At 44.9% G+C, this 144,179-nt stretch overlaps 1 protein-coding gene across 1 annotated transcript; it reads right to left on the bottom strand.

Annotated features, from left to right (window-relative positions):
- Positions 1 to 19,569: 19,569 nt before the first annotated feature.
- cplx4a (complexin 4a) lies at positions 19,570 to 120,248 on the bottom strand. The gene is made up of 3 exons (XM_070862319.1): positions 120,082 to 120,248; positions 56,708 to 56,795; positions 19,570 to 19,797 (listed from the first exon to the last, which is right to left on the bottom strand). Exons 1-3 carry the CDS (start codon positions 120,246 to 120,248, stop codon positions 19,570 to 19,572), a joined length of 483 nt encoding a protein of 160 aa, XP_070718420.1.
- Between the last annotated feature and the right edge of the window lie 23,931 nt (positions 120,249 to 144,179).

A 144,179-nucleotide genomic window follows, 5' to 3' on the forward strand; every position in this document is an offset into this window, starting at 1 on the left:
AAATGCTTAGTACTAGCCTGTGATGCGTCGTCGTACGGGGTTGGTTGCATGTCACAGCAAGCAAATTTGTCAGGCATACTGCAACTGGTTGTATATCCATCCAGAAATTTATCCAAGGCTGAAAGAGCCTACAGTATGTTTGAGAAAGAAGCGTTGGCTTGTGTATACGGGGTTAAGAAAATGCACCAATATCTATTTGGTCTCCGGTTCGAGCTCGAAACCGACCACAAACCGCTTACTTCACTGCTCTCAGAAAGCAAAGGTATCAACCCAAAGCTTCATCCCACATCCAAAGATGGGCACTGACATTGTCTGCATATGACTATGTAATCTGCCACAGACCAGGCAGAGAACTGTGCTGATGCCCTCAGTCGGCTGCCTTGCCCACCACCGGGGTGGAAATGGCGCAACCCGCAGACTTGCTTCTTGTAATGGATGCTTTTGAGAGTGAGGGGTCACCTATCACAGCTCGTCAGATCAGGACCTGGACGAGCCAAGATGCCCTGTTATCACTAGTAAAAAGATGCATCCTCAATGGAAGCTGGTCGGTGGCTCCCGGGGAAATGCAAGATGAAATTAAGTCTTTTCATCGACGCAAGTACGAACTGTCAGTCCAGTCGGATTCCCCCCTATGGGGGAATTGCATGATTTTGCCCAAAAAGTGCAGGGAAACATTTATACATGACCGACACAGTACCAACCCAGACATAGTCATGATGAAGGCTATCGCCAGGTCGCACGTCTGGTGGCCCGGCATTGACTCCGAATTGGAGTCATGCGTACACCAATGCGACACTTGCTCACAGCTGAGCAACGCACCCAGGGAGGCCCCCCTGAGCCTGTGGTCATGGCCCTCCAAACCTTGGTCCAGGGTCCACATAGATTTCGCTGGCCCCTTTCTAGGGAAGGTGTTTCTAGTGGCAGTGGACGCTTACTCAAAATGGATTGAATATATAATAATGTCATCGTGTACGTCCACTGCCAGCTTTTGAAAACCTCAGGGCCATGTTCGCCACCCATGGTTTGCCCGACGTCCTTGTCAGTGACAATGGACCGTACTTCACCAGCTCGGAATTCAACGAGTTCATGACCCGCAATGGCATCAAGCATGTCAGGTCTGCCCCATTTATGCCCGCATCCAAAGGCCAAGCGGAACGGGCAATCCAAACAATCAAGCAAAGCTTGAGATGCATAACGGACGGCTCCTTGCAGACCAAGTTAACCAGGGTCCTGCTCAGCTACCAGACGCGCCCCCACTCACTCACCAGGTTTCCCCCTGCAGAATTGTTAATGAAGAGAGCACTCTAAACCAGGCTCTCCTTAGTCCACCCGGATTTAATGCCCACGTAGAAACTCGACGGCACAGGCATAACGTGTACCATGATCGCGCGGCAGCCTCGCGTGACATTGAAGTCAATGATCCGGTGTTTTTTCTAAATTACGGTCACGGTCCCAAGTGGATTACTGGCACTGTCTTAGCCAAAGAGGGGAATATTGTGTTCCTAACACAGATGAGCCTGCACACAGGGAGGTTAAAGTAACAGTGACCTCAGTCTTTCTTAAGATACTCCAGAGTGAGGAACAGGCCTTGGGGGCCAGTTTATATACAGTACTCCCTAGGGGCGCTGGGATCCCTTGGGACTTCAGAGGATGCACTCCCTGGTGGCGGAACATGGGAGTGCATGCTTTACAGACACACAACATCACTCCCCCACCAAAATCAAAGTGAAAACTATTTACAATGTGAGGCGGTCATGAGCCTTTCTTTACCTGGTGGACCGCTTCGGTACAAATGTCTGTTCTGGTGTGTTGGTTGTGCCCTCGCTGGGCGGGCGTGTTGTTGGTCCTACAGGGCTGCAGGATGAGTCTGGCCTTGCTGGGCTGTTGGGCATGATGAGTTCAATTTCATGGTCCGAGGTGGTGTCTTTGATCCTTTGGATGTGTGTTGTGGGCTCGAAAAAGGTGGTGTCTGCTGTGGGTTGTTCAGGGCAGTCTGTGAACCACAGCCTCGTTTGATCCAAGTGCTTTCTGCAAATTTGTCCATTGTCTAGTTTGACTACAAACACCCTACTCCCTTCTTTAGCTATCACCGTGCCTGGAATCCACTTGGGACCATGTCCATAGTTTAGCACATACACAGGGTCATTCAGATCAATTTCCCGTGACACAGTGGCGCGACCATCGTTTACATTTTGTTGCTGCCGCCTGCTCGCTACCTGATCATGCAGGTTGGGATGAACCAGCGAGAGTCTGGTTTTAAGTGTCCTTTTCATAAGTAGCTCAGCTGGGGGCAGCCCTGTGAGCAAGTGGAGTCTCGTGCGATAGCTGAGCAGTACTCGGGACAGGAGGGATTGGAGTGAGTCTTCTGTGACTCGTTTAAGGCTCTGTTTGATTGTTTATACTGCCCGCTCTGCCTGCCCATTTGAAGCTGGTTTAAACAGGGCAGAGGTGACATGTTTGATCCCATTGCGGGTCATGAATTCTTTAAATTCGGCACTGGTGAAACATGGCCCATTATCACTGATCAGTATGTCAGGCAGGCCGTGGGTGGCAAACATGGCCCTCAGACTTTCAATGGTGGCGGTGGTGCTTCCCGACATTATTTCACATTCAATCCATTTTGAAAAAGCATCCACCACCACCAGGAACATTTTACCGAGAAACGGGCCCGCATAGTCGACATGGATCCTCGACTATGGTCTGGAGGGCCAGGACCACAAACTTAATGGTGCCTCTCTGGGCGCATTGCACAACTGAGCACACACACACGCTGCATTGCCGTACACAGGACTCTAAGTCAGAGTTGATACCAGGCCACCACACGTAGGATCTTGCTTTCGCTTTCATCATTTCTGTACCCGGGTGTGTGCTGTGGAGATCCGAGATGAAGGTCTCCCTGCCCTTTTTGGTTAGTCTGCCTGAATGGACAGCTCGTCCTTTCGCCGCTGGAACGGTTTGATAAGCTCTTGCATTTCAACGGGGATGCTGGCCCAGCTCCTATGCAGTAAACAGTTTTTTTACTCGGGACAGCAGAGGATATTGGTTGGTCTAAATCCTAATCTGGTGGGCCGTGACAGGTGATTTATCATTTTCAAACGCTTCCATGACCATCAACAAGTCTGCGGTCTGCGCCACCATCAACAAGTTTGTACGCTGCGCCATTTCCACCCCGGTGGTGGGCAATGGTAGCCGACTGAGAGCATCCGCACAGTTCTCGGTGCCTGGCCAGTGGCGGATGGTATAGTTATACGCTGATAGAGCGAGTGCTTTGTATGCAGGCTGAGGCATCAGTATTTATCCCCTTGTTTTCAGCGAACAGGGATATGAGGGGCTTGTGATCGGTTTCCAGCTCAAATTTGAGGCCAAACAGGTACTGATGCATTTTCTTTACCTCGAACACACATGCTAATGCCTCTTTCTCAATCATGCTGTAGGCCCTCTCCGCCTTAGACAAGCTCCTGGAGGCATAGGCGACAGGTTGCAACTTCCCCGCAATGTTAGCTTGTTGTAATACACACCTGACTCCGTACGATGATTTTTCAGGATGATATATTGGTCACGGGTCGGGATACCGTTGAGCACTGACAAAACCTGGAGGAGGTCCTCCAGCGACTGGATCGCGTAGGGCTGCGGCTGAAGAGGTTGAAATGCGTCTTCATGGCAACAGAAGTGGAATTTTTGGGGAGAAAGATCGCGGCGGATGGCATTCAGCCCACAGACGCCAAGACAGAAGCTATCAGGAATGTGCCCAGGCCACAAAACATCTCGGAGCTGCGGTCGTTCCTGGGACTCCTCAACTATTTTGGTAACTTCCTACCGGGGTTAAGCACCCTCTTAGAGCTTGTAAAGGTGTGTTATTGTGTAAAGGTGAGAACTGGGTATGGGGAAAAAACCAAGTAATTGCTTTTGAGAAAGCCAGAAACATTTTATGCTCCAACAAGCTGCTTGTATTGTATAACCCGTGTAAAAGACTTGTGCTATATATACAGTGCTCCCAAGGGATGCTGGGATCCCTTGGGACTTCAGGGGATGCACTCCCTGGTGACGGAACATGGGACTGCATGCTTGTTTTGGATCGATAATAATAGATCCAGATTTGGGATCTGGATGAATGTTAAATAAGAGAGAAGATAAATGAAGTAAAGATAAAACACCGTTTACTGAGAGAAAAGAAACATAATACAGTTTACGAAGAAAAGAGAAGTATGATAAGATGCAACAAAGCTCACAGCCTTCGGCCCATCGGGAACTCCGCAACGACAGCTGGTCAGGAGCCTTGGGGGTCCCGGCACCGCTCACAAATCACGGTCCAAGGTGAAGTTCAAAGAGCTACTGGACAGTTCCGTTCCTTTATACGATTGAACAAACATTGTTGCATGTGGCTTCTGGCCAACTCCTAATCTGTAAGGCCCCAGCTGTTCTTCCACAAAGCATGAGACCTCGAGGCGCCGATCGTCCCATAAACAAGATGGTTTGCGCATCAAGGTCTCTCTCTCTCTCTCTCTCTCTCTCTGCATCAACAACATTCTACGAGGCATGAAGCAGAAAACACACTGTGAATGTCGGAATTATCATAATTAACCCTATGTGATTAACCCTTTATAATACAATCTACCCTTGATATTTAGACATTCTAAGTAATATAATCGAGTTGAAGGCGTAATGCATCAGTTACACATGGAGTATGCGCAAGCACCTCCCGCAATCTACACCAAAGAATACATGCAAGCAGTAATATCAGTAATAGCGCGACGAGTAAAACAACGATAGGATCTATTAACAGCTTCAAAGCGGCGGATGTTTTCGGGGACTATCCGTAAAAGATGTCCCACCAATGGTGTACCGTAAGGTCAGTGACCGTTGTCGCAACTCTGACCAAGGCGCCTTCACTGTAACTCATAGCAACTTGCAGAGTATGAAGAGTATGCCCTCGTTTGCTCAATTCATCAGTGACCTTTTGATTATCTTTTAGAAATTGAGCTAAACGAGTTAGGTCTACAGTGGGAGGAAGGTTAGTAATGCCTAGGATGGTGCGATGGCGCAGAACATTTTTCCATCGTCCCAATCGATATGACCTATTAGAATGAAGGTCATATATGGTATACACATCTTTAAAGCAAGCATTTAAAGGAGGATCATTACGGGCGCCGTCAAGATAAATGGGATAGATACTAATAATACAAACATGATTCTGTCCGATTTCATATAAAATTGTATCATTGTACGGTACAAGTGTCCAAATACATGTTCCCTGTATGCTGTAGGGAGCATGGTTCAAACACAGATGTGTGCAAAGGACACACCATACCGAAAGGCCATATTTGACAATCTTGAGCTTGGTGAGTTCTATTGCACGCATCAATCCATCCATCCTTGAATTCGGGCACCCACAGCTTTTGGCCATACAGGTGGGGAAGCACTATAAACTGGCACCAAATGTTGTTTTTTGTGATATTGACTATTCTCATAGTAAAGTTACACCACTGGTCATCACAATGTGTATGTTGCATATCAGGTTTTACCCCTAGATTTCTATTGCCGAAGTAGAATATTTTGCTCCAACTATTTGCATGCCCTAACATGGCAAAACGTTCTAACTCGGCCCTTAATAGTTGCCGGGTTGCTTTTTCAAACATACATTGTGTGTGATGACCTCATTCTTATTGTCGCCCGGTGACACTCCCTATCTCTTGAGTAATTTTATCTATGTGTTCCCATCACATTACGTCCGACAGCCAACTAGAAAACATCTGTCCTGTGAGACCTCTGTCCCATGCATTTCGTAATCGAATTGCATCTCCAGTGAGTCTCCCTACCTTTTGTATTTTGTTTTGTAAGATCTCGATATCCATAGAGTTTAATGCTCCTATTCCTGTTCCTACGCCTCCTAATATTGTGGCTAATATATCACGCCTTTGTCTCACTGACGTTTTCAGATTTGCTTTAATTGTTGTTATATTACAAGTGTCAGACGGCTTGTCCGCATACCGGACTTGTAGTGTGAGATTTAATATGGGTGGGGATGTAAGCACAGGTGTACATGTAGAGTGTAGTCGTTGCAAATGATCCATGGGGCTCTTAGAATGCTTAACTACACGCATTGACCAAAAGTGGCCCATAATCCCCTACCAGTGATTATGGAGGCATTTGTACATCCATACCAAAGAGACGCATTTAACTTAATTTCATCTGACATACTGTCATTGCTTGAAGTAATGTCAGGGCCCAACTCCTTAACCATGTGACGTTGTACAATAACAACACATTGGAGTGCACATAGCATATCATTGTCATCTTTTTGCCACTTGATTGATAACGTGATGTTGGCCCCCATGCTTACTGTTAATAGCACCTGTCCTGGGCCTCCCCAGTATCCGCATGCGTCACAAGTGACGCTCCAGTGTCCTATAGTGCAAGCCTGCCTGGAAGGACAGGTAAAATTGTCTTGCGTACGATCAGTGTTAGCTAACCGCCACCCTATACGGCCATCCCATGCTGTGTTTGAGGATGGAAGTAGCACAGTCACAGATAACGAGACACAGAGACTTGCCAGCACGAGTTGGTAAGTTGCCATTTTGGGCAGAATTCCTGTGGAAGGAAGCATAAGTATATTAATTCAGCCCCGTTTAGTCAATTTACCCTTGTCAACACAGAGAGGAATATCGTGACCAGTCAGGAACACCCAATAACTGTTTCCTTCTTCTTTCGCTAAGATTTCCCCTGCTTGTAAGGGTTTCTGGGGGTACTGCACCCACACTTTTCCTCCTTCACAAACTGTGTCCTGAGTCTGATTTCCTTTTTCAATAGTAGGGACACTAACTTTGCCTAGCATGTGGCTTATGGGAGGTCCTCCCCGCAATGGTCGGTGATTCAGATTGCGCACTGCTTGTGGTAAGACCTTTAACCACCCTTGCAATGTGTTAGTGGGAGTTAATATTTTAATCTGTTGCTTAAGTAGTCCATTCATGCGTTCTATTAACCCTGCAGCTTGCGGATAGTAAGGTATGTGAAACATCCAATAGATCCCGTTGTCTACCGCCCACTGTTGCACTGTTTGACCTGTGAAGTGCGACCCATTATCGGACTGTACTTCTGCTGGCTCACCGTAGTATGTGATTAAATTCTCCAGTCCTTTAATCGTACTTTGTTGATTCGCTTTAGTCACTGGATAAGCTATCAAAAGTCCAGAATAGGTATCAACAGCAGTGAGAAAATATTGGAACCTTTGTTGCAATGGTAAAGATCCTACATAATCAACTTGCCACATTTGTGCTGGTTGAGTCCCTCTCTTAATATGGGCACCGGGTTGTCGTTGTAGGGGAAAATGCTTCACCTTTTGACTAATTTCACAGGTGTTTATGATCTGTTTAACACCGTCCGTAGTCAAATGTAACCCCCTATTTCGTGCCCATTGTATTGTACCTTGAATGCCCAAATGTCAAGATTTGTGGTGGGCCCACTTGCCTATGCCATATTCTTCCTCTTCTGCCTCTTTGACAGCCCGTACCCGGGCTATATTATCAACTGTGTTATTATATTCAGAGGTCTTTGAAGTGTTTTTTATGTCAGCGTCCACATGATACACAGTTATTTTTATCTTCTGGGCTTTGGACCATATTTGTTCCAATAGGTGCTTTCCTCACAAGTCTTTCCCAGTTATTTGCCAGTTATGTTCATGCCAGTTTCGCATCCAGCTCGCCATGCCATTGGCTACTGCCCATGAGTCAGTATATATGTGTACTTGTTGCTGTTTCTCTTCTAACGCAAGGACTACAGCTGGCTAGTTCTGTTAGCTGGCTGGAGCCTCCCACGCCCTCATCATGCAAAAATGTCTGGGTTTTTGGATTGAAGGCAGTGACTCATCATCGCCGAAGGCCGTTTCGCTAGACCGCTGAGCCATCTGTGAACCAGGCATGGCTATGTTCTTCAGGTGTTAACTGTTCAAAAGACACCCCCCAGGAGATCGGTGACTCTTTGGTTAAACTGATAGACGACTGCGTAAGTTCACTCTCAACTGTTTGTGGGTATTCAGCCACATGCTCATGTAGTCGGGTGATTCCTTCTTTTCCCTTACTTGCTCTGCCTGCGATATACCATTTCCAGTGCACTATGGAGCTTTGCTGCGCTCGCCCGACCTTGTGTGTCTCATTTTCTGAGAGAACCCAGGATAATATGGGTAGGTCTGGTCTTAAACTGACTTTGTCATCCCCTGTCTGTCCTTTTTGTTCCTGTTAGGGCCCAATAACATGCTAATAATTGTTTCTCAAATGGAGTGTAACGAGTAGCAGCATCTGTCAATTTTCTAGACCAGAACCCTAACGGTATACGAGTGCCATGTTGAACCTGCCACATACTGCAGTATCATTGGTAACGGATACCTGTAGCTCAAAAAGCTGCCCAGGCACTCGCGGGGCTAGGGGTAAAGCTTGAGCTACTGCTTCTTTGGCTGCATCAAAAGCCACCTGTTGTTCCTTTCCCCACTCGAAGTGGGCCTTTTTTCGTATTACGGCATACAGCGGTTTTAATAACATCGTGAGGTGAGGTATGTGTCTCCTCCAGTAACCTAATAGTCCCACGAACCGTTGTGTCTCAGTTTTATTCGTGTGGGTGGCCATTTCTTGAATTTTATTCTTCACAGGCTCGGGTATGATGCGCTCACTCCGAGACCATTGGATCCCCAGAAACTGGACAGTCTGGCTAGGGCCCTGCACCACCTTCGGATTTATCTCCCAGCCCCTGTCTCGCATGTGTTGGACTAAAGTAGCTAGGGCTTCTGACACCACTGCCTCGATGGGACCCCTTATTAGTACATCATCGATGTAGTGTGCCAGTGAGACATTAGGAGCCAACGTGCACATTTCCATGTCCCGGGCCACCAATCTGTGGCATAGGGTAGGGCTATGTAGGTAACCTTGAGGTAGGCATTTAAACGTGTATTGCCTCTCTTCCCAAGTGAATGCAAACTGGTCCGGGATTCTTCCGCTATTGGAATGGAGAAAAAGGAATTGGCCAGGTCGATTACCGCATACCACTCCGCACCTTCTTCAGACAGCCGCTCTGTTATAGTTACTACATCTGGGACAGTGGTTGCCAGGGGAGGGGCAAATTTGTTCAGTTGTCGGTAGTCCACAGTCATCCTCCAACTTTTGTCGGGTTTCTGCACAGGCCAAGCAGGGCTATTGTAGGGGGACACCGCATGTCTAATGATACCTGCCTCCAAGAGCGTTTTCCCTATTGCTTTGTGTCCCCCAGGTATTCGGTACTGTTTCATAGTCACTATATGCGATGGCCGTGGTATTACCACTGGTTCCCACTTTGCTTCCCCTGCAATCACAGTGATCGCTCGTATCCCGAATGAGAATCGCCCGAACGAGGTGTTGTGTGTGGTTCCTTTTAAAAGGTCCATCCCAATAATATGTTCCTTTATTAAGACTGTTACCCAGTGCGGAGGCCCATTTCCCAATGCCATTCTGATAGTTGTTCGGACAGCAGGCGTTTCTGCCCCTCTGAACCCATTAATCATCACACGGGTCCCTGTGTGTTTCCTAGGATTTCCATGGATAATAGTAACTTCTACCCCTGTGTCTAGTAAAGCCACATCTCTTTGTATGTTCCCCCCCCGCCAATGTATCGTAATCGGAATGTGTGGCCTCAGGTCCCCGGGAGCTTGGGTTGATGTGGTTCTAACTGGGAGTACTCCCAGATCCCGGCCACACCCCTAGTCGAGGGGATTACTAGCCTTCCACTGCTCTTCTACATTGGGGTATAGGCTAGCGGGAGGTGGTTTCTCCGCATTCGCAGACTTATCACTATCCGACTTAATCTCCCTTACCTCCCTCCTTTCAACCTTCCCTGTTCACGGGACGCAGTGTTGCTTCCACATAGAATACATCGCTCCTGTTGGGATACCATCAATTTTTTCCTTGAGGACCCCTGCCTTCAGTAAAGCCGCGAATATGTCCCTCCGCATAATTCTTTTTTTTGTCTTTCCTGACCCTGTGCCTTTCCCAGAGGTCGAACCTTGTCACTGGTCCCGATACCCCTCTACATTAGCCATTCTCGACTCTCGCACACTATCTTCTACATCCTCTAACTGTCCTAACAATAGGCAAGCGTGCCCCACCCACTGCCCTTGGGCTGGTCCCAATAATGCGAGTAGCGCACCGCTCATCATAGGAGGGCCACTCTTCATCAGCCTGCTCTGCATTCCTGCCGTAAAGAGCTGCTGATCTGACCCCCCATATTGTTGATGATATAATCCTCCCTGTGTTGCCATGTTGCGCAACTGTATCGCACCCTCCGCCATAGTATTCCAAGGTTTTACCTCCCCTTCCCAATCAGAGGGATATTTTTGCTGGACCCCTATAGTAACCATGTCCCATAGCGAACCTGTGCCCTGGACATTCTGTAGCATTGCTGTGATATGGTGGTCCGTAATCATAGTCCCCATTTTTGTTAACTCTTCGGGGTTAAGTCCTACGCCTGATGCTCCCTGGTCCCAAATCCGGGTTAGCCATTCTGGGTTTTTGGCGAAATCGAGACCCTATTTCTTGTAACTCACTAGTGGTGAAGCCACGCACCCCTCTAGTGGTTACCCGACTGTTCCCCATCTTGCTGTTTCGTCTTATTTGTCATAAGGGGTCTAGCTTCCGTGCTCGGAGCGTATGGGGGAGGGTCTTTAGTTTCCTCCCGTTCCCCCCCTTCTCCATCTGTCCATTCATATTCTGAGTCAGAGGAGTACCAGATGTCTCCGTCCCAACGAGCCAGATGCCAAGTGGGTCCAGCTACCAATGCACCGTGGTTGATTCCGTTACATACTGCTCAAGGAACCCACCCCTTGTGCACTCTATGAAGTCTTCCTCAACAGTGACTGCACTCCAAAAGTACTTAATTGGCTGTAAAGTGCTTTGAGATGTCTGGTGATCGTGAAAGGCGTTATATAAATGCAAGTCTTCCTTCTCTAACTAATATGAAATGCTGAAAATTGCACTTCTGCCCCAACTAATTAATCCACTTATAATCTATGTGGAGACTATAAGCATTTTCTTCTGTAGAATGATCTTACAAGGTAACAATGTTTGAGGTTTGAGGGTGAACTGTACTTTTCAGTCTTCAAGTCTTCAGTGATTAATATTTTCCTCATTGTATCCTCTGTGCACAGATGGCCCAGCATGATCCCCCACTGCTGTGTCACCCAGGAAGCTTGGCAAACGTCCTGAAGCAACAACATAGGCTACACTTAATCTCATGGCTTCTGATTAGGACGCCAATTGCTTCAACCAGCACAGTGTATTAACTCTTTTCTCACACTCACACTCACACATTCACATGCACACACACACACACACACACTGGAGCTATGGTGCAAACCTGCCTCCACCCAAAAAACTGACTGTTCAATTGAAACCGCTTATACATGTACAATAGTCCTTCAGCAGCCTTGTCGATGTCTGATATTGGTACACAAGTATACATAAATAGGTATGACATGGGTTTTTTGATACAGTTTCGCATCTATCAAGATCTCAGATGATCTGTTTTCTCATTGTCTATTTTCCCACATATGTAAAAGGAAATCTTCAGTGTTATTTTCCAGAAGCAAGTAGATCTTGTGTAACAATTCCTGATAACCGCATTTTTATGAATGTGTGGAAAGTGTGAGCTTTTTAGAAAAACTTTGACATAGAGATTCTACTAGAAACTAACCAGAAGGGTTTTTTAAGTCCCAGCAAGTTTTAAGCTTGCAGGGGCAGGACGAGCACAAAACACACTTACCAGTTCAAATTCTTGACAGATCGCAAGTTCCGGGTTTTCACGCACGCGCTTCGCATTCGAAAAGCCAGAACTTGCGCGACACTTACGAGTGCGCGCGCTTCTCATACGCACCCGTAGGGGCCGCAAATTGCAGCCCAATATTTCCTTATGTGGCTCGGTGTCAAAATTTGTTTGACAATGCTCCTATGAAGCGCCCTGGGACATTTTATTATATTAAAGGCACTATCTAAAGGCAAGGTGTGATTTAAGAAGATAAGAAATAGGAGCAGGAGTAGGCCATTTGGCCGCTCGAGCCTGCTCCACCATTTAATAAGATCATGGCTGATCTGATCATGGACTCAGCTCCACTTGCCTGCCTGCTCCCCATAACCCTTTATTTCCCTATTGCTCAAAAATCTGTCTATCTCTGCCTGACATATATTCAATGCCCTCAGCTCTCTGAGGCAGAGAATTCCACAGGTTTACAACCCTCAGCGAAGAAATTCCTCTGCATCTCAGTTTTAAATGGATGGCCCCTTATTCTGAGACTATGTCCCCTAGTTTTAGTTTCCAGTATGAATGGAAATATCCTCTCTGCATCCACCTTGTCGAGACCCCTCATTATCATATATGTTTCGATAAGATCACCTCTCATTCTTCTGAACTCCAATAAGTATAGGCCCAACCTACTCAACCTATCTTCATAAGTCAACCCCCTCATCTCCGGAATCAACCTAATGAACCTTCTTTGAACAGCCTCAAATGCAAGTATATCATTCCTTAAATACGGAGACCAAAACTGTACGCAGTACTCCAGGTGTGGCCTCAGCAATACCCTGTACAGTTGTAGCAGGACTTCTCTGTTTATATACTCCGTCCTCCTTGCAATAAAGGTCAACATTCCATTTGTCTTCCTGACTATTTGCTGTACCTGCATACTAACTTTTTGCTGTTTCATGCACAAGAGCCCCCAGGTCCCTCTGTATTGCAACACTTTGCAATTTTTCTCTATTTAAACTATAATTTGCTTTTCTATTTTTTCTGCCAAAATGGATAACTTCACACTTTCCCACATTATACTCTATGTGCCAATTTTTTGCCCACTCACTTAACCTGTCTATATCTCTTTGCAGATTTCTCGTGTCCTCCTCACAATTTGCTCTCCGACCCACCTTTGTATCATCAGCAAACTTGGCTACATTGCACTCGGTCCCTTCATCCAAGTCATTAATATAGATTGTAAATAGTTGAGGTTCCAGCACCGATCCCTGCAGCACCCCACTGGTTACTGTTTGCCAACCGGAAAATTACCCATTTATCCCGACTCTCTGTTTTCTCTTTGTTAGCCAATCCTCTATCCATGCTAATATATTACCCCTAACCCTGTGAACTTTTATCTTGTGCAGTAAGCTTTTATTTGGCACCTTAGCAAATGCCTTCTGGAAATCCAAATACACCAGATCCATTGGTCCCCCCTTATCCACCCTGCTCGTTACGTCCTCAAAGAACTCCAGCAAATTTGTCAAACATGATTTCTCTTTCATTAAACTATTTTCACTCTGCTTGATTGAATTATGCTTTTCCAAATGTCCTGCTACTGCTTCCTTAATAATGGACTCCAGCATTTTCCCAACAGCAGATGTTAGCCTATCTGGTTTATAGTTTCCTGTTTTCTGTCTGCCTCCTTTTCTTAAATAGGGGCTTTACATTTGCGGTTTTCCATAAGCAGACAAAATCTCTCCTAATTTGAAACCTGTGCCCTTATATATGCCTTAAATTGGACAAGAGACCCAGGAATTACAATTACCCAATCGCACAATATAGCACACTAGAGATCATGTGGGATGCCCACCATCATCTTCTGTTGTTCTTTTTCTTACAGGGGTAGAATACTACAAAAGACCAATGTGTGCAGGATATAAATTACAGATCCATTTTATTTACAGTTTCAGTATACAGAAACAATCAGACATGAGCCTCTACTCATTGGAATTCAGAAGAATGAGAGGTGATCTTATCGAAACGTGTAAGATTATGAGGGGGCTTGACAAGGTGGATGCAGAGAGGATGTTTCCACTGATGGGGGAGACTAGAACTAGAGGGCATGATCTTAGAATAAGGGGCGGCCCATTTAAGATAGAGATGAGGAGGAATTTCTTCTCTCAGAGGGTTGTAAATCTGTGGAATTCGCTGCCTCAGAGAGCTGTAGAAGCTGGGACATTGAATAAATTTAAGACAGAAATAGACAGTTTCTTAAACGATAAGGGGTTTTGGGGAGCGGGCGGGGAAGTGGAGCTGAATCCAAGATCAGATCAGTCATGATCTTATTAATGGAGGAGCAGGCTCGAGGGGCCGTATGGCCTACTCCTGTTCCTATTTCTTATGTTCTTATGGTGAAATACTGAACCAGCACAATTACTTAAAAGCAATAAAATTGCAATCCATTTAAAAAGGCTTAAGATGCTTTCTAAAAATTTTTTTTATTTCTTAGTGTATGATGAGCAGCAGAACTTCTGTATAAAATAATTTTTCACAGGGTTTCATGGTGTGACATTGTCTATGGCTTGTGCAAGTTAATATTTTGTTCCAAAACTGAGAACTCTGGGATAATCAATCTAAAGGTCTCTGGATTCAGTATTTTATTCATCAATGATTAAAAAGACAATGGTATAAACTATTACACAGAATATCATGTATCTTCTGATATCTGAAGACATGTAATGTTGTGAGAATGTACAATTCAGTTATCACCTGGGACAAAGCCTCTCCCCGCTCCCCCCAACCCCTGTATCCTAACTGATTTCTAGATCAATCAACTTGATCCAGTCCTATAGACAACTCAAGGGGGAAAATAGAATGAGAGGAAGCTTACTGGGAAGATAAAAACTGACTGCAAAAGCTTCTATAGATATGTGAAGAGAAAAAGATTAGTGAAGACAAACGTAGGTCCCTTGTAGTCAGAATCAGAATTTATAATGGGGAACAAAGAAATGGCAGACCAATTGAACAAATACTTTGGTTCTGTCTTCACGAAGGAAGACACAAATAACATTCCAGAAATACTAGGGGACCGAGGGTCTAGCAAGAAGGAGGAACTGAAGGAAATCTTTATTAGTCAGGAAATTGTGTTAGGGAAATTGATGGGATTAAAGGCTGATAAATCCCCAGGGCCTGATAGTCTGCATCTCAGAGTAATTAAAGAAGTGACCCTAGAAATAGTGGATGCTTTGGTGATCATTTTCCAGCAGTCTATCGACTGGAGGGTAGTTAATGTAACACCACTTTTAAAAAAAGGAGGGAGAGAGAAAACGGGGAATTATAGACCGGTGAGCCTGACATCAGTAGTGGGGAAAATGTTGGAATCAATTATTAAAGATGAAATAGCAGCGTATTTGGAAAGCAGTGACAGGATCGGTCCAAGTCAGCATGGATTTATGAAAGGGAAATCATGCTTGACAAATCTTCTAGAATTTTTTGAGGATGTAACTAGTAGAGTGGACAGGAGAACCAGTAGATGTGGTGTATTTGGACATTCAAAAGGCTTTTGACAAGGCCCCACACAAGAGATTGGTGTGCAAAATCAAAGCACATGGTATTGGGGGTAATGTACTGGCGTGGATAGAGAACTGGTTGGCAGACAGGAAGCAGAGAGTCGGGATAAACGGGTCCTTTTCAGAATGACAGGCAGTGACTAGTGGGGTGCCGCAGGGCTCAGTGCTGGGACTCCAGCTATTTACAATATACATTCATGATTTAGATGAAGAAATTGAGAGTAATATCTCCAAGTTTGCAGATGACACTAAACTGGGTGGCAGTGTGGGCTGTGAGGAGGATGCTAAGAGGCTGCAGGGTGACTTGGACAGGTTAGGTGAGTGGGAAAATGCATGGCAGATGCAGTATAATGTGAATAAATGTGAGGTTATCCACTTTGGTGGCAAAAACATGAAGGCAGAATATTATCTGATTGGCAACAGATTAGAAAAAGGGGAGGTGCAACGAGACCTGGGTGTCATGGTACATCAGTCATTGAAGGTTGGCATGCAGGTGCAGCAGGCGGTAAAGAAGGCAAATGGCATATTGGCCTTCATAGCTAGGGGATTTGAGTATAGGAGCAGGGAGGTCTTGCTGCAGCTGTACAGGGCCTCAGCGAGGCCTCATCTGGAATATTGTGTTCAGTTTTGGTCTCCTAATCTGAGGAAGGACATTCTTGCTATTGAGGGAGTGCAGTGAAGGTTCACCAGACTGATTCCCAAGATGGCAGGACTGACATATGAGGAGAGACTGGATCGACTGGGCCTGTATTCACTGGAGTTTACAAAAATGAGAGGGGATCTCATAGAAACATATAAAATTCTGATGGTACTGGACAGGCTAGATGCAGGAATAATGTTCCCGATGTTGGGGGAGTCCAGAACCAGGGGTCACAGTCTAAGGATAAGGGATATGCCATTTAGGACCGAGATGAGGAGAAACTTCTTCACTCAGAGAGTTGTTAACTCTTCCGCAGAGAGTTGTTGATGGCAGTTCGTTAGTTATATTCAAGAGGGAGTTGGATATGGCCCTTATGGCTAAAGGGATCAAGGGGTATGGAGAGAAAGCTGGAAAGGGGTACTGAGGTGAATGATCAGCCATGATCTTATTGAATGGTGGTGCAGGCTCGAAGGTTCAAATGGTCTACTCCTGCACCTATTTTCTATGTTTCTATGTTTCTATTTTTCAACTCCCAGCCTTCAATTTTTAAATTGGGTAAGGGAAGACATCTACCTTTTTAACTGTAGGTATTTCAAAATTTTATGCAAATACATAATGGCCCATAATTTGAAGTCAGCAGCGAAGCAAGGGCAATTGTGCTGGCTCCGAAGAAAGTTGCTCACAGAGATGTCACGATCTGAGTTAAGAGGTTTGCCTTCTTCGACACGTAGGAGATTGCAGCGCTCTAAAGTGGGGAATCCCTAAAGCGATCTGCTGTGAAGTCAACAAGCTGTCTAAGCAGCCAATCACATGGCAGAATGCTCACAGAAAAGGAAGCAGGAAATGAGAACCTGCTTTTATCCTGACTTTTTAAAAATGTTACAGAGATCAAAACAAAGATTGAGATGCTGACATGGGAATAACATAGAACCTAAAATAACCATGAACAAATTTTCAAAAATATAATTCTTTTTAAAGTCTCTTCAAAATTTTAATTTTTATCATATTGGAGAAATTTGATCACAAAATTGAAATGAGTTTTTCAGAACCAAAAAGTTTGATTTGCAGTCAATACACTATTGAAATACTAGTTACACCTAATCCAACAAGGAGTAACATTAATGGGATATTTAACAGCGATATTACCATGGAAAAGCCCAAGGTTTCATCAGTTTCAATGATTTGGGTGGGGGGGAGGGGGGCGGGGTTGCTACATGCAGTCAATGTCCGAGCAGTGCATGACTGACCACAATTTCAGGATTTCTGTGTTTAGATGCGCAAGCAGTTGCAGTCAGTTTCAAAGGGGTAATGGCAGTGAACGCTGTTAGTTTGCCATTATTACCCAACACAAATTCCAGCATAAGAATGGATAAGGGTGAAAAGAAGCATTGGCACGAGAGCCAACTTTGATAAGGAATTAGTGGCTTTGGTATAAAAATTTCATATGAGCTTCATATTACTGAACATATCACATTTAACATACAACAGCTAACACTCCGTACATTGAACAGCTCAACATTTTACAAGGGGTGAAGTGCTCACTAAGCAGAAAGTGAAGACATTTTGGGTTGGAGATTGAAAGGACAGTTAAAGAGATAGAGGCTGAAATTCCAACCAACTGACCAGCATCTATAACATAACAATTGACTTAGTCACGTAATGAATTTTCTGCAGTATCAACTCTAAGGCAGTAGTAGAGAAGCAAAGCTTTATTTTTACAGACAAGGAGAGAACCCAGTTCAATGCTTTCAAGAGTCTCTCGCAATCTGGCCACTAAAATTCTAAATTGGCTACTTAGAATAAAGGTTCCTTAGTATTAAGAACTTGCAAATGAATAATAATGATGGTGTGAGTAAGACGGCTGTGATTGAACTGAGTGCTGATGCTGTCACAAATGAACCTTAAATTTGCTGCTTTGTGTTGTTTGGTTATTTATAGAGAGTTTTCCACATAGGTTTTGGTGAACACATCAATATGAAGAATGCCAGAGTGGGGGCATGGAGTACTTTTCCACTTTTTACATCCAATGTCAGTGTAAAGGCCTACTAGTTAATTCCAATCTGTGCTGAATTATATATCGTTTTGTGCTGTGTGCTTTTGTCCACTAGGAATAGGATTGAGATGACCCAGGGATACATTTAGCCAAAAGAGAGAAGAAACTCTCATCTCATCAGTTTGGGACTAATTTTTATATTGTTATTGAGAAATTAAGTTGAAGGGCCAAGTGCATAGACATCAGCAAGTTAAAAAGCCAAAAAGAATGGGGGAAATCAGGAAAGCAGTGATTAGGTGTTGCCAAGCTTTGATTGTAAAAACTGAGGTAACGAGTTTCATAATTTTCAGGTCTTCTGAAAGAATGAGTTATTTAGAGTCTGAAACTGCATTATATATCTTGATTTCAACACTATAGGGACCTAGGGAGGAGGAATAGCATGTATGTCATGATGTTTCAAAAAGAACAAGAAAGGTAGATTTTAAACATTAACTTCACTGTAGGTGATCAGTATACATAAATTTTAATGCTGATCAGTACCCAGTTGATCTAATCATAGTTGGATCGGCACAGCTATCAATTCTGGCTTAAAAACAACAATGCAGTTACTTTGGATTAAATCACATACACTATCTAACTATGAAAGCTTCTCCAGCTCTTTTACTGGAGTGTAATTGCCTCAAAACTCACTGTTACAAGTTATTCCTTATTTAATCTGTCGAGCACATTGCTTTTGTCGCTTTTCATTTGCGTCCAGGGATCATCCTATCCAGGTCTGGGACAAGTTCAATACTGCACAGTTTGGAATAAATAAATATTTCACATTGGAGCCAGACTGGCTAACTTGCCTCAGTTTTCTTTTCTTAGTTGCATGTTCTATCACATCAACAATGATAAATCGAAAGCATGATTTGTTCTAAACTTGCCAAACACATGAGTGTATTTTCATGTTCAAGCTTTCTGAATACAACTTTCATGATGCGTAATTTTCCTATAGGACCTGTTAAAACCTGTAATGAGTTATTTCCCCCCTTTGGGATGTTGCACTAATCAACGTAAAGGATGGAAGTTTAAAACTTTTTCTATAACACCCTAAGATGTGCCAAAGTTTCAGATTTAGAGTGCCTTTTTTGGCAACAATACAGCATTTCGATCATTCGTATATTTTGGCAAGATTGTTCATTAATGCTAATTCATACTAATGAAGGAAAGCATTGTGTTAAGGATTATTTCCAAAAGGAAGTGGAATGAGAGTACCCATCCTCTTGTCATTTAAAATTTAGCCATCAGAGATGGTCAAATTATATATTTGAACACACGTCCCAACAAAATGCATTAATCCAGTGAATAAGATAATTTCATCCAATTCCTATTATATAAATTCTAAGGCATAGTACATGCATATTTTCAGTGGACAAAAAATACCTTTTATTATATCCCACATATATATCTTATACCAATAATTCATGTAGTGTTCTATGAGAAATTGTGTTTCTGGATATGACACAAATAGCCTTACACTGTTCATTTCAAGAATGCACATTGGACAGATACATCCTGTGTGGGGTACATGATTAAAAGGATTTATTGGAGATATCACCAGAATTGAAAGCTGAGGAAACAACACTAGCTCACATTAAAGAGCATTTCTGTTCAGCAGCCTGCTTTATTTCACTAAGTGTCGCCTGGGCCTTCTCTTTTATTTGGTCAGCATCCATATTCTGGAGGTTTTGAATTTGTCCAATGAAAGACTCTTTGACTTCTTCTTCCTCCTGGTCCTCATTTACCATCTTCCTCAGCTCTTCTGGCAGCTCAACGTCCTCTCCGGCCATCTGTATCTGATTCTCATCCTGTTCACTCTGTACAAGCAGAAGTCTGTCAGTATAATTAACAGCAAATTGTGAAGTAATAATATGCATTTTTGAAGCCATATGTATAGCATTCCTTTTGATTTTCATATTTTTGGTTTATTCATAATGACTCCTTGCATTCTGAGTTTTGCCAAAAAACTTAATTCTAGCAGACACATAGGAATGTATAGTACTAAATGTTGTAAAGTAGATCTTGAGAAATGTGCAGAAATGAACTATTTTCCCTTTGATGACAAAATTATAAAATCAGGGGCCCATGCAGAGGAAAGGGCAGTAGAGTAAAGGGATACTGTAGGTGTGTTATTCTTGGCTTTTTGTTTGAGGCCTGTTTGCATTGGATGCTCATCTATCTGCTGGGAGCTGAAATATAAAAGGGTAGCATTTTTATCATTTAAAAGATCACCAATGCGATTATTGCTCTGTATTCTCTGCAAGGTTAAAGACATATGTAATCATGCAATAGCTGATTAGACAATCTTTTTGATATCTACTTGTAACTTTCTGTTGGGAATTGAAAATTACTATACCTTTGCAACACAGTTAAAGAGTCAAAACTAGGTTCCATAAATAGATTAAAGGGATTCACTCCATGAAAAAATGTTCACGTTTTTTTGTGCGGAAATAATAAACCAAATACACAATAACATCAGGTGGAAACATGCACTCATGTACTTGGACAAAATTTATACTACTTTGTTATGGGTTTGCAAACAACTTTTCTATGGTGATTGTGCCCCTTTAATTGTGATGTTACAACAAGAGAAGAAACTTAATCAACAGAAGTAGCTGTTTTGACAGAAAATCATAGAATCTATGGGCCCAAACTTGGTGGAAGCTAAATTCCGCCCAAAGGACCGGCGAGATACCCGATGGTACTTTGGGCGGGAGTTTCATGAAAAAGTCTTTGAAAGACCGCCTGGCGGCAATAAAGGGACTTACGCCGTGAATCTGGGCGGCAGCAGGCGGGAGCTCCCAATCTCAGCAAATGCAATCCATGCCAAAATGCCGCCGAGGATTGAGTCGGGCCCAAGGAGCGGGTACCACATAAAAATAAAAATTTACACAAAAATAACCCAACTCGAAGACCTTCAGGGGACCCCATCCACATAAATCGCTGAAATAAAAAGTACACTAACCTTTTTTTGCAGGTCTTCATACTTACCGTTGAGGTTAGACCTGCCTCCACGCAGCAGTCCTTCCCCCTACTGCCGCCGACTCCCGCCCAGAGGAATCTGTCAGCTCGGCGGGCGGGAGGCCACTTATGCGCCTTGAGCGCTAGTGGCCATCAGCGAGCGGTCCTCCCCTCCCGCCAGCGGGAGGAATAGTGGAAACTGGCACCGAGGGGAGATCACCGGAAAAACTTGGCGGCAGCGGGCAGTAAGGCCACCAAGTTCGGGCTCATAGAATTGCTCCTCCAGATTTTAAGTCATCACAAATATAGCAACGCACCATATCTAAAGTGTGGTTAGTTCTAACAAAGGGCAAGTGATTTACTTTTAATCCAAATTCTGATTTTCATTTAGTTATTTGGAAATATGAATTTGAAACCTATTTTTTTTTAATTCTTCAAACACAATAGATAGGTTTACCACTGGCTCAGTGCTGATGGGTTCTGGGAGCTACCAACAATAATCAGTTGACAGTTCCCTTTCTCATTTAACCTGTGCAAATGATGTGACTATGTCAACATTTCGCAGCTGGGCTTTCCTTTGTATTAAACCTGGCTCTCACCTATAAAATGGCCAGGAGTGTAAAGAAATAAGGTGAGTAATTAATTGTAAAACTATATTTTTAGGAAAAAATGACATTAAAAATAGGATGTTAGGTTATTTAGAAATAATAGTATCAAGAAAAGAGAGGAGAGAAAAATTTAAGCCACAAAGGGCAGAATGAAAATATTCAAAATGCTTTGTTCTTTAGTTAAAGTTGTGCTTTGAGATTTAATTCTATAAGGGACTATTACAGTATATATGGTACTTTGTGTGTTGGAATAGTTTTACTAGCATTTGCAGAAAACTATAAACCAGTTAGCCTAACGTCTGTGGCAGGGAAAATGTTGGAATCCATTATTAAAGATGCAGTAGCAGGACATTTGGAAAAATATAATTCAGTCAGGCAGAGTCAGTATGGATTTATGAAAGGGAAGTCATGTTTGACAAATTTTCTGGAATTCTTTGAGGATGCAACGAACAGGGTGGATAAAGGGGATGTGGTGTATTTGGAGTTCCAGAAGGCATTTGACAAGGTGCCACATAAAAGATTACTGCACAAGATAAAAGTTCATGGGGTTGGGGATAATATATTAGCATGGATAGAGGATTGGCTAGCGAACAGAAAACAGAGAGTCGGGATAAATGGTTCATTCTCTGGTTGGCAATCAGTAATTAGTGGGGTGCCGCAGGGATCAGTGCTGGGACCCCAACTATTTACAATCTATATCAACGATTTGGAATAAGTGACCGAGTGTAAGGTAGCCAAGTTTGCTGAAGATACAAAGATGGGAGGGAAAGCAATGTGAGGAGGACACAAACAAATCTGCAAAATGACATAAACAGGCGAAGTGAGTGGGCAAAAATGGCAGATGGAATATAATGTTGGAAAGTGTGAGGTTATGCACTTTGGCAGAAAAAAATCAAAGAGCAAGTTATTATTTAAATGGAGAAACATTGCAAAGTGCTGCAGTACAGCGGGACCTGGGGGTACTTGTGCATGAAACACAAAAGGTTAGTATGCAGGTACAGCAAGTGATCAGGAAGGCCAATGGAATCTTGCCTTTATTGCAAAGGGATGGAGTACAAAAGCAAAGAAGTCTTGCTACAGTTATACAGGGTATTGGTGAGGCCACACCTGGAATACTGCGTGCAGTTTTGGTTTCCATATTTCAGAAAGGATATACTTGATTTAGAGGCAGTTCAGAGAAAGTTCACTACGTTGATTCCAGAGATGAGGGGGTTGACTTATGAGGAAAGGTTGAGTAGGTTTGGCCTCTACTCATTGGAATTCAGAAGAATGAGAGGTGATCTTATCAAAACGTATAAGATTATGAGGGGGTTTGAAAAGGTGGATGCAGAGAGGATGGTTCCACTGATAGGAGAGACAAGAACTAGGGGGCATAATCTAAGACTAAGGGACCGCCCATTTAAAACTGAGATGAGGAGGAATTTCTTCTCTCAGAGGGTTGTAAATCTGTGGAATTCGTGGTCTCAGAGAGCTGTGGAAGCTGTGTCATTGAATAAATTTAAGACAGAGATAGACAGTTTCTTAACCGATAAGAGAATAAGGGGTTATTAGAACATAAGAACATAAGAACATAAGAATTAGGAACAGGAGTAGGCCATCTAGCCCCTCGAGCCTGCTCCGCCATTCAACAAGGTCATGGCTGATCTGGCCGTGGACTCAGCTCCACTTACCCGCCCGCTCCCCATAACCCTTAATTCCCTTATTAGTTAAAAATCTATCTATCTGTGACTTGAATACATTCAATGAGCTAGCCTCAACTGCTTCCTTGGGCAGAGAATTCCACAGATTCACAACCCTCTGGGAGAAGAAATTCCTTCTCAACTCGGTTTTAAATTGGCTCCCCCGTATTTTGAGGCTGTGCCCCCTAGTTCTAGTCTCCCTGACCAGTGGAAACAACCTCTTTGCCTCTATCTTGTCTCTCCCTTTCATTATTTTAAATAAATTTCTATAAGATCACCCCTCATCCTTCTGAACTCCAACGAGTAAAGACCCAGTCTACTCAATCTATCATCATAAGGTAACCCCCTCATCTCCGGAATCAGCCTAGTGAATCGTCTCTGTATCCCTTCCAAAGTCAGTATATCCTTCCTTAAGTAAGGCGACCAAAACTGCACGCAGTACTCCAGGTGCGGCCTCACCAATACCCTATACAGTTGCAGAAGGACCTCCCTGCTTTTGTACTCCATCCCTCTCGCAATGAAGGCCAACATTCCATTCGCCTTCCTGATTACCTGCTGCACCTGCAAACTAACTTTTTGGGATTCATGCACAAGGAACCCCAGGTCCCTCTGCACCGCAGCATGTTGTAATTTCTCCCCATTCAAATAATATTCCGTTTTTTTGTTTTTTTCCCAAGGTGGATGACCTCACACTTTCCGACATTGTATTCCATCTGCCAAACCTGAGTCCATTCGCTTTACGTATCTAAATCTCTTTGCAGCCTCTCTGTGTCCTCTACACAACCCGCTTTCCCACTAATCTTTGTGGCATCTGCAAATTTTGTTACACTACACTCTGTCCCCTCTTCCAGGTCATCTATGTATATTGTAAACAGTTGTGGTCCCAGCACCGATCCCTGTGGCACACCACTAACCACCGATTTCCAACCCGAAAAGGACCCATTTATCCCGACTCTCTGCTTTCTGTTAGCCAGCCAATTCTCTATCCATGCTAATACATTTCCACTGACCCCGTGTACCTTTATCTTCTGCAGTAACCTTTTGTGTGGCACCTTATCGAATGCCTTTTGAAAATCTAAATACACCACATCCATCAGTACACCTCTATCCACCATGCTCGTTATATCCTCAAAGAATTCCAGTAAATTAGTTAAACATGACTTCCCCTTCATGAATCCATGTTGCGTCTGCTTGATTGCACTATTCCTATCTAGATGTCCCGCTATTTCTTCCTTAATGATAATTTCAAGCATTTTCCCCACTACAGATGTTAAACTAACCAGCCTATAGTTACCTGCCTTTTGTCTGCCCCCTTTTTTAAACAGAGGCGTTACATTAGCTGCTTTCCAATCCGCTGCTACCTCCCCAGAGTCCAGAGAATTTTGGTAGATTATAACGAATGCATCTGCTATAACTTCCGCCATCTCTTTTAATACCCTGGGATGCATTTCATCAGGACCAGGGGACTTGTCTACCTTGAGTCCCATTAGCCTGTCCATCACTACCCCCCTAGTGATAGTGATTGTCTCAAGGTCCTCCCTTCCCACATTCCTGTGACCAGCAATTTCTGGCATGGTTTCTGTGTCTTCCACTGTGACGACCGAAGCAAAATAATTGTTTAATGTCTCAGCCATTTCCACATTTCCCATTATTAAACCCCCTTCTCATCTTCTAAGGGACCAACATTTACTTTAGTCACTCTTTTCCGTTTTATATATCTGTAAAAGCTTTTACTATCCGTTTTAATGTTTTGTGCAAGTTTACCTTCGTAATCTATCTTTCCTTTCTTTATTGCTTTCTTAGTCATCCTTTGCCTGTCGTTTAAAATTTTCCCAATCTTCTATTTTCCCACTAACCTTGGCCACCTCATACGCATTGGTTTTTAATTTGATACTCTCCTTAATTTCCCTGGTTATCCACGGCTGGTTATCCCTTCTCTTACCGCCCTTCTTTTTCATTGGAATATATTTTTGTTGAGCATTATGAAAGAGCTCCTTAAAAGTCCTCCACTGTTCCTCAATTGTGCCACCGTTTAGTCTGTGTTTCCAGTCTACTTCAGCCAACTCTGCCCTCATCCCACTGTAGTCCCCTTTGTTTAAGCATAGTATGCTCGTTTGAGACACTACTTCCTCAGCCTCAATCTGTATTACAAATTCAACCATACTGTGATCACTCATTCCGAGAGGATCTTTTACTAGGAGATCGTTTATCATTCCTGTCTCATTACACAGAACCAGATCTAAGATAGCTTGCTTCCTTGTAGGTTCTGTGACATACTGTTCTAAGAAGCAATCCTGTATGCATTCTATGAATTCCTCCTCCAGGCTACCCCGTGTGATTTGAGTTGACCAATCGATATGTAGGTTAAAATCCCCCATGATTACTGCCGTTCCTTTTTCACATGCCTCCATTATTTCCTTGATTATTGCTCGCCCCACCGTGAAGTTATTATTTGGGGGCCTATAAACTACGCCTACCAGTGACTTTTTCCCCTTACTATCTCTAATCTCCACCCACAATGATTCAACATTTTGTTCATTAGAGCCAATATCGTCTCTCACAACTGTCCTGATATCATCCTTTATTAACAGAGCTACCTTACCTCCTTTCCCTTCTTGTCTATCTTTCCGAATCGTCAGATACTCCTATATGTTTAATTCCCAGTCTTGACCACCCTGCAACCACGTTTCTGTAATGGCCACCAAATCATACCCATTTGTAATGATTTGTGCCGTCAACTCATTTACTTTATTTCGAATGCTGCGTGCGTTTCGGTAGAGTGTTTTAATACTAGTTTTTAAACCATGATTTTTAATTTGACCCCTCCTGCAACCCCTCTACATTCAGTGGCCCTTTTTGTTTTTTGCCTTGGGTTTCTTTGCCCTCCACTTTTACTCATCTCCTTTCTGTCTTTTGCTTTTGTCTACCTTTTTGTTTCCCTCTGTCTCCCTGCATTGGTTCCCATCCCCCTGCCACATTAGTTTAACTCCTCCCTAACAGCACTAGCAAACACTCCCCCTCGGACATTGGTTCTGGTACTGCCTTGGTGCAGACCGTCCAGTTTGTACTGGTCCCACCTCCCCCAGAACCGGTTCCAATGCCCCAGGAATTTGAATCGCTCCCTGCTGCACCACTGCTCAAGCCATGTATTCATCTGAGCTATCCTGCGATTCCTACTCTGACTAGCATGTGGCACTGGTAGCAATCCTGAGATTACTACTTTTGAGTTCCTACTTTTTAATTTAGCTCCTAGCTCCTTAAATACATCTCGTAGTACCTCATCCTTTTTTTTACCTATATCGTTGGTACCAATGTGCACCACGACAACTGGCTGTTCACCTTCCCTACTCAGAATGTCCTGCACCCACACCGAGACATCCTTGACCCTTGCACCAGGGAGGCAACATACCATCCTGCAGTCTCGGTTGCGGCTGCAGAAACGCCTATCTATTCCCCTTACAATCGAATCCCCTATCACTATCGCTCTCCCACTCTTTTTCCTGCCCTCCTGTGCAGCAGATCCAGCCACGGTGCCATGAACTTGGCTGCTGCTGCCCTCCCCTGATGAGTCATCCCCCTCAACAGTACTCAAAACGGTGTATCTGTTTTGCAGGGGGATGACCGCAGGGGACCCCTGCACTATTTTCCTTGCACTGCTCTTCCTGCTGGTCTTCCATTCCCTAGCTGGCTGTGGACCCTTCACCTGCGGTATGACCAACTCACTAAACGTGCTATTCACGTCATTCTCAGCATCGTGGATGCTCCAGAGTGAATCCACCCTCAGCTCCAACTCCGCAACGCGGTCTGTCAGGAGCTGGAGGCGGATACACTTCCCGCACATGTAGTCGTCAGGGACAATGGAGGCGTCCCTGAGTTCCCACATGGTACAGGAGGAGCATAACACATGACCGAGCTCTCCTGCCATGACTTAACCCTGAGATAGGCAACAACAATGCTAAAGTTTACTCACTGTTATAGAAGAGAAAAAAGAAAAACTACTCACCAATCACCAGCCAATCACTTACCCCCTTGGCTGTGACGTCACCTTTCTGTTTCTTTCTACTTCTTTTTTGCCTTCTCACTGTAGCTGCACCGGCTCGCCTCAGCAACGCACCTCCTCGACGCTGCTCCCGACTCAGCGACGCACCTTCACACGCTGCTCCCGACTGCCGCCACGTTGGGCCTTTTGTAGTTATGGGGAGTGGGCAGGGAAGTGGACCTAAGTCCATTATCAGATTAGCCATGATCGTATTAAATGGCGAAGCAGGCTCAAGGGGCCATATGGCCTACTCCTGCTCCTATTTCTTATGTTCTTATTATTATTGATGTGCAGAAATGAAATTATCTTTCCTTATTGTGTGAGCTGCAAACAAAACTGGATAGCCCAAGTAAGCAGGAGTTTCCCATAACAGCTGAAAGATTAATGGTTTCTTATAGTGTCTGATGTTCTGGGAACTACCAACAACTCCTTTCCTCATATAGTGTTTGTTGTATCTTCACCTTAGATTGAGAGAAACATCTAAACTTCAATATAGTGAAATTGGACCATTTCAGATTTGGATACAACTCAACGTTCACTCCATTGGGACTAATGGGACTTTATAACTTTTTTTTACTCTAGCAATAAACCACAGTATTTAAAATATTTTTTGTAGCCTTTAGGCTTTTTCTCTGGGGGTTCTACTAGAGAGCCTCTACACAATTTTCAGCTGTGTGTGCTTTTACCTCCTGAAGAGTTCAGAATATGACTTAGAACGGAAGTATTTTTACATTTACGAGTTCTGTCATCTCCCAGTAAGCAATTCCTCTTGTCTTCCCCCGATTGGTCTTTCTATTGTTTGAGAAGCTTTGCTGCCAGAAGATGGGAGCAATTATTTTATCTCCCATTGTGGTATGCATGCAACTGGTCCATGCCTTGAGTACATCTGACTTCAGTAACTACTTTGGTCTCTTCTGTCTCTTTGCTACATATGAATGGTAACACTTCAGTCAATGATGTTAACCATTAAGTTAATGTATTTTTATGATAGATATTTCATTCTGTTGTGATTCCATCTTCAAGTCACACTCTTGTTACTGATTCCATTACTATCCATATGATTCTGTATTTTTAAAAGGAAAAAACCTGAAACAAAATAATTCTTTTAAAAAACTGCAGGTGCTGGATATCTGAAACAAAAGCAGAAAACACTACAAACACACAGTAGGTCAATCCGAATCTGTGGAGCTGACAGACAAGTTTATGTTTTGGGTATGGACCCTTTCTCAAAACTATAAGATATTATAGATGAACAGCATTTAAAAAGGAACAGAACAAGGGGGAGGGGAATTTTTTGTATTTCTTCCTTCCTCTTTTCCTTTCTGCTGTTCGTCTGCAATATCTTCCAGTTCTAAGGAAAGGTCCACACCCAAAACATCTTGTTGGTTCGGTTCTCTCCACATATTCTGCCTGACCCGCTGCGTGTTCCAGCATTTTCTGTTTTCGTTTCAAATTTCCAGCATCTGCAGTTTTGTTTGTTGTTCAAATTAAAGCCATCTGGTAACATCCACTTGTATAGAAAGAAAAAAATAGTAACAGGCTTTAAAATAGTAAAGGCAGGAGCTGAATTATCTATATCTGAAGATCTACACAAATAGTTGTCTGTCTCGGGGCGTGATTTTCACAGCTTCCAAATCTTCTACAAACAATAATCCTCTTATTTAGATTGGCAGATAACTAAGTCTAATGCATAATGAAATTAAAATTGCAAGTGATTTGTACTGTGATTATGGCCGAGAAATCCTGGCTCTATCGGGTCCGTACGAAGTGCGCACGGACCCGGCGAGGCCTCGCAAAAGCCAGTTTTCTGCGTGCAATGCGCTTGTAGCTTCGCTTCAGTGTAATTGACTTTAGCCTAACAATTATTACTGATGTGCCAGTGAATGAATTGGGCTGGATTTTGAGGTCAGCGGCGAATGGATGGTGCCAGTCGTTTGTTACACTTGCCCATAGACTTTCTATGGGTTTTGGCACTGGAAGTTCCTGTCAGCCAAACCATCCAAAAAGTGCAATCCTCTACAAGGGATCTGGGACCTTTGTGACCAGAGTAAGCAACTGTGTATCTTCGTAACCAATCAGATTGAAGAATCAGAGGAGCAGTGCAGAGTCTGAAACCACAAAGTGTCAGTTATTTAATTCAATGTCAAATCAGGTACAAGAAGCAAAATAAAGAGTGGGAAAGAAAGTGCCAGAGAGGTTGTTTGGCAGTAATTAAGACATATAATGCCATTACTCAAATTGGAATGGACCAGTCCTAACTTTTTCAGGTGAGTATACATAGATGACCTGGAAGAGGGGACAGAGTGCAGTGTAACAAAATTTGCAGATGACACAAAGATTAGTGGGAAAGCGGGTTGTGTAGAGGACACAGAGAGGCCGCAAAGAGATTTAGATAGGTTAAGCGAATGGGCTAAGGTTTGGCAGATGGAATACAATGTTGGAAAATGTGAGGTCATCCACCTGGGGAAAAAAAAACAGTAAAAGGGAATATTATTTGAATGGGGAGAAATTACAACATGCTGCGGTGCAGATGGACCTGGGGGTCCTTGTGCATGAATCCCCAAAAGTTAGTTTGCAGGTGCAGCAGGTAATCAGGAAGGCGAACGGAATGCTGGCCTTCATTGCGAGAGGGATGGAGTACAAAAGCAGGGAGGTCCTGTTGCAACTGTACAGGGTATTGGTGAGGCTGCACCTGGAGTACTGCGTGCAGTTTTGGTCACCTTACTTAAGGAAGGATCTGCTAGCCTTGGAGGGGGTACAAAGATGATTCACTAGGCTGATTCCGGAGATGAGGGGGTTACCTTATGATAATAGATTGAGTAGTCTGGGTCTTTACTCGTTGGAGTTCAGAAGGATGAGGGGTGATCTTATAGAAACATTTAAAATAATGAAAGGGATAGACAAGACAGAGGCAGAGAGGTTGTTTCCACTGGTCGGGGAGACTAGAACTAGGGGGCACAGCCTCAAAATACAGGAGTGCCAATTTAAAACCGAGTTGAGAAGGAACTTCTTCTCCCAGAGGGTTGTGAATCTGTGGAATTCTCTGCCCAAGGAAGCAGTTGAGGCTAGCTCATTGAATGTATTCAAATTACAGATAGATAGATTTTTAACCAATAAGGAAATTAAGGGTTATGGGGAGCGGGCGGGTAAGTGGAGCTGAGTCCACGGCCAGATCAGCCATGATCTTTTTGAATGGTGGAGCAGGCTCGAGGGGCTAGATGGCCTACTCCTGCTCCTAATTCTTATGTTCTTATGTTAGTGCATTTATACCAGGTTAAAAAAGCAACCTCATGCTGTTCAATATATTTGAATGGTGAGTCTCTTGACAAGATACCATTATAGTGCACCTTTTGGAGGAGCTGGGCATCGCTGACAAAAACTTCCTGATTTCCACGTTTAACCGCGCATGTGTGGTTGCTAGAAGTTTCTGTTCAATTTCCACGTAAATAGCCATGAGTACTGTTTGCCTCACTCTTATTTCTACAACAAAATCCACTCCAATATTGTTAATGCATTCGTATGATATTTCTCTTTCCGTTATTTTGTCAGCTGTGGCTCAGTTGGTAGGACAATCGTCTCTACAGCAGAAGGTTGTGGGTTCAAATCTCACTCCAGAGACTTGAGCACAACAATCGAGGCTGACACACTGGCCGTGACTTCCCCTTCCTCGGCGGTGTGGTGTATGAAATGATACAATGAACTTCGTACTGTGAGCTAGTGACCAGTCTTTAATGGCTTCCAGAAGAGAAGATACAAAGGTGAAGTTCCGGTTATATACCAGACCCAGCATGAGTGTACCTATGACCCTAGGACCTCTGTCAGTAGTGCCCCCTGTTGGTGGGCAGACCTTGTGTACATACATTATATCATTCTCCCCCCCCCCCCCAGTTATTGGCATAAATCCATATTACAAGTTCAGACGGTCCAGAGCCCTTCACTCCCTGGTTGACCGTCTCAGTACAATCCCAGTGCTTTCCGGGTCTCTCATGACTTGGGGCTGGGCGTTGACCACAGTGGGTTCTTCTGATGGCTGGACGTGAGTTGGTTGGTTATCTAAGCTCGTGGTGTCATCTTCCAGCTGTCCCGGTTCGTCAGTGTGTCTTAGCTTGATTTGATCAATGTGTTTCCTGCACATCTGCCCATTCTTGAGCTTAACCATATACACCCGGTTACCATCCTTATCTGTAACATTGCCCGGGAACCACTTAGGCCCTTGACCATGGTTAAGTACATACACTGGGTCATTTACAGATATGTTGCATGACACTGCGGCGCAGTCGTGATACCACTGCTGGCGTTGACGTCGGGTTTCGACATGATCGTTAAGGTCAGGCTGGACTCGAGAGAGCCTGGTTTTGAAGCCTCTCTTCATCAATAGTTCCGTCGGTGGGACCCCAATTGTTAAGTCCTGACTCTAATGTACTGATTTACACGAGACACATGATGAAGTCAAGATCAATCAGGACCTGCACCTTTAATTCCAGCTCTCCAGTGCTGCACTTGCCTGAGACCTCCCTTTATATACCACAGTGGGACAGGTATGGAGTGTCTCCTGCAAGTGCACCCCTGGTGGTAAGGTATGCTTATTGTTACAGGTCATATCCAGTTACAGTCATGTATAGCATGGTAAGATACAGTTATATACAGTAATGTGAGATACATGACATCACCCTCCCCAAGGTCTTATTGCCTTTATAGATTCAGTCTCTCAGGTGGTTCAGTTGTTTGCCTTGGTGCCTGTTTTTCTTTCGGTGTGATTGCTGGTATCTCGCCTGGGCTATCTGTTTCGTTCGGTGTGATTGCTGGTATCTCGCCTGGGCTGTCTGTTGAGACTGCCCTTTCCTCAGGTTGTTCCACCTGTCTGTCCACCAGGTGTGGTGTGAGTTCCACATTGTAGTCTGCCTCTGGTTCTTCAGTGTTATCAGTGAATCTACTTTTTACTTGGTCTACATGCTTCCGGCAGGTTTGACCATTGACCATTTGTACAACCAGTAGCCTGTTTCCCTCTTTGTCTGTTACTGTCCCTGCAAGCCATTTGTGACCCCGGCCATAGTTCAGCACAAACACTTTGTCCCCAATCTCATTGCACCTCCCCCTCGAATTTCGGTCATGGTACTCAGTTAGCTTTTGATGCTTAGCCTCAACAATTTCATGCATGTCTGGGAGGATTAACGAGAGCCTGGTCTTTAAGGTTCATTTCATCAATAGTTGCACGGGGGGATCCCCAGTCATTGAATGCAGACGAGATCTGTATGCCAGCAGCAGTCACGACAGGCGGCTCTGCAGCGTGGGACCTTGGATTCTGAGCATGTCTTGTTTAATGATCTGCACTGCTCGCTCTGCCTGGCCATTGCAGGCCGGCTTGAAAGGTGCTGTCTTAATGTGATTTATACTGTGGTCAACTATAAAATCGTGAAATTCTGCGCTCGTGAAGCAAGGACCATTATCACTGACCAATATGTCAGGAATGCCGTGCATTGCAAACGTGGTTCTAAGGCTCTCCACAGTGGTGGAGGTGGTGCTCGAGTTTAAAATGGTGCACTCGATCCATTTTGAAAATGCATCAATGACTACGAGGAACATTTTGCCCATGAATGGGCCCGCATAGTCTACATGCACCCACGACCACGGTTTGGTAGGCCAGGGGCTTGGTGGGGTGGGGGGGGCCTCCCTGGGAGCATTACTGAGTTGGGCACAAATGGTGCACTGACGGACGCAGAGCTCCAAGTCCGCGTCAATGCCAGGCCACCAGACATGAGATCTGGCTATGGCCTTCATAAGGACGATCCCCGGGTGCTTGCGATGGAGCTCTCGTACAAACGCCTCCCTGCCTCGTAGGGGCATAACTACTCAGCTGCCCCACATCAGGCAGTCTGCCTGTAGTGAGAGTTCATGCATGCACCTATGGAAGGGTTTGACCTCTTCGGGGCAGGCATCGCGAGCCTCTGCCCAGTCACCGGTTAAAACGCATCTTTTAACTAGAGATAACGTGGGGTCGCTGGTCGTCCAGGCTCTGATTTGGCGAGCCGTCATGGGCGAACCTGTGGATTCAAAGGCATTGATTGCCATGACCATCTCAGTCCTGTTCGTCGGACCCTTTTGTACACAAAAAGGCCTCGATGTGTGTTGATGGTGGTGAGTAGCTTCGACTCTTCGGTCAGTTCTTGCGTCATATACGCAGATGTGAGGTCAAGTTTCAAGAAAAGTTTTCCTCCAGCCAACGTGGCAAATAGGTCCTCCGCTCTGGGCAGCGGGTATTGGTTCTGTAGGGAGACTCTGTTTATGGTAGACTTGTAATCCCCACAGATTCACACGGGGACGATGGGCTTGCCCAGTCGCTGAATTCCACGGGAGAAATTATGCCTTCCCACAGAAGCCGGTCCAGTTCGTTTTCAATCTTTTCCCTCATCACATAAGGCACAGTCTAGCCACAGCTCTAGCCACAGGTCTGGCATTCTGTGTGATGTAGATTCTAACTTTAGTCCCTTTGAAGGTGCCCACACCTGGCTGAAAGAAATATTCAAAACGGCTTAGAACTATTGAACAGGAGGTCCGTTCCTCTGACAACATGGCGTGAACATCATCCCATTTCCAATTAAGTTCTGCTAGCCATCTTCTCCCCAACAGGGCTGGGAGATCCCCGGGGACAATCCACAGGGAAGGTCAGCGCACCATCCCTTTGTGTGTGACTGAGAGCATGGCGCTGCCAAGGACTAGGACGATTTCTTTAGTATAGGTCCTAGGTTTGGTGTCGACTTTGTGAGTTTTGGTCTGTTGCTTTTGTGCGGCCACAGCTGTTCAAATTGTTGAACGCTCATGAGGGATTGACTGGCCCCCGTGTCCAGTTCCATGTTGATGGGTATCCCGTTGAGTAGAACCCTCATCATAATTGGAGGCGTCTTGGTGTAAGAACAGTAGACATTGATCGTGTTAACCCGCTGTACCTCGGCGTCCTGTGCACTGTTCCAACCATCTTCTGGTCCGCTTTCCGACCCTTCCGATTCATATACCAGCCAAGCTGCTGTTTTTCTGCACATGCAAGCCAGATGCCCTGTGTAGTTACAGTTTCTGCAAACGGCATGCTGAAATCGACACACCCTGGTTGAGTGCCTTCCCCCACATCTCCAACACAGACCGTTTCCATTGTTTCCGAACGATGAGCTGCGTCTGGCTGATCTCTCTTGAGCTTCTCTCAATCTATTGTTGAATACTCGCATTGTGGGTTGATGAGGTGTGATCGGCTGTTCATGTGGCCCTTGATTTTGATGGCTTTTGGCACCACTGTCTGCTGTTGAAGGCCTGCTCTCCTGCCTTTGTCTGTGTGTGGGGGTAGCAGTTTGATTCACAATATGAACCCCTTGTTCCGATGCCTCGTTGGTTGTCGTACCCGAAGTATAGATCAGCCTCGTTTCTTCTTCGCCTGCCAAGAAAGTCTGTGCGACCAGTGCTTAGTCTTAGTCAAGTTTTTAGTCTCTATAAGCTTTCGGAATATGCCTGTGTGGCCTATTCCTTCAATGAAAAAGTCTCTCAGTACTTCTCTCCTTAGTTCATCGGGGAATTCACATGAACTAGCCAGCCTCCGAATTTCCGCCACAAAGTCGTGTATGCTTTGGCCCACACAGCGTCTGTATTTGTAGAACCTGTGTCTGGCCATGTGTAGGCTGCTCACTGGCTTCAGGTGGTCTCTCACCAGTGTGCTCAACTCCTCAAACGACTTGCTTGCTGGTTTCTCGGGTGCCAGCAGGTCTTTCATTCAAGCATATGTTTTCGAGCCACAGCTGGTCAAGAGATGGGCTCTTCTCTTGTCTGCCTTATCATCGCCCAGCCAGTCTTTGGTCACAAAGCTTTGCTGGAGCCTTTCTATAAAGTCATCCCAATTGTCTCCAGCATTGTATTTCTCATCTGAGCTGTTGGTAGCCATTCTGTGGTTTCTGTGATCCCGTAACTCGTCGCCACTGTTAAGTCCTGACTCTAATGTACTGACTCACATGAGACACATGCTGAAGTCAAGGTCACTCAGGACCTGACCTTTAATTCCAGCTCTCCAATGCTGCACTTGCCTGAGACCTCCCTTTATATACCTCAGTGGGACAGGTATGGAGTGTCTCCTGCAAGTGCACCCCTGGTGGTAAGGTATGCTTATTGTTGCAGGTCATTTCCAGTCACAGTCATGTATAGCATGGCAAGATAGTTATTTACAGTAATGTGAGATACAAGACACCGATGAGCATGTGTGGCCTTGTCTTATAACTGAGCAGTATGCGTGACAGATGTGTCTGCAAGGAACCGTGTGTTATGCATTTCAGGCTTTGCTTGATGGTTTGAACTGCCCGTTCCGCTTGACCATTGGATATGAATTTGAACAGGGCTGACCTCACATGTTTTATGCCATTGCGGTTCATGAACTCTTGAAACACCAAGCTCGTGAAACACGGTCCGTTGTCGCTGACAACGATGTCTGGCAGGCCACAAGTGGCAAGCATGGCTCTCAGGTTCTCAATGGTGGCAGTGGAAGTGCTGGATGAAATGATCACACATTCTATCCATTTGGAGTAGGCATCCACCACCACAAAAAACATTTTACCTAGGAAGGGGTCCGCAAAGGCGATGTGGATTCTAGACCACGGTTTGGATGGCCGTGACCACAGACTGAGCGGAACTTCCTTTGGGGCATTGCTTAACTGCATGCAAGTGCTGCACTGATGCACGCATGACTCCAAGTCCGATTCAATGCCAGGTCACCAAATATGGGACCTGGCGATGGCCTTCATCATGACAATATTGGGATGCATACTATGTAACTCCCATACAAATCTCGCCCTGCCTTTCTTGGGCATTACAACACGATTACCCCACAGTAAACAGTCAGACTAGATGGAAAGCTCATCTTTGCGATGGCTGTATGGTTTGGTTTCATCACCCATTTGCTTGGGGATGGTCGACCAGTCCTCATTAAGAACACAATGTTTTACAACCGACAAGGTCGGTTCCTGGCTGGTCCAGGTCTTAACTTGTTGAGGAGTGACAGGCGACCCTTCACTCTCAAAGGCATCCATGACCATGAGTAGCTCTGCGGGCATTGGCGTTTCCACCTCCGGTGTGGGCAACGGTAACCGACTCAATGCAGCAGCACAGTTATCAGTGCCTGGTCTTTGGCGAATGACATAATCATAGACAGATAATGTCAGCGCCTATCTCTGGATGCAGGACGATGCATTGGTATTGATACCTTTATGTTCCGAGAACAACAATATAAGCGGCTTGTGATCGGTTTCCAGCTCGAAGCGAAGCCCAAACAGGTACTGGTGCATTTCTTTTACCCCATAAACACATGCTAAAGCCTCTTTCTCTCCCATGCCGTAGGCTCTTTCCGCCTTGGACAGGCTTCAAGAAGCGTATGCAACTGGTTGTAGTTTGCCTGACTCATTGGCTTGCTGGAGTACGCAGCTGACCCCATAGGACAACACATCACAGGCCAAAACTAGACGCTTACATGGGTCATACAGTACCAGTAGCTTGTGGGAACACAACAGATTTCTAGCCTTCTCAACGGCTCTGTCTTGACGTTCACCCCACACCCAGTCATCTCCTTTCCTGAGCAGCTTGTGCAAAGACTCTAATACTATGCCCAATTTGGGTAACAAGTTGCAGAAGTAGTTGAGAAGATCCAGGAACGAACGCAGCTCCGTCACATTCTGGGGCCTGAGCGCATTTTTGATGGCCTCTGTTTTCGCGTCTGTAGGCCTGATTCCGTCTGCAGCAATCTTTCGTCCAAGGAATTCAACTTCTGGTGCCATGAAAACGCACTTCGAACGTTTCAGCCCGAGTCCCACTTTGTCCAGACGACGCAGAACCTCTTCCAGATTGTGCAGGTGCTCGGCAGTGTCGCGACCTGTGACTAGGATGTTGTCTTGGAATACCATGGTCCTGCGGATAGATTTCAATAGGCTCACCACGTTTCTCTACACCGAGCGAATGCCAAAAGGGCACCTGTTGTAAATAAACAGTCCTTTGCGCGTGTTGATGCACGTAAGTTTGTTTGATGATTCAACCAGTTTCTGTGTCATGTAGGCCGATGTTAGATCCAATTTGGTAAATGATTTCCCCCCGGCTAGCGTTTCAAATAAGTCATCAGCTTTTGGTAGTGGGTACTGATCTTGTTTCGGAAACTTGGTTGATCGTGATCTTGTAGTCTCCGCAAATCCTGACCGTGCCATTGCTCTTTAACACCGGAACAATGGGACTGGCCCATTCATTAAATTCGACCAGTGAGATGACCCCCTTGTAGCCTGTCCAATTCGAGTTCGATCTTTTCTCTCATCATGTGCGGGACCACCCTGGCTTTGTGATGGATGGGCCTTACGTCTCCACCTTGGCTCCTTTGGAGCTGCCAATTCCCGGTTCAAACAGTAAGGGAAATTTGCTCAGCACTTGAGCACACAAATCATCATCCGCTGATGACAAAGCTTTGATATCATACCATTTCCATTTTATTTTCTCGAACCAACTCCTGCCGAATAACGATGGGCCGTTGCCCGGGATAATGCATAATGGTAGATCATGAACCGCTCCCTCGTACGACACTCTTACTGCTGCACTACCGATCAGTGGTATGAGCTCTTTGGTGTAGGTATGCAACTTCACATTTATTGAACTCAGCTTGGGTCTCTCTGCCTTGGTCTCCCACAGTTTTTCGAAAGTCCTCTGACTCATCATCGATTGACTTGCACCCGTGTCTAATTCCATGGATACCGGCATGCTGTTTAATTTTACCTCCATCATTATCGGTTGGCTCTATGTTAGGTCCGGGCGTATGCTATACACTTCCTCCTCGGAGCTCTCAAATGCCTCGAGCTGCATCGCCAGATCCACACTGAATTGATCATCATCCATGTGGTGTGTCGCAGCTCACTTGCTCCGCTGTGGACACGTCCGCTGAAGATGCCTGGTCTTCGCACACCCTCTGCATACATACTGCCTGAAACGGCACTGATGTGGTCAGTGATTGTCCCCGCAATGCCAACACGAGGAGGAGTGGGAGATCGAGAGGCCTATAAAAGGTCCGAGAGTTCGGAAGTTCAGGCAGTCGGAGGAGCGGAAATCAAGAGGCCTATAAAAGGCCCGAGAGTTCAGGAGTTCAGGCAGACAGAGAAGTGGGAGATTGAGAAGTCTATAAAAGGCCCGAGAGTTTGGGCAGTCGGAGGAGCGGGAGATCGAGAGGCCTATAAAAGGCCCAAGTGTTTGGGCAGTCGGATGAGTGGGAGATCGAGAGGCCTATAAAAGGCCCGAGAGTTCGGGAGTTTGGGCATTCGAGGAGCGGGAGATCGAGAGGCCTATAAAAGGCCCGGGAATTCAGGCAGTCGGAGGAGCGGGAGATCGAGAGGCCTATAAAAGGCCTGAGAGTTCAGAGTTCAGGCAGTCGGAGGAGCGGGAGATCGAGAGGCCTAAAAAAGGCTCGGGAGTTCAGGCAGTCGGAGGAGTGGGAGATCGAGAGGCCTATAAATGGCCCAAGTGTTTGGGAGTTCGGGCAGCCGGAGGAGCCTGCTGGTGCAGGGGCAGAAGGAAAACAAAGAAGTAAAAAGAAATCGAAGTGTGACGTCACAGCCAAGCGGTAAGTGATTGGCTGGTGGATTGATGAGTATTTTACCTTTTGCTTTTTTTTTCTTATCAGTAGGAAACCTTTGGCGGGGTTGCCAAATTAAGTTAATCTAAGGGTTAAGTCATGGCAAGAGAGCCCAGACCCGTGTCATGCTTCTCCTGTGCTATGTGGGAAATCAAGATTGCTTCCAGTCTCCCTGACAACTATGTGTGCAGGAAGTGTGTCCAGTTGCAGCTCCTGACAGACCGCATTGCAGCACTGGAGCTGCACATGGATTTACTCTGGAGCATCCACGATGCTGAGGATGTCGTGAATTTAGTGAGTTGGTCACACAGCAGGTAAAGGTTACACAGGCAGATAAGGAATGGGTGACCAGCAAGAAGAGTAGAGGAAAGAGGTAGTGCAGGCGTCCCCTGTGGTCATCTCCCTCCAAAACAAATATACCGTTTTGGGTACTTTTGGGGGTGATGGCTCATCAGTGGAAGGCAGCAGCAGCCAAGTTCATGGCACCATGGGTGGCTCTGCTGCACAGGAGGGCAGGAAAAAGAGTGGGAGAGCTATTGTAAGGGGAACAGATAGGTGTTTCTGTGGCCACAAACAAGACTCCAGGATGGTATGTTGCCTCCCTGGTGCAAGGGTCAAGGATATCTCGGAGCTGCTGCAGGGCATTCTAGAGGGGGAGGGTGAACAGCCAGTTGTCATGGTGCATATAGGTACCAACGATATAGGTAAAAAACAGGATGAGGTCCTACAAGCTGAGTTTAGGGAGCTAAGAGTTAAATTAAAAAGTAGGACCTCAAAGGTAGTAATTTCAGGATTGCTACCAGTGCCACATGCTAGTCAGAGTAGGAATAGCAGGATAGTTCAGATGAATACATGGCTTGAGGAATGGTGCAAGGGGGAGGGATTCAAATTCCTGGGACATTGGAACCGGATCTAGGGGAGGTAGGACCAGTACAAACCAGATGGTCTGCACCTGGGCAGGACCTGAACCAATTTCCTAGGTGGAATGTTTGCTAGTGCTGTTGGGGAGGGTTTAAATTAATATGGCAGGGGAATGGGAATTTACGCAGGGAGGCAGAGGGAAGTAAAAAGGGGGCAGAAGCAAAAGGTAGGAAGGAGAAAAACAAGAGTGGAGGACAGAGAAATCAAGTGCAAAAATCAAAAAGGGCCACATTACAACATAATTCTAAAAGGACAAAGAGTGTTACAAAAAACAAGCCTGAAGGCTGAGGCTCAATGCGAGGAGCATTCATAATAAGGTGGATGAATTAACTGGGCAGATAACTGTTAACGGATAAGATGTAATTGGGATTATGGAGACATGGCTCCAGGGTAACCAAGGCTGGGAACTCAACATCCAGGAATATTCAATATTCAGGAAGGATAGACAGAAAGGAAAAGGAGGTGGGGTAGCGTTACTGGTTAAAGAGGAGATTAACACAATAGTAAGGAAGGACATTAGCTTGGATGATGTGGAATCTATATGGGTAGAGCTGGGAAACACCAAAGGGCAGAAAACATTAGTGGGAGTTGTATACAGACCACCAAACAGTAGTATGGATGTTGGGGATGGCATCAAACAGGAAATTAGGGATGCATGCAATAAGGGTACAGCAGTTATCATGGGTGACTTTAATCTACATATAGATTGGGCTAATCAAACTGATAGCAGTACTGTGGAGGAGGATTTCCTGGAGTGTATAAGGGATGGTTTTATAGACCAATATGTCGAGGCACCAACTAGAGAGCAGGCCACCCTAGACTGGGTCTTGTGTAATGAGAGAGGATTAATTAGCAATCTGGTCTTGCGAGGCCCCTTGGGGAAGAGTAACCATAATATGATAGAATTCTGGAGTAAAAATAAAATGGGGAAGGTGGCTCAACCGTGGCTAACAAAGGAAATTAGGGATAGTGTTAAATCCAAGGAAGAGGCATATAAATTGGCCAGAAAAAGCAGCAAACCTGAGGACTGGGAGAAATTTAGAATTCAGTAGAGGAGGACAAAGCGTTTAATTAGGAGTGGGAAAAGAGAGTATGAGAGTAAGCTTGCAGGCAACATAAAAACTGACTACATATCTACAGAAAGTTTTGCAAAGAGAAAAAGATTAGTGAAGACTAATATAGGTCCCTTGCAGTCAGAATCAGGTGAATTAATAATGGGGAACAAGGAAATGGCAGACTAATTGAACAAATACTTTTGTTTTGTCTTCACTAAGGAAGACACGAATAACCTCCCGAAATTAATAGGAGACCGAGAATCTAGCGAGAAGGAGGAACTGAAGGAAATCCTTATTAGTCAGGAAATTGTTAGGGAAATTGTGGAAATTGATGGGATTGAAGACCGATAAATCCCCAGAGCCTAATAGTCTGCATCCCAGAGTACTTAAAGAAGTGGCCCTAGAAATAGAAGATGCATTGGTGGTCATTTTCCAACATTCTATAGATTCTAGATCAGTTCCTATGGATTGGAGGGTAGCTAATGTAACTCCACTTTTTAAAAAAGGGGAGAGGGAGAAAACAGGGAATTATAGACCAGTTAGCCTGACATCGGTAGTGGGGAAAATGTTGGAATCAATTCTTAAAGATGTAATAGCAGCGCATTTGGACAGCAGTGACAGGATCAGTCCAAGTCAGCATGGATTTACGAAAGGGAAATCATGCTTGACAAATCTTCTAGAATTTTTTGAGGATGTAACTAGTAGAGTGGACAAAGGAGAACCAGTGGATGTGGTGTATTTGGATTGTCAAAAGACTTTTGACAAGGTCCCACACAAGAGATTAGCGTGCAAAATTAAAGCACTTGGTATTGGGGATAATGTTGTGACATGGATAGAGAACTGGTTGGCAGACAGGAAGCAAAGAGTAGGAATAAACGGGTCCTTTTCAGAATGGCAGGCAGTGACATGTGGGGGACCGCAAGGTTCAGTGCTGGGACTCCAGCTATTTACAATATACATTAATGATTTGGACGAAGAAATTGAATGTAATATCTCCAAGCTTGCAGGTGACACTAAGCTGTGTGGCAGTGTGAGCTGTGAGGAGATGCTAAGAGGCTGCAGGGTGATTTGGACAGATTAGGTGAGTGGGTAAGTGCATGGCAGATACAGTGCAATGTAGATAAATGTGAGGTTATCACTTTGGTGACAAAAACAGGAAGGCAGAATATTATCTGAATGGTGACAGATTAGGAAAAGGGAAGGTGCAACGAGACCTGGGTGTCCTGGTACATCATTGAAAGTTGGCATGCAGGTACAGCAGGTGGTGAAGAAGGCAAATTGCATGTTGGCCTTCATAGCGAGAGAATTTGAGTGTAGAAGCAGGGAGGTCTTACTGCAGTTGTACAGGGCCTTGGTGAACTACACCTTGACTATTGTGTACCGTTTTGGTCTTCTAATCTGAGGAAGGACATTCTTGCTATTGAGGGAGTGCTGCAAAGGTTTACCAGACTGATTCCTGGGATGGCAGGATTGACATATGAATAAAGACTGGATCGACTAGGCTTATATTCACTGGAATTTAGAAGAACGAGAGGGGATCTCATCGAAACATCTGACTGGATTAGACAGGTTAGATGCAGGAAGAATATTCCCGATGTTGGGGAAGTCCAGAACCAGGGGTCACAGTCTAAGGATAAGGGGGAAGCCATTTAGGACCGAGATGAGGAGAAACTTCTTCACCCAGAGAGTGGTGAACCTGTGGAATTCTCTACCACAGAAAGTTGTTGAAGCCAGTTCGTTAGATATATTCAAAAGGGAGTTAGATGTGACCCTTACGGCTAAAGGGATTAAGGGGTATGGAGAGTAAGCAGGAATGATCATATTGAATGGTGGTGCAGGCTCGAAGGGCCAAATAGCCTACTCCTGCACCTATTTTCTATGTTTCTATGTTTCTAACACGTTGAGCTCGGATTTGCGCCCTATGGCGGGCTTTGAGCGGCTCTCGTTCTCGCATACGCAGTCGAGTAGGCCCTTGATGGCGAACTTTGAGCGGCTCCTGGTCTTGCCATGTGCAGCGCTGCCGGCCATCGATTCAATTTTGTGCACAGTACTGGCCGTGGGGTTCCTGTTTAATGACGATATCTGCTTCGTGCAAGCCTGGGCGATGGTGATGACCTTGCTGATGTCCGGTGTCTCCGCGGCCAGCAGCTTACTTAAAATCGCCTCGTGGTTGACCCCGATCACGAAAAAGTCACGCAGCATGTCTTCCAACGCAGGCCCAAATTTGCAAGGCCCTGCAAGATGTCTCAGGTCGGCAACAAATGCCGCTACGTCCTGGCCTTCTGGACGAACGTGCGTATAGAAGTGATATCTGGATATGAGGATTCATTCCGTGGGTTTCACGTGTTCCCAAACAAGAGCACACAGTTCTTTGTAATCCTTTTCTGTCGGAAGAGTGGGTGAGAGCAGATTCTTGATGAGTGCATAGATCGTGGGGCCACTGATGGTGAGAAGAACTTCCCTGTGCTTCTCTGCAACATTGTCTATGTTTAGGTCGTTTGCCACGAAATACTGGTCAAGACGAACCATTAAATCTCCCCATTCCTCTCCCTCATTGAATCTCTCGAGAATTCCAACAGTACTCGATCGTGCTGTGCTCGCCATACTTTTGCGTGGGTTCATATTTGCCTCGTCGCCAGTTGTGGTGTAAGAACTGATAAAATGAACTCCGTACTGTGAGCCAGTGACCAGGTGTAACCTGGCCAGTCTTTAATGGCTTCTAGAAGAGAAGATACAAAGGTGAAGTTCCGGTTATATACCGGGCCCTGCACGAGTGTACCTATGACCCTAGGACCTCTGACGGTAGTGCCCCCTGTTGGTGGGCAGACCTTATGCACATACATTACAGGCAGGTCCTGTGCGGCCGGGGTCGGTGGCAGGTCCCGACCTCACTGCTTACTCCAGCCCGCTATCTAGAATGATTTTATGTTGATTGGGCTTGTTAGCCGTTTGCTGGCCAATTGAAGGAAGTGGGTCTGATGACATCACTTGATGACATGTCATCAGCCGATTTCCTTAAAGGGACCTTGCACAAATTAATTTTGACAGCTGTGCTGTCAGTGTTCTACAGCATTGAGGTGCTGCAGAAACTGACAAGCACTGCACGAAGGTGCGCGGCTGCACCCAGGCACTCCCATGATTCCCTCCATATGGTTATGAGGGAAGTCACAGAACGCAGAGAGGTTCTCTTCACTTCCAATGGGCAGAAGAAACCTCCCCAGGAGCCCAACACAGCCTGGTTGCATATTGCACAGGAGAACACAAGCAGGGATGTTGTCAGGAAGACCAAGCTGTAGTGGCACAAACCTTTCAATTACCTCATAGATCATGAAACGTTACTGCAAAGCCACATTCAACCTCATCCTGCTGTACCACTCATCATATCCCCATCACTCTGCCATCCCTACCCTACCCATGCTCATTCTGACTCAAACCAACTTACCTTGTACCTCCATCCATCCCTCTCTATCTACATTATCACCTTCCCATCTCACTAGCCACCCCTCACACTAACCCTCATCCTAGTCCAATCATATCAACTAACATCTCACTTGTGTGCTTTAGCCAATATTCATGTAATGCTTCTGTTAATGTGATGTCAAACATTGAAATCATTATTTTCAACACTTTGCATGTCAGGTCTGTTCAGCACTGATGGACCTGACATTGAGAAAGGCGTGTGGTGGCGGGTTGTCAGCGGTTCCCGACGTGCTGTCAAAAAAGATATTTTCCCACCCGACCCACCACCAAACGCGCCCGGTGACTCCACCCGAAAAATTCCCTCCTCTAGTGCAGTACTGAGGGAGCGCTGCATTGTCGGAGGTGCCATATTTTGGATGAGACTTTAAACCGAGGCCCCATCTGCACTCTCAGGTGAACGTAAAAGATCCCATGGCACTATTTTGAAGAAGTTATCCCTGGTTACTGGTCAATATTTATCCTTCAATCAATGTAACAAAAACAGATTATTTGGTCATTATCACATCGCTGTTTGTGGGACCTTGCTTGTGCGCAAATTGGCTGCCGTGCTTCCTACATTATAACAGTGACTACACTTCAAAAAGTATTTCATTGGCTGTAAAAAGCTTTGGGACATCCGGTGGTCGTGAAAGGTGCTACATAAATGCAAGTCTGACTATCTTTTCTATTTTAATGCAAGTGTTAATCCATTTATTTTAAATTAGTGAACACCTCGACTAAAACAATTGTCATGTGAGCACATTGAGCGTTTGTGCACTGGTTGCACTAAAATTAATTTTGGGGTTTTTGTTTATGAATCATTGTTAGAGTGGGTAATGCAGGGTGCTATGAGGCATTCACTTGATGCTGTACAATAAGCTCTCTGACCTCCCTTTTCGAGCACCTAGAGGAATACAAGAGCATGTTTAACAATGCTAGCTGTAACATATTCCTTAAAACAGAGCTTTGCAAGGCAAGCCATTGGAAAGTGTTCGGCTAAAATTCCGCAATGTCTGAGAAAGTTGAATGTATAAAGAGCTAAAGAATATGGAGATAAAGAATGAAAGGCGATGAGCTTTTAAGAAGACATCAATTTCCTCCCTCACTGTATTACACCCAAGCCCAGAATCTCCACAGTCTTCTCAGAAGGAGTCAAGGGTTTCAGCTTTGATGAACCCCTTCCTTCTTTGCATGTCCTGTCCTTCTGATGTGCATTTGCCTCTAAGCAAAGACAAATGGGACTGTTACAAATTCAATGCGTGACATAGATGTTGTTATATATGTAAACCTGTATTTACTCTGTAGAGCCACCAGAGGGCTTATACCCTGGAGTTCAAAGGGATCCCATAATCCCTTGGGAGCCCAGGTATTTAAGGAGCCCTCGCAGGTTGGAGAGGCACTCTGGAGACCTGCAATACAAGACTAAGGTCACACTTTACTTTGAACTCAGTGTTCAGTCTGACTCTTTCTCCATACATAACAACTGGCGACGAGATACAGATAGTGAACCCAAAGATGCAGAGAACAGTGGACATCCTGGAGAAATTCTCGGAGGGAGATGATTGGGAAACTTTTGTGGAGCGACTCGACCAATTCTTCATGGCCAACGAGCTAGATGGGGAAGAGAACACTGCCAAACAAAGGGCGATCATCCTCACCGTCTGTGGGGCACCAACATATGGCCTCATGAAGAATCTGCTCACTCCAGCAAAACCCACGGAGAAATTGTACGATAATTTGTGCACACTGGTGCGAGAGAATTTGAACACGAAGGAAAGTGTTCTGATGGCGAGGTCCCGGTTCTACACCTACAAAAGGTCTGAAGGCCAGGAAGTGGCGAGTTATGTCGCCGAGCTAGGGTGCCTTGCAGGACATTGCGAATTTGAAGGACATTTGGAGCACATGCTCAGAGACTTTTTCATACTTGGCAATGGACAGGAAACCATACTTCGCAAACTTTTGACTGTAGAGACCCCAACCTTGAGTAAGGCCATTGCACGTGAAAAAGGAACGGCAGTAATCATGGGGGATTTTAACCGACATATCGATTGGTCAAATCAAATCACACGGGGTAGCCTTGAGGAGGAATTCATAGAATGCATACGGGATTGTTTCTTAGAACAGTGTGTTGCAGAACCTACAAGGGAGCAAGCTATCTTAGATCTGGTCCTGCGTAATGAGACAGGAAGAATAAACGATCACCTAGTAAAAGATCCTCTCAGAATGAGTGATCACAGTATGGTTGAATTTGTAATACAGATTGAGGGTGAGGAAGTAGTGTCTCAAACGAGCGTACTATGCTTAAACAAAGGGGACTACAGTGGGATGAGGGCAGAGTTGGCTAAAGTAGACTGGGAACACAGACTAAATGGTGGCACAATTGAGGAACAGTGGAGGACTTTTAAGGAGCACTTTCATAGTGCTCAACAAAAATATATTCCAGTGAAAAAGAAGGGCGGTAACAGAAGGGATAACCAGCCGTGGATAACCAAGGAAATAAAGGAGAGTATCAAATTAAAAAACAATGCGTATAAGGTGGCCAAGGTTAGTGGGAAACTAGAAGATTGGGAAAATTTTAAACGACAGCAAAGAATGACTAAGAAAGCAATAAAGAAAGGAAAGATAGATTACGAAAGTAAACTTGCGCAAAACATAAAAACAGATAGTAAAAGCTTTTACCGATATATAAAACGGAAAAGAGTGACTGAAGTAAATGTTGGTCCCTTAGAAGATGAGAAGGAGGATTTAATAATGGGAAATGTGGAAATGGCTGAGACCTTAAACAATTATTTTGCTTCGGTCTTCACAGTGGAAGACACAAAAACCATGCCAAAAATTACTGGTCACGGGAATGTGGGAAGGGAGGACCTTGAGATAATCACTATCACTAGTGGGGTAGTGCTGGACAGGCTAACAGATTTCAAGGTAGACAAGTCCCCTGGTCCTGATGAAATGCATCCCAGGGTATTAAAAGAGATGGCAGAAGTTATAGCAGATGCATTCGTTATAATCTGCCAAAATTCTCTGGACTCTGGGGAGGTACCATCGGATTGGAAAGCAGCTAATGTAACGCCTCTGTTTAACAAAGGGGTCGGACAAAAGGCAGGTAACTATAGGCCGGTTAGTTTAACATCTGTAGTGGGGAAAATGCTTGAAGCTATAATTAAGGAAGAAATAGCGGGACATCTAGATAGGAATAATGCAATCAAGCAGACTCAACATGGATTCATGAAGGGGAAATCATGTTTAACTAATTTACTGGAATTCTTTGAGGATATAACAAGCATGGTGGATAGAGGTGTACCGATGGATGTGGTGTATTTGGATTTCCAAAAGGCATTCGATAAGGTGCCACACAAAAGGTTACTGCAGAAGATAAAGGTATGCGGAGTCAGAGGAAATGTATTAGCATGGATTGAGAATTGGCTGGCTAACAGAAAGCAGAGAGTCGGGATAAATAGGTCCTTTACGGGTTGGAAATCGGTGGATTAGTGGTGTGCCACAGGGATCGGTGCTGGGACCACAACTGTTTACAATATACATAGATGACCTGGAAGAAGGGACAGAGTGTAGTGTAACAAAATTTGCAGATGACACAAAGATTAGTGGGAAAGCGGGTTGTGTCGAGGACACAGAGAGGCTGCAAAGAGATTTAGATAGGTTAAACGAATGGGCTAAGGTTTGGCAGATGGAATACAATGTCGGAAAATGTGAGGTCATCCACCTTGGGAAAAAAAAAACAGTAAAAATGAATATTATTTGAATGGGGAGAAATTACAACATGCTGCGGTGCAGAGGGACCTGGGGGTCCTTGTGCATGAATCCCAAAAAGTTAGTTTGCAGGTGCAGCAGGTAATCAGGAAGGCAAATGGAATGTTGGCCTTCATTGCGAGAGGGATGGAGTACAAAAGCAGGGAGGTCCTGCTGCAACTGTACAGGGTATTGGTGAGGCTGCACCTGGAGCACAGCGTGCAGTTTTGGTCACCTTACTTAAGGAAGGATATACTAGCTTTGGAGGGGGTACAGAAACAATTCACTCGGCTGATTCAGGAGATGAGGGGGTCACCTTATGATGATAGATTGAATAGACTGGGTCTTTACTCGTTGGAGTTCAGAAGGATGAGGGGTGATCTTATAGAAACATTCAAAATAATGAAAGGGATAGACAAGATAGAAGCAGAGAGGTTGTTTCTACTAGTCGGGGAGACTAGAACAAGGGGGCACAGCCTCAAAATGCGGGGGAGCCAATTTAAAACCGAGTTGAGAAGGAATTTCTTCTCCTAGAGGGTTGTGAATCTGTGGAATTCTCTGCCCAGGGAAGCAGTTGAGGCTAGCTCATTGAATATATTCAAATCACAGATAGATAGATTTTTAACCAATAAGGAAATTAAGGGTTATGGGGAGCGGGCGGGTGATTGGAGCTGAGTCCACGGCCAGATCAGCCATGATCTTGTTGAGTTGCGGAGCAGGCTCGAGGGGCTAGATGGCCTAATCCTGTTCCTAATTCTTATGTTCTTATGTTCTTATGATAGCTCACCAGTGCCAATACTAAGAAAATCTCTCAGCACACAAGTGCTGCTACAAGTACTGTGAACAAAGTGATGTTATTTTCGAATCGCAACGTACAGGGCAGGTCACACATACCTGCAGCTGCATGTCCGCAGATGTCTCAGAGTCGACCATCAAGGGTGATGAATGCAAGGCCATTAACACCTTGTTGGTGCTGCAGGGGTGATCATCGTTTCCATTCATGCCGATTCAAAGGGTATGTTTGCAAGGGCTGTGGAACAATGGGACACCTCCAACGCATGTGCACACGAGCTGCTAATCCTGTTAAACCTGCAAACCACCATGTTGCAGAGGAGGACAGATCCACGGAGGATCACGACGAACCAGAGCCTCAGACCGAGGAGGCACAGGTACATGGGGTGCACACATTCACCACTAATTGTCCCCCGATAATCCTAAATGTTGAACTAAATGGACTCCCGGTGTCAATGGAACTGGACACGGCCGCGAGCCAGTCCATCATGGGCAAAACGATTTTCAAAAGATTGTGGTGTAACAAGGCCTCAAGGCCAGTCTTAACTCCAATTCATACGAAAGTAAGAGCTTATGCGAAAGAAATTATTCCCATAATCGGCAGTGCTACCGTAAAGGTCTCCTACGATGGAGCGGTGCACAAGCTACCACTCTGGGTGGTACCGGGCGATGGTCCCACGCTGCTCGGCAGGAGCTGGCTAGGAAAGATACGCTGGAACTGGGATGACATTCGAGCGCTATCGCCTGCTGACGACACTTCGTGTGCCCAGGTCTAAAACAAGTTTCCTTCGCTGTTCGAACCAGGCATCGGGAAATTCCAAGGAGAAAAAGTGAGGATCCACCTAATTCCGGGGGCACGACCCATCCATCACAAGGTGAGAGCAGTACCGTGCATGATGAGAGAAAGGGTAGAGATCGAGCTAGACCAGCTGCAACGAGAGGGCATCATTTCAATGATCGACTTCAACGAGTGGGCCAGCCTGATCGTTCCTGTCCTCAAGGGAGACGGCACCATCAGAATCTGTGGTGATTACAAAGTAACTATCAATCGTTTCTCCCTGCAGGACCAATTCCCACTACCAAAGGCCAACAACCTCTTTGCAATGCTGGCGGGAGAAAAGACATTCACGAAGCTGGATCTGACTTTAGTCTGCATGATGCATGAACTGGAGGAATCATCGAAGGGCCTCACCTGCATCAACATGCACAAAGGTCTTTTTATTTGGAATTTGATCAGCGGCGGCGATATTCCAGAGAAACATGGAAAGCTTACTGAAGTCGGTCCCGCAGACCGTGGTCTTCCAGGACGACATCTTGGTCACAGGTCGGAACACAGTCGAGCATCTGCAGAACCTGGAGAAGGTTCTTAGTCGACTCAACTGCGTGGTGCTCAGGTTAAAATGCTAGAAGTGCGTTTTCCTGGCGCCTGAAGTGGAATTCTTGAGAAGGAGGATTGCGGTGGACGGCATCAGGCCCACCAACCAGAAGATGGAGGCAATCGAGAATGCACCAAGGCCACAGAACGTGACGGAGCTGCGGTTGTTTCTGGGAATCCTAAACTACTTTGGTAACTTCTTACTGGGTCTCAGCACACTGTTAGAACCACTGCATGTCTTACTATGAAAAGGGGAGGAATGGGTTTGGGGGAAAAACCAAGAAAATGCCTTTGTAAAAGCTAGAAAATTGTTATGCTCAAATAAATTGCTTGTGTTGTATGAGCCATGTAAGCGTTTGGTACTAGCATGTGATGCGTCGTCATATGGCGTCGGGTGTGCATTGCAGCAAGCTAATGATTTCGGGAAACTGCAACCAGTTGCTTATGCATCCAGGAGTCTGTCTAAGGCTGAGAGAGCCTACAGCATGATTGAGAAAGAAACGTTAGCATGTGTCTATTGGGTAAAGAAAATGCATCAATACCTGTTTGGGCTAAAATTCGAATTGGAAACTGACTATAAGCCAATCATATCCATGTTTTCCAAGAATAAAGGGATAAATACCAACGCATCGGCCCGCATCCAGAGATGGGCGCTCACGTTGTCCGCATACAACTACGCCATCTGCCACAGGCTAGGCACAGAAAACTGCGTCGATGCTCTCAGTAGGCTGCCATTGCCCACCACGGGGCTGGAAATGGCGCAGCCCGCAGATTTAGCCATGGTTATGGAAGCATTTGAGAGTGAGCAATCACCCATCACTGCCCGGCAGATCAAAACCTGAACAAGCCAGGACCCCTTATTATCTCTAGTGTGCTTCACGGGAGCTGGTCCAGTGTCCCAGAGGAAATGCAGGAAGAGATAAAGCCGTTCCAGCGGCGCAAAGATGAAATGTCTATACAGGCAGACTGCCTTCTGTGGGGCAATTGTGTAGTAGTTCCCAAGAAGGACAGAGATATTTTCATCAATGACCTCCTCAGTACCCACCCAGGCATTGTAATGATGAAAGCGATAGCCAGATCCCACGTGTGGTGACCCGGTATTGATGCGTACTTAGAGTCCTGCGTTCACAGATGTAATACATGCTCGCAGTTAAACAATGTATCCAGGGAGGCACCGCTAAGTTTATGGTCTTTGCCCTCCAAACCGTGGTCTAGGGTACACATCGACTATGCTGGCCTGTTCTTGGCTAAAGTGTTCCTTGTGGTTGTAGACGCAGACTCCAGGTGGATTGAATGTGAGATAATGTCGGCTAGCACGTCCGCTGCCACTACTGAAAGCCTGCGGGCCATGTTTGCCACACACGGCCTACCCGATGTCCTGGTGAGCGACAACGGGCCATATTTTACCAGTGCTGTGTTCAAAGAATTCATGATCCATAACGCGATCAAACATGTCACACCTGCCCTGTTTAAACTAGCGTCCAGTGGTCAGGCAGAGGGAGCAGTGTAAACCATCAAGCAAGGCTTGAAGTGGGTAACTGAAGGCTTGCTGCAGACTTGCCTATCCCGAGTCCTGCTTAGCTACCGCACGAGACCTCACTCACTCACTGGGATCCCACCTGCTGAACTCATGAAAAGAGCACTTAAGACAAGGCTCTCGTTAGTTCACCCTGAGAGCAGGCGGCTTCAACAAAGTACATATCATGATAGCGCAAATGTGTCACGCGAGATTGAAATCAATGATCCTGTATTTGTATTGAATTATGGACAAGGTCTCAAGTGGCTTCCCGGCATTGTCGTGGGCAAAGATGGGAGCAGAGTGTTTTGGGTCAAACTTTCAAATGGACTCATTCACCGGAAACTAAATGAAACTCAGATTCGCGGACTATCCTCAGCAACCCATCTTGGACCCTACCTTTTTTGATCCCCCAACATACATATCAGTGGCAATCGGCACCATGGTTGACCACGAAGCAGAACCCATCATCCACAGTAGCCCAGCAGGACCCAACACACCAGGAAGCCCAGCAAGGCCAGCTGTACTGGAGCCCAGCGAGGGCCCAACAAATGATTCAACAACACCAGCTTTCACACTGAGATGATCAACCAGGGCAAGAAGGGCCCCAGATCGACTCACATTGTAAATAGTTACACTATTGACTTTGGTGGGGGCGGGGGGTGAGTGTTGTTATATATGTAAACCTGTATTTAATCTATACAGCCACCAGAGGGCTCATCCCCTGGAGTCCCTAGGGATCCCATAATCCCTTGGGAGCACAGGTATTTAAGGAGGTCTCGCAGGTTGGAGAGGCACTCTGGAGACCTGCAACAAAGACTAAGGTCACACTTTACTTTGAGCTTACAGTGTTCAGTCTGACTCTTTCTCCACACATAAGAGATACCTTCTTCGGTTCAGTGACATCAGTTGCTCCCATAAGTGAATTCCATGTTCCTTATCTTCTGGAGTTTGCTAACACTGCTCAATATCTACTTATCCACTGGTCTAGTCTGTGAGATTTAACTTTGCATCTTTCTTATATACATACTGAATTCCCCCACATACTTGTACATGTCCCCCAGATACACTTTCAATAGGTGGAACAACAACAACAACTTGTCTTTATACAGCACTGTTAACGTAGTGAAACATCCCAAGACACTTCACAGGAGTATTGTGAGACAACAAATTTGACACCGAGCCATAGAAGGAGAAATTAGGGCAGGTGACAAAAAGCTTGGTCAAAGAGGTAGGTTTTAAGGAGCATTTTGAAGGAGGAAAGGGAAGTAGCAAAGCAAAGAGGTTTAGGCATGGAATTCCAGGGCTTAGTGCCAAGGCAACAGAAGGCATGGCCACCAATGGTTGAGCGATTATAATCAGGAATGCTCAAGAGGGCAGAATTAGAGGCGCACAGATAGCTCGGCAGGTGGGGGGGGCAGGGGTGGGGAGGGGTTGTGAGGATGAAGGAGATTACAGAGATAGGGAGGGGCGAGGCCATGGAGGGATTTGAAAACAATGATGAGAATTTTGAAATAGAGGCGTTGCTTAAGACAAGATCAATAACAAATCAAAACAGTTGGTTTATTTTGTGTAATATGTGTGAGTGAATAAAAGTGAAAATTCTAGATTTTTTTAATACTGCTCCTACAACGTTTCCCAAAACAACAAAATCATGCTATGCTATCCCACATAGTGAATGGAATATTTGATTTTTGTTGAGTGTCCTTTCGGGCCAAATTCTGTTTGAGTAAACTATTCTATTATATCTCAATTCCTAGCTCAGATCAAAACTGGCCTTTGTTAGACCTGACTGACTTTGAATATGGATTTTTCTCTCCTTTTTGTTCATTCTGACCCCAGGAAGTGGAATCTCAGCAGACTACATAAGAACACAAGAAATAGGAGCAGGAGTAGGCCATTTGGCCACTCGAGCCTGTTCTGCCAATAACTAAGACCAATGGCTGATCTGATCATAAGCTCAGCTCCACTTCCCTGCCCACTCCCCATAACCCTTATCACTCAAAAATCTGTCGATCTCCGTCCCAAATATATTCAATGACCCAGCCTCCACAGCTCTCTGGGGCAGAGAATTCCACAGATTTACAACCCTCAGAAGAAATTCCTCCTCATCTCAGTTTTAAATGGGCGACCCCTTATTCTAAAACTATGTCCCCTAGCTCTAGATTCCTGCATGAGTGGAAACATCCTCTCTGCATCTACCTTGTCGAGTTCCCTACCCTGGGAACTATCTCTGCTGAGTTCAAATGAATTAAATCATTTTAACGAGGCTATATGTTATATCCAGGATATATATTTTATACAGAATTAGATATATTCTTGAAAACAAAAAAATTGCAGTGTTCTGGGGTAAGAGCAGAGGAGTTGAGAATAATTTGATAGCTCTTTCAAAGAGTCGGCACAGGTACAATGGGCTGAATGGCCTCCTTCTGTGCTGTACGATTCTATGTGAACAATCACTGAAATATCCAAACAAACTTGCATTGACTGAAGTACATTGGTTCAGACCTCCCAGCTGAATTTTAATCCACATCTCCCATCCTTGCTGTCCTATGAATTTAACTCATTAAGAGGTAAATTTAACTTGATAGCAGCATTTTTAACATGTAGTATACCAAGATGCCCATATGATAGCATAGTCAGAAGTATTGAAATATGACAGGGACATATGTTGCAATAAACAGCATGAAAGGAATGTGTCACTCAAGTGACCAGGCAACCTACTGCCTTCTGGTGCATGGTGCATTCAGACTCCTTGTGCTCGCAGCTTACATGGTATTTATTGTTTACCACACTTCTTGAGCCACTGTTGGAATGTTGTAATGGCAACATTATACCGTACCCAGGAACAATACGAGCATGACTGTTTATTTAGAAAGATGAACAGTTGGCAAAGTGCTCTGAGGCCCAAAGAGCACAGTATTTCTGCCCCATGGAGCTTCACCTCTTGGAAGTTGTCCCATGCTGTGCAGTTTGTGCCAATATAAAGGCGAAACTGCTTCACATCAATTCAAACTGTATAGAATAACTGGCTTACATAGAATGTTGGTGCATCTGTCCTCCCAAGGGATTAGCGTCCTCGACCAGGCCAACATCCCCAGCATTGAAGCACTGACCACACTTGATCAGCTCCGCTGGGCAGGCCACATTGTCCGCATGCCAGACACGAGCCTCCCAAAGCAAGCGCTCTACTCGGAACTCCTCCATGGCAAATGAGCCAAAGGTGGGCAGAGGAAACGTTACAAGGACACCCTCAAAGCCTCCTTGATAAAATGCAACATCCCCACTGACACCTGGGAGTCCCTGGGCAAAGACTGCCCTAAATGGAGGAAGTGCATCGCTGAGAGCATGCAGCAATCAAGCGCAGGCAGCGGAAAGAGCATGCAGCAAACCAGTCCCACCCACCCTTTCCCTCAATGACTGTCTGTCCCACCTGTGACAAGGACTGTGGTTCTCATATTGGACTATTCAGCCACCCAAGGACTCATTTTAAGAGTGGAAGCAAGTATTCCTCGATTCTGAGGGACTGCCTATAATGATGATGATATATAGAATACCCTGATTGTATAGATCACAGTGCCATTTATTTGATCTTAATACCCGAGAAGTTAAATGGAAGCAAATAGTTGAGTTACAAGTCAAACAGAACATTACCTAGTTGTTCATGTGTGCTGGAAATTTCTCCTGATCAACTGGTATGACTTCAGAAGAAGACCAGCAGAAACCCCAGATAGACACATAAATGAGGTTTCCCGCTGATCCTCTGCCAAAGAAGAAGCCCCAAGAAAATTCCCGACAATGGTGTTTTCTTGTAAGATTGCCTAGTGCAGGATCCTGGACATCAAACTGGGGACAGCAATATCAACCTTGGTACATTGCAACATTGCAATATGTTGCTAAATTGTCGACACATTTAGAAAAATATCTATTCTACTGAAAATATGCTTGACACCATTCATCATACTTTTGCTTTTAACAACAAATATCAATAAAATATATAATATAAAAACAGAAAATGCTGGAAATACTCAGCAGGTCAGGTAGCATCTGTGGCGAGAGAAATAATTAACGTTTCATGTCGAAGACCCTTCATCAGACCTGGAAACGTTAGAGATGTAACAGATTTTTAAGCAAGTGTAGGAGCAGGGAGAGGGGTGAGGGGAGGAAAGGTCTGTGATAGGGTGGAAGGCAGGAAAGATTAAGAGACAAAAGGGATGATGGACAAAAGGCGATGGTAATGGGACAAGTTGAGTCTAGATGAGGTGTAAATGGAAATGTCAGAATCAATAGCTGCCATGGGACAGATGTTATGGTCTGAAAATGTTGAACTCGATGTTGAGTCCAGAAAGCTGTAAAGTGCCTAAACGAAAGATGAGGTGCTGTTCCTCGAGCTTGTGTTGTGCTTTGTTGGAGCAGTGTAAGTAGCCGAGGACGGAGAGTGGGAGTGGAGCGGAGAATTAAAGTGACAGGTGACTGGAAGCTTAGGGTCTCATTTGTGGACTAAACAGAAGTGTTCTGCAAAGCGGTCACCCAATCTGTGTTTGGTCTCCCCGATGTAGAGGAGAAGGTATCGTGAGCAGCAAATACAGTATACTAAATTGCAAGAAGTACTGTTTCACCTGGAAGGAGTGTTTTGGATGTGCTGGACAGTGGGGAGAGGTGAAAGGGCAGGTGTTGCATCTCCTGCACTTGCACGGGAAGGTGCCTTGCGAAGGGAAAGGGGTATTGGGGATGATTGAGGAGTGGACCAGGGTGTTGCGGAGGGAGTGGTTCCTTCGGAATGCTGAAAGGGGAGGGGAGGGGAAGATGTGTTTGTAGGTGGGATCACGCTGGAGGTGATGGAAATAGCTGGTGGGGTGTTAGGTGAGGACTAAGGGAAGGAACCCTGTTGTGGTTCTGGGAGGGAGGGGAAGGGGTGAGAACAGAAGTGCGGGAAAAATATGTTTTACCTTTGGGAGCCTGTACTTTTCTCTTAAGTGAATCCTGAGAGATGCCCTTTCTGCTTTCTTCTGTGCAAACAAGCCATCTCGTTCCATTCTGAAACCAGTAAGAAATATATAGTTTTGATACAACAACAACTTGTATTTATATAGCGCCTTTAACGTAGTGAAACGTCCCATGGCGCTTCACAGGAGTATTAGTAGAAATAAGCTGCACAAGTAGAAATTAGTGCAGGTAACCAAAAGTTTGGTCAAAGGGGTATGTTTTAACGAACGTCTTGAAGCAGGAAATAGAGGTAGAGAGGCAGAAAGGTTTAGGCAGGGAGTTCCAGAGCTTGGGGCCGAGGCAACAGAAAGCATGGCCGCCAAGTGTAGGAGCAGGGAGAGGCGTGAGGAGAGGAAAGGTCTGTGATAGGGTGGAAGGCAGGAGAGATTAAGAGAGAAAAGGGATGATGGACAAAAGGAGATGGTAATGGGACAAGTTAAGAAACAAAAAGATGAGTCTCGATGAGGTGTAAATGGAAACTGGACTCAACATCGAGCTCAACATTTTCAGACCATAACATCCGACCCTATTTTTTGTCCCCGTGGCAGCTGTTGAGCGATTATAATCTGGGATGCACAAGTGGGCTGAATTAGAGGAGCGCAGACATCTCGGGGAGGGGGGGTGGGGGGGGGGGCGGTTGTGGGGATGGTGGATATTACAGAGACAGGGAGGGGCAAGGCTATGGAGGGATTTGAAAATAAGGAAGAGAATTTTGAAATTGAGACATTGCTTAACCAGAAGCCAATGTAAGTCAGTGAGCACAGGGGGGATGGGTGAGCGGGACTTGGTGCGAGTTAGGAAACGGACAGCTGAGTTTTGTATCACCTTTAGTTTACATAGGATAGAATGTGGGAGGCCAGCCAGGAGTGCGTTGGAATAGTCAAGTCAAGTCTGCTAGCAGAACAAAAAATCCTAAAAGGTAACTCGGCTCTGACTGTCTCTGGAAAGAGCTGACATTTATTGTCAGTTTTTTGTTGGGCTTGGTTGTACAATTTTCTGACATTGGAATCATTTTAAAAGGTTTAACAGTAACCATTATATTATCTCCAGTTGTGGTTGGTCCTCACTGCACATTCCTCTTCCCTTCTCTCTCTCTCTGCAAAGTTCAAAGCCAGATTTGAAGAAAATAACCTTTGGGTCAGGTGGCAGGTCAGGTCAAAACGCAAGATGGCATCATTGCTAATTGCTGACTGCGAGAAATGTGATTTTGTTAAGTGGAATAGAAAAGTCACAGTCAGTAACACACTGGCAAGAATGATTTTGCAAGGTTTCGGAAACCACTGGACTCCAACAAGTTTTGAGGTCTGAGAATTCAGCTTGGGGGGGCTGAAATTCTGTGTGAAGAAGCGTCTGTGGTAGCATCGAAGAGAGACGATTTAATGATGAGGCCCTGCTAATTTTAGGAATAATGGAGTGAAGCAAGTACATTTGTGATGAGGGAAGTCAGAAGCCCAGCATTCACTAAGTATGGAGCAAATCACACGCTCCATTGATATTGTTGTTGCGACTCAGAGCACCTGTCAGGAAGTCTGAAAGAAAGTACACTAGAAGAGTATAATGATAAGGTATGAAAGAAAACAAAGAACTTGCATTTATATAGTGACTTTCATGACCTCTGGACATCCCAAAGTACTTTATAGCCTATGAAGTGCAATCACTGCTGCATTATTTGCACACAGCAAGATCCCATAAACGAGATAACCAACTCACTTGTTCAGTGATGTTAGTCAAGGGATAAATGTTGGCCAAGACACTAGGAGAACTCCCCCAGCTCGTCATCAAATAATACCATAGGATATTTTACATTCACCTGAGAGAGCACACAGGGCCTCAGTTTATTATCTCATTTAAAAGATGGTACCGCCCACCGTGCAGCACTGAGGGGATTCTCAGCCTAGATTATTAGCTGCTTTAACCTTCAACCTTTTAACATTGAGCCATGGCTGACACTGAAGATTATTCCTCTAAAGCAGCAGCACAGGGTTTATATGCACAAGAGAAAAAGTTGCAAATGTAAAGTTACATGCAGTTTTGCTGGTGGAAAAAAAACATTAGCATTAATGCAACATGCACGGCATTAGAAGTAAAAATACTAGAGCTATTCAAATTACATTGTACATGCAATGATGGAAGAGTGAGTGCACTAGAGGAAGGCATGTCCGTGGCCCAAATTTCCACAGGGAATAATGCGTCTTCTATTTATAGTGAAATCACAAGTATAAAGAAAGTGCTTATGTTTTCACTACAGAGATCAGAGATAATTTTTCTCAGTGTTTCAATCATAACTGCTCCAGTCTTCAAGGGAAAATTTGCACATAATAAAAGGAAACCCCAGATCTGAAGGAACTTGCACTATATAAAGAAGCTTTGGTGCATTTGTTTGGGTAGGAAAGTTTAGAAAGCATTAAGTCCTAGTGATAAACACCATATTAATTTAATAGTCTTTGATTTGCACAGTGTTATATGCACTAAAGCAGAAATATTTCCAGGAACGTCCCACTGGCAGGACTTTGTATAGTGCAATCATAACTCTCAAAAATAGGCTCACGATCTCACATGGCCGATTTGTTGTTCCTGAAGTGTGATTTGGAGCCAAATAAGGAGACCTCATCACCAGCATGTAGGATCAATTGTGCACAGCACACTTCTAAATTTCCAATATACACTATAAGCGCTCTTCTTTTTTCAGGTGCCAATGGATCTATACATTTCAAACATGCATAGAATATAAAAGCTGGGAGGTTATGCTTAAACTGTATAAAACACTAGTTAGGCCGCAGAGTACGGCAGATAGTTCTGGTCATCACATTACACGAAGAGTGTGATTGCACTAGAAGAGATACAGAGGTATTTACAAGAATGTTGCCAGTACTGGAGAACTTTAGCTGTGAGAAAAGATTTGATAGGCTATGGTTGTTTTTTTTGGAACAGAGGAGGATGAGGGGAGACTTAATTGAGGTGTATGAAATTAAGAACGGCCAAGATTGAGTGGATAGGAATGACCTATTTCCCTAAGCAGAGAGGTCAATACCAGGGGGCATAGATTTAAAGTAATTTGGAGAAGGATTAGAGGGCAGTTGGAGAAATTTTTTCACTCAGAAATAGGTCTGCTCTATCCATTCTATCTAGGCCCCAAATAATTTTATACACCTCAATAAGGCCTCCTCTGTTCCAAAGAAAACAAACCCAGCCTATCCAATCTTTCCTCATAGCTCCAATTCTCCAGTCCAGGCAACATCCTCGTAACTCATTGCCTGAAAGAGTGCCGTGAATTTCTATGATTCTATGATTTTCTATTCTTATTTCAGATAAATGTTTTTTTTCTTAAGTGTAAAACAATCACTTAATTGCATTACCAAAGCATGAAGAAATTTACATTCGTTTTGAGACATGTTATATGTTTTCATAGAATCAAAGAAATTTACAGCACGGAAGGAGGCCATTTCAGCCCATTATGTCTGTGCCGGCCAACAAAGAGCTATCCAGCATAATCCCAGTTTCCAGCTCTTGCAGCTTATAGCACTTCAAGTTCACATCCAAGTACTTTTTAAATGTGGTGAGGGTTTCTGCCTCTACCACCCTTTCAGGCAGTGAGTTCCAGACCCCCACCACCCTCTGGGTGAAGATATTTCTCCTCAAATCCCCTCGAAACCTCCTACCAATTACTTTAAATCTATACCCCTTGGTTCTTGACCACTCTAAGGGAAATAGGTCTGTCCTATCCACTCTAGGCCCCGAATAATTTTATACACCTATAAGGTCTCCCCTCAGCCTCCTCTGTTCCAAAGAAAACAAACCCAGCCTATTCAATCTTTCCTCATAGCTACAATTCTTCAGTCCAGGCAGCATCCTCATAAATCTCCTCTGTACCCTCGCTAGTGCAATCACATCTTTCTTGTAATATGGTGACTAGAACTGCGCACAGTACTTTAGCTGTGGCCTAACTAGTGTTTTATAAAGTTCAAGCAAAACCTCCCTGCTCTTTTATTCTGTGCCTCGGCTAATAAAAGCAAGTATTCCGTATGCCTTCTTAACCATCTTATCTACCTGGCTTGCCACCTTCAGGGATCTGTCAACATGCACTTCAAGGTCCCTTTGTTCCTCTACACTTCTGTGTCCTACCATTTAATTTGTATTCCCTTGCCTTGTTAGCCCTCCCCAAATGCATTACCTCACATTACTCTGGATTGAATTCCATTTGCCACTGTTCTGACCAGTTCATCGATATCTTCCTACAGTCTACAACTTCTTCATTATCAACCACACAGTTGATTTCAGTATAATCTGCAAACTTCTTAATAATACTCCCTACATGCAAATCTAAATGATTGATATATTCCACAAAAAGCAAGGGACCTAGTGCTGAGCCCTGCAGAACCCCACTGGAAACAGCCTTCCAGTCACAAAAACACCCATCAACCATTACCCTCTGCTTTCTGCCCCTGAGCCAATTTTGGATCCAACTTGCCACTTTGCCCTGGATCCCATGGACTTTTACTTTTGGAACCTATCAAAAGCCTTGCTAAAATCCATATACACTACATCAAACTCACTACCCTCATCGACCCTCCTTGTTACCTCCTCAAAACATTCAAACAAGTTAGTGAGACAAATCCATGCTGACTGTCCTTGATTAATCCGTGTCTTTCTAAATAAAGATTTATTCTGGCCCTCAGGATTTTTTCCAATAATTTTACCACCACCGAGGTTAGGCTGACTGGCCTGTAATTACTCAGTCTATCTCTGTTTAAAAAGGGAGAAAGAGGTACAGCATTCACAGTCCTCCAGCACCGCACCTGTAGCCAGAGCGGATTGGAAAATGATGGTCAGAGCCTCTGCTATTTCCTCTTTTGTTTCTCTTAACAGCCTAAGATACATTTCATCCAGGCCTGGGGATTTATCCACTTTCAAAGCTGCTAAACCCCTTAATACATCCTCTCTCACTATGTTTATTTCATCTAATATTTCATCCCCACAGTTTTGAAAAACTGCCAGCATGTCCCATGAGTTGACATATGCGTTTCTGCTATGAAAAGGGCAGCCAAAAGCACCTTCACAAATAATGTTTTGACTGGCTACAAGAAGTTATATGTAAAAAGCAGCATAGGCCAATGCAATACCTTCTGAGTATATTGGCTTTCTTACACTTTTACCAAAGCTGATCAGAACAAAAAGCTTGTGTAATAATCAACTGCAATAGCCACCTTCTGCAGGTTTGACTTCATAAAATGGATGGGTAGGTAGCACCTTAACAAATGGCACAGCAGGTGTGTTCTGACAGGTTCTTCAGCTGAGCAGTAGTTGGACCACACCAACCAGAAACTGCAGAGCTAATTAATGCATTACTGCAAACATCCTGAAAAAGAACATCTTTGCGATCAGTTTAGCCATTTTCCAAGCAATTTTAGTCCTATAATGTTTTAAATCCATCGGAAGAAAGCAATTGATGGGGTAAAATAGGTTGTAAGTTAGATTGACATCCTGCAGACTTGTTTGAGAAAAAAAAAACATTGTTAAATAAGCTGAGCTGAACTGAATTTTAACCAATAAGGGAATTAAGGGTTATGGGGAGCGGGCGGGTAAGTGGAGCTGAGTCCACGGCCAGATCAGCCATGATCTTGTTGAATGGCGGAGCAGGCTCGAGGGGCTAGATGGCCTACTCCTGTTCCTAATTCTTATGTTCTTATGTTCTTATGTTCTTATGACACAGGACTGTTCCCAACGCAAATACCAAACATCGGATCTTGGAATGATAGAAGAGCCCTGTACTCCTGCTCTTCAAATAGTAGCCACATGGTGTTATGGGAGTCCATAAAAGGCAAGGAACAGAAAAAAGAGAAAAGAAGAAATGTAACCCTTCCCCCAAAACAGTCCAAGGCAATCTTTCAATTGTCAGTTAGAAATACTGGCCACTCCTGAATATTGTGCGTGATAAAATGACTGTGTAAGAATAGAAACAAAAGAACAAAATCTTGATAAACAAGACATTTTCATGGAATGTTCTGCAAAGGTTTGTTCAAAAACATAAACAGCTGCTGAATTTTACTTAATCTGTTTGAATTGCACTTTTTAAAATAAACATTCGCCATACTCCATTAATGCTAAAAGCTTGAAAATTCAAGGCTATTTCTTGCTCATCAAAGGAACAACTCTATCTTTCATTGTCAGGTTTACTTTCATTCAAGGAGTTATTTTGAATCCATTTTTATGTGGCAACAAAGACTAAAATGCTACTCAACAGACTGTGAATTAAAGAGGCCCGACTCTTATGAATATGGATCAGCTCAGTTAGTGTGGAATTGTAATATAATGCCTGTGACTTTAAAAGGGCACAACGTAGGAAGGACTGAAACTCAGGGAGACAAGAAACCACACAATAAAGTGTTAGTCCTGAAATAACTTTGTGGCTTTCAAATTATTCACGTTATTTGTGATTTGTAGAGACCTCTAAACCTTACTATTCTGTGAATTAACTCACAACTGCCACGTTGTTTCATGGAATACTACTGCAATTTGTAAAGAATTTGCATGTTCTAATAATAACATTTGACCATAGTGACGTACAAGTAAGACGTAGTTATAGGAGCAAAGTTGGAATTGGAAACTTATCTTTAGGAGAAAGGTGGATGCTCAGCTTATCTCAAGATACGTGACCTATCCAATGGAATATATTCTAGGTGTTGGCCACTCGATAGATATGTTTTGAAACTTAAAGGAGTCAAGAAGCCAAGACTGATTTTGTAATGGACACTGAACTATCCCTTATGAATTCTGCCCACAGATGACTGATAGTAAAGGATTCTCCTGTGCAATCTTTTCCTCAATCAGGGTCTCAGCTGCCTGCTGACTCTACTAGCTCTGATCACCTTCTTTATCCTCTTCAGGGGCATCAGTAATATTTTGTAGATGGAAAATTGTGCAGCATACAACAAACCACTGGGCAGATGGTCCCAGATCTATCAAGGTGTCTGAAGCGTGCCTCCAGAATCCTCATGCTTTACTCAAGGACAATCCTGGTAGCACCATCAGCCTTGATCTATGTGGTCTATGGGGTCCTTGGGATCAGAGCCAATGTCATCAGCCACAACATCAGAGGGTAGCTTTGATGTTTCAGCCATCCAGGAAATTTAAAGTAATATATTTTGCAAGTACCCTAGATGGTAAGATTTTAAATGGAGCAGAGGACCTTGGTGTGCAGATACACATACAAGCAGCACATAAAAAAGTCAAACTGATTCACTGGCTTTGTACCTACAGGCATAGAATACAAAATCAAGAAAGCAATGTTGAACCCCAGTTACACCACAGTTGGAGTACTTACAGTTATTGGCATTCCATTATAGAAAGGATATTAAAGTAATAGAAACATGCAGCATTTAGATGTTACTAGAAATAAAGGGACACTTGAGAAGTTTCAGCATTTTTCACTAGATCTCAGAAGGTTATGGAGTAACTTAGTATGCAAACTTTATGCTGCCTGCTCATTTGCATGATTGTAATGTTCAGCCCAACACTAAATACATTGCTGAGTGGCTGAACGCTCAGTAGGGGACCCACATTCGTGCGAGGTGAGCATCAATTAAAGGTAGCCTGCACTATGAGCCTCTTAAAGGGGAGTTGCATTCTGCCTGCAGATCAACATTCAACTAGCTGAGGAAGACATCAATTCATGGGCTAACCAAACTGGAGGAGGATTTCCTGGAGTGCATAAGGGATGGTTTTCTAGACCAATATGTTGAGGAACCAACTATGGGGGAGGCCATCTTAGACTGGGTGTTGTGTAACGAGAGAGGATTAATTAGCAATCTCGTTGTGCGAGGCCCCTTGGGGAAGAGTGACCATAATATGGTGGAATTCTACATTAGGATGGAGAATGAAACAGTTAATTCAGAGACCATGGTCCAGAACTTAAAGAAGGGTAACTTTGAAGGTATGAGGTGTGAATTGGCTAGGATAGATTGGCGAATGATACTTAAGGGGTTGACTGTGAATGGGCAATGGCAGACATTTAGAGACTGCATGGATGAACTACAACAATTGTACATCCCTGTCTGGCGTAAAAATAAAAAAGGGAAGGTGGCTCAACCGTGGCTATCAAGGGAAATCAGGGATAGTATTAAAGCCAAGGAAGTGGCATACAAATTGGCCAGAAATAGCACCGAACCTGGGGACTGGGAGAAATTTTAGAACTCAGCAGAGGAGGACAAAGGGTTTGATTAGGGCAGGGAAAATAGAATACGAGAGGAAGCTTGCAGGGAACATGAAGACGTACTGCAAAAGCTTCTATAGATATGTAAAGAGAAAAAGGTTAGTAAAGACAAACGTAGGTCCCCTGCAGTCAGAATCAGGGGAAGTCATAACCGAAACAAAGAAATGGCAGACCAATTGAACAAGTACTTTGGTTCGGTATTCACTGAGGAGGACACAAACAACCTTCCGGATATAAAAGGGGTCAGAGGGTCAAGTAAGAAGGAGGATTTGAGGGAAATCCTTATTAGTCTGGAAATTGATGGGATTGAAGGCCGATAAATCCCCAGGGCCTGATGGTCTGCATCCCAGAGTACTTAAGGAGGTGGCCTTGGAAATAGCGGGTGCATTGACAGTCATTTTCCAACTTTCCATAGACTCTGGATCAGTTCCTATGGAGTGGAGGGTAGCTAATGTAACCCCACTTTTTAAAAAGGAGAGAGAGAGAAAACAGGGAATTTTAGACCGGTCAGCCTGACATCGGTAGTGGGTAAAATGATGGAATCAATTATTAAGGATGTCATAGCAGCGCATTTGGAAAGAGGTGACATGATAGGTCCAAGTCAGCATGGATTTGTGAAAGGGAAATCATGCTTGACAAATCTTCTGGAATTTTGTGAGGATGTTTCCAGTAGAGTGGACAAGGGAGAACCAGTTGATGTGGTGTATTTGGACTTTCAGAAGACTTTCGACAAGGTCCCACACAAGAGATTAATGAGCAAAGTTAAAGCACATGGGATTGGGGGTGGTGAGCTGACGTGGATTGAGAACTGGTTGGCAGACAGGAAGCAAAGAGTAGGAGTAAATGGGTACTTTTCAGAATGGCAGGCAGTGACTGGTGGGGTACCGCAAGGTTCTGTGCTGGGGCCCCAGCTGTTTACATTGTACATTAATGATTTAGACGAGGGGATTAAATGTAGTATCTTCAAATTTGCGGATGACACTAAGTTGGGTGGCAGTGTGAGCTGCGAGGTGGATGCTATGAGGCTGCAGAGTGACTTGGATAGGTTAGGTGAGTGGGCAAATGCATGGCAGATGAAGTATAATGTGGATAAATGTGAAGTTATCCACTTTGGTGGTAAAAACAGAGAGACAGACTATTGTTTGAATGGTGACAGATTAGGAAAAGGGGAGGTGCAACGAGACCTGGGTGTCATGGTACATCAGTCATTGAAGGTTGGCATGCAGGTACAGCAGGCGGTTAAGAAAGCAAATGGCATGTTGGCCTTCATAGCGAGGGGATTTGAGTACAGTGGCAGGGAGGTGTTACTACAGTTGTACAGGGCCTTGGTGAGGCCACACCTGGAGTATTATGTACAGTTTTGGTCTCCTAACTTGAGGAAGGACATTCTTGCTATTGAGGGAGTGCAGCGAAGGTTCACCAGACTGATTCCCGGGATGGCGGGACTGACATATCAAGAAAGACTGGATCAACTGGGCTTGTATTCACTGGAGTTCAGAAGAATGAGAGGGGATCTCATAGAAACATTTAAAATTCTGACGGGTTTAGACAGGTTAGATGCAGGAAGAATGTTCCCAATGTTGGGGAAGTCCAGAACCAGGGGTCACAGTCTAAGGATAAGGGGTAAGCCATTTAGGACCGAGATGAGGAGAAACTTCTTCACCCAGAGAGTGGTGAACCTGTGGAATTCTCTACCACAGAAAGTTGTTGAGGCCAATTCACTAAATATATTCAAAAAGGAGTTAGATGTAGTCCTTACTACTAGGGGGATCAAGGGGTATGGTGAGAAAGCAGGAAGGGGGTACTGAAGTTGCATGTTCAGCCATGAACTCATTGAATGGTGATGCAGGCTCGAAGGGCCGAATGGCCTACTCCTGCACCTATTTTCTATGTTTCTATGTTTGTTTGATGGCACAACAGGGGAGAGTATGCACCAAGGTTCTCCGATGCAGCACCGGAGGCCTTTGTGCAGGAGATCAATTCGAGGAGAGAAGTCCTCTTTCCACAGTGGCCCAAGAGGCCCTCCAGGCAACAGACAAAAGTGCAATGAGAGCAGATGGCCAATGTGGTGAATGCCAGCAGTGCTGCCCCGAGAATGTGGACACAGTGCAGGAATAAGGATCATGACCTCACACGAGTGGTCAAGTCAGTAAATTCACCTTCAAATGCCATATCCCACTAGTCTCACATACTGCTCAATGCATCACACCCCCATCACTCACCTATCAAAAATCTTTATCACGATTCATACCTTCACCTCACCCTCACACACATACCACTGCTGCAAGCCTCAAACCCACATCTTGCAGCTTGCAAACACTGCCAGCTATTCAACCATGACAAGCACAGCACCCAAACACATTGCACCATAATCACTGACACATTTTCTCTTGCAGGAAAAGGTGGTGTGTAACTGGCGCCAGCAGAACCGAGCTGGTGAGTGGCAGGTTCACCTGTGTCCCCTCACCCCCTTGGAGGACATGGTGCTGGCCATTGTTGGGAGAGGCATGTCTAAGCCTGTGGCCAGCAGCGGGGCTGAAAGAGTACAAGATGCCGGTATCCTCATACGTTATCCTCCTTCTGACATCCCACTTCTCTCTCATCCCACAATCTCTTCTGATTTACAATCTGCTCTTGCTTTCCCCTCTTTCGTCACCACAACCCTTCTCTTTATCTTTTCTCATTTCAGATACCCAAGAAATCCAACCTGCCCAGCCAGTGATTGTAGAAGGAAATAGAGAGGAGCAAAGAAGAAGAAACACCACCTTCTTCTTAGGCAGACTCCCGGAGTCGAGGATGACTTGCCTCCTCGCTAATATTATGAGTTCTAAGGTGACTAATGAGTCCTATGCGGCATCTAAAGACTGCCACAGGTGGGGCAGGTGGTGGTTGAATGGATGGGTGGGTGGGGTGCTTGGTTTGTCATATGCTCCTTCTGCTGTTTGTACTTGGCTTCCCGTGCTCCCGACGAAGAAACTCGAAGTGCTTGGCGCCTTCTCGAAAGCTTCTCCTCCACTTTGAGCGGTCTTAGCCCAGGGATTCCCAAGAGTCAATGAGGATGTTACATTTTTTCAAGAAGGCTTGAGGACATTTTTGAAGCATTTTCTTGTCATGACAGAGGTCGGAGTAGAGTGCTCGTTTCCAGGAGTCTTGTATCAGGTAGGCAGATAATGTGGCCCAGCCATCGGAGCTGATTTAGCATGATCAATGCCTCGATGCTGGAGATGTTGGCCTGAGAGAAAATGCTGATGTTGGTACGCCTATCCTGCCAATGGATTTGCAGGATTTTGCGGAGGCAGCATTGGTGGTACTTCTCCAATGCTTTGAGGGGCCTACTGTACATTGTCCATGTCTCTGAAGCATATAGGAGGGCAGGTATCACTGCTGCTCTGTAGACCATGAGCTTGGTGCCGGGTTTGAGGTCTTGTTCTTCAAACACTCTTTTCCTCAGGCGGTCGAAAACTGCACCGGTACACTGAAGGCAGTGTTGGATTTCATCACCGATGACTGCTCTCGCTGTCAGCCAGCCAGCCCAGACTGCTGCCAACAGTGCCGAGGTGGTGCAGTCCACAGCCGGGCCTTCTAGGTCCAGAGGTGCTCAAGGTCATCCTGCAAGGCCATCTGCAGTCTCCCCCTCTATAGGTTGCCTCCTCCTCTTCTACTTTCTCCTCCTCCTCAGCTGGTTTCTGTATGCCTGGTGGCAAGGGCTGGGCCCTCATGATGGCGAGATTGTGGAGCATGCGGCAGATGATGATGAATCTTGAGACTGAGGGAACAGCGGCTGGTGCAGAATGAAAGCACCATGACTACTATCACGATACCGGGCATTCACCATCATAATGTGCTGAGCATAGTCGCACACCAACTGCACATTCAGTGAATGGTACCTGTTATGTATGTAATAACTCGATAGAATGAATACTGTAAACTAACAAAGGTACAAACCTGGTTCTGCTTTATTAGGGCCCAAAATGATACATTACATGATGGCTTGCCTTTTATACCTGGGTTGCACACATGTGTGTACAGCCCAATGACCTCCGACAGTCTCGCCACCTGGTGGCTAGTAACCCCAAGCATACATACATGACAATATCCCCCTTTACGATATTAGTAACAGTCTTTTTACAAATTGAGACGGTCTGGGGCTTTCCGCTCCCGAGTTGATCGTCTTAGTTCAACTCCAGCCTTGGGCGAGCATTCTGACTGGGGGCTGGGTAGCCGATCTGATGGGAGTGGCAATGAAACTGTCAGGGATTGAAAGTCCAGATTCATTGATGACAGCGGAGTCCTCTGATGACTGAGGGTAGGTTGGTTGGATACTGATTGTGTCTTCAACAGACTGTTCTGGTTCATCCATGTGCTGCAGCTTTATCTGATCAACATGTTTCCTGCATGTTTGCCCATTCTTGAGCTTGACGATAAACACTCTGTTACCCTCCTTGGTCGTAACAGTACCGGTGATCCACTTGGGACCTTGACCATAATTTAGTACATACGCTGGATCGTTAACAGAAATGTCGCATGGCACAGCAGCACAATCATGATACCACTGCTGACTTTGACGTCTGTATTCAACATGATCGTTCAAGTCAGGGTGGACAAGAGAGAGCTTGGTCTTGAGACCTCTCTTCATCAATAGGCAGCAGGGGAGACCCCGGTAAGCATGTGGGGTCTTATCCTTAACTAAGCAATATGCATGACAAGCAAGTCTGCAGTGAACCTTGAGTTACACGTTTCGTACTCTGCTTGATGGTTTGGACAGCACACTCTGTTTGACCATGAGATGCGGGTTTGAATAGTGCTGACCTCATATGTTTGATACCATTGAGTTTCATGAACTCTTGCAACTCCAGACTAATGAAGCAAGGTCCATTGTCGCTTACAACGATGTCAGGCAGACCATGCGTGACAAACATAACACAAAGGCTCTTAATGGTCGCTGTGGATGTACTGGATGACATGATTATACACTCTATCCACTTGGAATATGCATCCACCACAACTAAAAACAACTTTCTCAGGAACAGACCTGCAAAGTCGACATGGATCCTGGACCAAGGTTTAGATGGCCACGACCACAGATTCAGCGGTGATTCCACTGGTGCTTTACTTAGCTGCATGCAAGTGTTGCACTGATGCACACATGATTACAGATCAGAGTCAATTCCAAGCCACCATACACAAGACTTGGCAATGGCTTTCATCATGACAATACCGGGATCAGTGCTATGGAGATCATGTACAAATTTCTCTCTGCCTTTCTTAGACATCATAACATGATTACCCCACAGTAAACAATCTGACTGAATGGATAGTTCACCTTTGCGATGGTTGTTAGGTTTGGTCTCATCACCTATTTGCTTGGGTGTGGCAGACCAATCACCACTAAGGATATAACATTTCACAACCGATAATATCGGGTCCTGGCTAGTCCAGGTCTTAACTTGTTGAACCGTGACAGGGGTTCCTTCACTTTCAAAAGCATCCATAACTAACAGTAGGTCTGCAGGTTGTGGTGTCTCCACCTCCGGTGTGGGCAACAGCAGACAGCTCAGTGCATCGGCACAATTCTTGGTGCCAGGTCTATGGCGAATGACATAATCATAGGCAGATAATGTCAGCGCCCACCTCTAGATGCGGGACAATGCATTGGTATTGATACCTTTGTTTTCCGAAAACAATGAAATGAGTGGCCTGTGATCTGTTTCCAGTTCAAACCGAAGACCAAACAGGTACTGATGCATCTTTTTAATCCCATACACACAGGCTAATGCTTCTTTTTCTACCATGCTGTAGGCTCTTTCCGCCTTTGACAAACTTTTAGAAGCATACACAACAGGTTGTAGTTTACCCGACTCATTAGCTTGTTGGAGCACGCAACCAACTCCACATGATGAAGCATCACAGGCACTTGCTCGGATCATAATGTACCAGCAGCTTGTTAGAGCAAAGCAGATTAGTAGCTTTCTCAAAAGCTCTATCTTGAGACGCACCCCAAACCCAGTTGTCGCCTTTTCTTAGCAGCATGTACAGTAGCTCTAATAAAGTGCTCAATCTAGGTAGGAAATTACCGAAGTAGTTGAGTAGACCAAGGAACGAATGCAGCTCTGTCACATTCTGAGGCTTGGGTGCATTTTTGATGGCCTTGGTTTGCGAGTCCATAGGCCTAATGCCTTCAGCAGCAATTTTCCTCCCCAGGAAGACGCACTTCGAACGTTTCAGTCTGAGTGCCACTTTGTCCAGACGATGTAGAACCTCTTCCAGGTGGTTCAGATGTTCGGCAGTGTCACGACCTGTGACCAGGATGTCATCTTGGAACACTATCTAGGGACAGACTTCAGTAGACTCTCCATGTTCCTCTGAAATATGGCTGCAGCCGAGTGAATTCCGAAAGGACACCTGTTGTAGATAAATAGTCCTTTATGAGTGTTGATGCATTTAAGTTTCTTCAATGTCTCGACCAGCTCCTGTGTCATGTAGGCGGTCAGATCCACTTTAGTCAATGACTTCCCCCAGGCTAGCATTGCAAACAGGTCATCAGCCTTTGATAACGGGTATTGATCCTGTTTCGAAACTCGGTTGATCATAACCTTGTAGTCTTCACATATCCTGACAGCGCCATCACTTTTCAACATAGGAACAATGGGGCTGGCCCATTCATTAAATTCGACCGGTGATATGACCCCTTCACACTCGAGTCTGTCCAGTTCAATTTCGACCTTCTCCTTCATCGTGTATGGAACCGCCCGAGCTTTATGATGGACGGGTCTTGCATTCGAGTCCACGTGGATCTGCATCTTGGCTCCCGTAAAATTGCCGATGCCCCGTTCAAACAGCGAGGGGAACTTGCTCAGCACTTGAGCAGATGGAGTATCATCCTCAGATGACAACGCTTTGATATCGTTCCAATTCCATTTGATTTTTTTCTAGCCAATTCCTGCTGAACAGTGTTGGACCACTGCCTGGAACAATCTTTAATGGTAAATCATGAACCGTACCATCATATGATACCTTGACTGCCAATCATTGTTATGAGTTCTTTAGTGTACGTACACAACTTGGCATTGACTGGACTCAGCTTAAGCCTCACAGCCTTAGTATCCCACAGCTTGTCGAATGTTCTCTGGCTCATTATTGATTGACTCGCACCCATGTCCAATTCCATCAGTACCGGCACACCGTTAAGTTTCACATTAATCATTATCGGTTGGCTCTTTATTAGGAATGAATACATTCCATAAACTTCCTCCTCTGGTATCTCAGATTGCATATCTGGATCCATGCTATACTGGTCATCATCCTCCATGTGGTGTATCGCACGCTTGCTCAGTTGTGGACACATGCACTGGAGATGCCCCCATCTCAAACAACCTTTACAAATGTACTGTTAAAACCGACATTGATGAGGTCCATGATTGCCCCACAACGCCAACATGGTGAAATCGAATTCATTCCTGTTGGCGGACTTTGATCAGCCACAGGTTTCGCATACACAGTCGAGTTGGCCTTGCCTTATGCAGCTCTGCCAAACGACGATACAATCTTGTTTATAGTACTTGCCGAGTTCTGATTTTCCGATGATATCTTCTTTAAGTGTTTGTCCGTCGTCATGCATGCCTGGGCAATTGTGATGGTCTTGCTCAAGTTCAGCGTTTCCGCTGCCAGTAGCTTACGCAGGATCACCTTATGGTTGATGCCGGTTGCAAAGAAGTCCCGCAGCATGTCTCCCAATACGTTTTCAAACTTACATGGTCCAGCTAGACATCTTAGATCGGCAACAAATTCCGACACATTCTGGCCCTCAGAACGAACGTGCGTGTAGAATCGATTTCGTGAGATGATGATGCCGCCTTCTGGTTTCAGATGGTCACGTACCAGAGCACACAATTCCTCATAGTCGTTGTTCATTGGACTTGCAGGCAAGAGAAGATTCTTTATGAGTCCATAGATTTTCGGACCGCAAACAGTGAGGAAGACCGCCCTGCGCCTAACTGCCTCAGTGGGTTCCTCCATTTTGTTTGCCACAAAGTACTGGTCCAGGCGAGCTACAAAATCTGCCCCGTCCTCTCCCTCCACGAATCTCTCCAGAATTCCAATTGTGCTCATTTTTGCATGCAAAGGTTCTTAAGTTACCTCGTCGCCAAATGTTATGTATGTAATAACTTGATAGACTGAATACTGTAAACTAACACAGGTGCAAACCTGGCTCTGCTTTATTAGGGCCCAAAGTGATTATATTACATGAAGGCTTGCCTTTTATACCTGGGCTGCACATACATGCATACAGCCCAATGACCTCCGACAGTCGTGCCACCTGGTGGCTAGTAACCCCAAGCATACATACATGACAGTACCCTTTGCGGTTGCTGTACATCTCAGCATTTAGATGCGGTACCTGCAAAGCCATGAGTGTGCAGTCGATGGTGCAGTCGATGGTGAAGCCCAGTATCCTGGCAAAGCTGTGTGCAAGCTCTGCCTGCTTCTCTCTGGTAAGAACAAAGACAATGAACTCCCCTCTCCTGGCATAAGGAGTGTCTATCATCTCTCTTACGCAGCAGTGGACGGTGAACTGAGAGATGTTACAGATATCACCTGCTCCAAACTGGTTGGATCCCAATGCAAAGAAATTCAGGGCCAGTGCTGTCCTTGCTCTGGTGTGAGGCTGCAGGTCTGGTTGCAAGGGGTTGCAGAGTTCTGTGAGCACCTCTTTCATAAAGCACAAGCCTCACACACTGCTCCTGGCTCAGGTTCAGTTAAGAGAATTGCTCTCGGAAGTTCCTAGATGGGCAAGGGGATAAGGTCTCCTGCTGAGAGCACTTCTCCCCCTCCTCCTCCTCCCTCTGTGAGCAGCTTGTTCTCCTCTTTGCTGCCTCTGCCACATCTTCCTGCCATGCTGCAGGCTAAGGGGGATGACAACTAGAGCACCCATGACTGGGAGCAAGTGGTCTGACTTGAAGTGAGAACCAAGGCCTTCTCCACTCGCTGCCCCACTCCACATCACCTCATCAACTTTAGACAACTCTGGAAAGATCCAAACATTTCCACAACCATACACAGGGCCAGTAGAAATTAATCAGCAAATAACCTTAGAGTGATCGCTGATCCCTTTAAATATCACTGGTGGAGGGACCTTGCTGCTGCTGACCGCATTCGCACCAGAGGATGGAAATGGCAGTGCTGGTGTCAAATCAGCAGTACACTAGGTGTGGTCTAACCAGGGTTTTGTATAGCTTTAGCATAACTTCTACCCCTTGTATTCTAGTTCTCTAGATAGAAAGACCAACACTCCATTAGCCTTTTTGATTATTTTGGGATTTACACTGGTCATGGTATTTATATTGGTATTTGTTATGTCTGTAATGTACTTATGAATGACTCCACGAGGCAATGTGTTTTACTCAAATGGTAGTGACCTTGGTCCTTTATTTGTAACTCCAGAGTGAGGCACAAGCATGGTAGGTAGCCTTTTATACTGGTCCCTGCACACCTATGCAGGTGACCCTCAGGGTCTCCCACCGCAGTGCCCTCTGGTGGACAGCCTCTGCCATAGGGGCAGGAAACTCCGGTCTCCACCAGTTGCACCCTCTAGCGGTGCCAGCATAGTATATACACAGTGTAAACCTTATAGATAGTACATCAGATAACAAGTCTCCATCTTATGCAACTATACAGTGACTACACAGAGAGTATATCTATCGTCTGCATATATAACATCACTCTCCCCCAAATACTTTGTGCCAATTACCTTTGCACTATGTGCCCTGGCTTAGCTCTCCCCAGAATTAAGTGCCAATAGCCCTTGCACATTGGCTGTGCTTTGGCTTGGCTCTCTCCCTGTTAACCCCTAGTCCTTTGCCACAACGTCGGGTAGCGGTTACCAGTTTTGATGGTTCGATGATGCAGTGGAGGTGACAGTGGGTTCTGGGTGTGATCCATGTGTGTGTCCATGGCTACATACATCCATTCCCCCCCCTCCCCCCCCCATAGCGAGATCGTGCAGCAGGCCCATTACATTAACGTACAGAATCAGACACAGTGCAAGTATAAAGAAAGAAAATTACAGTTTGTATCGTGACACCTTGGTTCAGTGACTTACATTCGTTACATTTTGCGGTCATGCGCCAGGATTGGGTAGATTGCATTCATGGTTCAGTCATGGTAAGTACTGAGGTACAGGTATGCCAGGATGCAGGTTCCAGTGCAACCGGACGGGGTCCTAGTCGTCTGATAGCGGTCCTGCGCCCACTCCTAGCAAGGTGGGCTTGGTTCGCTCACCTAGCCAGGACTCAGGGCCTTTGCCGTTGCCTAGTGTTGGGCAGAGCCACAGATGTGTGTGGCCTTCCTGTCCTCCTTTGAGGGCTGCAGAGTCTTCTGCCTGCTCTCTAACAGTGTTGGGAACCTGGCTGTTCCAGGTCCCGTTTGGGGAACTCGTTGGTTCTGACCTTTCGCTCCCGGACATGGCCGAGGTAGCGACTGGGTCTGGGGGCTGCACTGTCTCCACCCGGGTGGTGGGCAACGGCGGCCGACTGCGCGTATTGGCGCCATTTTCGTTTCCAGGTCTGTGGCGAATAGTACCATTGGTTGCCTGCAGCGTGGGATAGACCTGGGGCAGGGTATCAGGATCAGTGCCTTTACCCTCACGAATTCGCTCACTTGCTACTTTTGGGGACACTATTCCCGACATCGTGCAACAACATTTTGTTCTTTACATTAGGAATAGTACCGACATCTCGCAACAACATTTTGTTCACAATCTTAATCGGTTCGTTACATTGACTGCCATGCATACAATGTCTCTTTAAGTTCAGTTGGTTGCAGGTCTCCTTTAAGAGAACCATGCTGGCTTTACCCCAATCAAATCCTTTGTTAGACACCATGTGTTGGTCCCTTAGCGTTGCACCTCGTGATATGGCCATGATCATCTTTTCTTTCAGTCACGCTGCACCTCGCTGCAGCAGGGATGCCATCTTGCTTCTGTCCTTGAGGTCGACTGCCTTGATCCTTCTCTCCTGCGATTCTGCCAAAAAAGCTGGAAGGGTGCCTGTAAATTTGATCTTCCTCCCCGGGAGTCCTGCCACTGGAGCTGGGAAGGTACTCTTAGATCGTTCCGGTCGGATCATTGCCATACAGTCGTGATGGACGGCCTGTGCCTCAGGTGCTGCGCTGGTCTGTTCTCTGGTGCCTGGCCCAAGTGAAGGTGAGGTTTTGCTCTGCCTCTGGGCATGGAGGACATCGATTGCTGGAGTGAAGTGGTCTTCCCATTTCCACTGGATCTTCCACATCCACCTTCTTCCGAGTAGCATTGGAACATCACCTGCAACAATCCATAGAGGTAACTTCTGCACCACGCCATTACGGATTACACTTCCATCCACACTACCAAGGACTGGGATCAGCTCCTTGGTGTAGGTGCGCAACTTTTTCTGTACTCGAACCAGCTCAGGTCGTTTTTCGTTCCATAGCCTCTCGAAGGCATCCTGGCTCATCACTGACTGGCTCGCTCCTGTGTTCATTTCCAAGACTGGAACGCCATTTATTTTGACTTCCATCTTCATTGGAGGACAATCGGTGGTGCAGGTATACACTCCATACACTTCTTCTTGGGGCTGAGCTGCCTCTCTGGCCAAATCATCATACTCCCTGCTGGATTCAAAGTCATCTACCGACTCCTCTGCTAGACGGTGAGTCGTATTTCTTCTACACATACGCTGGAGGTGGCCCTTCGAGTTACAGGCTTTGCTTACATACTCAGCAAACTGACATTGGTGAGCCCGATGGTTTCCTCCGCAATGCCAGCATGGTGCTACTCGATTAGCACCCCTCGGCAGACTCTGAGTTCTGGAACCCGGAGGTCTGTACTCTCTGCGCTGTATAGAACCACATTCTACAGTCTTATCTGTGAAAGGCACCGTTGTATCTACAGTACTTGCCGGGTTTGAGTCCACAGGATGAATAATTTGCTTAGTGCTGCAGGTCAAGGTCATGAACGCCTGACTGATGCTGATGGCCTTCTGCAGGTTGACTGTGGTGTCGGCAGATAATAGCTTGTGAAGGAGGCCCTCGTGACCAATTCCCATAAGGAAGATGTCTCGCAATGCTTCATTGAGGTGCTTGCCAAAATCACGGTGCCACAAGTCTCCTGGCCCTCAGGTCTGTGGCAAGTGTAGAATCTGTGTCTGGCCATGAGGATGCTCTGTTTTGGTTTTAGTTGGTCGCGAATTAGTTCAGTCAGCTCATCGTAAGTCCCCGACGAGGTGGTAGACCTCGGGCCCACTACTGGTCAGCAGTATAGCCTTGCACTTCTCCACCAATGTATCCGTCTCCCCTGCCAGGTCGTTTGCCACAAAATATTGCTCAAGCCTTTCCGTGAAGGTATCCCAATCATCACTCTCGGCGAAGTCTTTTAGTGTGCCAAAGGTAGCCATAATCGCCGAAAAGTCCATATTCTTATCGCCAGTTATTATGTCTGTAATGCACTTATGAATGACTCCATGAAGCAATGTATTGTACTCAAACTGTAGTTACCTTGGTCCTTTATTCATAACTCCAGAGTGAGGCACAAGCATGGTGGGCAGCCTTTTATACTGGGCCCTGCACACCTATGCAGGTGACCCTCAGGGTCTCCCACCGCAGTGCCCTTTGGTGGATAGCCTCTGCTACAGGGGCAGGAAACTCCGGTCTCCACCAGTTGCACCCTCTAGTGGTGCCAGCATAGTATATACACAGTGTAAGCCTGATTGATAGTACATCAGGTAACAAGTCTCCATCTTTTGCAACTATACAGTGACTACACAGAGAGTATATCTATAGTCTGCATATATAACAGTACTAAAAGGCATTTGGAGTACATTTAGAAGGTAGAAGGCATTTGAGATTATCTTTTTATTGAAAAGTCATTTGAGTTTATCTCAGGACATTCCAGGAGATTTCTGGAGATTTAAAGGAATGGTGTCTGTAGTATCTCAGCCTGTACTGTTGACTAATTTTCTAATTCAGGATCCAGATGGAAGAAGTTTTATTGAACAGAATTATCAGAAATATCAAAGAGGTCGCAGCCTTATGAGGAGGAGAATGGATTTTCAGGGAGAAGCGCTCATAATTGGACCTGACTGATCCACTGTGCGATAGAAGACTGTGCTTCCAAAAAGAGGTGATCAATGAGATATGCCAGCTCATTAAGGCAGACCTGCAGCCCAGTACCACCAACATTACTACACTGACTATCAAGGTGAAGATGACTGCGGCACTTTCCTTTTATGCATGCGGTTCTTATCAGGCATCAGCTGGGAACAAATGCTGCATACCTCATCATGCAACACATCGCTGCATTCATGAAGGGGAAATCATGTTGAACTAATTTACTGGAATTCTTTGAGGATATAACGAGCATGGTGGATAGAGGTGTACCAATGGATGTGGTGTATTTAGATTTCCAAAAGGCATTCGATAAGGTGCCACACAAAAGGTTACTGCAGAAGATAAAGGTACGCGGAGTCAGAGGAAATGTATTAGCATGGATAGAGAATTTGATGGCTAACAGAAAGCAGAGAGTCGGGATAAATGGGTCCTTTTCGGGTTGGAAATCGGTGGTTAGTGGTGTGCCACAGGGATCGGTGCTGGGACCACAACTGTTTACAATATACATAGATGACCTGGAAGAGGGGACAGAGTGTAGTGTAACAAAATTTGCAGATGACACAAAGATTAGTGGGAAAGCGGGTTGTGTAGAGGACACAGAGGCTGCAAAGAGATTTAGATAGGTTAAGCGAATGGGCTAAGGTTTGGCAGATGGAATACAATGTCGGAAAATGTGAGGTCATCCACCTTGGGAAAAAAAACAGTAAAAAGGAATATTATTTGAATGGGGAGAAATTACAACATGCTGCGGTGCAGAGGAACCTGGGGGTCCTTGTGCATGAATCCCAAAAAGTTAGTTTGCAGGTGCAACAGATAATCAGGAAGGCGAATGGAATGTTGGCCTTCATTACGAGAGGGATGGAGTGCAAAAGCAGGGAGATCCTGCTGCAATTGTATAGGGTATTGGTGAGGCCGCACCTGGAGTACTGCGTGCAGTTTTGGTCACCTTACTTAGGAAGGATATACTAGCTTTGAAGGGGGTACAGAAACGATTCACTAGGCTGATTCCGGAGATGAGAGGGTTACCTTATGATGATAGATTGAGTAGACTGGGTCTTTATTCGTTGGAGTTCAGAAGGATGAGGGGTGATCTTATAGAAACATTTAAAATAATGAAAGGGATAGACAAGATAGAGGCAGAGAGGTTGTTTCCACTGGTCAGGGAGACTAGAATTAGGGGGCACAGCCTCAAAATACGGGGGAGCCAATTTAAAACCGAGTTGAGAAGGAATTTCTTCTCCCAGAGGGTTGTGAATCTGTGGAATTCTCTGCCCAAGGAAGCAGTTGAGGCTAGCTCATTGAATGTATTCAAGTCACAGATAGATAGATTTTTAACCAATAAGGGAATTAAGGGTTATGGGGAGCGGGCGGGCAAGTGGAGCTGAGTCCATGGCCAGATCAGCCATGATCTTGTTGAATGGCGGAGCAGGCTCGAGGGGATAGATGGCCTACTCATGTTCCTAATTCTTATGTTCTTATGTTATGACAGGTAACCGAATATGTCCTTGCTATACCGTACAAATGCATACGAGACCCATACTAGAGAGAAGGTCACTCTGTGACCAGTAACGTTTATTTGTCAGCACTAAAGTGGAGAAGATGGGTGGAGCTTCCCCTTTTATACCTGAAAGTCTAGGTTAGGAGTGTCTCCCACAAGTTCACCACCTAGTGGTCAGTGTTCTCACGGTATACTACTTAGGTCAGTTTATACATGGATTACAATGACAGTTGAATACATGACATCACCTTCCCCCAAAGTCTTATTGGGATCACAGGTTAAGTCTCTCAGGTGGTTTACACTCCCTTGTAGAGCGCCTGAGTTGGGGCTCCGGTTGTTGGGCCCTGGCCTAAGTGTCTGCTGTTTGCGGTGCCTCAGGCCTGTCTGGACTGCCCACAGTGACTGGGCTCTCCTCCACTTGGTTCCAGTGTTCAGTCACCTGTGGTGGAGTGAACTCTACATTGTATTCTTCCTCTGCTTCTTCTATGGGGTTGCTGAACCTTCTTTTTGTTTGATCCACGTGTTTGCGGCAGATTTGTCCATTGGTAAGTTTAACTACCAGAATCCTATTCCCCTCTTTGGCAATCACAGTACCTTCAAGCCATTTGGGCCCTGCAGCGTAGTTGAGGACAAAGACAGGGTCATTGACATTGCCCTCGCATTCCTGTCATGGTAGTCACATTGTGACCGGCGCCTGCTCTCAACAATTTCTTTCAAGGTGGGGTGTATAAGGGATAACCGGGTTTTGAGCGTCCTTTTCATTAGCAGCTCTGCGAGTGGAACCCCTGTAAGCGAGTGTGGTCGGGATCTATTGGCCAATAGGAGGCGTGATAAGCGGCTTTGTAGGGAACTCCCTTGGATTCTGAGCATCCCCTGTTTGATTATCTGCACTGCTCGTTTTGCCTGGCCATTTGAGGCCAGCTTGAACGGTGCCGTTCTGACATGGTTAATTCCATTGCCTGCCATGAAGTCCTGGAATTCAATGCTTGTAAAGCACAGGCCATTGTCGCTGACCAAGACGTCCGGTAGACCATGGGTGGCGAACATTGCCCGTAGACTTTCTACCGTGGCAGAGGATGTGCTTGAATTTAAAATGTCACACTTGATCCATTTGGAGTAGGCGTCTACTACAACCAAAAACATTTTTCCCTTGAAAGGACCTGCGTAGTCCACATGGATGCGTGACCAAGGCTTGGTGGGCCAGGACCAGGGGCTAAGGGGGGCTTCCCTGGGTGCATTGCTCAGCTGGGCACACGTGTTGCACCTGCGAACACAAAGTTCCAGGTCTGCATCTATCCCTGGCCACCAAACGTGTGACCTGGCAATTGCCTTCATCATGACAATGCCCAGGTGCTCATTGTGGAGTTCTCGGATGAACGCCTCTCTGCCCATCTGGGGCATGACTACTTGGTTACCCCATAGTAGGCAATCGGCCTGAATCGAGAGTTCATCCTTGCGCCTGTGAAATGGTTTGAATTCCTCAGGGCATGCCCATACGTGGCTGCCCAGTCCCCATTCAGGACACATTTCTTGACTAAAGACAGTAGCGGGTCTCTATTTGTCCAGACTTTGATCTGACAGGCTGTCACGGGTGAGCCTTCGCTTTCGAAAACTTCAACAGCCATGACCATCTCAGCAGCATGCTCAGTTGCCCCCTCGGTGGTGGCTAGTGGGAGCCTGCTGAGTGCATCGGCGAAGTTTTCAGTGCCTGGTCTGTGCCGAATTGTATAGTCATAGGCGGCTAACATGAGTGCACACCTCTGTATGCGGGCCGACGCATTTGCATTTATAGCCTTGTTGTCAGCCAAAAGGGACATTAGGGGTTTGTGATCTGTCTCCAGCTCAAATTTCCTGCCAAACAGGTACTGGTGCATTTTTTTTTGCAGCATATACACATTCAAGCGCTTCCTTTTCTACCATCCTGTAGCCCCTTTCTGCCTGGGACAGACTTCTGGAGGCATAAGCTACCGGCTGTAACTGACCCTGGGCATTGACATGCTGCAACACACACCTGACCCCATAGGACGACGCATTGCACGTTAAAACAAGTTTCTTATATTGTTCATATAGCGTTAACAGGTTGTTGGAATATAACAAATTGCATGCTCTGTCAAAAGCCCTTTCCTGGCTATCCCCCCAGACCCATTCGTGACCTTTGCGTAGGAGCACAGGTAGCGGCTCTAACAGCATGCTCAATTTGGAAAGAATGTTCCCAAAGTAGTTCAGGAGCCCCAGGAACGAACGCAGCTCTCTCATGTTACGGTGTCTGAGTGCTCTCTGGATCGCTTCCGTTTTGGACGCAGTAGGTCTGATCCCGTCTGCTGCTACCCTCATCCCCCAGGAATTCTACCTCTGGAGCTAGGAAGACGCACTTCGCCTTTTTCAGTCGCAGACCTACACGGTCCAGTTTGCGTAGCACCTCCTCCAGGTTGTGGAGGTGTTCTTCAGTATCGCAACCAGTGATGAGGATGTCGTCTTGAAAAACCACCATCCTTGGAATCGAGTTGAGGAGACTTTCCATGTTTCGTTGAAAGATCGCGGCGGCCGAGCGAATCCCGAACGGACATCTGTTGTACTCAAACAACCCCTTGTGATGGTGTTCAGCTTCTTTGACTCACTCGCCAGCTCCTGGGTCATGTAAGCTGAGGTCAGGTCTAATTTTGAAAAAAGTTTGCCACCGGAGAGCGTCGCAAAGAGGTCCTCTGCTCTCGGTAGCGGGTACTGGTCTTGGAGTGACACCCGATTGATGGTGGCCTTGTAATCACCACATATCCTGACCAACCCATCCGCCTTGAGTACCGGCACAATCGGGCTTGCCCAGTCACTGAATTCGACTGGCGAGATGATGCCTTCCCTCAGCAGGCAGTTCAATTCGCCTTCTATCTTTTCCCGCATCACGTACGGCACCGCTCTGGCCTTGTGGTGTACTGGCCTGGCGTCTGAGTTTATGTGAATCACTACCTTGGTCCCCATGAATGTGCCAATGCCGGGTTGAAATAGTGAGTCAAATTTATCCAGGACCTGTGAGCATGATAGTCGCTCCACAGAAGAAATTGTATTGACATCGCCCCATTTCCAATTCATGACAGCAAGCCAACTCCTCCCCAGCAGTGCAGGACCGTCCCCCTGGACAATCTAGAGTGGCAACCTGTTCTCCGAATCTTTGTGGGTCATGACTACCATGGCGCTGCCTAGCACCGGAATGATCTCGTTTGTTTATGTCCATAGCTGTGCGTCAATCGGCAATAATTTTGGCCTCCTGGCCTTGGATGCCCACAACTTGTCGAACTGTTTGATCTGTTTGATACTCATCAGGGACTAGCTGGCCCCTGTGTCTAGCTCCATTGATACTGGTATGCCATTGAGGAGCACTTTCAACATTATCGGTGGCGTCCTGGTGTATGAACTGTATATGTGCTCCTCATGAACTCGCTGAACTTCAGCTTCCAGCGATTTCCCCCAGTATTCATTTGGTCTCGTAGGGCTTACATCGCACCCGTACTCCTTGGACATCAGCCTGGTTGCAGGCTTCCTGTGGCCAAGTGGCCGCTGACATTGCAGTTTCTGCAGGTATATTGCTGATACCTTCAAGTTCTGGCTGTGTATTTGCCTCCACACCTCCAACATGAGCCGTTGTTAGAAACAAAAGGTCCATTACCAGTCGATCGTCTCTGACTGTCTCTGTAACTGTCCTTAAACGCACCATTGACAGGTGTTGATGGCCCCATTACTGGCCGCATTGTCCCTTGCGATGTCATGAATCGCCGTACAACTAGCCATTGTCTCTGTTGAATTCCGCCTTTTGATTCGACTACTTGCTCGGGCATGTCCGATTGCCCCTGTCTGCCTGGAGAAGTGTGTACCACATTAACAGTGTTGATTCCCTGTCCATTTGCTCATTTAAACTAAGATGTTTGTCAAATATCATTCTGGTCTCTTTCTCCCCTGAGATAAATGTCTGGGCCATCAAAGCCGCCGTTTCCAGGGTCAAGTCTTTGGTCTCAATCAGTTTCCTGAAAACCCCAGCCTGCCCGATGCCCTCAATAAAAAAGTCTCACAGCATCTCTGCTCTGCATGCATCTGGGAACATACATAGGCTCGCCAGTCGCCGGAGGTCTGCCATGAAGTCTGGAACGCTTTGCCCTTCTCACCACCGGTGCGTGTAAAACCGATGTCTCGCCATGTGCATGCTGCTCGACAATTTAAAGTGTTCCCCGATCAACTTACTGAGCTCTTCAAAAGTCTTGTCCGCCGGCTTCTCTGGCGCTAGAAGGTCCTTCATCAGGGAGTACGTCCTGGATCCACAAACCGTCAGGAGATGAGCCCTGCGTTTGTCAGCCGAATCCTGTCCCAGCCATTCCTTAGTGATGAAACTTTGCTGTAGTCTCTCAATAAAATCGTCCCAATCATCACCAACACAGTACCTCTCGTCTGTGCTGCTAGTGGCCATGCTCGCGTAGTTTAAATACCAGTTTCTCGTCGCCAATAATATGTCCTTGCTATACAGTACAAATGCACACGAGGCCCATACTAGAGAGAAGGTCACTCCGTGACCAGTAACCTTTATTTGCCAGCACTGAAGTGGAGAAGATGGGTGGAGCTTCCCCTTTTATACCTGAAAGTCCAGGTTAGGAGTGTCTCCCACAAATTCACCACCTAATGGTCAGTGTTCTCACGGTGTACAACTTAGGTCAGTTTATACATGGGTTACAATGACAGTTGAATACATGACATAACCGAAGCACTTTATGTACACAGGATGGACTTTATAAACTTTCCAATGACCAGGGAGGCACAGAATGACAGGGCTTTGGGATTTGCCCACATTGCCGGCTTCCCCAAGGTTCAAGGTGCCATTAACTGTACCCGTATAGCCCTGTGAGCACCATTAGAGGAGGCGGAGGTGCATCGAAACCGTAAGGGATTCCACTCCCTGAAAGTACAGCTGGTCTGCGACGATATGCAGCGCATCATGGCAGCAAATGCCTACTTTCCAGGGAGCATCCATGATGTTCACATCTCACGTGAGAGCACTATGTCCGACCTGTTTAAGTTTGAGCCACAAGGTGAAAGCTGGATGCTGGGGGACAAAGGGTACGGCCTCGCCACCTGGCTCATGACCCCCCGTGGAACCCTCACACAGAAGCCGAGCAACGCTCTAAGAACCATATAAGCCACATGGAATATTATCGAAAGGACAATTGGAGTGTTGAAGCAGCGCTTTCAATGTCTGAACCATTCGGGAGCCAGACTGCAATATCATCCTGAGCAGGTTGCTCAGTTTGCAGTGGTGTGCTGCATGTTGCATAATTTAGCCATCATGCGGGGACAGGAATTGTCACAGGGGACTGACTGCGGGACCACCTGAGGAGAGAGTGCAGGGGGCAGAGGAGGAAGAGGAGGAAGATGGGGGGGTGGTGGGGGGGGAGGATGATGAGGAGGAACTTGGTGATGAATCCATGGCACCCCCACCAACACCACTGCAGAGGGCTCACGGAAAGTATACCACTGCAAAATTGTTACGCAAGCAGTTCATAAATGAACCCTTTACTTGAATGTGGAGAGCTGCGTTTCAACTTTTTCTGGACAGTGTGTGGGACCCAGATGACTGTTACCCCAAAAGTTTGACACTGTACAGAATGCTTAAATTCAATTGAAATGTTTATGTAAAACAGGAAAAAATATAGAACAATTGTAAAACTTTATAAAACTTTGTATAACTTTGAAAAACTTTAACTTTAAATAAACTTTAAAAAATAAAAATTTAACCATTTACAATTAACGATGAACAATTCATTATACAGAATTAGAAATACAACTGCAACTACAACAAGCAACAACAAAGCACCCTTTATTCACTGTCCTCGACCGTGTACTCCCCCACCCCTCCTCCTCAACCCTCCCTTTTTACTCCTGCTCTTCCTCTTCCCCTTCCCACTGCCCCTAGGCACAGACCACCCCGTGGTGGTACCAAGCCGGTGTGCAGCAGTGGACCCTGAGCACAGTTGTCATTGGGGGTGAGACATTGCAGGCGTAATGAATGGGGCCTTAGGAGAAGCTCATGATCCTGAAGGCACGGCTTCAAGGCTGGAATTTGCTGGCAGCTCCTCACCCTCATATGCTGTTGACCCAGCTACTATGACACGGGGGGATTCTGCACCATATCCCGATCCCATCGATTGCCGCATGGCATCGACGGAGTCGGCGGTTCGCTCCGTCGCGGTGATCAAACGCAACATATCCTCCGACTATCAGTTTAAATGCGCCGCGATGTTTCCAGCTATCGCAACCATGGCCTGGAGCAGCTCTCGACCTATGTCGATGCTGACCTCTGACAGACGCACCATGTCCTGGTACACACCTATCTGTCTTGCAGCAATGGACCTTTGCTGCACCAACCTCCGTCGCTCCGGCAAAGGAGCTGGAACACTGGGGTGCCTTGCTGCACATCGCTTGGTCCTGCAGAATCCGAAGAGACATGGGGGATAGAGTCGGTGGTGGAGGATGTACCAGCTGGTTCAGATGTAATTGTTATCTGCTGTTCCTCTTCCTCCATCTCCACCTCCACTGGCTCCAGGATGAGCAGCTCTTCCTCTTCTTCTTGCTCTTCCTCAGTGGGTCTCTCTGAGAGGTCTAGTCTGCTCTGGTCTGAATCCTCCGAGTCTGGAAATACAAAACAATATTTAAGTGCTTGACACCAGGGGAGGGGTCAGGTTTAGGGGTCAGTCAGGGTTACATGAGTACATGAGTACAGTCACGTAGCGCAGTCTTACTTAAATGTCCATCACTGATGCATTACTGCAATACATACCGGGCTTTGTATTGAACTTACCATCCTGTGTGGGTGGGTCAGCTCCAACGTCGGTGGTGGCGCAGTTGCCTTCCACGACCAGCAACAGGGCATGGATCTCAATATCCGTTAAGGCTTCTTGCATTGGGGGTCCTCCTCCCTGTGCGCCACTGATCAGCTGCTATTGCAGATCTGTTCTTCTGCAGAAATGAAAGTAAATGAAAGTAAAAATCTTCAATCCATTTAACATCGCCAACACACATACACACACCAAACACTAGTCCTTATTTTAATCTACCATTAATGTCCAAGCAATGTACAATGTACATTAATTGGGATAAATAGTATCATCCATGTGACACTGAACCTACATTTACATGGTACATGCTACATGGGGGTGCGTAAATAAAATCATTACTTACTCTTGCTAACCTCACCAGGTCATTCCACCTCTTACGACACCGGTCTCCACCTTGTACCCATATTCGTTGAGGAGACAGCCTCCCCGATCTCACCCCATTTCTTGTTGTAGAGCTTTGGGACGGGCTTTCCACGGCCACCCTTGGTTAAATCTGAGTATCTTTGTGTGACGTTTGACAGCAGGGCAGGTTGCTCCATGTCGTCGAAGGCGGGTGCCCTCAGCCTCCCGTGCTTCTCGATATTCCAGCGCTTACAAAACATCTTTTTACTCATTTCCGCTGAGTATTTCTTATATTATATATGATGTTATTCATTAAATATGTACTATTATTAGATATTATTTGTTAATATTTAATTATTGAATTTCTGATGAAAACAACTAACCATCAACTACTTTCCTGTTCCTTATCACTCTCTCCCTCACTCCAACTCTCTATGCATGCGCAGGTGACCCCTGACCCCCAAATCGTGGGGAAAAAGAAGCTCTTTTTAAAAAAAAGGCAAAAAGAATTTGCGCATGCGCAGTGCTGCACCGTCCATCGAGAAGAAAGTCGATCTTGATCAACTAGAATGGTGAATACCGCCCATTGCACACCGCTAGCATAGTGCTGAAAAAAAAATGATAAAACTAGCGGACTTCGATCTCGGCATTATTCCAGCGGTTCCAAACCACGCACTGCTGAAATACCGTCGAGAAGTGGGCGGACCTTAAATCTCGATTAATTTTGAGCCCTATATCTATTAATATCTCTTTGTAATTTTATTCTTCCATCTACACTGCTTACAATGCCATCTTTGTGTCATCAGCAAACTTCGTTTTGTGGCTTTCTATCCCATCATCTAAGTCATTAATAAATATGGTATATAGCTGAAGCCCCAGCACAGATCCCTGTGGGACACTACTAGTCACATCTTACCAATTTGAGTACTTCCTAACCAGGGAACGGAGCTAGGAGAATGACCAGGATGGAGAGCGTAAGGGTTTTACAAAGGATAAAGGCATCGAAGGCAGAGCTGAGGGTGTGATTGAGCAGATCAATAGCTACAGAGGTATCATGCCGAATGGAGGGCCGAAGTCAAGATCATTGAGAATTTGAAAATGCCATTGTAAGTTTCTTGGGGGAGAATCTGTTCCAGGGATCGGCACAAAAGATAGTGGGGTTGGAAAAGGGAAAGGGGATGCGAGTGTAGAGTGATTCAAAGTAGTGATCAGAAATGGGCTGGTTTGTAATTGAGACAATGGGAAGGAGAGGCCTCATGAGGTAGCAAGCTCATGGGGGTGGCCGTGAATATGGGTAGGAGCGAGAGGTTAATAGTTGGCAGGGCAGTGAACTAAGAGGAGAGAGGGCAAGGTGATTTGACAGATTTTCCGGTGCAAAATGGAGGACTGAGGTGACGTTATGTTGATCCAGGTCTCCAGTGGAGGTGAGTAATGGAGTGATTGATTAGTGGTGGGCGCCAACGGATCCAATGTACCAGCTACAATAGGAATCAGGCAGAAAGTTGTAGTGGATCAGAATCCAGAGCAGGATGGGAATCAACAGATTGAGCTTTATGTAGGTTGCAAGTGTCTAGAATAAACTCTCTATCCAGTTTCACCTCATTGGAACAATCTCTACCACAATTGACAGATCGCTTCTGTCATCTCAAATTCACCCGCCATCTATTACATCAGCATCAGTGTCCTTGAAACTATCTCAGCTTGTCCCTCAGAATCACACCACGATCAGCCCTAACACCAGCATCACCAACATTCTCTGCAATCAACTGATTCTGCACAGGACAGAGGGTATCAGCACCCGACCACATTGCTGCCTGGGAGGCCAGGGATGGCCTCACCATGGCCAGATATATTTCACTCGATGCTGTACATTCTGGCTGCCACATTGGCACCACATCACACCAACACCATAAAGCATCTTTACAATGCCCAAGCCATTCCTTTCACACTCATCACCATTGCGGGGCTACTGTTATGTCTCACCATTCACTACAACTCACTAAGCCACTTCTAAAGGTGCACTCAAATCTATCTAAGAGCACAAAGTGTTAAAAATAAATATTTCAATGTTTGACAACACATTTGCAGAAACTCTACATGAATATTGGCTAAAAGACCCAAGTGCCCACCCTTGTGTGTTGTTAGTTGGACAAGGATGAGGGTGAGTGTGAGGGGTGGCTAGTGAGATGGGGAAGTGAAAAAGTAGATATATAGAGAGAGAGAGGAATGGGTGGGGGTGCATGGCCAGTTGGTGTTAGTTAGGATGTGCGGGAGTAGGTAATGAAGGCAAAGTGATGGGGATGTAATGAGTGTGGCTTTGGACTTTTAGGAATAAACGAGTAATTTTTGGGTTTGCAGACTGTAACTAGAGGGGTACAGCAAGGATCAGTGCTTGGGACTCAGTTATTCACAATCTATTTCAATGATTTGGATGAGGGGACCAAATATAATATATTCAAATTTGCTGATGATACAAAGCTAAGTGGGAATGTAAGTTGTGAGGAGGATGCAAAGGAGTTTGTGAGGAGGATATAGACAGGTTAAGTGAGTGGGCACGAACATGGCAAATGGAATATAATGTGGAGAAATGTGAAGTTATCCACTTTGGTAGGAAAAATAGAAAAGCAGAGTATTTTTTAAATGGTGAGAGATTGGGAAATGTTGGTGTTCAGAGGGACATGGGTGTCCTTGTATATGAATCATTAAAAGTTAACATGCAGGTACAGCAAGCAATAAAGAAAGCAAATGGTATGTTGGCATTTTTACAAGAGGATTTGAATGCAAAAGTAAAGATGTCTTACAGCAACTGGAGTATTGTGTACAGTTTTGTTCTCCTTTGTTCAAAGTTAGTAATCTCTGGATTGCTACCAGTGCCACGTGCTAATCAGAGTAGAGGGAGCAGGATAGTTAGAATAAATACGTTTCTTGAGCAGTGGTGCAAGAGGGAGGGATTCAAATTCCTGGGACATTGGAACCAGTTCTGGGGGAAGTGGGACCTGTACAAAAGGTACGGTCTGCACTTGGGCAGGACTAGAACTGATGTCCTAGGGGTAACATTTGCTAATGCAGTTCGGGAGTGTTTAAACTAATATGGCAGGGGGATGCAGCGAGATAGGGCGAAGTAATATGGAGTCAGAAACAGATGGTAGAAAGGTAAAAAGCAATAGTGGAAGGCCGAGTAATCAAAGGCAAGAAACAAAAAGGGTCACATTACATCATAATTCTAAAAGGACAAAGGGTGTTAAAAAAACAAGCCTGAAGGCTTTGTGTCTTAATGCAAGGAGTATCCGTAATAAGGTGGATGAATTAACTGTGCAAATAGATGTTAACAGATATGATGTGATTGGGATTAGAGACATGGCTCCAGGATGATCAGGGCTGGGAACTCAACATCCATGGGTATTCAACATTCAGGAAGGATAGAATAAAAGGAAAAGGAGGTGGGGTAGCATTGCTGGTTAAATAGGAGATTAATGCAATAGTTAGGAAGGACATTAGCTGATGTGGATGATGTGGAATCTATTTGGGTAGAGCTACAGAACACCAAAGGGCAAAAAACGTTAGTGGGATTTGTGTACAGACCTCTAAACAGTAGTAGTGATGTTGGGGAGGGCATCAAACAGGAAATTAGGGGCGCATGCAATAAAGGTGCAGCAGTTATCATGGGTGACTTTAATATGCATATAAATTGGGCTAACCAAACTGGAAGCAATATGGTGGAGAAGGATTTCCTGGAGTGCATAAGGGTTGGTTTTCTAGACCAATATGTCGAGGAACCAACTAGGGGGGAGGCCATCTTAAACTGGGTGTTGTGTAATGAGAGAGGATTAATTAGCACTCTCATTGTGCAAGGCCCCTTGGGGAAGAGTGACCATAATATGGTGGAATTCTACATTAGGATGGAGAATGAAACAGTTAATTCAGAGACCATGGTCCAGAACTTAAAGAAGGGTAACTTTGAAGGTATGAGGCGTGAATTGGCTAGGATAGATTGGCGAATGATACTTAAGGGGTTGACTGTGGATGGGCAATGGTAGACATTTAGAGACCACATGGATGAACTACAACAATTGTACATCCCTGTCTGGTGTAAAAATAAAAAAGGGAAGATGGCTCAACCGTGGCTATCAAGGGAAATCAGGGATAGTATTAAAGCCAAGGAAGTGGCATACAAATTGGCCAGAAATAGCAGTGAACCTGGGGACTGGGAGAAATTTAGAACTCAGCAGAGGAGGACAAGGGGCTTGATTAGGGCAGGGAAAATAGAGTACGAGAGGAAGCTTGCAGGGAACATTAAGACGGACTGCAAAAGTTTCTATAGATATGTAAAGAGAAAAAGGTTAATGAAGACAAATGTAGGTCCCCTGCAGTCAGAATCAGGGGAAGTCATAATGGGGAACAAAGAAATGGCAGACCAATTGAACAAGTACTGTGGTTCGGTATTCACTAAGGAGGACACAAACAACCTTCCGGATATAAAAGGGGTCAGAGGGTCTCGTAAGAAGGAGGAAATAAGGGAAATCCTTATTAGTCAGGAAATTGTGTTGGGGAAATTGATGGGATGGAAGGCCGATAAATCTCCAGGGCCTGATGGACTGCATCCCAGAGTACTTAAGGAGGTGGCCTTGGAAATAGCGGATGCATTGACAGTCATTTTCCAACATTCCATAGACTCTGGATCAGTTCGTATCGAGTGGAGGGTAGCCAATGTAACCCCACTTTTTAAAAAAGGAGGGAGAGAGAAAACAGGGAATTATAAACCGGTCAGCCTGACATCAGTAGTGGGTAAAATGATGGAATCAATTATTAAGGATGTCATAGCAGCGCATTTGGAAAGAGGTGACATCCAAGTCAGCATGGATTTATGAAAGGGAATCATGCTTGACAAATCTGGAATTTTTTGAGGATGTTTCCAGTAGAGTGGACAAGGGAGAACCAGTTGATGTGGTATATTTGGACTTTCAGAAGGCTTTCGACAAGGTCCCACACAAGAGATTAATGTGCAAAGTTAAAACACATGGGATTGGGGATAGTGTGCTGACATGGATTGAGAACTGGTTGTCAGACAGGAAGCAAAGAGTAGGAGTAAATGGGTACTTTTCAGAATGGTAGGCAGTGACTAGTAGAGTACCACAAGGTTCTGTGCTGGGGCCCCAGCTGTTTACATTGTACATTAATGATTTAGACGAGGGGATTAAATGTAGTATCTCCAAATTTGTGTATGACACTAAGTTGGGTGGCACTGTGAGCTGCGAGGAGGATGCTATGAGGCTGCAGAGTGACTTGGATAGGTTAGGTGAGTGGGCAAATGCATGGCAGATGAAGTATAATGTGGATAAATGTGAGGTTATCCACGTTGGTGGTAAAAACAGAGAGACAGACTATTATCTGAATGGTGACAGATTAGGAAAAGGGAAGGTGCAACGAGACCTGGGTGTCATGGTACATCAGTCATTGAAGGTTGGCATGCAGGTACAGCAGGCGGTTAAGAAAGCAAATGGCATGTTGGCCTTCATAGCGAGGGGATTTGAGTACAGGGGCAGGGAGGTGTTGCTACCGTTGTACAAGGCCTTGGTGAGGCCACACCTGGAGTATTGTGTACAGTTTTGGTCTCCTAACTTGAGGAAGGACATTCTTGCTATTGAGGGAGTGCAGCCACGGTTCACCAGACTGATTCCCGGGATGGCGGGACTGACATATCAAGAAAGACTGGATCAACTGGGCTTGTATTCACTGGAGTTCAGAAGAATGAGAGGGGATCTCATAGAAACGTTTAAAATTCTGACGGGTTTAGACAGGCTAGATGCGGGAAGAATGTTCCCAATGTTGCGGAAGTCCAGAACCAGGGGTCACAGTCTAAGGATAAGGGGTAAGCCATTTAGGACCGAGATGAGGAAAAACTTCTTCACCCAGAGAGTGGTGAACCTGTGGAATTCTCTACCACAGAAAGTTGTTGAGGCCAATTCACTAAATATATTCAAAAAGGAGTTAGATGTAGTCCTTACTACTAGGGGGATCAAGGGGTATGGCGAGAAAGCAGGAATGGGGTACTGAAGTTGCATGTTCAACCATGAACTCATTGAATGGCGGTGCAGGCTCGAAGGGCCGAATGGCCTACTCCTGCACCTATTTTCTATGTTTCTATGTTACCTAAGGAAGTATATACCGATTCCTGAAATGAGGGAATTGTCCTATGAGGAGAGATTGAGTAGCCTGGGCCTATATTCTCTCGAGTTTAGAAGAATGAGAGGCGATCTCATTGAACATACCAAATTCTTACAGGGCTTGACAGGGTAGAAGCAGGGAGAATGTTTCCCCTGGCTGGGGAGTCTAGAACCAGGGGTCACAGTCTCAGAATAAGGGGTTGGCCACTTAGGACTGAGATGAGGAGAAATTACTTCACTCAAAGGGTGGTGAATCTTTGGATTTCTCTACCCCAGAGGGCTGTAGAGGCTCAGTCATTGAGTATATTCAAGACAGAAATCGATAGATTTTTGAATATTAATGGAATCAAGGGATACGGGCATAGTGCAAGAAAATTGAGTTAAGGTAAAAGATCAGCCATGATCTTACTGAGTGGTGGAGCAGGCTCAAGGGGCTGAATGGCCTACTGCTCCTATTTCTCATGTTCTTATGTTTGCAGTAACGTTTTGTGATCTACTGAGATCATTGAATGGTTTGTGCCACTGTAGCCAAGTCCTCCTGACGACACCCCTGCTTGTGTCCACCTGTGCAATGTGCAACCAAGCTGCATTGGTCTCCTGGGGAGGTTTCTCCCGCCCATTGGAAGAGAAGAAAATCTCGCTGTGTGGTGTGACATCCTCCATAACCATTTGGAGGGAGTCATGGGAGCGCCTGGGTACAGCCGTGCACCTCTGTGCAGTGCCTGTCAGTGTTTGCAGCACTTCAATGCTGTCAAACACTGATGGCACAAATTGAAAACTAAATTTGCGCATGGTCCCTTCAAGGAAATCGCCTGATGATGTGTCATCAATGGCATCATCAGACAAGCTTCCTGACAAACACGCTGGGTGGGCTTGACAATCCTAATCATCGTAAAATCATTTTGGATAGTGGGCTGGAACCAGCAGCGAGGTCTGGACTTGCCATCGACTTCACCAGCCACGGACCCGCCGAGACGGCGGAATTGCGGCCAAAAACTTTGCACGGTACACCAAGCGTGGACTAACCATGATTCTAAACAAGTTTAACTATTCTTATATTGAATTTTATTTGTCTGCACTGTCTCTGATTCCTCAATACAATGCCCTTGTTCATCTCCAGCTGAAACAAGTAATTTGCTGGAAACATAAAGGGTTGAATTTCTCTGGGGGGTTCTTCTAATTTTTTCACTATAACTTTGGCAAAAAATACCCAGAAATCCTGGAGAAACAGTGTAAACATTCTTTACATAATTTCTCTGGGGTTTCCATGGATCTTCTGCCAAAGTTATGGTGGACAATTTGGAGAACTTCCATGGAAATTTATCCCCTAACTGCCTGACTGGTGGGTGTGGAATATTAATGTTATATTGCTCTTTAAGTAGTAAAAAAAAAATTACCATCTATGCTCTTCATTGGATTTGGTCAGATAAACCCATCTTTTGTTTCTTTACTCGCTCCATTATCATTTGTTCCATCATACCTTTTGTCATTTAATCTCTTCTGTCCTCCACCCTATCACAAGCCTTCCCTTTCATTCTTTCCTCCCTACCCCCTTTCACTGCCCCTGCACTTGCTTAAAACCCGTTCGATCTCTAACTTCTTCCAGTTCTGATGAAAGGTCATCCACCTGAAACGTTAACTCTGTTTCTCTCTCCACAGATGCTGCCTGACCTGCTGAGTATTTCCAGCATTTTCTGTTTGTAGTTCAGATTTCCAGCATCTGCAGTATTTTGCTTTTGTCGATTGCCAGTGTCATCTTTTATTTACCCTACTTAACAGAGTCGTTGCTAAAAATATAGTTTAGAAATCCCATTTCCTTTTTCCTTGATGCATCCCTAATCCTTTTTGTAAACCGCTTAAATTTATTTCTCTATTTAGCCTAGTTCATATCAATCTCTGATTTCATAAAATATTTACCAGAATCTATACTTGCATTGCAATCAATCCCACTGCCTGCTAATTATAATGCTAACACTACTATTACATCATCTCCAGCGTGGTATTTGTGATCATTCCAATATCATTAACCTTTGACCACGAATATCTCATCTACTTTATATTCCTTAAATAAATCTCTGTTCACATACCTTCCCCCAATATAGCCTGCCTCCTCAACATTTTCTCATTTCCACTCATTTCCTATGATCAAGCCTTAATTGATCATTCATTAGTAAATTATTATTCCTGTCAACTTCAAGCCACCATCCCATTCTTGCAGTCTATCATTACACCTTACTGCCAATCTAACCTGCTGCCAATATTATTGTCTTTATTTTTTATGGTGCTTCAAAGATTTTGCTAACATTTAGTACCAAAATCCAAACCTACCTCATTCTTGCATTGGACATTGCAATCTCAATTATCCATCAATGTATTGACTTTCCACTGTGCTTTTCTTTCTTTTCATCTTAGCTGGAATTTAGACCCGAGAACCATTGATGTTTACAGCTCAAAAGGGAGCCATTCAGTCCATCATGCCTGCGCTCCTTATTGGCTAGAGTAGTACTGCTCTGTGATGTCCCTATAGTTCTGTGTATTTCTCGACTTCAAATTGTTATCGACTCTTTTAAAACATGCAATGATCTCTGCTCCAATGCCAAAGCATTCCATGCTCTAACAGCATTTAGGTTAGGTTTTCCTAACCTTTCTCCTCCTCCTCTTACTGACAATTTTATATTGATGACCCTTCATCACTGACAGCCCAACCAGAAGAAATAGTCATTCCAGTGTCAGTCGAGATATCAGCCTTGGCTCAGTGGTAAAATGCTGGACTCTGACTCGAATGATTTTGGTCTTGAGCTTCTTTGACCTTGCTGTCTGAAAATTGATTGTTGTGTTTGAGTCAGGTCTCTGTTATTACTACTATATCATAATCCCATAAGAACAAAAGAACAGAAGAATTCTGAGCAGGAGTAGACCATATGGACCCTCGATCCTGCTCAGCCATTCAATAAGATCATAGAAACATAGAAATTAGGTACAGGAGTAGGCCATTCGGTCCTTCGAGCCTGCACCACCATTCAATATGATCATGGCTGATCATGCAGTCTATCATTACACCTTCCTGCCAATCTATGTGAGGGTTCATCACTCCAACCCTCTTCTCAATCTTCCTCGCCGCCATGCTGCACCTCACAATCAACAAGCTCCCCGCTGAAGTGGAACTAAACTACAGAACCAGTGGGAAGCTGTTTAACCTATGCTGCCTCCAGGCCAGGTCCAAGATCACCCCAACCTCTGTCGTTGAGCTGCAGTACACGGACGATGCCTGCGTTTGCGCACATTCAGAGGCTGAACTCCGGGATATAGTCAATGTATTCACTGAGGCATATGAAAGCATGGGCCTTACGCTTAACATCCGTAAGACAAAGGTCCTCCACCAGCCTGTCCCCGCTGCACAGCACTGCCCTCCAATCATCAAGGTTCACGGCGCGGCCCTCGACAACGTGGACCATTTCCCATATCTCGGGAGCCTCTTATCAGCAAAGGCAGACATTGATTCAACATCACCTCCAGTGTGCCAGTGCAGCCTTCGGCTGTCTGAGGAAAAGAGTGTTTGAAGACCAGGCCCTCAAATCTACCACCAAGCTCATGGTCTACACGGCTGTTGTAATACCCGCCCTCCTGTATGGATCTGAGGCATGGGCAATGTATAGAAGGCACATCAAGTCGCTGGAGATATATCACCAACGATGTCTCCGCAAGATCTTGCAGATCCCCTGGGAGGACAGGCGCACCAACATCAGTGTCCTTGTCCAGGCTAACATCCCCAGTATTGAAGCACTGACCACACTCGATCAGCTTCGCTGGGCAGGCCAGATACGAGACGCCATCAGCAAATGCTTTATGCGGAGCTCCGTCATGGTAAACGAGCCAAAGGTGGGCAGTGGAAGCATTACAAGGATACCCTCAAAGCCTCCCTGGTAAAGTGCGACATCACCACTGATACCTGGGAAACCCTGGCCGATGACCGCCCGAGGTGGAGAAAGTGCATCCGGGAGGGCGTTGAGTTCTTCGAGTCTCAACGTAAAAAGGTCAAGCGCAGACAGCGGAAGGAGCGCGCGGCAAACCATCCCCACCCACCCCCTCCCTCGACGAATGTCTCTCCCACCTGTGACAGGGTCTGTGGCTCTTGTATTGGACTGTTCAGCCACCAGAGAACTCACTTTGGGAGTGGAAGCAAATCTTCCTCGATTCCGAGGGACTGCCTATGATGATGATGGCTGATCATGCAACTTCAGTACCCCATTCCTGCTTTCTCTCCATACCCCTTGATCCCTTTACTTGAAGGGTCACATCTAACTCCCTTTTGAATAGATCTAACGAACTGGCCTCAACAACTTTCTGTGGTAGAGAATTCCACAGGTTCACAATTCTCTGAGTGAAGAAGTTTCTCCTCATCTCGGTCCTAAATGGCTCACCCTCTTATCCTTAGACTGTGACCCTTGGTTCTGGACTTCCCCAATATCGGGAACATTCTTCCTGCATCTAACGTATCCAATCCCATCAGAATTTTATATGTTTCTATGAGATCCCCTCTCATTCTTCTAAATTCTAGTGAATATAAGCCTAGTCAATCCAGTCTTTCTTCATATGTCAGTCCTGCCATCCCGGGAATCAGTCTGGTGAACCTTCACTGCACTGCCTCAATAGCAAGAAGGTCCTTCCTCAGATTAGGAGACCAAAACTGTACACAATATTCAAGATGTGGCCTCACCAAGGCCCTCTACAACTGTAGTAAGACCTCCCTGCTCCTATACTCAAATCCTCGCGCAATGAAGGCCAACCGCCTGCTGTACCTGCATGCCAACTTTCAATGACTGATGTACCATGACACCCAGGTCTCGTTGCACCTCCCCTTTTCCTAATCTGTCACCATTCAGATAATATTCTGCCTTCCTGCTTTTGCCACCAAAATGGATAACCTCACATTTATCTACATTATACTGCATCTGCCATGCATTTGCCCATTCACCTAACCTGTCCAAGTCACCCTGCAGCCTCTTAGCATCCTCCTCACAGCTCACACTGCCACCCAGCTTAGTGTCATCTGCAAACTTGGAGATATTGCATTCAATGCCTTCGTCCAAATCATTAATGTATATTGTAAATAGTTGGGGGCCCAGCACTGAACCTTGCGGTACCCCACTAGTCACTGCCTGCCATTCTGAAAAGGACCCGTTTATTCCTACTCTTTGCTTCCTGTCTGCCAACCAGTTCTCTATCCATTTCAATACATTACCCCCAATACCATGTGCTTTAACTTTGCACACTAATCTCTTGTGTGGGATCTTGTCAAAAGTCTTTTGAAAGTCCAAATACACCACATCCACTGGTTCTCCCTTGGTCACTCTACTAGTTACATTCCTACTCTGACTAGCATGTGGCACTGGTAGCAATCCTGAGACTACTACTTTTGAGGCCCTACTTTTTAATTTAACTCCTAGCTCCCTAAATTCAGCTTGCAGGACCTCATCCTACTTTTTACCTATATCGTTGGTACCTATATGCACCACGACAGCTGGCTGTTCACCCTCCCCCTCCAGAATGCCTTGCAGCAGCTCAGAGACATCTTTGACCCTTGCACCAGAGAGGCAACATACCATCCTGGAGTCTCAGTTGCGGCCGCAGAAACATCTATCTATTCCCTTACAATAGAATCCTATCACTACAGCTCTCCCACTCTTTTTCCAGCCCTCCTGTGCAGCAGAGCCACCCATGGTGCCATGAACTTGGCTGCTGCTGCCTTCCCCTGATGAGTCATCTCCCCCAACAGTTCCCAAAACGGTATATCTGTTTTGGAGGGCTGATCTTCAACCTCAACTCCATTTTCCTGCTCGATCTCCATATCCCTTGATTCCCGTAGAGTCTAAAAATCTATCTATCTCAGCTTTGAATATACTCAATAATTCAGCATCCACACCCCTTTGGGATAAAGAATTCCAAAGATTCACTACTCTGAGTGAAGAAATTCCTCCTCATCTCAGTCTTAAATGGTTGACCGCTTATCCTGAGACTATGCTCTCTAGTTCTAGACTCTCCAGCCGGGGGAAACAACCTCAGTATCTACCCTGAAAACCCCATCAGAATCTTACATGTTTTAATGAACTCACCTCTCATTCTTTTAAACTCCAGAAAATGTAGGCCCAATCTGCTCAACCTCTCCTCATAGGACAACCCCCTCATCCTGGGAATCAATCTAGTGAATTTTCATTGCACTGCCTCTATGGCAAGTTTATCCTTCCTCAGATGAGGAGACTAAAACTGTGCACAGTACTCTAGGTGTCCCACCAAAGCCCTGTATAATTGCAGCAAGCCTTCCTTACTCTTGTACTCCAACCTCCTTACAATAAAGGCCAGCATGCCATTTCCCTTCCTATTTGCTTGCTGTACCTGCATGCTAACTCTCTGGGGCCGAAATTCCTTTGTTGTGTGCCTCCTGTTAGTACCTCTGGGGGTGTTAATAGCGTGCAAAAGTGTTTTTGCACCCGGGGTGGGGGGTCCTTACCGGCTCCTGCAAAATTGCACAGGAGTTAACAGAGGCGCGAATGCATTAGCGCCATGCCCCGCTGCTAGCTTCCTGGGCGCGGCGACCCCTTTCTGGCCCGCAGTGGCCCCTTTCCACCCGGGGGGAAATTGGCCAGCAACCCGTGAAGCCACCGCGGGCGATGCCTGTACCAGTCTCATGGGTTTCGAACCGTCGGACACCCATCGTGGGGTGAAACTTAAAGGGAAGGTGCGCTGTGCCACGCCGCGTGCTGCCATCTCTTTTTCTTTACCCCCCCCTTACTGGTCGGGCCATTGTCCACTCCTTTTGCGGGGTCTGGGCCACAATTGTGTAACCCAGCACTCTGTTTCAGTGTCGGGCTGCGGACACGGCGCCCATTAGCCCTGGTGGCCTGCAGAGCTCGCAGCGTCCCTCCCCTTTAACGGAAGGGGAGGGGCACTGAAACACGTCAGTGCTATGCGGAAAGGCCATGTAGCACTCTGCGATGCACCTGGGTAGCGCCCCCGATCCTGCCCCAAAAGGAAGTGGTGACATTGTGCTCCACTTCCTGTGAGGGGCGGTAACAAGAATTTCGCTTCTGGGGTGGGACTTCTGTGGCAGGCGCAGAATGTCCGGCCCTGGAGAGGTTACCGCCCCAAACCGGGGCGATAGGGAATTTTGGCCCCTCTGTTTCCTGTACGAGGTCACCTAAATCTCTCTGAACACCAACATTTAATAGTTTCTCATCATTTAAAAAATATTCTTGTTTTCCACTTATCCTACCAAAGTGAATAACCTCCTATTTCAACATAAAAGCAAAATACTGCAGATGCTGGAATCTGAAATAAAAACAGAAAATGCTGGAAATCACAGTGAGTAAGGCAGCATCTGTGGGGAGAAAAACAGAGTTAACGTTCCAGGTCGATGACCCTTCGTCAGAACTGGTGAATGTTCAAAATGAACGGGTTCTTAAGGAGCACTGAAAGGGGGAGGGAGAAGAGAACAAAAGGGAAGGTCTGTGATAGGGTGGAAAACAAGAGAGATTAGAGAGACAAAAGGGATGATGGGCCGACTTGAGACGGTAATGGCAGAAGTTAGAAAAAGGTTAGTCTAGATAGGGTGCGAATGGCAGAATAATTACCAGCTGGCATGGGAGACAGAGATTTAAAAAAATTACATAAGATCGGTGGGGGGTTAAAAAAAAGGTTGTACCAGACGACGGGCCAATGCTGCTTGGCAGAAGCTGGATGGCAAAGATTCGGTGGAACTGGGAAGATGTCAGAGCACGATCTTCAGTGGACGATTCTTTCTCTGCTCAAGTGCTGAGCAAGTTCCCATCCCTATTATTTGAACCAGGCATCGGCAACTTCACAGGTGCCAAAGTGCAGATCCACTTGGTCCCCAAGGCACGTCCTGTTCATCACAAGGCTCGAGCGGTCCCTTACATAATGAGGGAGAAAGTGGAGATCAAATTGGACAGACTTCAACGCGAGGGACTCATATCACCAGTCGAATTCAACGAGTGGGCCAGCCCGATTGTTCCGGTATTAAGAGCAATGGTACGGTCAGAATCTGCGGCGACTACAAGATAACGATCAACCGAGTTTCATTACAGGACCAGTACCTGCTACCCAAAGCCAATGATCTCTATGCCACATTAGCAGGGGGAAAGGCATTCACCAAGCTGGATCTAACCTCCGCTTACATGACCCAGGAGCTGGCTGAGTCGTCGAAAAAATTAAAGTGCATTAACACACACAAGGGACTGTTTTTGTATCACAGGTGCCCGTTCAGGATCCGCTCGGCTGCAGCCATCTTCCAAAGGAACATGGAGAGTCTGTTGAAATCGGTTCCACACACCGTTGTATTTCAGGATGACATCCGAATCACTGGTCGCGACATCACCGAACACTTGCACAACCTGCAAGAGGTTTTAAGTCGACTAAACAGAGTTGAACTCCGTTTGAAACAATTCAAGTATGTCTTCCTGGCGCCAGAGGTAGAATTCCTGGGGAGGAAGATTGCGGCAGATGGCATGGACTCGAAGGCAGAAGCCATCAAGAATGCACCCAGACCACGAAATGTAACGGAGCTGCGTTCATTCCTGGGACTCCTCAACTATTTCGGTAACTTTCTTCCAGAGTTGAGCACCTTGCTCGAACAATTGCACAAGTTGCTCCGCAAGGGAGATGACTGGGTTTGGGGTCAAAATCAAGAGGCCGCCTTCAAAAAGGCCAGAAAAAAGTTGCTTGTATTGTATGACCCAAGCAAACGTCTACTTTTAGCATGTGACGCGTTGTCGTACGGTGTCGGGTGTGTTTTACAGCAAGCAAACTCCAACCGATTTCATGTGCGTCTAGAAGTCTATCCAAGTCCGAAAGAGCCTATGGTCGAGAAGGAAGCTTTGGCCTGTGTCTATGGGGTAAAAAAAATGCACCAGTATTTGTTCGGACTCAGGTTCGAGTTAGAAACCGACCACAAGCCCCTAATCTCACAGTTTTCGGAAAGCAAAGGCATAAACACCAATGTTTCAACGCAAATCCAAAGATGGGCACTAACACCGTTGGCTTACGATTATATGATCCACCACAGGTCAAGCACTGAGAACTGCGCCGATGCCCTCAGCCGGCTACCATTGCCCACCATCGGAGTGGGAATGACGCAGCCCACAGACCTGTGCCTGGTTATGGACGTCTTTGAAAGCAAAGGGTCACCCGTAACGGCCCGCCAGATCAGGACCTAGACCAACCAGGACCCCATGTTATCTCTTGTAAAAAGTTGCATCCTCAATGGGGGCTGGTCAGCGGTGCCAAGAGAAATGCGAGACGAGATAAAGCCGTTTCACCGTCGTAAAGATGAAATGTCCATCTAATCGGATTGCCTCTTATGGGGCAACCACGTCGTCCTGCCAAAAAAAAGCAGGGCAACCTTCATAAGCGACCTACACAGTGCCCACCCAGTCATGGTCATGATGAAGGCTATCACCAGGTCCCACGTCTGATGGCCTGGCATTGACTCGGACTTGGAGTCGTGCGTGCGCCAGTGTAACACTTGTTCACAATTGAGCAATGCCCCCAGGGAGGCTCCATTTAGTCTGTGGTCCTGGCCCTCAAAATCATGGTCCAGGATCCATGTAGATTATGCGCGCCCCTTTCTAGGAAAAATGTTCTTCATTGTAGTGGACTCCTACTCTAAGTGGATCGACAGTGCAATAATAGCATCCAGCACTTCCACCGCCACCATTGAAAGCCTCAGGGCCATGTTCGCCACCCATGGCTTGCCCAACATTCTGGTTCGCGACAATGGTCGGTGTTTCACCAGTTCGGAATTCAATGAATTCATGACTCGTAATGGCATCAAGCATGTCGGGTCTGCCCCGTTCAAGCCCGCATCCAATGGCCAAGCGGAGCGGGCAGTCCAAACCATAAAGCAGAGCTTGAAATGCGTCACGGAAGGCTCCTTACAAACCCGCCTATCCCGAGTGCTAATCAATTACAGGACACGACCCCACTCGCTTACCGGGGTCCCCCCTGCGGAGTTACTGATGAAACATGCACTCAAAACCAAGCTCTCCTTCATCCACCCTAACCTCAACGATCAGGTGGAAACCAGGCGTTATCGGCAAAACATGTACCATGATCACGTGGCTGTATCACGTGATATCAATGTAAACGACCCGGTATTTGTGCTGAATCATGGTCATGGCCCCAAATAGGTCGCTGGCATTGTTTTAGCCAAGGAGGGGAAGAGAGTGTTTTTTGTCAAACTGCTTAATGGACAAACGTGCAGAAAGCATTTAGACCAGACCAAATTGCGATTTACAGGTAACCAGGAACTACCGGGAGAGGACCTTGCCTTCAGCGATCCACCTACACACACCCAATCGACAACAGACCTAACTGCTAACCATGAGGTTGATCCCACCATCTCCAACAGTCCAGTCGGACCAACAGCACTGCAAGACAGCAGTGGCCGGACCAACTCACCCATGCCAGAAGTGACACTCAGACGATCAACCAGGGAGCGCAGAGTTCCGGATTGCCTCAACCTGTAACTAACTCGCATCAAAGACTTTGAGGGGTGGGGAATGTTGTCATATATGTATACTCTGTACATACTATACTAGAGGGTGCAACTGTGGGAGGCCCAGGCAGCAGCTGTATAAAAGGCTAGTCACCACATTGCTGCCTCACTCTGGGTTACAATAAAGAGACTAAGGTGACAGCAGTTCAAGCACTAGGCCTCATGGAGTTATTCTAAGATAAGTAGTAACATATTAGTTGACTTTACTCCGATCCAACAGCATCTTCACTCACTATTGCACTAATGTGATTTTTTTAAAAAATCATTTCCTTTTCCTATAATATCCATCTTTACTGCATTTCTGAGTGAAACACTCATATTTGTGTTAAATTACTGGTGGTTCTATGTAGTGGACCCACACCCACCAGAAACTCGGTTCATGTAACTGAAACCCCTCGACAATCATCAGAAACTTTTAGCCCATCATTCAAGGTTAGCTTCAAGTGCAAGTCCTGAAGATATATTAATCCAATAAGCCACCCAGTGCCTCAATTACTGATCACTAAAGGATAATATTAGAGGAGTAGAGACTGCAGAATATGTCTAGGTAATTTCGTGGGGTAAATTAGAATTGGGATTCTATAGCCATAGGCCCACTCGTGAATTTGGCATATCACATTTAGAGCAAAATCATATTTAATTAAACATAGAAACATAGAAAATAGGTGCAGGAGTAGGCCATTCAATAAGATCATGGGTGATCATTCCCTCAGTACCCCTTTCCTGCTTTCTCTCCATACCCCTTGATCCCCTTAGCCGTAAGGACCATATCTAAGGTATTATCTCTGTTCTCTTGTTACAGTCATACAAGTATGCCAACTCATTCACATATAGTTAATTATAGCACTGAAGTATATAACACTTATAAAGCAAGATATCATCCCTGGAAATCCCTGGTCTTACTGGTGCATTCACACCATAATTGTGGCAGGGTCTGCTGTGGTGGCGGTAAACTAGTCCAGGAGCCGGCATAACTGAATCCCAGCCATGGATTTAAACATCCAGAATAACCTGCTGGGGGCAGGGCCTCCAACTGACCTAAACATAGCCATTGTCGCAACATCAAAAACAACTTGTATTTATAAAAACGCCTTTAATGTAGTAAAGTGTCTCAAGGTGCTTCGCAGGAGCGTTATAAAACAAAATTTGACACCAAGCCACGTAATGAGATATTAGGGCATATGACCAAAAGCTAGGACAAAGAGCGCCTTAAAGGGTGAAAGAGAGGTAGAGAGGTGGAGAGGTTTGGGGAGGGAATTCCAGAACTAAGGACCTTGGCAGCTGAAGTCACGGCACCGATGGTGGAGTGATTAAAATTGGGATGCTCAAGAGGTCAGAATTAGAGGAGCGCAGATATTTCGGAGGATTGTGGGGCTAGAGGAGATTAGAGAGATAGGGAAGGGTGCACGGGACTTGGTGCAAGTTAGGACACAGGCAGCCGAGTTTTGGATGACCTCAAGTTTTCGCAGGGTAGAACATGAGAGGCCAGCCAGGAGTGCGTTGGAACAGTTAAGTCTAGAGGTAACAAAGGCATGGATGAGGGTGTCAGCAGTGGATGAGCTGAGGTGGGGCGGAGGTGGAAATAGATAGTCTTAGTGATGGAGCGGATATGTGTCAGATGCTCATCTTAGGGGTTAAATAGGTCACCAAAGTTGTGAACAGTCTGGTTCAGCCTCAGACGGTTGACAGGGAGCGGGATGGAGTCGGTGGCTAGGGAACGGACTTTGTGGCGGGGACTGAAGACAATGGTTTCGGTCTTCCCAATATTTAGTTGAAGGAAATTTCTGCTCATTCAGTACTAGATGTCGGACAAGCAGTCTGACAATTTAAGACAGCGGAGTGGTCGAGAGAAGTGGTCAGGTAGAGCTGGGTATGGTCAGCCTACATGTGGAAACTGACGCAGTGTTTTCGGATGATGTCGCCGAGGGGCAGCATGTAGATCAGAAATAGAAGGGAGCCAAGGATAGATCCTTGGGGGACACCAGAGGTAACGGTGCTGGAGTGGGAGGAGAAGCCATTGCAGGTGATCCTCCAGCTATGATTAGATAGATAAGGAACCAGGCAAGTCCAGTCCCACCCACTTGGTTGATGATGGAGAGGTGTTGGAGAAGGATAGAGTGGTCAACCATGTCAAAGGCTGCAGATGGGTCGAGAAGGGTGAGGAGGGATAGCTTACCTTTGTCGCAGTCACATAGGATATAATTTGTGACTTTGACAAGAGTCGTTTTGGTACTGTGGCATAGGTGGAAACCATAGACATTGGGCAGGGCCTGTTTGAGGATTTCAAATCTCAGAGATCCCATGCCCTGGTCTTCAGTGGGACCTGGCATGACCAGACGTACTTTCCTGACAATCAATGGCTGTGGTGCCAGACTGGAATTGTTGTCTTGACACCCAAAGAGATGCTAATTTTTTATTTCCTTTAAATTTGTTCATTGTGGCGCCCTTACAAAGGCCTAGAATGAAATTTTCCTCTAAAAAAATGGGTGGGTTTGGAGCATGGGTGCAGCTAAAATATTAAATATTGGATATCTGACCTGATCCCATCTCCAGCCCGCCAGAGGCGGGACAGGGACGGGCAGCCAGCCCGCTGCCAGGGGGCGTTACCTTAATTTAAATATAGTAATGAGGCTTGAAGCCTTCTTTTTTATCTCCATTTTGTGTTTAACTGCCTATGGACATGAAACCTGGCAGTTAAACCGAGGTGCGGACTGCTGCATCCAAGAGGTATACCTACCTCAAGCATCCAGGGGCCTGACCTAACCCATCCCCCACGATCGGAGATTTCCTCAGGCCTCCAATCCCCATGATGTGGCCTTGCCTCTCTCTTCCCGCCACCAACCTCACAGATGATGGTGAGGCCAGCCACAATCCACCGATGGCTGGCCCCAATCCTCTCTTCTCTCCCCGCTCCCCATCGATGTTCCGACCGACTGCAGGTGGGAATCCCAGGCCTCACATGCAAATCAGGCGCTGCCATTAAAGTCGGCAGGGACTGCAGGAAACCTGGCCTCCTGGGTTTCGCAACTGCCTCAGAGGGCCTCTGTCCACAATCCACCTCAAAATTCCGACATTAATATCTGTGGTGGGTGTTCTTGATGCACCCCTAGTAGCACAGGTTTCCTCTATTTGTATTGAAATAAAGAGACCTTCCCCTGACCCCATGAACATTTAAGGAGTCAGTGGCGATGTCTTGTGTAGGTGCACCCCAGTACTTAAAAGGGATTATCTCCATTGGTGTTAGCCATGGCTCAGTGATAGCACTCTCGCGGCTGAATCAGAAGGTTTAGGACCCATTCCAGAGACTTGAGCAGAAAATCTAGGCCGAAACTTCAGTACACTACTGAGGAGTGCTGCACCATCAGAGCTGCCATCTGTCATCTACCCTATAAAGTGGGTGTAAAATATGTCCGATATTTATGACTGTGGTTATTTGCACCACAAATGGATTGGACCAGATTTCTGATTGGTCCCCTTGGAAGACAAGACACACCCAACAGTTTTTCTGGTATGTGTAATTTGATCCTGCCTGCTGGAGAGTAGTTCAAAGTCTCTGGAATGTGTAATTTGGTCCAATCATTGTCACAGGCAGGCTGCTCCAGTGCAGCCATGACAGTGGCATCTACTTGTTAATATGGTCATCAAGAAAAGCAAGCTTACTCTCACTTGTATACATACGGCCTGCCCTGTCGACCCCCTCCCAATCGAACATAAAATGTTGCAAATGCTCAGCAAGTCAGGCAGCATTTGTGGAGACAGAAGCAGAGTTAACATTTCAGGTCGATGACCTTTCATCAGAACGTGAATCGTTAACCCTGTTTCTCTTTCTGTAAATGCAGCCTGATTTGCTGAGTGAAGTCCACAGCAGTGACTATTTTACATAATTTGAGCTGCAAGGTTGATTTAGTGAGGTACATTTCATTCAACGAGAATTGGCAAGGGTGATGTCATTGCAAGTTACATCATTAGCAGAACTGTAGATTTTTAGTATGCGCTGAGAATTACATCATCGAGTGGCTGGGCTAATGCACAGGGTTACATCTTGGGCTAGACTTTCCACTTGTGATCGCTGGGCTAGTGCCCATATATTGCTCAAAAAGGCAGGCTATCGTCCATTTTGCCTCAAAAGTGGAATGTTGGGCCAGAACATCGCCAGAAAATTGCTGGCCCAACTTTCGGCTCACATCGCTGAGATGATCACTGAGGTGATTGCCCACACATCCCCCAGCACAACTTTCAGCACATTGCCCACACATCACTGGGCTAATCGCTCGCCCAGAACATTGCTGGAGAAAAGCTGCTTTTACCTGGCCTTCCTCACAGAACAGTGGCACTACGGACACCATTTTGAATGTCGGAGGAAATCTGCATAAACAAGGGGCTTATAATTTGTGAATTATTTAAGGGTCTTTTACTGATAGATCCACTCACATTTATGCATATATTTATATTTTTATTTATTTTAGTAGAAAGGGCATTTATATCAACAGTGATAGTGATAATAGTGATATAGTGATGGGGCCTGTAGCTTCTCTACCATTACTTGTAAATGCTCAAATGCTGGCATCTAAGGTTGAGTTAAGTGAAGGGTTTAGTGAAGGGGCAATCAAAGAGGTGGCAGACTAATGCGGATGCGGAGGAGAACGTACAGCCAATGAACTTACAGGGAAAAGCAATCTTACCTCAACTTGTCTGATAACACATGCCTTAGGAGGCTGAGCTTCTGAAAGGAGGTCATCGATGAGATATGCCAGCTCATCAAGGGGGATCTGCAGCCTACCAGCACCATCAGGACCGCACTGCCCGTTGAGGTAAAGGTTAATGCGGCACTACCCTTCTATGCATTTGGTTCCTTTCAGGATTCAGCTGGCGACATCTGTGGTATCTCTCAGTACGCCACACACTGCTCCATTCAACAGATGATTGAAGCCCGTTACGCTCGCAGTATGGACTTTATAAGCTTCCCTATGACCAGGGAGTCACAGACTGGGAGGGCTTTGGGTTTCTCAAGAATAGCAAACTTCCCCAAGGAGCAGGGAACAATAGACTGCATACACATCGCCATGAAAGCACCTTTACAGAACACCGAGGTGTTTCGTAACCAAAAGGGATTCCACTCCCTGAATGTGCAGCTCGTTGTCGACCACAACCAAATTATCATGGCAGTTAATGCTAAATCTCCAGGCAGCATCCATGATTCGCACATCTTGCGTGAGAACGCTGTCTCTGACCTGTTTGGCAGTCAGCCTCAAGGAGCGGGAGGATCAAGGCCCAGATAAACGGGCGCGAGAGGCGGGAGAAGCACTAAGGAGCGAAAGGATCAAGGCCCAGATAAAAAGGCACGGAGAATCGGGAGGAGCCAGCTGCTACAGGTACAAAAAGTAAACCAAATCAAAATCGAAAATGAAATGTGACGTCACAGCCAAGCAGGAAGTGATTGGCTGGTGGATTGGTGAGTATTTTTCTTTTCTGTAGGAAACCTTTGGCATTGTTGTAAGTAGGAACTGCAAGTAAATATATGTGATCTTTATTATCTAAGGAGAGCCAGTTAATTAAATCGGCTGTTTGCTAAGTAGCAGCTGGGTGTGCTGAGCGAAGGTTTAGAGTTTAGTTCTACTTGAGAGTTGCAAGTGTAACTAGAGGGATGGCAGGGCAGCTCAGTCCCATGGATTGCGCATCCTGTGGCATGTGGGAAATGCTGGATGCTTCGCGCAGCTGGGGTGACCATGTGTGCAGGAGGTGTCTCCAGGTGCACCAACTTGAGCTTTGTGTTTTGGAGCTTGAGCGGCAGCTGGAGTCACTACGGTGCATCCGTGCGACTGAGAGCAATGTGGGTAGCATGTTTCTAGAGGTGGTCACCCCACAACTTAAGAGTATGCAGGCAGATAGGGTTTGGGTGACCACTGGATGGAAGAGGAGGACTAGGCAGGTAGTGCAGGAGTCCCTTGAGTCAATCTCGCTCTCCAACCGATACTCTGTTCTGAGTACCGGTGAGGACAATGGTGGCTCTGGGGAGCGCAGCCAGAGCCAAGTCCACCGCACCATGGGTGGCTCAGCTGCACTGGGGGGGGTGGGGGGGGAGGAAAAAGAATGGAAGACCTATAGTGGTAGTGGATTCCATAGTCAGGGTAGCAGACAGGCGTTTCTGCGGCCACAGACGAGACTCTAGGATGGTATGTTGCCTCCCTGGTGCCAGGGTCAAGGATGTCCCTGAGCGGCTGCAGGGCATTCTGGGGCCAGAGGTCGTGGTCCACATTGGTACCAATGACATAGGTAAGAAGAGGGATGATGTCCTGCAGGCAGAGTTTAGTGAGCGAGGAGAGAGATTAAAAAGCAGGACCTCAATAGGTAGTAATCTCCGAATTACTCCCAGTGCCACGGGCTAGCGAGTACAGAAATAGGAGGATAGAGCAGATGAATACATGGCTGGAGAGATGGTGCAGGCGGGAGAGCTTTAGTTTTCTGAGGCATTGGGACCGCTTCTGGGGGAGGTGGGACCTGTACAAGCTGGACGGGTTGCACCTCAACAGAGCTGGGACCAATATCCTCATGGGGAGGTTTGCTAGTGCTGTTGGGGAGGGTTTAAACTAGCTTGGCAGGGGCATGGGAACCTGAAAATAGATTCAGTAGGGAGGGGAGTAAAGCTGGAATTAGAAAGCAAAAATAAAGCAAGTGAGTTTGAAGGAGAGAGGAAACAAGCAGGAAAAAAGGGTAATAAAACAAATTTAAAGGCACTTTGTCTAAATGCACGTAGCATTTGTAACAAAATAGATAAGTTGACGGCACAAATTGAGACAAATGGGTATGATCTGATAGCCATTACAGAGACGTGGTTGCAAGGTGACCAGGACTGGGAAATAAATATTCAGGGGAATTTGACAATCTGGAAGGACAGACAGAAAGGAAAAGGAGGTGAGGTAGCTCTATTGATAAAGGATGGAATCGCTGCAATAGTGAGAAACTATTGGCTCAAATGATCAGGATGTTGAAACAGTTTAGGTGGAGATAAGGAATAATAAGGGGAAAAAGTCACTGGTGGGATTAGTCTATAGGCCCCCTAACAGTAGCAACTCTGTTGGTCGGAGCATAAGCCAGGAAATAGTTCGGGCTTGTAAAAAGGGAACAGCAATAATCATGGGTGATTTTAACCTCCAGATTGATTGGATAAATGAAATTGGTCAGGGTAGCCTTGAGGAGGAGTTCATAGAGTGCATAAGAGACGGGTTCCTTGAGCAATATGTAACGGAACCAACCAGCAACAGGCTATCTTAGATCTGGTCCTGTGTAATGAGACAGGATTAATAAACAATCTCCTAGTAAAGGATCCCCTCGGAATGAGTGATCATAGCATGATTGAATTTCAAATTCAGATGGAGGAGGAGAAAGTTGGATCTCTAACCAGCGTACTAAGATTAAATAAAGGAGACTATGAAGGAATGAGGGCAGAGCTGGGTAAAGTGGACTGGGAAAATAGATTAAAGTGTAGGACGGTTAATAAACAGTGGTGTACATTTAAGGAGATATTTCACAACTCTCAAGGAAAATATATTCCAGTGAGGAAGAAAGGGTGCAAGAGAAAAGATAACTATCCGTGGCTAAAGAAATAAAGGATGGTATCCAATTAAAAACAAGGGCATACAAAGTGACCAAAACTTGTGGGAGTACAGAAGACTGGGAAGCTTTTAAAAGCCAGCAAAGAATGACTAAAAAAATGATTAAGAAAGGGAAAATAGACTATGAAAGTAAACTAGCACGAAATACAAAAACAGATAGCAAAAGTTTCCACAGGTATATAAAAAGGAAAAGAGTGGCTAAAGTAAATGATCCCTTAGAGGAAGAGCCCGGGGAATTAGTAATGGGGAATATGGAGATGGCAGAAACTCTTGACAAATATTTTGTATCAGTCTTTACGGTAGACGACACTAACAATATTCCAACAGTGGATAGTCAAGAGGCAATAGGGGGAGGAATCACAATCACAATCACTAAGGAGGTGGTACTCAGTAAGATAATGAGACTAAAGGCAGAAAAATCCCCTGGACCTGATGGACCTTGTATCGTAGGGTTTTAAGAGAAGTAGCAGCAGGGATTGTGGATGCAATGGTTGTAATTTACCAAAATTCCCTGGATTCTGGAGAGGTATGAGCAGATTGGAAAACTGCAAAGGTAACGCCCCTATTTAAAAAAGGAGGCAGATAAAAAGCAGGAAACTATAGACCAGTTAGCCTAACATCTGTAGTTGTGAAAATGTTGGAATCCATTATTAAAGAAGCAGTAGCAGGACATTTGGAAAAACAAAATTCGGTCAGACAGAATCAGCACGGATTTATGACGGGGATGTCATGTTTGACAAATTTTCTGGAATTCTTTGAGGATGTAACAAACAGGGTGGATAAAGGGGAACCAGTGGATGTTGGGTATTTGGATTTGACAAGGTGCCACAAAAAAGGTTACTGTACAAGATAAAAGTTCACGGAATTGGGGGAATATATTAGCATGGATAGAGGATTGGCTAACTAACAGAAAACAGAGAGTTGGGATAAATGGTTCATTCTCTGGTTGGCAATCAGTAACTAGTGGGGTGCTGCAGGGATCAGTGCTGGGACCCCAACTATTTACAATTTATATTAATGACTTAGAAGAAGGGACTGTGTGTAACGTAGCCAAGTTTGCTGATGATACAAAGATGGGAGGAAAAGCAATGTGTGAGGAGCACACAAAAAATATGCAAAAGAACATAGACAGGCTAAGTGAGTGGGCAAAATTTTTGGCAGATGGAGTATAATGTTGGAAAGTGTGAGGTCATGCACTTTGGCAGAAAAAAATCAAAGAGCAAGTTATTAAATGGAGAAAGATTGCAAAGTGCTGCAGTACAGCGGGACCTGGGGGTACTTGTGCATGAAACACAAAAGGATAGTATGCAGGTACAGCACGTGATTGGGAAGGCCAATGGAATCTTGGCCTTTATTGCAAAGGCGATGGAGTATAAAAGCAGGGAAGTCTTGCTACAGCTATACAAGGTTTTGGTGAGGCCACACCTGGAATACTGCATGCAGTTTTGGTTTCCATATTTACAAAAGGATATACTTGCTTTGGAGGTAGTTCAGAGAAGGTTCACTCAGTTGATTCCGGAGATGAGGGGGTTGATTTATCAATGAGTAGGTTGGGCCTCTACTCATTGGAATTCAGAAGAATGAGAGGTGATCTTATCGAAACGTATAAGATTATGAGAGGGCTTGACAAGGTGGATGCAGAGAGGATGTTTTCACTGATGGGGGAGACTAGAACTAGAAGGCATGATCTTAGAATAAGGGGCGCCCATTTAAAACAGAGATGAGGAGAAATTTCTTCTCTGAGGGTTGTAAATCTGTGGAATTCGCTGCCTCAGAGAGCTGTGGAAGCTGGGACGTTGAATAAATTTAAGACAGAAATCGACAGTTTCTTAAACGATAAGGGGATAAGGGTTTATGGGGAGCGGGCAGGGAAATGGAGCTGAGTCCATGATCAGATCAGCCATGATCTTATTGAATGCAAGGGCAGGTACAGCAGGACCGGCGAGGTCAGGACGAAGGAGTGGTGAGAGAATGTAGAGGGATGTGATCAGGACCCGGGAGAGGCGCGAGTTCGGGGCCAGAAGAGGCGAGGGCCCAGGGGCAGCATGGGCGAGCCCACACTGCGATATGTGTGCGCACTAGGCTTGTATAGCAGAACAAGTCTCCAGTCGTCTTGGGTAATCCTTGCCACTGGATCAAGACCTAGCTCTGTCAAGCCTGTGTGGTGGTTGGTGTGCAATGGCCATCACACATTAAAAAATCCACGCACAGGCATCTTCCACCTTTCAAGATGTAGTTCGGGATCTGGAATATTAGGTCCTTCATTGAGACACCTGTGAACTCATCCCTTTTTGACGTTGAAGCAAGTCATCCTCATTTCAAGGGACTGCCTATGATGATGATGATGATGATGAACGGTGGAGCCCGCTCGAGGGGCCGTATGGCCTACTCCTGCTCCTATCTCTTATGTTCTTATGTTAAGGTCATGGTTGGATGTTGGAGTTAAAGGACAAGGCCTTGCCAGCTGGCTCATGACCCCCGTGCGTAATCCCTTGACGGAAGCAGAGAAGCGTTGCAACAAAAGCCACATAGCTACATGCAATATCGTCGAAAAGACAATTGGAGTGCTCAAGCAGCACTTCAGATGCCTGGAGCACTCTGGAGGCAGCCTACAATACCACCCTGACCAGGTCGCTGAGTTTGTTGTGGTGTGCTGCATGTTACATAACCTGGCTATAAAGGAGAGGACAACAATTGCCAGATGGGGCTGCCGGTCCACCTCAGGAAGGATTTGAGGCGGAAGAGACAGACCACGAGGAGGAGAAGGAGGCTGGTGAGGACGTCTGGGAGCAAAATCAGCCTGGCGATGAATCCATGGTCCTACCCCCGGGGAAGACTGGAAAAACCCCATGGGAGTTAAACGGCTGCAACTGAGAACCTGAAGTACCCACATTGTCGCTAATTGCTCCGTGAAATTAAACACTGGGTGAGCGCTGTGGTGATTGATGGGGCAGTGTGTGTAGGCCATGGAATGTTAACTTTATTGGGTACAAAGTGAATAGTGATAGTGTTGTGACTTCCGGGTTTCATCGAGTCCAATTATGTCACTTGCCGCATACACGCTGAGCTTATCGAGAAATCAACTCACTGCCATGGTCAAGAGCGTGATCCAGGTCCATGGGGGAGGAGCGGGAGAACATGGCACGGTGTAAATGGGGGGGGGGGTGATGCTGGAAGAACGTGATCTATACGGCGGTGGGGTAAGAACATGATCTGTCCTCCATCTGGATCATGTTTTCGCTCTCTATACTTCTCCCTACAGACCTGGATCACTTCTTCCCCCATCCCCACTGTTCTCTCCATGCTCTTCTCTCCGCCCCAGTTCCTGACCATCTCTCCACCTGAATTCCTGACCTTCACTCCCCATCTCCAATCGCCTGTCCTCTGTCCACTTCCCCAACCCTCCGATCCTTCGGCTCTCCTCTCCCCCTACCGATCCTCACTCTTCTCCAATCTCCTGTCCTTCTCCACAGAGAGGAATTATCGTCGAGGCCACAGGCCACAGTCCTGCAGCTAGGCGCATGCACAGTTGAAACCTCCAGTATGCACGCATAGCCGAAATGTCAGGTGCACATGTGTGGCTCCAGTGGGGCAGGACAGTGCTTAGGCTCTGCTCCCCATAAAGGTGCGCATGCAAGTAATCACTCAGAATATTTATCCCTCAATCGATATTCCCCTAATTTCTTTTGTGGGTGCGTGGCCCCTTTAAGGGGCTGCGCAGCCCATTCACAGTTTCACACATGTGCAAAATTTAACATTGAAAAAGCCAGTCTCAGACTGTGCAGGACCGGCAGAAAGTTGCACAGCCGCATAGCAGGAATGTTGCTCTCAATCAATATCAGTTTAAAAAAACATCCGCTGCTGTTTCCTGCATTACAACAGTGACTACGCTTCAAAAGTACTTAATTGGCTATAAATCGCTTTGGGATGTCCGAAGGTCATGAAAGGCACTATATAATTGCAAGTCTTTCTTTTCTTGGTGGATTTTTGGGTTAATCTTAAATAATTTTAGTCAATCAGAAACAATGTTTGGTTTCCCAAGAAGATGAAATACACGTGTTTGAAATATTCAAATTGTGGTGGCAGCAGGCTCCTACATGTGTACAGTGCAAGCACATAAGTAATAATTTTTAATATCATTTTTGAAGTAAGATGTCAAATTCTTACTTGAATTTAGAAATAAATTGGGATGACTTTAAATAAAGATATGCACAGTAAAGGTCAACAATGTGAAACATTAGTTTTGTTTCTCTCTCCACAGATGCTGCCTGACCTGCTGAGTATTTCCAGCATTTTCTGTTTTTATTTCAGATTCCCAGCTTCTGTAGTATTTTACTTCTTTTCTGCACATACTATGTTTTCTTTACTAAAATCTGTAAGTAATCTTTATTAAAAACAGAAAGTAATGAATTACATTTTTAAAGTAAGAAGTTCATAGTTTTGTGTCTGCAATGTATTCTCTTGACTATTTGCTCCACTGCTCTGTTTCTGATGGAAATACAGACATCCATCTATATATCAAAAGCAATTCGAGGGTGGTTTTCAAGAACAGACTACAATTATGGATGTGGCAATCTCCAACAGTGGTTGAAAAAACCCCTATTATTATGCTTTATTACATCTGAATGAAAAGCTAAAAGCCAACTGGTTGAAAAGTGTACCAGTTTTGGGTATACACAATTGATGTTAATAGAGGATAATCTAGCACCACATTGCTTATCAATGTTTATCGAAGCACAGTTAGAAAGTAAAGAGAAAGGAAGTTTGACAACAGCCCAATTACAGAATTTTTTTTGAATTCTCAAAATCTAAGGAATTGAATGCTTTGTAGCTCGATGTATCTGAATAATGACAAAAAACTTCAAGCATGCTCTTTTGCCAAGTTAGAGACAGGCTGAAAGACAGTCAACTTTAACCTTTGGTTGTGTTCTTGAATTATCCAATTTACCATTAGTTTGTGTTGACATAAAATATGTTGACTTATTATTATTAATTATATGCAGCCCATGAAGAAATGAAGAACATTATTCAGATCCAGTGAAACAGCTAATGGTAAAGCAATATTGTTGATGTGATACTCTGTGTAGTGAAAAATTATAACCTAAAATTAAATAAGCTACAGTTTGGATTTGAAATATTCAATCAGATTTTGAGTCATGGCAATTTAAATAAACAGATAGTTCAAGCCAATATAATGATTAAATTCTCATATGCCTCCTGCAAATTGTTGGGATATGGATTTTTTTTTAAATCAGGAAACATTAAGGCATCTCTATATCAACTATAAGTGGTCTGTTGAATAATATGATACTTTCAGTAAGACTTATTATAATAAATAATACCCCAGTGCTTGTGTTTGTAGAATTGGTGTGATGTATCATCTACCTACTAAAAAAAAGTGAAATAATACTTTGACATTAGGAGGCCTTCACATATTCTAACCATTGCATTAAAAATGCAGCAGATAACAAATATAAAGTGGCTAAGTCTACTTTCTGTAGTCAGATAATAACTTGTATTTATATAGCACTGTAGAAATATGCAGGCTATGGCAACATAAAATGGAAAAACCCCCGAGAGTAAGGCTAAGGTGCCTTGAACATAAAATGAATTACCAATTGAAATTATGCTTCCTTAGCATCGTCAGTAACTAGAATATACTAATCAGCAGGGTACAGACAAAATGTAATCAAGGAAATGGGACAGATTGTAACTAGAATAGTATAAACCAAGATGGGAAACCCCACCAAGGCAGTGAGAACCTAGGAGCAACACTCGAGAAGCAGGAACCTTAGGCCAGCGGCTCAAAGCAGGACATGAGAGAAATTGGACCTTTAAGAAGGGGCTTGAAAGCAGGACACCAGTGGCAGAGACTGATCACCTCTATTAATGGGTAATATGAGCACAAGTAGTGAGATTTACGTGATATTTTAGACATTGTTTGTACTTTATTTCTACTATGGGAAATCGTTTGAACTTTAATTCTACTTTGGGAAATAAAGTTTGCTTAGCTGAAACATAACGTTTGTCGATGACTTTTTTTCGATACTCGAAGTCCTACCAAATTGTTTCAACTGTACTGACTAAGTACCTACTACGTAAGCTGTCTACGAACCTACAGTGAGTTTTGGGCAACAGGCACCTTTAATGTAGTGAAACGTCCCAAGGTGCTTCACAAGAGTATTATGAGATTTTTTTTAATACATCTAGAGATGGAGAATATAATAGAAAATAGTCTTCATGGATCTTTAACCAACCTAATTGAATTCTGTGAAGAAATAACAGAAATAATAGTCCATGACAATGTAGTGGATGTAATATATATGGACTTTCAGAAGGCCTTCAATAAGGTACCACATGAAAGGCTCATGACAAAGGTCAGGGTGTGGAGAATCAAAGGCCAGATAGCAGAATAGATTGAAAGATGGCTACGGAACATAAAACAGAGGGAAGTTTCCCGAGTGGCAGAAGGTGTGATGTGGTGTCCTACAGGAATCTATGCTGGGACCACTGTTGATCACCATATAATAAATAATTCAGAGTCAGAAATTGGAGATGCGGTTTTGAAATTTGCAGATGATATTAAATGAGTGGTATATCTAATAATGTGGAAGCTAGCACTAAAATACAAAGAGACAAACAGGCTCATAGAGTGGATAGATGAATGGCAAAATGAATTCAATAGATCAAAGTGTGAAGTGATTCATTTTGGTAGGAGGAATATGGAGGCTACTTATTCCTTGGAAGATAAGAAACTAAATGGGGTAGAGGGTAGGGGAATACAAATACATAAATCACCTGTGTGCCTTGGGACCTTTTACTAAGTTTAAAAACGCTATGTAAAGTTTATGGGGCAGAAATTCAGGCCTCCCCGGGTCCGTTCGGAATGTGTACGGACCCGGGAAGGCATTACCAAAGGCGGTTTTCGGTGCGCAATGCACATGCGCCAAAAATCGACTTTTCCAATCCACCACATGCCCACAGCCAGGTATTTACCCATATCTTGCCCAGCGAATGTCCTGAAAACTCTTGCGCCTAGTAAAAGCAGGCACCATAGCCTATTTTTTTTTTACCAGCGTAAGAGTTTTAAAACATACAAAAACAATAATAAAATAAATGTAAAAAATACATTTTAATGTTAAAAACCTTGCCCACTAAGGTAAGTTTATTTTAAACCATAATTAAAAAACTTTTTTTTTTAATCGGAAAAATATCATTTTTCGAAGACATTTATTAACTTTCATTTAAATTAATCTTAAATATATGATGTATTTTTTCTATTTTTTAATTTGTGTTTGGGTGTTGCGGGGGGGGGGGGGGTGTTTCTCAATCATAATACAGTAATGAGAACTCCTACTTAGTGAGTTCCCATTATTATGAATGAGAAAATACTGTACCTGGATTGGCTGCCAGTGCCATGTGATTCCAGCTTCAGCATATGGACGACCCGAACATGCACGCACTCCAATGCGCAGGGAGAGGAGGCCTCAGGACCGGGATCGCTGGTGAGTACAGCAGGAAAAGGTATGTGTTCATCTTTTTTTACCATTTTCTGTCGAGTGCCCACGGGAAGCAGAGGACTGGGATTTCAGGGCCATTGTTGTTGAGAATTGAGAGGATGCTACTATCAAGAAAGATTGAGCAGGCTGGGACTTTTTTCTCTGGAAAAGTGAAGACTAAGAGGAGACCTGATAAATGTTTTTAAAATAATGTAGGAGTTGATTAGGTTGGACAAGGAGAAACTTTTGCCACTAATGGGTGAGTCCAGAACAAGGGGCCATAAGATAGCCACAAATAGATCAAAAAAGATTTTAAGAGAAATGTATTTACACTGAGAGTGGTGGAATTGTCTACTACATGGAGTGGTTGAAGAAAATGGCTTTGATGCATTTAAGGATAGTCTTGATGCATATATGAAGGAGAAGATAATAGAAGGATATGGGGGCAGGGTATGAAGAGATATTTAGAGTGGGAGCAAGCTTAAACACCAGCATACACCAGTTAGGCCAGATGGCCTGTTGATTCAATATAATTCTACATAATCCAATGTATGGACCCTACCAAATGCAATATTGCATTAATAAACTTGGCAACACAGTGAGGGAACTACAAAAGGTTAATAGTATTATACATGCGTGTGAAGCTTGATAATTTCGTAATACTTGCTCTTTGTTTGTACACAATGTTTGCTTCAGAAGTCCAGGTGAACAAAATGAACACAAGAGGACTTAAGTTCTTTTATGTCTAATAAACCCAGGCATTTTAAACCAGTTTTTAACGCTGAGATAGTACTTTCCTTCTTTCCCCCACCTGCAAAAAATGATATTTCCCTAAACTTTCAAAGCTGTAAAATAAAGAAATAAATGTGCCTACTCAGTTGCTCTTACGGAATATATTTGAATATGTTATGCCTTCAATACCTTTTTAAAAAATGTGATCAACTCTTGTTTTGTAACACAACCAAGCACCACCAACACAAAGGTTTGGCGGGCTAGGGAAACTCGAGCTCAGAAACAAACCTTGCCTGACAGGTACTAGAATATGTTTTCAACCTTTTAGGAATTTATGTTGTTTTGTTGGAGATTTTATACGAGGTTAAATAGAAGTCAGCTAATGTACAGTTGTTCCAAACTGTAAAAACGAATTACTCGCAGAAGTCTATAAAAATGCATAGGAAGAGATTTTTTTAATTGTTTTACATCACCACATACTAATATCAATAATGCTCATTAAATAAGTAATAATCTAGAATTTTGTTTTCCATCAACAATCTAGCAAATAGAAGTGCTAAAATTTAGGTTCAAAACTGCATTGTAAATTATATATTATGTTGCAAAGGCCATTATTTTGTGTGGATTGATGCTGTTTGTTTCTTGGACATGAGTAAAATGCTAATAATTTGTATCATATTTATATTCTTTGTGAAACTTACTTTTCTTCCACCACCTGCTTTTGATATTCTTCATATTCTTCTCTAGTCATGCCTGCCGCAGCTGCAGGGTCTGAAGAACCTCCTTCATCTTTCTTTTCTTCATCTCCACCTCCAAGTCCTAAATTCTTCACCTGCCCACTCACCATCGATTTCAACAAAAAAGACATCCTTCATTAATAAAATAATTAATCAGATATAAAGTTGCTGATAGAAAAAACATACAAAGAAAAATGAACAGAGGACCAGTCAGCCTGGCCGGCTTTTACAAGACAGGGAGCTAGTCAAGTGCCTTCGCGAAAATGGTTGCATTCAGTAATCTGGATTAAACCATTGAACTTTTAAATCTTCCAGAGGCAGATGATTCTGATTGCGCCACACATCATTATTCTCTACTGTCTACTTTTAATAATACTTTAAGCTAACTTTTTCAAAAGGGTTATTTCTGTCATCTCTTATTTGCTTGTACAAAATTTAACAAAAATAAACAAGAACGTGTCACAAGCCAAAGATTTAATTTGGTAAAAGTAATTAAGTGGCTCATTTTAATCAGGTTGACCACACAGCTGCTGTTGAAAAACCAGGGCGCTTTAAAGAGAGATTTATGTAAAAAAAAAATATATAGCATCTTAGGATGATACTAGCTGTATTCAGTTGATCGTCAAAGCTGGATAAGCAATCTGTTTCCGAGAACTATTGTATTTAAAGGAATATATACACCAGCACAGCATAATAGTGCACATTAGTACCAATCGCCATTCTCTGGAAAGTTCCTAACTCAAGCCAATTGGCATCATTCACTCACTACCACAAAGCACAGTGAATGTAATGAGTGTTATAACCATATAACAATCACAAGTATAATAAAAGACCATAAATTTGATTGATCATACTTGTATTCTACTATTTCAATATTTTTCAGGATTGTGTGTGGTTACAAATTCAGAACGCTGTATAGTAGTTGAGGATAATTTTAAAAAGACACTTATGGTAACATTCTACAAAGAATATTTCCCAGTTAACTAATTAAATTAATTTAATACAGTGAATTCTATGATGCATTTACTCTCATTTTTGGTAAGGGCAATGGTATCATCATTTTTTATTTTTAATACAGAGTCAGTTCAACTTTCAAAATCATGGAATTCAATTCAGTAATAAGTGCAACAGACTACATTTTCATTATGGAAGTATTATCTTCTCAATGGGTATTATTTGATGAAATGCTACTGCATTGGATTTAAAACCACAAGGTTTTTATTCACAAGGATATTCAAGCTGTAGGAAGAGATAAGTGGTTTGAACAGTGCTATTTAAAACCATTTAAAAGTGTGAAAACCTAGGTCCCAAATATAATTCCTAATTGTTTATATTATGCTTTGATGCTGTAAGTAATCTCAAAAGAGGTTCATTACATTAGTATTTTCCGGATTAAAATTTCATTGATATAAAGGCCAGTTATGCAACACATTTTGCGATGTGAAGCAGCTTTGATTTTGCTTTAATATAGACTGTGTAGTGTAATTCATGTGGGAAGCTTCCCAGTATCAATTATAGACAAATAACATAAAACTACCAGAAGGAATCAATGTTATTCAACTTCAAAACAGCTGCAGATTTACAGCAGCCATTGCAGTGACATTTATAATATTCCTATGTGGTCCAATGGATTGGCGAGGCACTCTTTCAACTTTATTTTTAATCTTTTAATGCTGACTGTTCGGTCAATTCTCCTAACATTAAATTTAATGCCATTCAAATTACAGAAAGTAGTGCTCTGTGCAGGGGATGAATGAAAGCTTAGCAAACTTAAAAATACAACTAGAATCCCTCTAAGCGAGAGCTGGACTTTTTTCTGGCTAGGGTGGAGATTACCTCTTACAAAAGGTAGGTAAAGCATCAAGGCCAGAGTGAACATCTGGATAGTTTCAATCCTCTAAGGGGGTTGGAGAGCATTTTCGCAGATTTTTTCCCCCCAAATTGGCCCAGGATTTTAATTGTTCTTTTTACCTCTCCCAAGAGATCACATAGTTTTGGGTGGGGTGGAGACTGTATGTATTCGCTTGGATTTTCGGGCGGTTTGCGACCGGGTTTTCGCCGCAATTTGACCCTCCGCGGCGAAAACCCGGTTGCTAAGTCAATCCTCGGTTCCTTGTTTGCGGCGGTGCTTGGAAGCACCGCCAGGGAGAGCTACGCCGGACATGCAATGACTCGGATTGTGTTACCGTCCGAGTTTTGGCACTCACCCGACCCGTACGCCACGTCCAGAAGACCGTCGAGTAAAACCTAGCAGTGCAGCCCTGACTGCAGCGGTAACTTGGAAAACCTGAAATAAAGGTAAGTTAAAGTTTTTGGGCTAGAAATTGATCAGCCTACCACTGCGATTTTCGGTGATATTTCCTTGTTTTGGGTGGTCTTTCATTCATTGGGAATTTCATCAGGTCCTCATGTCGCCGGTTTCAAAATACCGCTGGGGAGTGGACCACCGGCGTGCAACGCTGGGAAAACCGCTCCCGCCTGAGTTTGGTGGGAACGGTGCTTCATACTTCTGCAAAAAAAATGCCCAGTTGGAGCAGCCTTTCGATGGACGATAGGTATGAAACCCTGCAAAAAAAGGTAAGTGAATGTTTTTTTTAATTCTTTTGCAACGATTCATTTAAAAAGGCTTCTTTGAATGTTTTCCGATGTTTTATTTTTTATTTTTTGAAAAAATATTTTTCGTGTTTTCCCCCCTCCTGAGGTCAACTCTCGCCTCGAACTTAATTTGACCAAGACTGATGAGAAGCCATATACAACGCCCATTTTGCCCGCCAGGCGTTTTTTTTTCTATTTTTTGACCAAAGTTCTGCCCAAAGAACCATCAGGATCTTAACGGTCTATGACAGTAAATTGGCCGAACTTGCCTTTGATCAATTTTGACCCTCTTATATTTTTTTTTGCAGCAATTTGTTAGTTAGTGGTCTTGGTAATGTTTTTTGAATTTTTTTTCCCCCCCTCCCAAGGCCTCTCTTGCAGCACTCCCGGCCCTGCACTAAAGTAGGTGAGGATCGCATTTTTACGCCCCGAATAATAGTGCAGACCAAATGCCGACAGTTAGGCTTTAAATCGGTAACGCAGAGAAAACAGTAACTTTCACATATCGCTTACGTTTTCGCCCAAAAACGGAGAAACCTGAAAATCCAGCCCATTGTGTGGGACAGGCTGGATAGATCAGAGGGTCTTTTTCTGTCTGCCATTGTTTGTTCATAGGTTCATAAATTGCATTTACATAATGACTTGTCAAGGCATCCCAAAATCTTTTACAGACAGTAGATTACTTTTGAAATGCAGTCACTGATGTTGTGTAGGCCACAATGACAATCAATTTGCACACAAGAACCCATAAACAGCAAATTGAAGAATGACCAGATAATGTTTTTCGGCACATTGAATAAGAGAGAAATGTTGTGCAGGATGATTGCTTGCTCTTATTTGAATAGAACTATGGGATCTTTTGCTTCCACCTAAACAGGGAGGTAGGATCTTGGTTTAGTATCTCATCCAAAATGTGTCACCTTCAATAATGCAGTATTCCGTCACTTCCGCCCAAATTACCATCAGGATCTTAGCGGTCTTTTCGACGGTAAATGGGCGGAACTTGGTTTTGATCAAATTCGGGCCCTAAGAAATCATGTAAAAGAGCTGCAATATTAATGTTAGTTGACTGTTCACTTCTCAGACAGAAGGTTGATGGACTCAATGTTCACTATGGACATTAATGCATAATCTAGGTTGATAGTTCATAAGAAGATAAGAATTAGAAGCAGGTCTAGGCCATACGGCCCTTTGAGCCTCTCCTGCCATTCAGTAAGATCATGGCTGATCTTCGACCTCAGCTCCACTTTTCTGCCCGATCTCCATATCCCTTGATTCCCCTAGAGTGCGAAAATCTGTCTCAGCTTTGAATAAACTCTACGACTCCGCATCCACAACCCTTTGGATAGAGAATTCCAAAGATTCACAATCCTGAGTGAAGAAATTCTTCCGCATCTCAGTCTTTATTGGCCAACCCCTTATCCTGAGATTATGCCCCCTAGTTCTAGACTCTCCAATCAGGGGAAACAACCTCTCAGCATCTACCCTGTCAATCCCCCTCAGTATCTTATATGTTTCAATTAGATCACCTCTCATTCTTCTAAACTCCAGAGAGAATAGACACCATCTACTCAATCTCTCCTCATAGGACAATCCTCTCATCCCAGGGTTAAATCTAGTGAACCTTCGTTGTGCCTCCTCTAAGGCAAGTATGCCTTTCCTCAGATAAGGAGACCAAAACTGTGCATAGTAATCCAGGTTTGGTCTCACCAAAGTCCTGTACAATTGTAAGACTTCCTTACTCTTGTACACCAATCCCTCGCAATAAAGGCTATCCTAGTTGCTTGCTGTACCTGCATGCTAATTTTCTGTGTTACCTGTACGACGACAGCTAAATCTCTCTGAACACCAACATTTAATGGTTTCTCACCCTTTAAAAAATATTCTGTTTTTCTATTCTTCCTACCAAAGTAATTAACCTCACATTTCATAGAAACATAGAAACATAGAAAATAGGTGCAGGAGTAGGCCCTTCGAGCCTGCACCGCCATTCAATGAGTTCATGGTTGAACATGCAACTTCAGTACCCCATTCCTGCTTTTTCGCCATATCCCTTGATACCCCTAGTCGTAAGGACTACATCTAACTCCTTTTTGAATATATTTAGTGAATTGGCCTCAACAACTTTCTGTGGTAGAGAATTCCACAGGTTCACAACTCTCTGGGTGAAGAAGTTTCTCCTCATCTCAGTCGTAAATGGCTTACCCCTTATCCTTAGACTGTGTGCCCTGGTTCTGGACTTCCCCAACATTGGGAACATTCTTCCTGCATCTAACCTGTCTAAACCCGTCAGAATTTTAAACGTTTCTATGAGATCCCCTCTCATTCTTCTGAACTCCAGTGAATACAAGCAAAGTTGATCCAGTCTTTCTTGATATGTCAGTCCCGCCATCCCGGGAATCAGTCTGGTGAACCGTCGCTGCACTCCCTCAATAGCAAGAATATCCTTCCTCAATTAGGAGACCAAAACTGTACACAATACTCCATGTGTGGCCTCACCAAGGCCCTGTACAACTGTAGTAACACCTCCCTGCCCCTGTACTCAAATCCCCTCGCTATGAAGGCCAACATGCCATTTGCTTTCTTAACCGCCTGCTGTACCTGCATGCCAACCTTCAATGACTGATGTACAATGACACCCAGGTCTCGTTGCACCTCCCCTTTTCCTAATCTGTCACCTTTCAAATAATAGTCTGTCTCTCTGTTTTTACCACCAAAGTGGATAACCTCACATTTATCCACATTATACTTCATCTGCCATTCATTTGCCCACTCACCTAACCTATCCAAGTCACTCTGCAGCCTCATAGCATCCTCCTCGCAACTCACACTGCCACCCAACTTAGTGTCATCCGCAAATTTGGAGATACTACATTTAATCCCCTCGTCTAAATCATTAATATACAATGTAAACAGCTGGGGCCCCAGCACAGAACCTTGCGGTACCCCACTACTCACTGCCTGCCATTCTGAAAAGTACCCATTTACTTCTACTCTTTGCTTCCTGTCTGCCAACCAGTTCTCAATCCATGTCAGCACACTACCCCCAATCCCATGTGCTTTAACTTTGCACATTAATCTCTTGTGTGGGACCTTGTCGAAAGCCTTCTGAAAGTCCAAATACACCACATCAACTGGTTCTCCCTTGTCCACCCTACTGGAAACATCCTCAAAAAATTCCAGAAGATTTGACAAGCATGATTTCCTTTTCACAAATCCATGCTGACTTGGACCTATCATGTCACCTCTTTCCAAATGCGCTGCTATGACATCCTTCATAATTGATTCTATCATTTTACCCACTACCAATGTCAGGCTGACCAGTCTATAATTCCCTGTTTTCTCTCTCCCTCCTTTTTTAAAAAGTGAGGTTACATTGGCTACCCTCCACTCCATAGGAACTGATCCAGAGTCTATGGAATGTTGGAAAATGACTGTCAATGCATCCGCTATTTCCAAGGCCACCTCCTTAAGTAGTCTGGGATGCAGACCATCAGGCCTTGGGGATTTATCGGCCTTCAGTCCCATCAATTTCCCCAACACAATTTCCCGACTAATAAGGATTTCCCTCAAATCCTCCTTCTTACTTGACCTTCTGACCCCTTTCATATCCGGAAGGTTGTTTTTGTCCTCCTCAGTGAATACCGAACCAAAGTACTTGTTCAATTGGTCTGCCATTTCTTTGTTCCCAGTTATGACTTCCCCTGATTCTGACTGCAGGGGACCTACGTTTGTCTTTACTAACCTTTTGCTCTTTACATATCTATGGAAGCCTTTGCAGTCCATTTTAATGTTCCCTGCAAGCTTCCTCTCATACTCTATTTTCCCTGCCCTAATCAAACCCTTTGTCCTCCTCTGCTGAGATCTAAATTTCTCCCAGTCCCCGGGTTCATTGCTATTTCTGGCCAATTTGTATGCCACTTCCTTGGCTTTAATACTATCCCCGATTTCCCTTGATAGCCACGGTTGAGCCACCTTCCCTTTTTTATTTTTACGCCAGACAGGAATGTTCAATTGTTTTAGTTTATCCATGCGGTCTCTAAATGTCTGCCATTGCCCATCCATTGTCAACCCCTTAAGTATTATTCGCCAATCTATCCTAGCCAATTGACGCCTCATACCTTCAAAGTTACCCTTTAAGTTCTGGACCATGGTCTCTGAATTAACTGTTTCATTCTCCATCCTAATGTAGAATTCCACCATATTATGTTCACTCTTCCCCAAGGGGCCTCGCACAACAAGATTGCTAATTAATCCTCTCTCGTTACACAACACCCAGTCTAAGATGGCCTCCCCCCCTAGTTGGTTCCTCGACATATTGGTCTAGAAAACCATCCCTGATGCACTCCAGGAAATCCTCCTCCACCGTATTGCTTCCAGTTTGGTTAGCCCAATCTATATGCATATTAAAGTCACCCATGATAACTGCTGCACCTTTATTGCATGCACCCCTAATTTCCTGTTTGATGCCCTCCCCAACATCGCTACTACTGTTTGGAGGTCTGTACACAACTCCCACTAACGTTTTTTGCCCTTTGGTGTTCTGCAGCTCTATCCATATAGATTCCACATCATCCAAGCTAATGTCCTTCCTAACTATTACATTAATCTCCTCTTTAACCAGCAATGCTACCCCACCTCCTTTTCCTTTTATTCCATCCTTCCTGCATGTTGAATACCCTTGGATGTTGAGTTCCCAGCCCTGATCATCCTGGAGCCATGTCTCTGTAATCCCAATCACATCATATCTGTTAACATCTATTTGCACAGTTAATTCATCCACCTTATTATGGATACTCCTTGCATTAAGACACAAAGCCTTCAGGCTTGTTTTTTTAACACCCTTTGTCCTTTTAGAATTATGATGTAGTGTGACCCTTTTTGTTTCTTGCCTTTGTTTATTCGACCTTCCACTATTGCTTTTTATCTTTCTACCACATTGTACACCATCTGCCACCTTATTGCTCACTCACTTGATCTGTCTCTATCCCTTTGCAGGCTCTTTCTAACCTAGCTTTGTATCATCAGAAAACTTGGATACATTGCACTTGGTCCCTTCATCTAAGGCATTAATATAGATTGTAAATAACTGAGGCCCAAGCAATGATCCTTGCTGTTATGTATGCATGAAGTGTCTGACTGGATGCTGTGAGCTCAACGTAAAGTGTGACCGTAGCCTTTTATTGCAGGTCTCCAGAGTGTCTCTCCAGCCTGTGAGGCCTCCTTAAGTACCTATGTTCCCAAGGGATTATGGGATCCCTTGGGACTCCAGGGGATGAGCCCGCTGATGGCTGTACAAAGTATATACAAGTTTACATATATAACAACACCCTCCCTCAAAGTCAACAGTGTCATTTACAAGGTGAGACGATCTGGGGCACTTCTTTGCCTGGTTGATCGTTTCGGTGCAGATGCTGGTATTGGTGAACCATCTGTTGGGCCCTCGCTGGGCTGCTGTGCAGCTGACCTTGCTGGGCTGCCTGGTGTGGTGAGTCCTGCTGGGCTGCTGTGGATGATGGGTTCTGTTTCGTGGCCAACCGCGGTGTCGGTTGCCAATGGTGTGTATGTCGGGGTGTCAAAGGTGGTAGGGTCCAAAGTGGGTTGCTCAGGATAGTCCGTGAATCTGAGTTTGATTTGATCCAAGTGTTTCCGGTGAATGAGTCCATTTGAACGTTTGACCGGAAACACTCTGCTCCCCTCTTTGGCCACAACAGTGTGGAGAAGCCACTTGGGACCTTGTCCATAATTCAATACAAATTGATCAGTTATTTCAATTTCGTGTGACACATTTGCGCTATCATGATATGCACTTCGTTGAAGCCACCTGTTCTCTACCTGTTCATGTAGACCAGGGTGCTCTAACAAGAGCCTTGTCTTAAGTGCCCTTTTCATGAGCAGTTCCCAGTGAGCGAGTGGGGTCTTGTGCGGTAACTGAGCAGGACTCGGGATAGGCGAGTCTGCAGTGAGCCTTCAGTTACCCTCTTCAGGCCTTGCTTGATTGTTTGAACTGCTCTCTCTGCCTGACCATTGGATGTTGGTTTGAACGGGGCAGACGTGACATGTTTGATCCCGTTGCGATTCTTGAATTCTTTGAACTCGGCACTGGTAAAACATGGCCCGTTGTTGCTCAAGGCCATCGGGTAATCCGTGCGTGGCAAACATGGCCTGCAGGCTTTCAGTGGTGGCAGCGGACATACTTGCCGATATTATCTCACATTCAATCCATTTGGAGTATGCATCTGCAACCACACTTGGGATCTGGCTAAAGCTTTCATCATTACGATGCCTGGGTGGATACTGTGGAGGTCACTGATAAAGGTGTCTCTGCCATACTTGGGAATCACTACCCGATTTCCCCACAGAAGGCAGTCTGCCTGTATAGACATTTCATCTTTGCACTGCTGGAACGGCTTTATCTCTTCCTGCATTTCCACTGGGACACTGGACCAACTCCTGTGGAGCACACAATTTTTTTACTAGGGATAGTAAGGGGTCCTGGCTCATCCAGGTTCTAATCTGTCGGGCTGTGACGGGTGATTGCTCACTCTCAAATGCTTCCATAACCATTTCCTGTGGTGGGCAATGGCAGCCTACTGAGAGCATCGGCACAGTTTTCTTTGCCTGGCCTGTGGCGGATGGCGTAGTTGTATGCCAACAACGTGAGTGCCCATCTCTGGATGTGGGCCGATGCGTTGGTATTTATCCCTTTACTCTCGGAAAACAGGGTCATGAGTGGCTTATCGTCAGTTTCCAATTCAAATTTTAGCTCAAACACATATTGATGCATTTTCTTTACCCTAATCATGCTGTAGGCTCTCTCAGCCTTAGACAGACTCTTGGATGCATAAGCAACCAGTTGCAATTTCCCAGAATCATTAGCTTGTTGCAATACACACCCGACACCTTACGTCGACGCATCACTTGTTAGTACCAAACACTTACATGGATCATGCAAAACAAGCAATTTGTTTGAGCATAACAATTTTCTAGCTTTTACAAAGGCATTTTCTTGGCTTTTGCCCCATACCCATTTGTTTCCTTTACGCAGTAAGGCAACCAGTGGTTATAACAGTGTGCTGAGACCCGGTAAGAAGTTACCAAAATAGTTCAGGAGTCCTAGAAACGACCACAGCTCCATCATGTTCTGTGGCCTTGGTGCATTCTCAATTGCCTTCGTCTTCGAATCGGTGGGCCTGATGCTGTCCGCCGCGATTCTTCTCCCCAGGAACTCCACTTCAGACACCAGGAAAACGCATTTCGAGCATTTTAACCTGAGCCCCATGCAGTTGAGTCGACTAAGTACCTCCTCCAGGTTCTGCAGATGCTCATTTGTGTCCCGACCTGTAACCAAGATGTCGTCCTGGAAGACTATCATGCGTGGGACCAACTTCAGTAAGCTTTCCATCTTTCTCTGGAATATCGCCGCCGCTGATCGAATTCCAAACGGGCATCTGTTATAAATGAAGAGACCTTTGTGGGTGTTGATGCAGGTGAGGGCCTTCAATGATTCCTCCAGCTCCTGCATCATGTAGGCCGAGGTCAAGTCCAGCTTCGTGAACGTCTTTCCTCCCACCAGCGTAGCAAAAAGGTCGTCAGCCTTTGGTAGTGGGTATTGGTCCTACAGGGAGAAACGATTGATAGTTACTTTGTAATCACCAAAAATTCTGACGGTGCTGTCTCCCTTGAGGACAGGAACGATTGGGCTTGCCCGCTCATTGAATTCAATCCGCGAAATGATGCCCTCTCTTTGCAACCGGTCTAGCTCGATCTCTACCCTTTCTCTCATCATCTACGGTACTGCTCTCACCTTGTGATGGATGGGTCGCGCCTCCAGAATTAGGTGGATCTGCACTTTTGTTCCTTGGAACTTTCCGATGCCTGGTTTGAACAGCGAAGAGAGCTTGTTTAAGACCTTGGCACATGAAGTGTCGTCAGCGGACGAGAGCTCTCGGACGTCGTCCCAGTTCCAGTGTATCTTTCCCAGCCAGCTTCTGCCGAGTAGCGTGGGACCATTGCCTGGTACCATCCAGAGTGGTAGCTTGTGCACCGCTCCATCATATGAGACTTTTACAGGAGCACTGCCGATTACGGGAATTAGTTATTTTGTGTAAGCTCTCAGTTTTGTGCGAATTGGAGTCCTTGAGGCCTTGCTGCACCACAATTTTGCAAAAGTCTTTTTGCTCATAATTGACTGGCTCATGCCCGTGTCCAGCTCCATTGACACCAGGAGTCCATTTAATTTAACCTTCAGCATTATCGGGGGATACTTTGTGGTGAATGTGTGCACCCCATATACCTCTGCCTCCTCGGTCTGAGGCTCTGGTTCATCGTGATCCGCTGTGGATCTGTCCTCCTCTGCAACATGATGGTTTGCAGGATTAACAGGATTTGCAGCTTGCCTGCACATACATTGGAGGTGTCCCATTGTTCCACAGCCCTTGCAAACATACCCTTTGAAGCAGCATGAATGGGAATGATGATCACCCCCGTAGTGTTAACAAGGTGTTAGTGGCCTTGCATTCATCACCATTGATGGTGGACTCTGAGACATCTGCGGACGTGCAGCTGCAGGCATGTGGGGCCTGCCCTGTACGTTGCGATTTGAAAACAACATCACTTTGTTCACAGTACTTGTAGCAGCACTCGTGTGTTGAGAGAAACATAGAAACATAGAAAATAGGTGCAGAGGTAGGCCATTCAGCCCTTCAAGCCTGCACCACCATTCAATAAGATCATGGCTGATCACTCACCTCAGTACCCCTTTCCTGCTTTCTCTCCATACCCCTAGATCCCTTTAGCCATAAGGGCCATATCTAACTCCCTCTTGAATATATCCAATGAACTGGCATCAACAACTCTCTGCGGTAAAGAATTCCACAGGTTAACAACTCTCTGACTGAAGAAGTTTCTCCTCATCTCAGTCCTAAATGGCTTATCCCTTATCCTTAGACGGTGTCCCCTGGTTCTGGACTTCCCCAACATCGGAAACATTCTTCCTACATCTAACCTGTCCAGTCCCGTCAGAATTTTCTAAGTTTCTATGAGATCCCCTCTCATCCTTCTAAACTCCATTGAATACAGGTCCAGCCGATCCAGTCTCTCCTCATATGTCAGTCCTGCCATCCTGGGAATCAGCCTGGTGAACCTTCACTGCACTCCCTCAATAGCAAGAATGTCCTTCCTCAGAGTCGGAGACCAAAACTGAAAATATTCCAGGTGAGGTCTCACTAAGGCCCTGTACAACTGCCGTAAGACCTCCCTGCTCTTATACTCAAATCTCTGAGCTATGAAGGCCAACATACCATTTGCCTTCATCACCGCCTGTTGTACCTGCATGCCAACTTTCAATGACTGATGAACCATGACACCCAGGTCTCGTTGCACTTCCCCTTTTCCTAATCTGCTGTCATTCAGATAATATTCTGCCTTTGTGTTTTTGCCCCGTAAGTGGATAACCTCTCATTTATCCACATTATACTGCATCTGTCTTGCATTAGCCCACTCACCTAACCTGTCCAAATCAACCTGCAGCCTCTTAGCATCCCTCTCACAGCTCATACCGCCACCCAGTTTAGTGTCACCTGCATATTGGAGATATTACACTCAATTCTTTCATCTAAATCATTGATGTATATTGTAAGTAGCGGGGTCCCAGCACTGAGCCCTGCGGCACTCCACTAGTCACTGCCTGCCATTCTGAAAAGGACCCGTTTATCCCGACTCTCTGATTCCTGTCTGCCAACCAATAAGGATTACCTTCAGTTCCTCCTTCTCTCTAGACCCTCGGTCCCCGAGTATTTCCAGAAGGCTATTTGTGTCTTCCTTCGTGAAGACAGAACCAAAAGTGTTTGTTCAACTGGTCCGCCATTTCTTTGTTCCCCATTATAAATTCACCTGAATCTGACTGCAAGGGACCTACGTTTGTCTTCACTAATCTTTTTCTCTTCACATATCTATAAAAGCTTTTGCAGTCAGTTTTTATGTTCCCAGCAAGCTTCCTCTCATACTCTAATTTCCCCTTCCTAATTAAACCCTTTGTCCTCTTCTGCTGAATTATAAAATTCTCCCAGTCCTCAGTTTTACTGCTTTTCCTGGCCAATTTATATGCCTCTTCCTTGGATTTAAAACTATCCTTAATTTCCCTTGTTAGCCACAGTTGAGCCACCTTGCCCGTTTTATTTTTTTATTTTTACTCCAGACAGGGATGTACAATTGTTGAAGTTCATCCATGTGATCTTTAAATGTTTGCCATTGCCTATCCACCGTCAACCCTTTAAGAGATATTTGCTTAGTATTGTCACTGGTGGCAATGAACGCCTGGGCTATTGCTATGGCCTTACTCAAGGTTGGAGTCTCTACAGTCAACAGTTTATGAAGTATCATTTCATGGCCAATGCCAAGAACGAAAAAGTCTCTGAGCATGTGCTCCAAATGTCCTTCAAATTCGCAAGGCATCTTAACTCGGCGACATAACTTACCACTTCCTGGCCTTCAGACTTTTTGTAGGTGTCGAACCAGTACCTCGCCATCAGAACGCTTTCCTTCAGGTTCAGGTGCTCCTGGACCAGTGTGCAGAAATCATCGTATGATTTCTCTGTGGGTTTCACTGGAGCAAGCAGGTTTTTCGGAGGCTGTACATTGGTGCCCTACAGACGGGGAGGAGAATCACCCTTCGTTTGGCAGCATTTGCTTCTCTTTCCAGCTCGTTGGCCAAGAAGTATTGGTTGCGTCACTCCACGAAGATTTCCCAATCATCTCCCACTCAGAATTTCTCCAGGATGCCCACTGTTCTCTGCATCGTTGGGTTCATCATTTGTATCTCTTCGCCAGTTGTTATGTATGAATAAAGAGTCTGATGATGCTGTGAGCTCAAAGTAAAGTGTGACCGTAGTCTTTTATTGCAGGTCTCCAAAGTGCCTCTTCAGCCTATGAAGCCTCCTTAAGTACCTGTGCTCCCAAGGGATTATGGGATCCCTTGGGACTCCAGGGGATGAGCCCTCTGGTGGCTGTACAAAGTATATACAGGTTTACATATATAACACTTGCGGCATCCCAATAGTTCCAGCCTGCCACTGGAAAATCAGCCATTTATCCCTACTCTCTGTTTTCTGTCCATTAACCAATCCTCTATCCATGCTAATATATTACCCTCAACTCCATGAGCACTTACCTTGCATAGCAAACTTTTATGTGGCACCTCGCCTTTTGGAAATCCAAATATACTATATCCACTGATTCACCTTTATCTACCCTGTTAGTTACATCCTCAAAAAACTCTAATAAATTTATTAAACACGAGTTTCCTTTCATAAAACCATGTTGACTCTGCCTAATGATATGATTTTGTAAGTGCCCTGTTACCACTTCCTGGATAATGGATTCCAGCATTTTCCCTGACGAGTGATCTCAGGCTAACTGGCATGTAGTCCCCGCTTTCTCTCCTACTTTCTTGAATAGTGGGGTTACCTTTTAGTATCTGCCAATTCACTGGGACCATTCTAGAATCTAGGGAATTTTTGAAGATTACAACCAATGGATCCACTATCTCTGCAACCACCTCTTTTAGAACCCTAAGATTTAGGCCATCAGGCCCAGGGAATTTGTCAGCTTTTAGTCCCATTAGTTTCTCAAAGTAATTAATGTAAGTAGAGAAAAATATTTAAGTTCCTCACTCTTATTAGCCACTTGGTTCCCCACGATTTTTGGTATGCTTTTTGTGACTTCTATTGTGAAGACAGTTATAAGGGCTGCGATTTCACCAGCCGAGGCGAGACCGGGTTGGCCGGCATTGGTGGCTTGTGAGGAACGTGCTCCCGGCTCCATCCCGCCCTTTCAACACAATCTTCTGTTGATTGGGCTTAAGACTGCCCTGCGAGGTTCCCAGCCAATTAAAAGGAAGCCGGTCTGATGACATCATATGATGACGTATCATCAGCCGGTTTTCTTAAAGGGACCATGGGCAACTTTTTTGACAGTTCTTCTGTCAATGTTCTACAGCATTGAGCTGCTGCAAACACTGCACACCAGATGCATGGCTGCATCCATGGGCGGAAGAAATCGTCCCAGGATACCAACGCAGCCTGGTTGCACATTGCACAGGAGGGCAGAGCAGGGATGTCTTCAGAAGGAACTGGCTGCAGTGGCGCAAACCTTCAATGATCTCAATAGATCACGAAATAGGTTACTGCAAAGTCACACATCACATTCCCATCACTCTGCATTCCCTACCCTACTCTTGCACATCTTTACTCACACCAACTTACCTTGCACCTCCACCCATCCCTCTCTCTCTCAATCTACATTATCACTTCCCCATCTCACTAGCCACTCCTCACAATCACTCTCATCCTTGTCCAATCATCATCATAGTCAGTTCCTCGGAATCGAAGAAGACTTGTTTCCACTCTAAAAATGAGTCCTTAGGTGGCTGAACAGTCCAATACGAGAACCACAGACTCTGTCACAGGTGGGACAGATAATCATTGAGTGAAGGGGTGGGTGGGACTGGTTTGCCGTATGCTCTTTCCGCTGCTTGCGCTTGATTTCTGCATGCTCTCAGCGATGAGTCTCAAGGTGCTCAGCACCTTCCCGGATGCACTTCCTCCACTTAGGGTGGTCTTTGGCCAGGTATCGGTGGGGATGTTGCACTTTATCAGGGAGGCTTTGAGGGTGTCCTTGTAACGTTCCCTCTGCTCACCTTTGGCTTGTTTGTCATGAAGGACACCCTCAACTTAGGGTGGTCTTTGGCCAGGTATCGGTGGGGATGTTGCACTTTATCAGGGAGGCTTTGAGGGTGTCCTTGTAACGTTCCCTCTGCCCACCTTTGGCTTGTTTGTCATGAAGGAGTTCCGAGAAAAGCGCTTGCTTTGAGAGCTCGTGTTTGGCATGCGAACGATGTGGCCTGCCCAGCGGAGTTGATCAAATGTGGTCAGTGCTTCAATGCTCGGGATGTTGGCTTGGTCGAAGATGCTAACATTGGTGCGTCTGTCCTCCCACGGGATTTGTAGGATCTTGCGGAGACATCGTTGGTAGTATTTCTCCAGCGACTTGAGGTGTCTACTGTACATGGTCCATGTCTCTGAACCATATAGGAGGGCGGGTATTACTACAGCCCTGTAGACCATGAGCTTGGTGGTGGGTAGGCACTTGGGTGTTTTAACCAATGTTTACGTAGAGTTTCTGCAAATGTGTTGTCAAACATTGAAATCTTTAGTTTGAACACTCTGTGTTCTTGGACAGATATGTGTGCACCTTTGGAAGTAGCTTAGTAAATTGTAGTGAATGGTCAAACATAAGGGTACCCTGCGCAATGGTAATGAGTGTGAAGAATGGCTTGGGCATTGCAGGGATGCTTTATATAAGAATATAAGAACATAAGAATTAGGAACAGGAGTAGGCCATCTAGCCCCTCAAGCCTGCTCCGCCATTCAACAAGATCATGGCTGATCTGGCCGTGGACTCAGCTCCACTTACCCGCTCGCTCCCCGTAACCCTTAATTCCCTTATTGGTTAAAAATCTATCTATCTGTGATTTGAATACATTCAGTGAGCTAGCCTCAACTGCTTCCTTGGGCAGAGAATTCCACAGATTCACAACCCTCTGGGAGAAGAAATTCCTTCTCAACTCGGTTTTAAATTGGCTCCCCCATATTTTGAGGCTGTGCCCCCTAGTTCTAGTCTCCCCGACCAGTGGAAACAACCTCTCTGCCTCTATCTTGTCTATCCCTTTCATTATTTTAAATGTTTCTATAAGATCACCCCTCATCCTTCTGAACTCCAACGAGTAAAGACCCAGTCTACTCAATCTATCATCATAAGGTAACCCCCTCATCTTCAGAATCAACCTAGTGAATCGTCTCTGTACCCCCTCCAAAGCTAGTATATCCTTCCTTAAGTAAGGTGACCAAAACTGTTTGCAGTACTCCAGGTGCGGCCTCACCAACACCCTGTACAGTTGCAGCAGGACCTCCCTGCTTTTGTACTCCATCCCTCTCACAATGAAGGCCAACATTCCATTCGCCTTCCTGATTTACCTGCTGCACCTGCAAACTAACTCTTTGGGATTCATGCACAAGGACCCTCAGGTCCCTCTGCACCGCAGCATGTTGTAATTTCTCCCCATTCAAATAATATTCCCTTTTATTGTTTTTTTTCCCCAAGGTGGATGACCTCACATTTTCCAACATTGTATTCCATCTGCTAAACCTTAGCCCATTCGCTTAACCTATCTAAATCTCTTTGCAGCCTCTCTGTGTCCTCTATACAACCCGCTTTCCCACTAATCTTTGTGTCATTTGCAAATTTTGTTACACTACACTCTGCTATTATGGTGTTGCTGTGGGGTGGTACCAACTTGGTGCATCATGTGGCAGCCAGGGTGAAGTAAATGTGGCCATGGTGAGGCCAGCATTATGGTCAGGTGCTGATGGCCTGTGTGCTGTGCAGCATCAGTTGATTGTGGAGAAGGTTGGTGATTCTGGTGTGTTTAGTGATGTTGGTGTTGGGGCTGATCGTGGTAGGATTCTGAGGACCAAGGTGAGATTTTTTCAAGGGCATCGATGCTGCTTGAATAGGTGGCAGCTGAGGTTAAGTTGACAGAAGCGATATCAATGGTAAGAGAGGTTGCTCCAAGGAGGTGACAGTGAATCGAAGCTTCACTACAAACACTTCCAAACTGCATAGAGCTCAAAAGTATTTTCCAAATCCCGACGACTTCAGCTTCTGCCAGTGGAAAGTGAACAGCTGTGAAATGGGAGCTTTTATACCACTTTTGCTGGTGACAACTAGCCAAAGCAATAGAGTGTCACTGAGAACTAGCCAAAGCAATAGAATGTCACTGAGAACCGGACACACATGCCTGGAGTGAAACCCGAGGGACGACAAAATTGTCAAAAAGTTGGTAAAATTTTAAGTGCCTGCTTTTAATCCTCTTAACAGGTAGCTTAATGCTATTTAAGTACCTTAATTAACTCGACCACCACTTGGTGTCAGCTCTGCGAACCACACGCAGACCCAACAGTTAAGAAACTTACGAGATGTGTTTAGCGTGTGAACATAGAAACATAGAAAATAGGAGCAGTTGTAGGCCATTCGGCCCTTCGAGTCTGCACCGCCATTCAATATGATAATGGCTGATCCTCTATCTCAACACCATATTCCCACTTTTTCCCCATAGCCCTTGATGCCTTTTGGTTCTAGAAATCTATCTATCTCCCTCTTAAATATATTCAGTGACTTGGCCTCCACAGCCTTCTGTGGTAGAGAATTCCACAGGTTCACCACCCTCTGAGTGAAAACATTTCTCATCTCAGTCCTAAATTTCCTACCCCATATCCTGAGACCCCTTATTCTAGACTTCCCAGCCAAGGGAAACATCCTTCCCGCATCCAGTCTATCCAACCCAGTCAGAATTTTATACGTTTCAATGAGATCCCCTCTCATTCTTCTAAACTCTGGTGAATACAGGCCTAGTCAACCCAATCTCCCCTTATATGAAGTCCTGCCATCCCAGGATTCAGTCTGGTGAACCTTCGCTGGACTCCCTCTATGGCAAGTATATCCTTTCTTAGGTAAGGAGACTAAAACTGCACACAATAATCCAGGTGCAGTCTCACCAAGGCCCTATATAACTGTAGTAAGATATCCTTGCTCCTGTACTCAAATCCTCTTGCAATGAAGGCCAACATACTATTTGCCTTCCTAACTGCTTACTGCATGTTTGCTTTCAATGACTGGTGTACAAGGACACCCAGGTCCCTCTGTACATCAACACTTCCCAAGCCATCACCATTTAAATAATACTTTGTCCTTATGTTTTTCCTACCCAAATGGATAACTTCACATTTATCCACATTATACTGCATCTGCCATGTGTTTGCCCACTCACTCAACTTATCTAAATCGCCTTGCAGTGTCTTTGCATCCTCCTCACAACTCACAATCCCACCTAGTTTTGTGTCATCAGCAAACTTGGAAATATTACATTTGGTTCCCTCATCCAAATCATTTATATATATTGTGAATAGCTGGGGCCCACTAGTCACTGCCTGTCACCCCGAAAAAGACTCGTTTATTCCTACTCTCTGTTTCCTGTCAGTTAACTAATTTTCAATCCATGCCAATACATTACCCCCAATCCTATGTGCTTTAATTTTGCACACAAACCTCTTATGTGAGACTTTATCAAAGGCCTTCTGAAAATCCGACTATACTACAGCCACTGGTTCTCCCTTATCTATTCCATCAGTTATATCCTCAAAAAACTCCAGTAGGTTTGTCAAACATGATTTTCCTTTCATAAATCCATGTCGACTTTGTTTAATCCCGTTGATATTATCTAAGTGTGCCATTATCATATCCTTTATAATAGACTCCAGCATTTTCCGTACTACTGATGTTAGGCTAACCGATCTATAGTTCCCCATTTTCTCTCTCCCTTCTTTTTTAGATAGTGGGGTTACATTTGCCACCCTCCAATCTGCAGGAAGGTGACAACCAATACATCTACTATTTCCATGGCTACCTCTTTTAGTACTCTGGGATGCAGATCATCAGACCCTGGAGATTTATCTGCCTTCAGTCCCATTAGTTTCTCCAGCATTATTTTCTTACTAATAATCATCTCCTTTAATTCCACTTGCTCACTAGACCCTTTGTTCCCCAGCATTTCTAGGATGTTATTTGTGTCCTCATCCGTGAAGACAGAACCGAAGTATTTATTTAATTGTTCTGCCATTTCCTTGTTCCCCATTACAAATTCTCCTATTTCTGTCTGTAAAGGACCTACATTTGTCTTTGCTAATCTTTTTCTTTTTACGTACTTGTAGAAACTTTTGAAGTTGTTTTTTATGTTCCTTGCAAGTTTACTCTCTCTCACTATTTTTTCCCTCTTAATCAATTTCTTGGTCTTTTTTTCTGAATTCTAAACTGTTCCCAATCCACAGGCTTGCTACTTTTTCTGGCAACTTTGTATAACTCCTCTTTGGATCGAATACTTTCCTTAATTTCTTTTGTTGGCCATGGTTGGGCCACTTTTCCTTTTGTGTTTTTACGCCAGAAAGGAATGTATAACTGCTGCAATTCATGCATTTGTTCCTTAAATATTAGCCATTGCCTATCCACCATCATGCCTTTTAATGAATCTTCCCAATCTATCATAGCCAATTCATTCCTCATACCTTCGTAGTTTCTTTTGTTTAGATTTAGGACCCTAGTTTCGGATTAGACTACTTCACTTTCCATCTTAATAAGAAATTCAATCATCATGTTATGGTTACTCTTCCCTGAAGGACCCCACACAACAAGACTGTTAATTAACCCCTTCTCATTACACAATATCCAATCTAGGATAGCCTGTTCCCTAGTAGGCTCCTCAACATACTGGTCTAAAAAAACATCTCGTACACACTCCAGGAATTCATCTGCCACAGTATGTGCAAGGCCCCTTCTCATTACACAATACACAATTGTTGTGCGAGGCCCCTTGGGGAAGAGTGACCATAATATGATAGCATTCTTTATTAAGATGGAGAGTGACACAATTAATTCAGAGACTAGGGTCCTGAACTTAAGGAAAGGTAACTTCAATGGTATGAGACGTGAATTGGCTAGAATAGACTGCCAAATGATACTTAAAGGGTTGACGGCAAACATGTAAAGATCACATGGATGAACATCAACAATTGTACACCCCTGTCTGGAGTAAAAATAAAATGGGGAAGGTGGCTCAACCGTGGCCAGCAAGGGAAATTAAGGATAGTGTTAAATCCAAGGAGGAGGCATATAAATTGGCCAGAAAAAGCAACAAACCTGAGGACTGAGAGAAATTTAGAATTCAGCAGAGGAGGACAAAGGGTTTAATTAGGAGGAGTAAAATGTAGTATGAGAGGAAGCTTGGCTGGAACATAAAAACTGACTGCAAAAGCTTCTATAGATATGTGAAGAGAAAAAGATTAGTGAAGACAAACATAGGTCCCTTGCAGTCAGATTCAGGTGAATTTATAATGGCGAATAAAGAAATGGCAGACCAATTGAACAAATACTTCGGTTTGGTCTTCACAAAGGAAGACACAAATAATCTTCCGGAAGTACTAGGGGACAGAGGGTCTAGTGAGAAAGAGGAACTGAAGAATATCCTTATTAGACAGGAAATTCTATTAGGGAAATTGATGGGATTGAATGCTGATAAATCCCTGGGGCCTGATAGTCTGCCTCCAAAAGTACTTAAGGAAGTGGCCCTAGAAATAGTGGATGCATTGGTGATCATTTTCCAACAGTCTATCGACTCTGGATCAGTTCCTATGGACTGGAGGGTAGCTAATGTAACACTTTTTAAAAAAGGGAGGGAGAGAGAAAGCGGGTAATTATAGACCGGTTAGCCTGCCATCAGTAGTGGGGTAAATGTTGGAATCAATTATTAACGCTGAAATAACAGCGCATTTGGCCAGCAGTGACAGGATCGGTCCAAGTCAACATGGATTTATGAAAGGGAAATCATGCTCAACAAATCTTCTGGAATTTTTTGAGGATGTAACTGGGAGAGTGGACAAGGGAGAACCAGTGGATGTGGTGCATTTGGACTTTCAAAAGGCTTTTGACAAGGTCCCACACAAGAGATTAGTGTGCAAAATTAAAGCACATGGTATTTGGGGTAATGTATTGACGTGGATAGAGAACTGGTTGGCAGACAGAAAGCAGAGAGTCGGGATAAATGGATCCTTTTCAGAAGGGCAGGCGGTGATGATTGGGGTGCCACAGGGCTCAGTGCTGGGACCCCGCTACTTACAATATACATTAATAATTTGGATGAAGGAATTGAGTGTAATATCTCCAAGTTTGCAGATGACACTAAACTGGGTGGCAGTGTGAGCTGTGAGGAAGACGCTAAGAGGCTGCAGGGTGACTTGCACAGGTTAGGTGAGTGAGCAAATGCATGGCAGATGCAGTACAATGTGGATAAATGTGAGGTTATCATTTTGGGGGCCAAAAACACGAAGGCAGAATATTATCTGAATGGCAGCAGATTAGGAAAAGGGGAGGTGCAACGAGACCTGGGTGTCATGGTACATCAGTCATCGAAAGTTGGCATGCAGGTATAGCAGGCGGTGAAGGCGGCAAATGATATGTTGGCCTTCATAGCTATGGGTTTTGAGTATAGGAGCAGGAAGGGTCATACTGCAGTTGTACGGGGCCTTGGTGAGGCCTCACCTGGAATATTGTTTTCGGTTTTGGTCTCCTAATCTGAGGAAGGATGTTCTTGCTATTGAGGGAGTGCTGTGAAGGTTCACCAGGCTGATTCTCGGGATGGCTGGACTGACATATGAGGAGAGACTGGATCAACTGGGCTTGTATTCATTGGAGTTTAAAAGGATGAGAGGCAATCTCATAGAAACATAAAATTCTGATGGGACTGGACAGGTTAGATGCAGGAAGAATGTTCCCAATGTTGGGGAAGTCCAGAACCAGGGGACACAGTCTAAGGATAAGGGGTAAGACATTTAGGACTGAGATGAGGAGAAACTTCTTCACTCAGAGAGTTGTTAGCCTGTAGAATTCCCTACCGCAGAGAGTTGTTGATGCCAGTTCATTGGATATATTCAAGAGGGAGTTAGATATGACCCTTACGGCTAAAGGGATCAATGGGTATGGAGAGAATGCAGGAAAGGGGTACTGAGGTGAATGATCAGCCATGATCTTATTGAATGGTGGTGCAGGCTCGAAGGGCCGAATGGCTTATTCCTGCACCTATTTTCTATGCTTCTATGTTTCTATTACTAATTTGGTTTGGCCAGTCTATATGTAGATTAAAGTCACCTATGATTACTGCAGTACCCTTGCTACATGCATCTCTAATTTCCTGTTTAATGCCGTCCCCTACACTACCACTACTGTTTGGAGGCCTATAGACACCTCCCACCAATATTTTCTGCCCCATGGTGCACCTTAGCTCCACCCAGACTGATTCTACATCTTGATTTTCTGAGCCAATATCCTCTCTCACTATTGCTCTGATTTCATCCTTTACTAACAACGCCACACCACTCCCTCTTCCTTTTTGCCGGTCCTTTCCAAATATTGAATATCCCTGCAAATATATCGTATCCATTTACATCTATTTGCACTGTTAATTCGTCTTCCTTATTACAGATGCCGTGTATTCAGATATAATGCTTTTAAATTTGTCTTTTTAACATAATTAGACCGTCCGGCTGTCAATCAGGGCCATTTTGACAGCGGGCCCGCCTCCAAACCCACACTCGCAGGGCTGGGAAGATTCCGGCCAAGATAATTGTTTAAAATCTCTGCCATTTCATATTCCCAATTATAATTTCACCTGTCTCAGCCTATAAAAGGATCTACTCTTGTTTTTGCTACTCTTCATTTTTACATACTTGTAGCTCTAACAATCTGCTTTTATATTTCTTGCTAGTTTTCATATTCTATTTTCTCCCTTCTAATTAATTTTTTGGTCATCCTTTGCATGTTTCTAAAGCTATCCCAATCCTCAGGCTTACTACTATTTTTTGCAATATTATAAGCCTGTTCTTTTATTCTAATACTATCCTTAATTTCTTTAGGTAGCCACGGATGAATCACTTTTGCTATGGAGCTTTTATTTCTCAATGGAATGTATATTAATTGAGATTTTTTGAATATTTCTTTAATTGTCGGCCACTGCTGATCTACGGTCATACCTTTTACTCTAATTTCCCAATCTACCGTAGCCAACTCGCTCCTCATACCTATGTAATTGGCTTTATTAAGTTTAAAACTCTAGTTTCCGAGTTTAGTATTTCACTTTCAAACTCAAACTGAAATTCTATCAGACGATCCTTTACTATGAGCTTACTAATTAACCCTGTCTGATTACACAATAAAAAATCTTAAATAGCTTCTTCCCTGGTTGGTTCCGTGACGTATTATTCTACAAAACTATCCTGAATGCATTCCATGAACTCATCCTCCAGACTACCTTTGCCAATTTGATGCGCCCAGTCCATATGAAGATTCCATGCAGTTCTGAGGGAATACTTCATTATTGAAGGTGACACATTTTGGAGGAGATGTTCAACTAACATCCTACCTGCCTGCATAGGTGGATGCAAAAGATCCCATAGTTCTATTCAAATAAGAGCAGGCAAATATCCTGTACATTTCTCTCTTATTCAATGTGACTAAAAACATTATCTGGTCATTATTTGATTTGCTGTTTATGGGTTCGGGTGCGCGAATTGGTTGCCATTGTTGCCTACACAGTATCAAATATTGACTGTGAAAAGCAAAGACAAATAAAATTGAGAGAGATAGTGTAGGACTGCTTTCTTACTCAATTTATCAAACAGCCAAGGTGGACAGATGTTATTCTGCATCTAATCATTAGTAATGACCCAGGATTAGTATAAAAGAGGCAAAGCTAGGATCCAGGGATCAATAGAACATCAGAACTCAAATGCTGATCTGAACATGCA

Source organism: Pristiophorus japonicus, chromosome 2 (genome assembly GCF_044704955.1).
Source record: "Pristiophorus japonicus isolate sPriJap1 chromosome 2, sPriJap1.hap1, whole genome shotgun sequence".
NCBI classification, from domain to species: domain Eukaryota; kingdom Metazoa; phylum Chordata; class Chondrichthyes; family Pristiophoridae; genus Pristiophorus; species Pristiophorus japonicus.

Excerpts from the sequence above, each read along its gene's own strand:
- cplx4a (XM_070862319.1), bottom strand. The coding sequence starts at position 120,248 with ATGTCTTTTTTGTTGAAATCGATGGTGAGTGGGCAGGTGAAGAATTTA. Across the intron at positions 56,796-120,081 it reads AAGCAGGTGGTGGAAGAAAA|AATGGAACGAGATGGCTTGT; the intron begins GTAAGTTTCACA and ends TACTGGTTTCAG. Across the intron at positions 19,798-56,707 it reads AAAAGTACAGGCTCCCAAAG|AGTGAACAGGATGAGAATCA; the intron begins GTAAAACATATT and ends CTGCTTGTACAG.